Source organism: Sinohyriopsis cumingii, chromosome 1 (genome assembly GCF_028554795.1).
Source record: "Sinohyriopsis cumingii isolate HCF-2022 chromosome 1, ASM2855479v2, whole genome shotgun sequence".
Classification (NCBI taxonomy): Eukaryota; Metazoa; Mollusca; class Bivalvia; order Unionida; family Unionidae; genus Sinohyriopsis; species Sinohyriopsis cumingii.
The window spans coordinates 149559683-149703861 of NC_142961.1; the positions used below are offsets into that span (position 1 = coordinate 149559683).

At 35.6% G+C, this 144179-nt stretch overlaps 1 protein-coding gene and 1 non-coding gene across 2 annotated transcripts; both read left to right on the top strand.

Moving 5' to 3' along the window:
- Window positions 1-18355: 18355 nt before the first annotated feature.
- On the top strand, window positions 18356-18432 carry Trnap-cgg (transfer RNA proline (anticodon CGG)). Its single transcript has one exon. It is a non-coding gene; the product is annotated as a tRNA-Pro (tRNA).
- Window positions 18433-36131: 17699 nt separating this feature from the next.
- LOC149808137 (uncharacterized) lies at window positions 36132-83494 on the top strand. The gene is made up of 7 exons (XM_089964757.1): window positions 36132-36824; window positions 56151-56244; window positions 59409-59532; window positions 64536-64716; window positions 67502-67748; window positions 82463-82697; window positions 83294-83494. Exons 1-7 carry the CDS (start codon window positions 36401-36403, stop codon window positions 83492-83494), a joined length of 1506 nt encoding a protein of 501 aa, XP_089820883.1. The 5' UTR covers window positions 36132-36400.
- The last annotated feature ends 60685 nt before the right edge of the window (window positions 83495-144179 follow it).

A 144179-nucleotide genomic window follows, 5' to 3' on the forward strand; every position in this document is an offset into this window, starting at 1 on the left:
TACCTAGTGGAGAAACTTTGGAGATGGAATGTGAGGAGACCGTGGAAAAAGAAGAAGTGATCATGATGAAGTCAAGATGGCCAGAACAAGAAGCCCATTTAGTCTCCTGTTTTGCCAAACACTTGGTCGACAAAATGACGGAATTGATCAAGAAAAATTGCTATGGATGTCAAAACGATCATCCCAGTCAAATTCAACACGATAAATGCCTGATGTTGAGTCAAGAAGAAAAATTGGACGAGTATCTGGACGAAGCTTGGAGTCTCATCTCGAACGAAGACGTGTTGCACCAGTGGTATAAAGACTTGCGTGAACATTCTTGTCCACCATTAACCACTCAAGAGATCCATCGTATCGAAGCTCTCCTGAATCAGAGTGAGGAAACAGAACGAATAACCGTTTATTCGTCAGACATTTTCAAGCAAAAAGTCAGGATCGAATTGACGACGTATTATTACCTGTGAAGAAGAAAACAAACACAAATCAATGGATACCTGGGAACTTTATTACCTTTTGAACCACAGTTCGTATACGGCTTCTTGGAATCCTATCGTCTGTGCTAAAGATGAACTCCCTCATCGCAAACCTAAAGACCATCAAGCTTACGTGATCAACACGGACGACAGTCATCTCCCAGGAACCCACTGGGTAGCCGTCTACTTTCCTCAAGAAGGCTGTGTGGAATATTTCGATTCGTACGGATTGCCCCCTTTGGAAGACGATATCATCGACTTTATGAGAAGAAATGCTCAGACCACCCGATTCAATAATGTGAAATTACAAGGCACAGATTCCTTGGTGTGTGGACAGTACTGTGTGTATTTTCTGCATCATCGCAGCCTGGGCTATTCCTTAGAACATTTAGTGACTCATTTTGATCCTCGTTCTTCTGCTAGAAACGATGTGAAAGTAGATCGATGGTTTTGTGACCATTATGCTTATCTTTTGTCTCAAGCTAGGAAACGTAGTGTCCATCAATGGCCTAATGATTTCCAACAGTGGAAATCACAATTTCATTCACAACGTTGTCAGCCCTGTTCAAAGTAGTTAGTAATTGAAGAAAAAAATGTTTGTCATTTGAAAAAATATTGTTTGATGTTATCATGTTGGATTATTGTTAGAGTTGTTGTTGTTAGTTAGTGTTAAGTGATTTTTGAATAAAAAATGTTGTGTTTAGAAAAAAAATGCCTTTGTGGTTTGTTTAGCTATAAGAATGTTGGATTGATGCTCTTTCATTTCTTACTATCCCTCTCATGAACGTTGCAGCTCGAAAACCGTGTGGGGGATGTTTTCCTTCACGTCCGCGCTTTAACTTTAAGAACCGGGTTGTTCCCAGTCTAGCCATCCATTGTCGACTCATCCTCCTAAGAAGATGTGCTCCAAACTAGCTAAGCTCAACGAAGCCTACGTGAATCTGCATAGGGTCAGACACAGTCTGATACCGAAACCAGAAGAAATAGAGAATGTGAGAATGTTAAAAATCACTGAAGACCTGATAGAAGAGCTCTTCAGAGAAGAAATGAACAGGGAGAAAGAAGAATGGACAGAGAAGTACAGACTTCAGAGACAGCAGCAACAGCAGCAACAACAGCAACAGCAGCAGCAGCAGCAACCTGAAGCTGACAGAGGCTTTGTCGATTGTCGTATCGACACCAAAGAATTCTTCTTCTCTTTCCGAAGAAGCAGACCTATCGCCAGAAAGTCTATCCTCAGAGGACATCGCATTCTTAGAAACTAAAAAAGAATGCCATAGCAAAACAAAAAAAACAGCCCTTTTCAGGGCTACCCAATACTCTAGAAAAGAAATAACCATCGATTTGCCAATGTGAGTAGGTAGAGTAGTGTGAAAATAAACACTATCTCTTTCTTAAAAAATGTGAGGGTATGTGTTGGTGTGTTTGTGTTTGTAAGTGATAAAGTAGGTTGGTGAGGATAGTAGATTAAAATAATGTTTTTTGGGCTGTTTGAGGTGTATATTTGGGGTTAGATTGGATTGATTTGAGTATGTGGATAGTCTATTGAAGTGATTTATAAAAAATTTTAAAATAATGATGGGTAGCATAAAAAGTGAGTGAGTGTTTCTTTTAGGTCCGCGCGTTGTTGTTTTTAATTTTGGTCATGATCTAGGTAAGATGAATTTTATGTTATTAGGGGGATGTTTTCCTTCACGTCCGCGCTTTCAGTATAAATTGAAACTCGTTCGGCAGTCCAGCTACCCTTGTTGATTGATCAACACCAAAAAAAAAAATGAACACGAGACTTGAGAAACTGTTGGAGCTTCATGTGCATCTGGAATATGCCAGGCGCATATTAAATGAACTGGCCGCGGAAGCCATTGTCGAGGAGGGAAGGATAAGAGAGGAGGAAAGAAGAAACAAAGAAGAGGAGGAGAGAAGATATAAAGAAGAAGAAGAAAGAAGATATAAAGAGGAAAGAAGAAACAAAGAAGAGGAGGAGGAAAAGGAGAGAAGAAAAAATTTCAAAATCCCAGAGAGCGAAAATTGGGATTCTGAAGCGACATATCCTGCCTCTGCTCTCTCCCCCCAAAAGGTAAAAAGTAACTGGGGGATAAGATGCGTATGTGGCGCCAGGCCTGGAAGGTGCCACCATTAACCAGGTGCCCGTGAAGTTCCAAACAAAACAGCCCTTTTCAGGGCTACCCAATACTCTAGAAAAGAAATAACTATTAATTTGCCAATGTGTGTAGGTAGAGTAGTGTGTATATAAACACTAACTCTTTTTTAAAAAATGTAAGGGTATGTGTTTGTGTGTTTGTGTTTGTATGAGTAAAGGTATGTTTGTGTGAATAGTAGATTATGGGTTTCTTTATTGTTTATTAGCAAATGTGGAGAGTATAGTTTGGGTTATATTATATGAAATGAAAAAGTAGGGGATGTTTTCATTCACGTCCGCGCGTTGTTTGGTCATGATCTAGGTAAGATCCATTTTATGTTTTTAGGGGGATGTTTTCCTTCACGTACGCGCTTTAAGTATAAGAACCCACAGTGTTCGTCGTTCAAACCATTCTGCAAAGAATAAAAAGAAGATGGCGTCAAACCAAATGGACAAAATACAAACCTTGCAAGACGTTTTAGACAACTTAGGAATAATGGAACAGATGCTAATAAGACTGGTTGAAGACCATTATTCCTATAGTCCCCATCGTGTAAAGATGGAAATTAACAACTTAAGAAAAGCAAAGGACAAGATTAGTGGTGTGATGAAGGAAATAAAGGAGGAGAAGGAGGATGAAGAGGAAAAGATAAGAATAAGAACATGGAACGAAAAAATTGAAAAAGAAGAAGAAAATGAGAAGAGGAAGAAAGAAGAAGAGGAGGAAGAGAAGAAAGAAGAGGAGGAGAAAAAAAAGAAGAGAAAGAGTGTTGGAGATAAAATAAGAAGTTGGTGGAGGAAAAGAAGAAATTAGAAGCAGAAGAAAACCCAAAGGCCCTTTTCAGGGCCAGCCATATTTCTCGAAAAGAGATAGTCTTTGAATTGCCTACCCCTTTTTTAAAAAATTTTTTTTAAAAAAAAGAAAAAAATCCCATGTTCCATTCCCCTTGTCCCTAAGCAAGCCCAAACTATTCCCCATGTTAAATTCCCCTTGTCCGTAGAGTGACCCACGATTTATCGCCATGTTAATTCCCCTTGTCCGTAGAGTGACCCACGATTTATCGCCATGTTAATTCCCCTTGTCCGTAATCTGACCCACGATTTTTCGCCATGTTAAATTTCCATTGTCCGTAATCTAACCCAGGGGGGTCTGTAATGCTAATTCCCATTGTCCGTAAAGTGCCCCCCTTAACTACTGTTATACAGTGCAATGTCACTCGCGTCATTCTTGAAAAAAGCCTTGCGTTTGTTTACTTTCTGAAAAACGGGAGCTCTAATGTTAGGGGAAAAAAATCCGCGACGTATTGTTGTGCTAAAATAGGATAAAGTTAAGATACCTGAATCGTACAAGCTCAAGCTTTTATTTCAGCCAAAGATTTACTGATGGAAGAAAGAAAAATCGTTCTACAATTGTGCAGAGTGTAAACATTTTGAAAACAAATGACGTCACAAACGGAACTGTTCGCGTAATTGTGGTGACTACTGATCACAATTTTGGAGAGGTATCTTCAAACGGAAACATGTTTCATTAGGATTTCAATCAAAACTACAATGACGGAGAGAGAGAGAGAGAGAGAGAGAGAGAGAGAGAGAGAGAGAGAGAAGAGAGAGAGAGAGAGAGAGAGAGAGAGAGAATGTTATTCTACTTAAAAATATCACGACACGTACGTTTGTTTTATGGTTTATTTTCCTAATGAATATTTCAGAGAAACACGCATTCCACTTAGATAATCACATCAATGGAAAAAATATACCATTTAAAAAAATCACAACAGTGAACTGAAGACGCATGTGATAATAAAATACGCACAGAATAGTACATCCAAACAAACCGTGATGTATTTCGTAATAAGACTAACATAATTTCCATGAGTCGCCCATGGTGTGATTGTTTGTGTGTTAGTTCTATTTTTTGTGAAGCGACTAATGGTGAGGTACAGAGAAACGCGTCTGATCTCGCCGTGCGCGTAACTACTGAATATTGTTTGAAGCTAAGGCGGTGGAAAACATCGGTTAGCCAGTGAAGTCACTTACAATGAGTAACACATTATTTGGTTCTAAATTCATGGCAGGTAGTGTACTGGCCAGGCGCAGAAAAAATACGTCTGATCTTGTCACTGTGTGAAGAGCTACTGAAGTAAATTCGAAAGCGAACGCAGTAAGAAAATAGTCAGTGAAATCGTTTATGATGAGTGATGCATTGTTTTGTTCTAAGTAGTGTGGCAAAATAATACCAGCGATCTTGCGTTGTTACCATTGCCATGCAGACAGACTGGAGTATGAACTTACAATCCCTCTGTTGCGTATTTTACCATTTCCTCTTGCCACATCAAATATTGAACAGCCACATTATTGGTTCGCGTTTTGAAACTGACAATTTTTTAAATCTCACTCAAACATTTTGACATACACGCTCACACTCACATCGATAGAGACAGAAGTGTTACAGTACTGAGGGTCAGTTTTTTGTTGTTTTTTTTTCTTCTTCAAACGAGCGAATTTGGGTTTGTATGAAGTAAAGAAGCTAAAGTTCAGTGAACCTCAAGGACGAGGACCCAAACTGCCTGTTCACTGATACAAGTATTTACGTAAGAAGAAATATGACCTCTACAATACAAAGATATAAAGCAACCATGATTAGAACGAACACAAAGACAGCAAACTGTACCAAGAAAGATAACGCGTAATTTAGAGTTTCAATCCCTTTCAAGACAAACATGATACCGTTTGTAGAGCTTGAAATAATAAAAAAAACAACTGAACAAACTTAAGCACTTTGCTATATATTTGTTTCTTTCGCAGCAATAGACTAAAGAACATAAATACCGTAACAACAAAAAAAGGCCTTAAATCTTCTAAAAGTAGAAATTAAATCTTCTTTAAAAAGAAATTCATCAAAAAATAGAATTAAAGATTAACGACGACTAACCAACAAAATCGAATTTAACAAAGGCAATGACTTGTGTAGATATGCCTCTCACTTTGAAAAGGTAAGCGGATGTAACCTGCCATGCACCAATAACGTGAAGAAAAAAAAAGTATAAACACAAAGAAACTTCAATTCAAATCTTTTTTTCTTCAAAATTGTTTATGTCTTTAGGGAACATACCTGAACACTAATAAAGAGTGTAACAGGGAAAATACACATAAAAAAGCTTTGACATTTCTAAATAAATGAGGGGATATTCCTAAACTTCTTAATCAGCTCTATATGCTGGGACGGGTTTGTGGGATGTCCACAAGTAAAGAATCTGGTCACGTTGCAAGGGTGTGTGTATTTTAGAAAATGGTTAAAATAGGATAGATATTTTTCTCGTGACACTTGTAAAGTGGGGAGTCTGTGCAAGTGTCAAAAACTTAAGTCACATAAATTTTGTAACGTTTGTAAACATTTCCAGTTTAGATAATGTGAAGTATCTTTGTCACAACAAGAGGTAGAACTTAATGGGTTTGACAGTTGTTGTGTGGATACACCCAGTCAACTTCACAACTTACTTGCCCTGTCTAGTAATTTGGTCTTAGGAAAGATTACCTTTGTAGGTGCAACAACAGTGGTAAGAGCAGTAGGAGACGTCGTCACTGCTGTCGAAAATAGGTAGTTCTGTTAGAAATGATTTAGTATTATTTTTAAATATAAACACGAGTGGTAAATCACGTTTGGTAGACATAGGGGTCAACGACATGGTAGAAGTGATAGAGAGAAAAGAAGACATCGTTACTCAGCAGCATGGTTTTCTGGAGTACGTACGTGTCCGAACGGCACAGAACCTTCTCTAGTTCTATTGATGACACCAACTGTTTTTTGTGCAACTTTTTTCTTTCGTGGTAGGGTTTGAATCGAAGGGTCGTCTAGATGTATGAGGTATTTAAGACGTACCATTGTTGTTCGCATAATTCAGATAGAGGTTCCTATCTGTTTGGCTTTTATTTGTCCTTGTGAAATATATCGAGTCATTGTCACAACAAAAGGCAGAGAGGGCTACATATAGAGAGAGAGATCGAACTTGGTTAAATCATTTCTGAATCAGCAATCGAGATGAAACGCCCGCACTATTTGAGTAAGAGAAGAAGAAGAAGGTAAGAGGCAACGACGTGACGTAATGACTCACACACGAAAAGGAGTGTTCGCTCAAATGGAAGACATGAGCGAACCTGAACCAACACCTTCCACGTCTGCGAAAAGACCGAGAGAGCCTATTCCAAATCAAAGTCCACCAGTATCACCCGAAAAGTATTACCACATTCGATAGACGGAAAAACGCTCCTCGAGAAAATTTAGAACCACGGCCTACACGTACACGGTGAGGTTTAAAGATTTTAAGTCAGAAGTACCGCTGGAGAATGAATAAAGGGTTCATCAATGATGTCCGGGATTCTTTGTTAACCGTACTGAAACGACAATGCCAATGCAAAGAAGACGATGGCTTGAGACTTTCCATTTATCAAGACAGTTTGAAGTCCCCTGTTCGGATCAAGTTTAGTAGCCAGCAGAATTAACACCTTCCAAATTCATCGACAAGATTCAACACTTGCAACAATCCAACAACAAGTTTCACATCACCGAAGGGAAAGCGGCACTGTTCATGACCCACGATTCTCTTCCCAAAGGGACCAGACGCAGAAAGGTTTTTTTGGTAAACAATCTTCGTAGCATCAAGAGTAACATTGTCTAAATTAACAATTATCAAGACCAGATGTGTTTAGCCCGAGACATCGTGGTGGGACGAACGCATGCCGACAAGAACGACACGGCAGAATGGAAAAGAGCCTGGAAAATTATTCGACAACCGGACCGAGCCAAACAACGAAGAGAAGCAGAACGCATGTTACAGCATGTGGGGCTATCCAAAGACACACCCTGTGGCATTCCAGAAATGGAAAAACTGCAAGACGTCTTGGCTCCGAACTACACGTTGAAAGTGCATCCTCAAGAAGTGCGCGGACCTCTTTTGTTTCGAGGCAAAAAATTTAAGGATGGAAAATACATTCACATCTATCATCATGATGAACATTTCGATACCATTACCAGTGTCACCGGATTTCTGGGATACATTTAGTATTGTGAGAAATGTGATTATGACTATAACAATCGAGATTGATAAACGCCCCCTCTCTTTGTAAAGGGTATGGGTTGATTGGCGGGTTGTACCTTCTTTCAAGGTGTCCGCTTTATTCGGTTCTCGTTATCTAGGAGATGATTACCCTCGGTGTTATTACCCGGATCGAGTAAACTTATAGGCAGAATAAACAGAGATCTGAGCAGATATATTGAACAGAACAACTCGAGCCCCCGTACATAGAAAATCAAATCTTAATCAATTACATAAACAATGGTGACAACACAATATATTAGGAAGATGCACTTCTTTTGGGAATAAATCTTTCACAGAATTTCAAAACACAAATATATTTATAAAAATAGCTGATCTGTTTTACTGATAGAATTAGTTCATCATAAAATCGAGTGAACAATCGAAGTCGTTGCCTTGTACAATCGCATAACCTGCGTAGCTCTGGTTTACTTCAATTTCACTGTAGCTGTTCTCTGTCCTGTCGCCTTTCCTTTTCCTTCCTTTTCCCTTTTCTCTCCAACCTTCCTACCGTTTCGCCTCCCTTCGGCCCTCAAACATTGTGTGGGTAGGTGGATATATAAGTAGGTAGATACACATATACGTGGATACGCCAGTGCCTAGGTACAGCTGAAGATACTTCTGGGAATACGTATGAAGAGCTACTTTCCCCTTTTATAATAAACAGAGAACCAACCTAAATTTTCTGTCGGTTATTCTACTGGGAATAGAAAATTACTCCCCTCTCGTTATCAGATTTTACTATTGGTATTGAACCAGATACCATAGGATGTTTCATCGGGCCAAGAATGGCAGACTAAAAACAAACATAGCTTCATAAGATTAATGTACTTCCTAATGGCTAATTCATCACTTCGCAGTAACACATGAAACTTAGTTGCTCCGCTCTCGTCTCAATTATACAAATGAATGAATGAAATTCACTACCTGGCTTTACGTTATGTTCAGCGAATTCACACATTCAAGTCTTTAGCATAAATGAAATTTACCTAAGATCGGTGAATTCACACGGATTCTCGTAACTCATATCAACTAAAGTGATACTGAAATTCTTAGAATCTAATTCCTATAAAGACGAGATGACTAATTCAAAGAATTCGACAACCTAATAAAAAGAAGGTTATTGTACGAATTCATATATATATATATATATATATATATATATATATATATATATATATATATATATATATATATATATATATATATATATATATATATATATATATATATATATATATATATATATATATATATATATATATATATATATATATATATATATATATATGTGTATATATATATGTGTATATATATGTGTATATATATGTATATCTATGTATATATATATATATATATATATATATATATATATATATATATATATATATATATATATATATATATATATATATATATATATATATATATATATATATATATATATATATATATATATATATGTATATATATATATACACACATACAGCAAGATTCCTGGAGGACGTGAAAAATCTTTCGGGGACCTACACGCTAGCCGATTTCGCCCAATCGATCTTAGACCCCATCGACGAGCCAAGAGGACATCGAACGTTACGGAGATTGTCATCGCCATGCCTCGGAAATGCTCACAATTTCTCGAGATACGATGGACAGTTTCTTTTGAGATACTATACAGAACCGTGTACCTAACGTCATAAAGTGACTTTAAACGGAGCCAAACTCATCTAAATGGAAGTGGGACAAGTGCAGCTTAAAGATTCGATGAGTTACTTGGCCATGCCTTTGAGCAGAATGCGTTAATTTTTTGGAATGACAGAAATGGCAAAAAGTTATTTTCCGCACTTTTTCATTACCGAAGCCAATCAACACGCCGTTCTACCCCATGTGCCTGAGGCTCACGGCTACGACCCCGACAACATGCGTACCGAACAACGAGAAGCTTTCTATGCTTTCTTTCTTGGTGCCACGCCTCATGCCTCCAACCCCTTCGACTTTCAGTAAGAAATGTTAAAATATTGTCGTTCCGACCTGGATATTTCACGCCGTTGCTGTGGAGAATTCGAGAACTGTCCATGGAACACGGAGTGATCGATCCTTTGAAAGAAGCCCGCGCCATTGCCAAAGCGTGTTCCTTAGTGTACCGCTAACGAAAAAACTCTGGCTGTCATCTGCCTTGAAACACAATACTCGGTCAAAACCCTACGCTGGTTAAATTACTTGTGCGACAACGAAGACAAATGGATTCAACATCTCCGAAACGGAGGAGGCGAAAAGACGATAGGAACGTATTCGATGGATGGTTGGGACTTAAGAAAACCCAATACCGTGTACGAGTTTAACCGATGCTCATTTCAATGATGTCTCATCTGCTAGCCTCAACGTATTACTTCAAATCAGTTTTTACCACGTACCATGGAAGAATTGTACGAGGCCACTTGTCAGCGGCGCTTGAAGTTAGAACAGCAAGGATACAGAGTGGTGGAAATGTGGGAATGCGGGTACGATTATCGTTTGAAAACTGATCCCGAATTTAAACGCATCGTGGAAAGTTACAAGTTGGTTGACCCATTGAACCGTAGATACAGTTTGTACGGAGGACGGACAAATTCCACCTGTTTGCTGTAAAAATCGAGGAGAAAGAAGAATGCTTGGAAGTGTGTTCGCTGTATCCTTACGTGTGCAAATATTGTCACTTTTCCGCAGGACACCCGCAATTGCTGACGGAACACATCGACCTGGACAACATTCGACAATATGAAGGATCGATCAACTGCAAAGTCTTGCCTCCCACCGAATTTACCATCGCGTTACCTCACCATTGCCAAGGAAAACCGATGTTTCCCTTGTGCCGTACTTGTGCCGAAACGTGCAACCAAGACCGACCTTGTCAGCACACCAAGGAAGAACGCACCTTGACGGGAACGTGGGTCAGAGTGGAATTGTTTAAAGCTCTGGACCTTGGATAGCAACTGTTAGAAGTGTACGAAATTTACCACTTTCCCAAGACATAACAGTACCACAGGGTCGACTCATTTTCGCAGACTACCTGGATGCCTTGTTGAAGCTAAAACAAGAAGCCATCGGCTATCCTTCCTGGTGCCACACTCCCGAAGACCCAAAAAAGAATTCAAAGAGAAATACTGGGAGCGAGGAGAAAAACGAAGGAAGGCGATCATTTGCCAAAGTGATGTTATAATACTTGTGAGGTATAATGGCACAACGACCGTGTTTACCACAAGACAGAATATTTGACAGAACCTTACTGCTACTTCCAGATGCTTCACGAAAAAACCAAATACATGAAACACGCGGACGTCGTTCGTGAGGACCTAATCTTAGTCAATTACGAATAAGAACTGGATTTTGTAGAAGCCGACGAATTTGGAAATGTTATTATTGTGGCTTATGTGACAGCCCATTCTCGCCTAAAATTGAACGAAGTTTTTGAACTATTCGGAAATCGTGTCCTGTATATTTATACTGACAGTTGCATCTACATCGATCGACTGGGTCAACGTCACCCTGACATCGAAGGAGACTGTTTAGGAGCCTGGACGGACGAGTACCCCGACGACAGGGTTTCTAAATTTTGCTAGTGCCGGTCCCAAAAATTATGGCTACGAATACCGGGACAAACAAGGAGAAGTACACACCGAGTGTAAAATTGAAGTATCATCGCACCAGTCAAGTGGTGAACTTTGGCGTGCAATCTGGAGAGGATTGAGATTTTAGAGTGACCACCTACGAACCGCACAAGATTGTACGTTTACCCACGGACCAAATCATCAGTCGGCCCTTGGAAAAACTGTATCAAATCGTGTACCAGAAGCGAGTACGGCTTCCCAACCAACCACTTAACTTTACCATACGGATACGCCGATATTGGTCAGCATATAAAAGGGAAACTTCTAAGACCGATACTTCATTGTGACTACAAACGCCAAGCCAGAAAGATGAACCCTTTCACACAGCAAGTATCAAGTGAGAGAAAACTCGAGTGCGATGCTGTACCTCAAGATCATATCACCAATGCCGTACCAAATCTTAGTTGTTTATTTACTAACGTCGTGAAAAACTATGTGCAACCAATGGGATTTCCAAACTAAAAGACGTTACCTTAAGGACACGCTGACATCACTCAGTATAAAAAGTGACAACTTCTAAGAACGATACTTCATTTCTAGGACAAACGCAGATGAAAAAAAGAGAAGGAACAAACATCATTGACCTCTTTCACCAACATACCGTCACAGCAAAGTGCGTCCAAGAAAGAAAATTATTCAGTAGACCTAAAGGAGTATTTTAGCATCCAAATGACCCAGACAGCGACTTCGAGAAAATTTAGGACGACAACTTACACCTACATGGTGAATTTTAACGACTTTTCGTCTGACGTTCCAGCCGAGGAAGCAGCAGGATTCATTGCAGACTTATTTGACTCACTGTTACAGAAACTCAGACGTCAGTGTCAAGTCAAAGATCGAGATCGTTTGAACCTATTTATCACGACAGTTTGAACTCGCCTGTATGTCTCAGGTTTAGTACACATGCAGAATTAGCTTCTTCCAAACTATTGAGGGTTATTGAAGACGTGCAGATGATGACAGAAAACACCGATGCAAAAGTGACCATTCGTATGACATACGTTGTACCTCCATGCGAAGAAGACAATAACCGCCATTGATCTGCTTATCGATAAATGTACCTAGCACGATGGATATACCAACAGATCTACAGACGAGAGGGAGTATGTGATGGGGAAACATCTACGCTGGGACACAATTGGTAGCTCACCAGATTTAAGCAACATATCTGACTAATAAAAAGAAAACCACAAACTTTGTCCTATATGATCGTTTGTTTCTTGATTTAGCTTTTTCTCAAAAAATGGACATTAATTGTAGTATGAAAAATTTAATTCTTTTATGAAAAGCATATCAGTTGCATTTTGTTTGAAGGCATGAGCTTTAATTTTTAAAAGTAGTTTCTAGAACCAAGAAATAGATAACTTGTCAATAGGCTTGTTCCATGTCCAAGTTTTTATGTATTAAATGGACAGTGCTTAAACCAAAGCACAGGCTATAGAGCCCATGTATATATTTGAATAAATGTTTTGTATCCAAACAATAGACTTTTCTTTTGGAGTCTCTATTCTGTCTGTGAGTCTCTCTTTGGAACATCTCTGTCCTCTTTTCTTTGTGTTTGGATGTGTATTTGTTTGTTTCTGTATGTATATGATTGTCCCTATTAACCCATTGTTCCTATAAATACATTTCACCCTATAAATAGTTTTGACCCTATAAACCCTGTCACGTCACCCATGTTCAATTCCCATTGACCTTCAAGTGACATTCCGATGTAAAATTCCTATTGTCCCCAACGTGCAAGCCACCTCTTTTCTCATAGAAGTCTACGTGAGGCTATAAATCTTGAGGCTATAGTGCAAACGACCAAAACTTAACTTAGAAGTCTACGTGAGGCTATATCGCCCCCAAATACTACTAGTACTGTCAATTTTACATGTCATTACAACTTTATGAAGCATTTTCTTAGTTCAAACGGGAGTCAAGACATATATTATATTTTGTTTAACTCACAGGACCGCTCCGGTGGCCTAAGTGGCTAGAGCGTCCGCCTCGGCTGCGGGAGGTCGCGAGTCTCAACCCCGGCTACGTCATACCAAAGACTTGGCTCTCCGCATTAAGAAGTTAGTGTTAATACTAGCTGGTCTGGTGTCATGATAATGTGACTGGGTTTGGCATGATACCACATGTCTGCGGTATGATGCCTCAGTGCTCGATATCGCTCTAAACTGCCACGCTGCAGACATCGTAGCGATATGACTGAAATATTGTTATAGCTACGTTAAAAATCCAAACCACACACACATCCACACACACCCCCCACACACACTGTTCACCTCACAACGTGTACCAAGAAGAAGCTAGCTGCCAGGTAGTAAGTCAAAACACGTTCTCTTATGTAAATTTTATGCTAAGGTCCTATTTTAAGATCACTTAGTTATCATAAAAACAATTTGATATTATATTGTCATTCCGCACAACATTCAATGAAGTTTGCTGACCCAGCCCCTCCCTTACACAGTACGTATTCCAAGTCCTATACAATCTTCACTTTAATCTTTATGTGCAATGTGTGAAATTTCTCCAAGAGTTTTCTTCGCGGTGATATAGACAGATTTATTTTCATACCTCTCATTGTCTGTCTGTACAACTATGAAAATAAGGATTCAGTGTTCATGTGAAGAAGGACAGACACATTGACAGACAGACAGACATACAAACGTAGGAATTTCAGGGAAAGCCAATAGCATAAAGAAAAACGGGATAATAAGATTACCTTCTAGTTTTCTTTTTCTCTCCTAGACAAATGCATATGAAAGATGGTATTACTCTATGACAAACTTAACTGTTATTCAAGCAATATTTACTGAGATAAATTAAATTATTTTTACAGAGGTTCATTATAATTATAATATTTACTGAGTTAAATTATATTTATTATATTTACTGAGATAAATTGAATTATACTTACTGAGATAAATTATATTTATAATATTTACTGGGATAAATTATGATTATAATATTTACTGAGTTAAATTATATTTATTATATTTACTGAGATAAATTGAATTATACTTACTGAGATAAATTATATTTATTATATTTACTGAGATAAATTGAATTATACTTACTGGGATAAATTATAACTGGTATATCCCATAATATCCCAAATGGGTCAGTTGTGAACGCAGTAACTTGAACCGAAACAAATAGCCTGGGTACGTCTCATTCATGTGTCGGGTAAGTTTGATAATTAGGATTGTGTGATCTTTGGTTCAAGATCCTGGCCTGGATTTGAGCTTTGATGACTTGTGAACACAACTAATTGAACAAATACTTACTTATTTTCTATTCAGCCTGGGTTATAGGTCATTTTGACAAATCTCAGACGGGTTGATAACAAGCCCCCGTTATTTTAAGCTGAAGATCAAAAGTAAAACCAAAACAAAATAAACATTTACACTACAGTCAACCTCTGAACACAACTGTAAGAAAATGATATGAAACTTGATTAAATGTGATTTTGATAATCGACATTTGGTAACCATGGCTTCAAGGCCAAATATCATGCCTTACGTTTTCTTACTATGATTACTAGTGGACATACCAACTCAAACAAAACAAAAACATACAGATTTCATCACACTTGTATCTGGCTAGATCTCGAAAATGCATTGAAAAACTTTCATTAGTAATCTCTTGGGTAGAAAAAGTTTTAAGTTTTAAATATCACAAATTTAATGTCTGCTCTTCAAATAGCTTGAGACCACATCACATGAAGAAAAATTATTGGAAATTAACAAAACGTGGTGGATGGGTACATGTTACATCTCAATCACGTATCTGATTTATTCAGTACTCAGTACTGAGTTGCGTTGCATTTGGGGTTAAAGGTCGTGACCTATACTTTGGAATTACAATGGCTCGTGAAAACAATAACTTTAAGATATTTAAATGACTTGTGATTGAACTTGACTGGATTAATGTTTTATCTTGGCAGCATCTCAGAAAAGTTGAATAACCTTACCTCCATGACCCATAGTTCAAATGGTCCCTATTTATACGTCACCAAGCTTGGAAAAGTACCAAAACCTGAAAAAATATAAAAGGAGCACATTCAAACTTGGAACCTGAGTAGATCTCCATGTTTCAGATGAGCTTGATAACAAGCATTGTGGGTTCATCAATAGACTCTTGTTAGTTAAGGAGATTGAATGATCAAGGAGCAAATAAATATTGACAAGCATAATGGAGTGATTTTTGCTAAAATGGCAATTAATATTTTGAATTAAAACAATCACATGTCTTGTACTAAAAGTCCGTGGGTGGAAATGTATCCGTAGTTATAATGGTACCTCTATTAGCTGCTAATTGCAAGTCCTGGATAATCAGAATACGGAATTTACACGTAGTGTTTACAGTCCATTACGGGGTAATGTAAGTAAACAAGCAACAAACAGAGTGGCGTTATCAGTGATAAACCATCAATAATCAGAATCAGCAAAGACAGACATAGTCATGAGCAGATTTATAGAATTATCATGCCCATTTGTCTTGTATCTAGCACTTCAGTTTCGTAAGTAATCTACCGATTCTGAATTCAGTTTAATTATAATATTGTCTTTGGTAGTGTGAAGTCTAATACTCGGCGAGCCTTTCTTTTGATGACTACCACGATTATGTTTTTTCTCTTAGTATAAGAAAATATATTCTGAATGCATACGTATGATATGTGCGTTATGCATCCAAAATTGTCAGAAAAAGCTTGGCTGTTCTTGACTAAACCGGTGTGGGGTAACTCTTAATTGCCCTTTAAAAGCATCCATCTAGAGGACAAATAAACTATTCATGGCTGAAACTTTAGATCCGGGCTTTTATTAGCAGGATGATCGGTGTGACTGAGTGAGAGGTTTGATATCTGCTTCGGAAAGAGACAAAATACATCATTTATTTCCTCTTCAAATTAAAGTTTCACATAACCGATTCATTTGATAAACAAAATATTGAAAACTGTCTCACTTCCCTTTTAATATTATCACAAAGTAATTAAAGCCATTAAGCTAAATTAATATTGACGCATGATGCCCTTCCTGCATATCAATTTGTGCTCCAGTTTTTGGTTTATATTACTTGCTGATACAGAGACGCCCACCGCTGCTGTTGTTGATTTTTCCGAAAAATAGAACTCTGATATTTGAAGCAATTGTATTTATGAGATGTAATTCAAAGTTTTGTTAAGAAGAAACACAACCAATAAAAGAAACCCGTATTTACTAATAAATCTGGATACACTATACTCCACTGCATTTTATGGTTTCGAATATTGTGAAGGTGTTAGTATTTAGCGGAACCAAGTTTAACATTTTGGTGCATGACTTTGTAATTGCGGCCAATGTGGGTATGTGAGAAAGCTTGCCAGTAGCTTCTCGTGGGTCGGTGGTTCTTTCCGGGGTTTTCCCGGGTTCTCCCTCCACCAATAATACTGGCCGCCATGTATAGCCTATCGTGTGCTGAAAAATGGCGTTAAACCCAACAACAACAACAACAACTTTGTAATTGTGGTGCAGGTCACGTTATTTACCTTCGGTTTACCATGTGTTCAATCCATTACATTTCGAACAACCATATGTAACCCTGAATACGTCGAGTCCAAACTGCACTGACATAGATATGCTGTCGCATAATGCGATCTAGCTCTATACAATTTGTTTGGAAAAATCAGTAGAACCAACTACACAGACTTTGATCTGACGGTGCATGATCAGGATATATATATATATATATATATATATATATATATATATATATATATATATATATATATATATATATATATATATATATATATATATAATTTGCAGTTGGATTCAACTTATAAGTGATTATATACGGTAACTGTTTCCGATATGAACAACGTCGTTCAAGATTTCAATAGTGTTATGACTAAGTGAAAGATAAGCTGCAATGATTCAATAGATCGCATACTTCAATCGTCTTTCGTCTATGAAATCATTCAGTGCAAGTGTATGCGGGCTTCATGACAATTTAATGAATTAAGATAAGAATGTGGTTTTTCTAATTTAAGTACAATAAAACTATGATTGAATGATGCCTCGTCCTCCCAAATATAAATACAGGTCGCAACATTCTCATTTGTACTATTGTACTACTTGCTAAATCAGATCAATGTCTTAAAAGAGCATACATAGACAGCTCTAGAACCTGCTCGAATAACTGATAAATGACAAGAAAAAAGAATTTGACCTGCTTCCTGTGTCTTGTATTATGAGTCATTTATCGAACGCGTAAATACTGCTGACAAGTGAATCGTCTTTATGTATTAATTTGTAATTTTATGGTACTAAGTAATATGTAACTATTGCAGGTATATGAGTTTTTGGTTATTTTTTTTTTAATTACAGTCCCACTTCTTCATAAAAACATGCAGAGAACCTGAAATACAATTTTTAAATACCCCCCCCCCAAAAAAAAAAACTATGTCAACCGAAACAGTTATTTACCCTTTACAATTTTCAACCACAGGAAAATCTCCATATGGCAAAATGAAATATTTATAAAAATAAACTGAGGCTGGAACCCGATAACGAACGCATGGGAGGAAGTACATGGATTGTGCACGTATATGAATAAAGGCGAGATATCCCAAACATATCTAACCAGTGATTAATTTCTGTAAACAGTACGTGTCCAGAGAAAAGAAGAGGTCACGTGTAAATACGTATTGATTTTATATATATATATATATATATATATATATATATATATATATATATATATATATATATATATATATATATATATATATATATATATATATATATATATATATATATATATATATATATATATATATATATAGAAAAGTAAGGATAACTAGGTAAAAGCTTACAATGAAGATAAACCAAGCGTAATAAAAAGGAAATGGTATAATAATTATCTTAATATTCTTATACCTTTGTTAGGACAGATATACAGAAGACATGTAAGAATAAAGTGCAAAGAACAGGGACAATTTTATGATAGTGAAGTTCTCACTCGGTACACGACCGTTCCGGTAGCCTAGTGGTAAGAGTGTCCGCCTCGGATGCGGGAGGTCGTGGGTTCGATCCCCACCCGAGTCATACCAAAGACTTACAAAAATGGTACTAACAGCTACCGCGCTTGGCGCTCAGCATTAAGAGGTTAGTGTTAGGACTGGTCGGACTGGTGTCAGGATAAAGTGACTGGGTGGGGCATCATGCTATATGTCTGCGGCATGATGCCCCAGTGCTAGACATCACTAAGCAACCATCTACAAGTGCAAGTGTTTGATGATGGTATAAAGGTTCAAATAACATTAAAAGACATGTTAGGATATAACTGGTTATTTTTCTATTTAAAGTAAATATTTAATAAAATATTATTTATTTACCTGTATATCTTTCTCACCAACAGACTCTACATTGTGATTTTTAAAAACATTATGTCGTTGTAATAATTATCAAAAGGATTTCTCGCATGGGTTTTATTGTCAGGAGAATGTCCCTGTATTTGTACATATTTTTGCACGTGCTCCAGTGAAAGAGTGATAAACATGAATCCTAATCTTCATTTTTGAAAGGAATCAATTAAGCGTAAATTCATTTCAAGGTATTTAATTGAAGTCTTCTTATTTATGTATGAATTATGGAAAGGCCTAATTATTTAGCTCAGGTCTTTGCGGTATTACACTTAACGCTTCAGTTAATAGAGTTATTGAATAGTAAAAATTCAATCAATTATCAAAATTGAACCTGATTCAGGATACTGCAAATTTAATTAAACAGGTAGTAAAAAAGCAAGCAGAATTTCCTAAGAAATGTAGTAATCATGAAGAAAAAAATAGACAATGAACAAATAGATTGATTAATAAATTTTAGACTGAATACCAGTTCGATTCTCAGAAGAGAATGAATTACCGTTTCCTAACCTGTATTATTCTATTCTTTCTCCATATAAAATTCAATTCGTATTATGACACATCATCGTGTAGGATCCAGGGATAACACTTTCCGCTTTGTTACGTATATATTTACAATTGATGATAATAACAACTTCGATATGACTTGATTTCTGTCTGAGGAATACGGAGTAACTCTATCTTTAGATCAGATGTAATTACTGTGAGTGTGATTGCTACGCATAAATGACTATGTTAATGACTGGTTGCATAGATTCTAATTTAGGGACAAACACAATTTTCTAAACTGTTTGAGTATACATTGTTATGTATGTTTAAAGTATATTGTGTGCTTGACCTTTGTCCAAGATTGATGGTGGAATTATGTCTTTCCAAACTTTAGTCATTTTCTTTTAAAGATGTTTAATTCGACTTGAGTTCAAAGCCTAATCTTATTTACAAACTTAGAACGTTTTGGAAGAGAAATTATGACCCACATCATGGTCAAGGGAAGTTAGTATATATAAAAATGAGGTAAACAAAATTATTCATTGCTGCTTTAAAAGTTCAGTCTGTGGAATTTGAGGCGAATCTTTTATTTAAATTATTCATTATAATTACCAAGTGCTCATTGACATCTGAACTGAAGCACTGCTTTGGGATTATTGTGAATTCATTCAGCGACATTCTGTATTATATCAATATAAGTTATCAGTACTGTTGGTACATCAAACTATTCAATACTATTGGTATATCAACACATGGAATATTATATTTCATTCGGAACACTTTATACTTTTGGACATTTTATATATTATTTAGGACTATTGGGGATATACTACCCAATACTGTAAGTTCATCTTAACTTTTCACTTTGTAACTTGGAGAAGTAAATTATTTGTTAATTTTAATAAACTTGTTGATTTCGCTGTTTTCTTTTACTTAATTTAAGACCATATACATACGGGATCGGAATTTTGTTTAAACATTTCAGAGATATTGAAAGATCATCGTTAAAATCTAAATTTACTTTATTCCTTTAACAAAGCATGAGACAAGGACTATTTTGTCTCAGTATTGGATGGAAAATATAGTTTTTTATTCCATTGAGCTGGATTTGGATTGTAAGACTGTGGTTGTGAAAGAAAATTAACGGAATTACAAAATACTTAAAGGAGAAGAGAGGTAAATGCAAACGTTGAGAGAGAATAGACAGAGAAAAATACAAATGCAGAGAGAGAGAGAGAGAAATACAAATGCAGAAAGAAGAGAAGAGAGGAAGATGCAAAGAGTATAGAGAGAAGTGCAAAGACAGATTTAAAAAGAGAGACAAATACAAATCCACACTGAGGGAGAGAGAGGAAAACGCATTTAGATTATTGTTAAGAGGCACATAATTTATGGTTGCTATAAGTTGAAAAATAAGCAACATAATGAAGTCAGGGCTATTCCAGGTGCTATTACTTCTTAGAGTTCAAGGTCACAGTCTTTTATTGAAAGAAATGCATGGATTGGATCAAACAAACTCCAATATGCATCAAAAAACTCCAATCTGATTCTATTATGGAGAATAATGAACCATTCCGGCAGCTTATTGGTGATGCTGCCAAGGATATTCTTACTAAAATATAAAGGGACACAGACATTTATGAAGGTCTCTTGTCAGCAGGCACTTTGTCGCTGTCTGAAAAATTCTTATAGTGAAAGTATTTTATTCAGGAAGTAGATTATAGCTTTGTTAATGTCCCTCTTCAGTGTGTTAATTTAGCATCAGACTTCTTGTCAGGACCTGTGACTATCGGAGCAGTGTTTCTTTACCTCTTGAGTGTATTCATTTAATACTATACGATGACATAGCCGCAGATAAAGTTGTGGTTCATCCACCTGTAATCGACAAGCCATGTTTAGAGAATGAATTCCCACATTTAAAGCCTGTTTATGCAGTTACCAGAGTAATGCCAAAAAGAGCTCTTGGGAATTATGTTTAATAGGAACTTTTTCCTTTAGGTGATACCTTTATTGTTCAGTCTTTTGATGAGGTCACGTTTGCCCTCGGTATTGATCAATTAATTCGTAATAATCGCAGAGATCCTCTTCTGTTACTTCGCATTCTCTCTATTCTAATATCAGGGTGACCAAAGACAATCATCCATGTCGAAGAAGATGTAATGTTTGTTTCAAAAGGCAATTAGAGAAACTGAAGCCACACAAGTACCAGTTTTGTATTTTGTGAAAAATATAGTTCTTATTTAGAAACTGGAGAAGTGGACGGGGAGTTATCAAACTGTAGTCATACGGACAGGAAATTCTTAGTCCTGCCTCTGAAATTCCATGAACTGATCATATAGAAGTCAGCAGAATTTATCACAAGATTTTGAATCTTTCTTATTGGCTTAAAATTAAAAGGTATGTTAATGTTTACTGTAGATCTTGTCACACTTGTTAATTGGTATGAACACCCAATCTGAAGATACCTAAAAGTTCATCTACAACTTATTCCGGCATTTGACGAAGCATTTAGCAAGATAATGGTAAACTGTGTAGGTTCCTTACCTAAAACAAAGTAGTCAGGCAACCATTACTTGTGGACAATTGTGCATCCACCTGATTCAAGTGGCAATTCTTTTGAGAACAATTAAAACTAAAACTATAATAATATGTTTGATAAACATCTTTATATACTTGTTCGCCTACCCAAATTTTTCCAGTTTGATCATGGGTCAAATTTTATGTCTGGAATTTTCCGACAAGCTATGCATGGATTAAGTATCCAACAGTTTAAATCTTCTACCTATCACCCTTTTCTTTATGAGCTGAGGCGTTATGAATATTTCATTTATGCTGTGTCCCTGACTTTTGTCCTGATTGCGAGGAGTAAGCCATGTGTGCTTGGTTACATATTAGATTATGCAAGGAGTGTGTCAGGTGTGAATAGTTACATAATTGTATATACAAGGAGTACCCCAGGTGTGAATAGTTACATATTAAACGATTATTATGTATATTATGTATCTTTAATTTATATTGTGTACCTGTTTTGTGCCATGATTACGAGGAGTATGACAGGCATGAAACGTTACATAATAGACTATGCAAGGAGTGTGCCAGGCGTGAATAATTACATAATAGAATATGCAAGGAGTATGATAGGTTTGAATAGTTACATAATAAACTATGCAAGCAGTGTGCCAGGTGTGAATAATTGCATAATAGAATATGCAAGAAGTATGCCAGGTGTGAATAACTGCATATTAGACAATAGACCTGACTCTTATCATTAATGAATGTTACGTGTGCTTTATATTTGCCCCACTTCTAAGAAGTAAACAGCATTTTTATTGAATTTCAGTTGAAGGTCTGGATTTTTTAATACGTTATTTAATTTTTTCCGTTTGCAATGCTCTGCTTTCCAAAACATTTTGTTGGGTCAAAGGTCAAGTGTCACTTTAAATTCAAAAATATTTTGTAAACAATTATTCATTCCTGTTTTATGATCAGTCTATGGAATCACTTATAGATGTGCTCAGATATAACTTAAGATTAGTATTCATTTAATTATTCATTGGAATTACAAGTTTCTCGTTTACATTTAGACTAAACAATTAGTTACTGTTTATGGAATACTCTTTTAAAGACATTTTCGATTATATGATTGTGACGCATCAAGACATTCAAGGCTATTAGAATTCATTCGGAATATTCTCTACTTTTGGGCTTTCATTGGACATTTAGGATAATTTGGGGTTTAATTCACAATACTGTAAGCTCCTTTTAAATTTTCACTTTGTAACTTAGAGAAAGAGATTCTTTATTGATTTTATTAAAATTGTTGGGTTCACTTTCTTTCTGTTGCATAGTTTAGAGTCGTAACACTATGCGAGGAGTAAGCCTGGTGTGAATAGGTACATAAAAGGCTTTTGAGTGGAGCAGCCCAGGTGTGAATAGTTAGATCATAGGTTTTGTGAGGAGTAAGCCAGGTGTGAATAGTGAGAAAATAGGCTTCGTGATGAGTAAACCGGGTGTGTTTACTGGCATAAAAGGTTTTGCGATGGGTAAGCCACGTGTAAATAGTTGGATAGTGGGGTTTGCGAGGAGTAAGCCAGGTGTGAATAGTGACAAAATATGTTTGGTGAGGAGTAAACCATTTGTGTTTATTTCCATAATATGTTTTGTGGTTAGTAAGGCAGGTGTTAATACATACATAACAAGCAATACGAGGTGTAAGCCAGGTGTTGATAGTTACATAATAGGTTTTGCGATGAGTTAGCCAGATGTAAATAGTTACATCATATAATTTTGTGAGGAGAAAGCCAAGCGTAAATAGTATCATAATATAAACATTACTTTGTGTGAATGTGTCTAGCACACAAAACAAAATTAAATAAATGACGTTAGTAAATGGGATCCAAAATAATTCAAACACTGTTGAAATGACTGAGCTCAGGTTTAAGCTTTTCATATTTTATATTATATCATCAATTCTCAATGAGGATATGCGAAAATAATTTTAGTTTAAATTTGCATTACATCAATTAACCTTGCGCTCCGGTGGCCTAAATGGTTAGAGCGTCCGCCTCTGATGCGGGATGTCTCGGATTCGAACCCCGTCCGTGTCATAACAAAAGACATAAAAATGGTACTTGCAACTGCCTCGCTTGGTGCTCAGCATTAAGAGGTTAGTGCTAGCACTGGTCCGCCTGACATCAGGATAATTTGATTGGGTGGGACATGATGCTACATGTCTGCGGCATGATGTCCCAAATGGTAGACATCACTATAAATGCCACACTGCAGAGATCCTTGTGATAAGACGAAAATTGTTAAAGCTACGTAAAAATCCTAAATCACGCGGGCGCGGGCGCACACAGCCACACACACACACACACACACACACACAATTAGCCTAAAGTACCATACACATTAAATCCACAACCTGTCTCAGAAATACACATTTATGTTCTAACTGAACATACTCTATCATGAGACATGTATCCATTCAGTGAAGATAATTAATCTTGACACAAGTTATCTACTAACTGAACATACTTTATCATAAGACATGTTTCCATTGAGTGAAGATAATTAATCATGACACAAGTTATCTACTAAATGAACATACTTTATCATGAGACATGTATCCACTGAGTGAAGATAATTAATCATGACACGATTATCTACTAACTGAGCATACTTTATCATGAGACATGTATCCATTGAGTGAAGATAATTAATCATGACGCGATTATCTACTAATTGAGCATACTTTATCATGAGACATGTATCCATTGAGTGAAGATAATTAATCATGATGCAAGTTTGTACTAACTTTATCATGATACATAAATTTATAAAAGCAAAGATACTTTATTATTATACAAGTATCTGCTGAATGAATATAATTTATCATGGATGTATCTACTAAGTGAAGATACATTACATGACACAAGTATATATTAACTGAAGATATTTTATAACGATAGAAGTATTTACTAATTTAATATATTTTATCATCACACATGTATCTACTGACTGAACATACCTTTTCATGATACACGCATATGCTAAATGAAGAGACTTTATCACGATTCAATCTACTAATTAAATATACTTTATCACGACACAAGTATGTATAAATTGAAGATACTTTATGATGACAGAAGTGTCTGTTAATTGAAGATGCTTTATCATGGCAGAAGTATCTAGTAATTGAAGATACTTATCATGACCGAAGTATCTACTAATTGAAGATACTTTATCATGACATCTTGATATTACTTGACATTGATTAACTTATAAAAAGAGTACTTACAAAGATTCAAAAAGCCAATTATTTGAATTTTGTTAAAACGTATTAATCTTTTTCTGATCCAATTAGCGCTAATTGCACAGCCTTATATCGACGCAATAGCAAATTTTACCACTGGAATGAAACATATCCCGAAAATTTGGAACATACACGCACGGACTATGCAATTATAACAAGTGGGCGGGGCTATTAAACGTCAAGGAACCAATTTACCACACACTGAATAAGTGTGGTATTAGAGATGCCTTTCCTTGCTTAATTTAATCTCCATTTAATCGACCCTTGTACCATACTAGATCAATTTGGACTTTACTATAAACGACGAAACATATTAAAGTTTCTAGAATTGTTTCAGAGTAACCAAACAGTTGTTTTAGGCAAACATTTCGAATTCATACAAATTATAACTGAACAATTGTGCTGAAAATTGATGGAAATAGGTATGTTGGATTTTGTCTTCGTATAATTTATACATAACAGTGTTCCACTCGAATATCATTTTACTAACGTTTCTACAGACAAAGTCAAGTTTAACAGCAAACTAGTAGATACATTACTCTACAAAAATCATGTCGCATACTGCGGCGAGTGATCTGGGTCTATGCAGCTTGTTAGGAGTAATCAGTAGGAAAACAAAACGTACGTTAAAAAAGTCATATGTGAATTGTATATGTACGTGATTAAAATAAATCTTATTAACGACTCGGTCGTCAGAAAAGATAATAAATAATAAATTCATGAACCTAACCAAAGTGTGGTTTAATTTTTTGGTGACTATCGTTTTATAACAATTCCCTGAGGTATCATTTTTGGTGCCAGAATCAGCAAACAAACGTTCTATTTTCTTTGACTCGGCGTTCCTTAACTGCTTCATTACGTGGAAGAATATTGGATATCAATTTCTGCATCGCCCGCGAAACATAGGCATTAAATAGCGAGCGCTTTTCCGACGGCGTCGGCGTTAATCCTTCGCGTCAAGCTCAGTTGTTCGACACTGTTATAGGTACAGTCATGAACCGTAATCGGTATATTCATCTTTCAGATACGACTCATCAAAGGCAATGGTAGATCATAGTGACTCACATTTCACGCTTCATTTATTAGATTTTGTTCATGGATTTCAATGTTTTCTCTATGTTGTATGTTAAAGCCATAATGTCGCCGTTACGTTTAAAAAGTCGTATATGCCAAATTATCTGAAAAATATTGAATATTAGAAGGTATTTTTCCTGTACATAATTGGGTTCCATTAAAACCAGATAATACTGATATTTCATCATAGTATCTTACAAATTGATAATTTCCACAATTAAAATAAACTTTAGAAACTTGGTTACAATAACCCAGTTTCTGTGCACGAGACTTTTTGATCCCGAGATGCACTATCAGTGCACGTTTGGTGGGAACAGATGCAAAGGTACCGGCAACGAGAACATACTGTATCGTTTGAAGGAATGGTGATAAAACACGAGGCAGTAGGCTGCATCGATATAGTTTTGGTGTGTGATACATTTTCGTCCTTGGCAGTGGGCTACAGTGATATAGTTTTGCTTTGTGTGACACATTTTCATCCCAAGTAGCAGACTGTAGTAATATAGTTTTGGTGTGTGATACATTTTCGTCCCAGTGTGTGCCTTCAGTACACAAAGTTGCTTGGTGGAAATATGTGTAAAGATGTTGGAAGTAGAGTTCGGAAATGGATTCGGAGGATTTTGAAGAAGAAAAATAAATCTTTGAATTGTATATAAGTCACAAAAATTGCAATATAGGAGTGACATTCGTACACAATGGTTAAAATAAATAATATAAGGCTTGTTTCTCAAAGCACGAGTATGACCCCCGGCCCGAGGGGAAAAAAAAGCCACAGTGATTTACAAAATAGATATAATACATCAAGCCTGTGTTCCCAACAATAGTTCAAATAATAGGCTATGACAAATTTCCAATTTGTACATGTAAGTTCCGGTTTTTAAAACAGCATATCTCAACTGCTATTGTCTTGTTAACTGGATGCTAGAATCATCTACTCAGTGTAATCAGTGGCGACCTTTACATTGCAGGGTTTGTGTTCATAGACTACATTCAGCAAACGGTTAGTTTCACGATATCGGTTCTCTAGATCTCGCTGTTGGATGCGTGGTATGCTGATATAAACGGGAAAAAGGATGGTTTTAGATGCCCAAAGCAACCTTTAAAATTATAACCTCCAACAAGCTTCCTCTAATAGCTGAAATCGTTATCGAAAGCTAGCAATTAATTAACGAACACAATACCGCTTTCCAAATTACACTTAACCTTTCATGGGTCATTTGATAATGTTTCAGTGGCAATTACAACATTTTCGGTCGGCCTTCAGTATAGTGTATATCATCAATCTACTATTCAAGACCTTATTAATTTCAATTATAAACTGAGTGATTGCGGTGAAAGACGGCGTTGTTTCAATTTGGTTAGTTTCAGAAACCTCCTGGTTTGAAGCTGGAGCCTGTGTTTGCCATATGGACTACCATGTTACTTTCAACACGGAAGGTAGCCAGTCCTAAACACATGTATAAAGGCACTAATTGCTTTGATAACGTGTTTCTTTTAATTGGATTTTACACCAGTACGGGTCTTTAAGATATTCAAAGGACGAAACGTTTTGTCAGCGCTACCTTTCTTCAAAACACGTCAAGTCGGGGCCGTAACGCGATCACTGTAGTTAAATAACAATAGAACAATATCAGACAAATTTCCAGCTGTCAGAGAAAAATAACTGGTTTTGATCCTGCGATAAGGAGTGTTTCGCTGTTAATATTCACATATTACGAAAACGTTGCTAAGCTAGGCAGATCGGCAAACGAAACCATAAAGCGAAACACATCAGCCACAACAACGTAATTGAAATTACCACTAATAAAAAAAAAACACGAAAAAGAGAGAACAATGAAACAATATACATGGTGCTGAGGTAGTTTACTTAATCCCTAATAAAACCGATTTTCATCATGTATTCAACTAATTCATATGAACATATTTGTCCTCTTACTCAAAAGATTTATGATAATATTCTTGTCTGTGAATGTACGCATGTGCAGTAATTGTTCACGACTTTGATATTATTTATATTTCGTTAATCTTTAGCCGCTTGTTTCTTAAAGTTTCCTGAGGTTCATATAGATTAACATGTGCTAAATGTGCTACCTTCGATAACTGTGAAAAGATGATGATGATTATGATGATGATGATGATGATTATCTGGTAACGTATTGACACCAACATCAATACACATTTATTACAGAAAAGTACAATACATACCAATCGAATATTGCTTTCACGGTGGGTGGGTGTTTTAATTATTAACTTCACCGTAAGAAGAATATAAACAAAAGTATAAGAAAACCAGATCGGCTGTTCTTGGAGTAATTGCTTGTAGTTACACGAAAGCTACCACGCATTGTTTAAGGAAATGTTTGTTTGATTAACCATCAATGTCGTTTCATGTCGCGAATAGTGGACCCTTATCATGAGCACAAATCAGCAATCCATTGATTTCGTAGCTCCTTTTTGTCTATTCTTTATGGATTCAAGCATTTCCACTACACAACGAGATGCAACAATTTTCGATGCGGTTTTGCTCCTGGACGTGTTCGGCGGTTTTCATTGATGATGCAATTCATATTGCATGCGCCGAACTTAGCCTCGTTATCGACCTAATGACCAGGTGGTCATGTAAATACATAAATAAAGGAAGGATCCCCTATCCTTTCTTTTCTTATATGAATATCAGCGTAAGTTTTATCGTAAGACCCCAACAATTAACCTTAAAACGTCTAAACAGAGCCAAAGATTAGCTTTTCATTGACTATCTTTGATATACATACATTGCGCCTTCTCGCATATTTAGCACATGTTAAATGATGACTTTTATATTTGTTATAAACCACAAAATACAACAACAAATATTAATGATGAAAATGTAGTGAAAACGCATCACCTGACAGTTAAGTTAAATCTACGACAGAAGACTAGTTTATCTATCTCCAAGCAAACATTGATCTATAGTACAGGTTGTTGTTGTTGTTGTTTTTGTTGTTGTTAAAGGGATTAAAGCGATTTGCAGCACAAGATAGGCTATACATGGCAGCCAGTATAAATGGTGGAGGAAGAAACAGGGAAAACCCCAGAAAGAACCACCGACCTACGAGAAGATACTGGCAAGCTTTCTCACGTATTCACATTGGCCGAGCCCGAGACTCGAACCCACGCAGACAGAGGTGAAATGGCAGTGATCCGTAACGGTGAGCGCTTTAGGCCACTTGTCCACTCGGGGCTCTCATATTACAGGTAAAATAATGGCTAATGGCATTTTACAAATAAAATACATGGCTGATGGCATATTATAAGTAAAATACATGGCTTATGGCATATAAAAAGTAAAACACATGGAACATGGCATATAACAAGTAAAATACATGGCACATGGCATATAGCAAGTAAAATTCATGGCTCATGGCATATAGCAAGTAAAATACATGGCACATGGCATATAGCAAGTAAAATTCATGGCTCATGGCATATAGCAAGTAAAATTCATGGCTAATGGCATATAACAAGTAAAATTCATGGCTAATGGCATATTACAAGTAAAATGCACGGTTATTGGTGTATTACAAGTAAAATATATGGCTAATAGCATATTACAAATAAACGCATGGTTATTGGCATATAACAAGTAAAACGCATGACTATTGGTATATTACAAGTAAAAGTCATGGCTAATGGCATATTACAAGTAAAATGCATGGTTATTGGTATATTACAAGTAAAATACATGGCTAATAGCATATTACAAATAAACGCATGGTTATTGGCATATTACAAGTAAAACGCATGACTATTTGTATATTACAATTAAAATTCATGGCTAATAGCATATTTACAAATCAAACGCATGTTTATTGGTATATAACAAGTGACATACATGGTTATTCGCTTCAGCAAGATCTGACAAATATAGAAGAAATTATTTAAATGAGTATATTTGTATTTCAAAGTTGTAACACAATCCAACTTACATTTACCCTTAGTTAAGAAAAGAGCAAGTAATGTATGCATTTATTTATCCAATCATATCATTGAATATACATATATAATAGTTAAATACATGCATACATACATACATACATATTTTGTGGACTGTTAAACATACGTAAAATATACATATAAGATCATTAGACATAAACAGTCTAAAGGAGAAGCTTGAGTATCTGATAACTGTAGAGAGTGCATAATAAATCCAAATATATCTTGTATTCTAGACAACTGTAGAGAGTGCATAATAAATCCAAATACATGTTATATTCTACACAACTGTAGAGAGTGCATAATAAATCCAAATACATATTATATTCTAGACACCTGTAGAGAGTGCATAATAAATCCAAATACATATTATATTCTAGACAACTGTAGAGAGTGCATAATAAATCCAAAATACATGTTATATTCTAGACAACTGTAGAGTGTGCATAATAAATCCAAATACATGTTATATTCTAGACAACTGTAGAGAGTGCATAATGAATCCAGATACATGTTATATTCTAGACACATGTAGAGAGTGCATAGTAAATCCAAATACATATTATATTCTAGACAACTGTAGAGAGTGCATAATAAATCCAAATGTTATATTCTAGACAACTGTAGAGAGTACATAATGAATCTAAATAAATCTTATATTCTACACAACTGTACTGAGTACGTAATCAATCAAAATACATCTTATATTTCAGACAACTGTAGAGAGTGCATAATAAATCCAAATGTTATATTCTAACCAACTGTAGAGAGTACATAATGAATCCAAATACATATTATATTCTAGACAAATGTAAAGAGTACAGAATCAATCCAAATATATATTATACTCTAGACACCTGTAGAGAGTGCACAATGAATCCAAATACATATTATATTCTAGACAACTGTAGAGAGTACAGAATGAATCCAAATACATATTATATTCTACACAACTGTAGAGAGTACGTAATCAATCCAAATATATTTTGTATTCTAGATAACTGTAGAGAGTATATAATCAATCCAAATACATATTATTTTCTAGACAACTGTAGAGAGTGCATAATAAATCCAAAATACATGTTATATTCTAGACAACTGTAGAGTGTGCATAATAAATCCAAATACATGTTATATTCTAGACAACTGTAGAGAGTGCATAATAAATCCAAAATACATGTTATATTCTAGACAACTGTAGAGTGTGCATAATAAATCCAAATACATATTATATTCTAGACAACTGTAGAGAGTGCATAATAAATCCAAATACATGTTATATTCTAGACAACTGTAGAGAGTGCATAATGAATCCAGATACATGTTATATTCTAGACACATGTAGAGAGTGCATAGTAAATCCAAATACATATTATATTCTAGACAACTGTAGAGAGTGCATAATAAATCCAAATGTTATATTCTAGACAACTGTAGAGAGTACATAATGAATCTAAATAAATCTTATATTCTACACAACTGTACTGAGTACGTAATCAATTAAAATACATCTTATATTTCAGACAACTGTAGAGAGTAAGTAATCAATCCAAATATATTTTGTATTCTAGATAACTGTAGAGAGTATATAATCAATCCAAATACATATTATTTTCTAGACAACTGTAGAGAGTACAGAATGAATCCAAATACATATTATATTCTACACAACTGTAGAGAGTACGTAATCAATCCAAATATATTTTGTATTCTAGATAACTGTAGAGAGTATATAATCAATCCAAATACATATTATTTTCTAGACAACTGTAGAGAGTACGTAATCAATCCAAATACATCTTATATTTTAGACAACTGTAGAGAGTACATAATCAATCCAAATACAGATTATATTCTAAACAAATGTAGAGAGTACGTAATCAATCCAAATACAGATTATATTTCGGACAACTGTACAGAGTACATACTAAATCCAAATACGTGTTATATTTAAGACAACTGTGGAGATTACATAATGAATCCAAATGCATATTATATTCTAGACAACTGTAGAGAGTACATAATGAATCCAAGACAACTGTGGAAATTACATAATGAATCCAAATGCATATTATATTCCAGACAACTGTAGAGAGTACATAATAAATCCAAATACAACGTATATTCTAGACAACTGTGGAGATTACATAATCAATCCAAATACATATTATATTCTAGACAACTGTAGAGAGTACAACACGAATCCAGATACATGTTATATTCTAGACAACTGTAGAGAGTGCATAATAAATCCTAATACATGTTATATTCTAGACAACTGTAGAGAGTGCATAATAAATCCTAATACATGTTATATTCTAGACAACTGTAGAGAGTACAGAATGAATCCAGATACATGTTATATTCTAGACAACTGTAGAGAGTGCATAATAAATCCTAATACATGTTATATTCTAGACAACTGTAGAGAGTACACAATGAATCCAAATACGTATTATATTCTAGACAACTGTAGAGAGTACACAATGAATCCAAATACATATTATATTCTACATAACTGTATAGAATACACAATGAATCCAAATACATGTTATATTCTAGGCAACTGTACAGAGTAAGTAATAAATCCAAATACATATTATTTTCTAGACAACTGTAGAGAGTACATAATCAATCCAAATACATCTTATATTCTAGACAACTCTAGGGAGTACATAAAGAATCCAAATACATATATTCTAGATACCTGTAGAGAACACACAATGAATCCTAATACATATTATATTCTAGATACCTGTGGAGAGTACACAATAAATCCAAATACATACTATATTCTAGACAACTGAAGAGAGTAAGTAATCAATTCAAATACATATTATATTCTAGACATCTGTAGAGAGTACACAATGAATCCAAATACATGATATATTCTAGACAACTGAAGAGAGTAAGTAATCAATCCAAAAACATATTATTTTCCAGACAACTGTAGAAAGTACATAATCAATCCAAATACATATTATATTCTAGACAACTGTAGAGAGTACATAATCAATCCAAATACATATTATATTCTAGACATCTGTAGAGAGTACGTAATCAATCCAAATATATCTTGTATTCTAGATAACTGTAGAGAGTATATAATAAATCCAAATACATATTATATTCTAGACAACTGTAGAGAGTGCATAATCAATCCAAATACATGATATATTCTAGACAACTGAAGAGAGTAAGTAATCAATCCAAAAACATATTATTTTCCAGACAACTGTAGAAAGTACATAATCAATCCAAATACATATTATATTCTAGACAACTGTAGAGAGTACATAATCAATCCAAATACATATTATATTCTAGACATCTGTAGAGAGTACGTAATCAATCCAAATATATCTTGTATTCTAGATAACTGTAGAGAGTATATAATAAATCCAAATACATATTATATTCTAGACAACTGTAGAGAGTACATAATCAATCCAAATACATCTTATATTCTAGACAACTCTAGGGAGTACATAAAGAATCCAAATACATATATTCTAGATACCTGTAGAGAACACACAATGAATCCTAATACATATTATATTCTAGATACCTGTGGAGAGTACACAATGAATCCAAATACATGATATATTCTAGACAACTGAAGAGAGTAAGTAATCAATCCAAAAACATATTATTTTCCAGACAACTGTAGAAAGTACATAATCAATCCAAATACATATTATATTCTAGACATCTGTAGAGAGTACGTAATCAATCCAAATATATCTTGTATTCTAGATAACTGTAGAGAGTATATAATAAATCCAAATACATATTATATTCTAGACAACTGCAGAAAGTACATAATCAATCCAAATACATATTATATTCTAGACAACTGTAGAGAGTACATAATCAATCCAAATACAGATTATATTCTAAACAAATGTAGAGAGTACGTAATCAATCCAAATACATCTTATATTCTAGACAACTCTAGGGAGTACATAAAGAATCCAAATACATATATTCTAGATACCTGTAGAGAACACACAATGAATCCAAATGCATGCTATATTCTAGATACCTGTGGAGAGTACACAATAAATCCAAATACATATTATATTCTAGATACCTGTGGAGAGAACACAATAAATGCAAATATATACTATATTCTAGACAACTGAAGAGAGTAAGTAATCAATCCAAATACATATTATATTCTAGACAACTGTAGAGAGTAAGTAATCAATCCAGATACATATTTTTTTCTAGACAACTGTAGAGAGTACATTATCAATCCAAATACGTCTTATATTCTGCACAACTGTACAGAGTACATAATCAATCCAAATACATATTATATTCTAGGCAACTGCAGAGAGTACATAATCGATCTAAATGCATATTATATTCTGGACAACTGTACAGTGTTCGTAATCAATCCAAATACATATTATTTTCTGGACAACTGTAGAGAGTACGTAATCCAGCCAAATACATTTTATATTCTAGACAACTGTACAGAGTACGTAATCAATCCAAATACATATTATATTCTACACAACTGTAGAGAGTAAGTAATCAATCCAAATACATATTATATTGTAGACAACTGTAGAGAGTGCATTATAAATCCAAATACATATTATATTGTAGACAACTGTAGAGAGTACGTAATCAATCCAAATACATATTATATTCAAGACAGTATCATGAGCATTATACCTCAGTTGCTTTGCATATTTTACCTTATCTGTACTTTTTACATTTTGGTCTGATGTGACATAAGGATGCTTGTTTCCGATTGTTTTTAGTTTTCATAATTGTGATGATTGGATCTATAAACGATAAGTTAGTTTTTTTTTGACAGAAGATAAATACGATTTGGACGAAAGTTTGTTATTTTTTATTCACTTAAGATACGGCTGTGACTTCTGTTTTATTCCTTATGTGCGTGGGTTTTTAACTGGTGTTTACTTGTGAAAGTCAGAATAGTTAAAAACTGTTGATATTTTAGAAACTATTTTATTGATTTTTTTCATATTTGGGATTGATTTTCATATATGTGTGTGATTTAGATTTTTAACGTAGCTTTAACAATTTTCCAGTCATATCGCTACGATGTCTGCAGTGTGGCAGTTTAAATTTATGTCTAGCACTGGGGCATCATGCCGCAGACATGTAGCATGATGTCCCTCCCAGTCACTTTCTCATGACACCAGGCCGACCAGTCCTAACACAAACGTCTTAATGCTGAGCGTCAAGCGAGGTAGCTTTTAGTACCATTTTTTGAAGTATTTGGTATGACTCGGCCGGGGTAAGAACCCACGACCTCCCGGGCGAATGCTCTAACCACTAGGCCACTGGAGCGGTATATATATATATATATATATATATATATATATATATATATATGCTTCGACACTAAAATAACGTTTTATTACTGGAGAATTTTTTTATGGATTAATGCTATACCTTTGAAAACGCTAGGAAATTATGACTTTTAAAAATAAATGTATTTGGCATGCTAGTGTATTCCTCAACATGAGAGCTCTAAAAGTTTACCCCAAAAGCAGAAAATCAAATTACCAAACCAACAACTGATAAAGGCGTAAAAATATCCCCGTAGACTCTCGTTTTGCAATAACGGAAAATCAAAAAATTGACAATCCGTCTTATGGACAATGGATGATTGCCGTGAAATGAGTATCATAAATGAGATCGCAAAGGATGGCCGTACGGAAACGTATGCAAGCAGCTGGTTGCATTTTAATCCATAGGCGGCTGATCGATTTGTTTGCTTCCTGAAGGTAACACGCCCCAGTGCAACGGCCAGTAGCCGCTCGTGTAACATAGCTAATCAGATTGCTTTAACAGCGAGTTCAGTCATTGGCTTATTATATTGACTGACAGGTTCTCTACTGTATATTTTATTAATGAGGAGTGTTAGTTGTCGCTCAAGAGCTGAAATTGAGAGCGTGATTTGTCTAGTTATATAAATGATGAGATGATAAAAGGTGTGAGTGACATTAATTAGAAGCTTGGACCGCTTTGAGGAACTTGGCGAAAACTCTAGGAAGTGAAACTGTCGGAAATAATCGCTTATGATAGTAACACTTTTATTCTAGCCTTGTTAGCAAATCTCACGGATATGATTCTAATTTATTCAAAGAAAGATTATCTAAGAATGAATTTCTTCAGATATTGGAGTTTATAGGCTGTGCTAAAAATATATCAATAAATAATTTAGAGCATTTTTAAATACTGCGTCTTCTACCCGAAGTGTGTTACTGGTGAATAAAAGAAAATATTTTAAAGAAAAACATAAATAAATAAAGAAATGATGAACTTTAACCCGCATGTACCATATTCGAGTCTTGGAGTTTCTATGTCCGGTGCCCTGGGTTTGTCCACCTCATCATTAGGAATATCCGGTAGGGGAATCGCCATGCCGCAGAGGACTCCATTTGCTATTCATGAACTTTTGGGTCTCGGGAACCAGGACAGGGCCAGACAAACCAGCCAATCCGATGCTATTCTCTCTGCATCGGCATTTCTGGCTTCCTCCCTTGGTGGAACCTTTGCACATGGTTCCGGTATCGCCTTGAAGGACCCTAGTCCCTCTATTCCCTACGCCGCTTGGAAATCTACCTTCGTGAACGCTTTCACTAATTCTGCTCAGAACATTCTTAATTTTGGCGCAGCCGCCGCCGCCACCGCCAACGCTCAAGGATCTTTATTATCAAAATCTGAGTTCAAAACAGGTAAGAATTTTTAGTTTTACTTCAGAGTTCTAAAATAATAATAATAATAATAATAATAATAATAATAATAATTACTTCACTTAATTTCAAGTAAATATTCTGAAAACTGAAAGTAATGATAATATTTTTCAAAGATATAGACGAGTTAAATATCCTTTAATTTTATTTTGTACAAATTCAAACAGGATATAAACACTAAAATTCACAGACCTTTTTTGGGTAATATTAGTAGGTTTGGTATCCAAGTATATCCCCATTTATTCAGTTTTTTTGGGAGGGTGGTAAGAGTAACGATACTTCGCAAGAAAACGTGTCTGATTAAACAAATATATATATATATATATATATATATATATATATATATATATATATATATATATATATATATATATATAAAATCATAATAGATCTGATCAATGTTTTTCAGGAAAATTTACTGCATTATTCACTTGGTGTTATTTGATTAAAGTTTTTATCCTCACCGAGTTTTTTCAAGTATTTACGACAAATAATCTTATTTCATTTGTTTATGTAAACTGTGTATGCTCGCTATCGAAAAGCATATAAGTTATTTATCAGTGACCTATATAAAAACTGCAGCATCTAGAAAACTTATATATAAATTCACAAATTTGTGAGATCAGTATTTGATGCCAAACATTGAATGTTTTGTAGAATCTCAATGGTTCTTATACTCATTAATGGCAATGACAATTACTTCCTGTTCAATATTAGCATTTCTTGTTGAAAATCTCTATTTCCTCGAGTACCAAACAATCAGCTTTAACAGACAACACGGTACAAGTGGAACAGGGTTACTAATTTGAGTATATACCCTTGATTAACAATGATTCGGGTTGTTTTCAAGGTGCGATTCGTTTTCATTCGTTTCCTTCGGTAATAATAGCAGAATAATAACAATAAACAATTTCTTATTTAAGAAACCTGACTATCTGTAACGTTACCACAGTAGAAGCCCTCTGTTAGGGTCATATGTATACAAGTTATCATTATAGAAAACCTCACGTGGGGTCATATGCATGTATGTTACCACATTTGAAATCCTCTTTTAAGCTCATATGCATGCATGTTACCACAACAGAAATCCTCATTTTGGTTCATATGTATACAAGTTACCGTTATAGAAACTCCCTTTTTTAAATATGTATACAAGTTACCACAATCGAAGCTATCTTTTAAGGTCATATGTATGCATGTTACACTATAGAAAACTCCTTTTAGGGTTATACGTTTGCATATTACCACCATAGAAACCCCCTTTTAGGGTTATACGTATGCATGTTACTACTATAGAAACCTCCTTTTAGGGTCATATATATGCATGTGAGTATCTCATTTGACAGTGCATCTTAGATTATATAGATTCGGTGGTAAGGGACGGGATTTCTTTCCCTCCTGAGATCAAATCATTTTCCTCAAATTCACTAATAAACAAACCACCGTACTCTACGTTTTCTTGACAAAAATAATAATACTTTAAACAGCGATATTTTCAACTAAATAATGCAGACTTAAAGCTGATCACCGAAACCAATTTAGTGCGATGAAAGGAGCTTGAATTTAAATTATATCTGGCGTAAAAGAAAATACAAGTTTCTTAAAGTAAAATCACATTATACGCTTCATTTCTAGGAAGAAAGAAAGATGGGTCGAATGCATGTAAATCATTAGCAATAATCTTAACAGCTAATTGATATATATATATATGAATTCTATACTGTTTTCCTCGTAATCAGACTTTGCTAACACACTTCGTAATGCCCATTTTTATTGTTGACAAGTTAAATCAAAGCTTTAGGTTGATCCACATACATAATCTTTTCTTCGGTCAGTTTTCTAAAGTGTTTATTTCTTTCTACCCGTGATTTCTTGATTTTGATCATAAAATTAATACGCTGTTGCTAACACAGTTATGTTATGGGTGGTGTCAGAGGTTGAATGCCTTGGAATCGAAGACCGAGATATTTTGCTACTTTTACGGAGAGCAATTATTTCATATTCTTTTCAATAAGACGGATTGTTACGAACAATAGCGACTCTTCCCGAAACAAAAAAGACATGTCTTTCCTTTATTTAAAGGAGTTGTGAAGTTTGCTTCCATTACCGTTTCAAATGACGATGCTTGAGACTGAAATGATGATAATGACAAGAAATTGGACTCGTCATCAATTTGTTTCGCACAATAAATGCATCGGACAGCGATACAATTGTTGGTTTTTATAGCAAATAACGCCCATGGGCAGATTTTTCCGCTTGGTGCGTATGAAAGACACCGTGTTAACAGGCAAGATAACTAAAGAACAAGTTTTCCAATAGTAAAAGAGTGCAATTTGTTGCTATAATGTCAGAAGTGACAAAAAGATCAAATATGATGATAATAATAATAATAATAATAATAATAATAATAATTCTAGTAGTAATACTATTTCATTGCTACAACTACCGCTTACACTATATTTTTGCTGCTGCTGCTACCATTACTAAATTTCGTTTTAGCAGTTTTATTTTTTCCTTTTAATGAACAAATTTTCATAGTTTTACGATATTACCTGTAATGTTATTTCAACCTCCTATTTCCTTCCTCAGAATTAAAATATGTTTGTCACAGAGAGAGAGAGAGAGAGAGAGAGAGAGAGAGAGAGAGAGAGAGAGAGAAAGGGAGAGACTGAGAGATAGAGACAGGGAGAGAGAGAGAGAGACAGAGAGAACAGTAGCAGCACTATTATTGCCGCTTGGTTTGTTGTAAAGATCCCGCGTTAAATTATGACAAATCCCATCCTTTGATATCGTACGTAAGTTCTTGTTACGACTCTATGGTCTAAAACTAAGTAACAGAAAAGAGTGAAAAGCAACAAGTTTTGTAAAACTTAACAAATGACTTATTTGCTATAAAAAAGTGGAAATTTTATGAAGAGCCTGCAGTATCGTGAGTTAAGTCCTAAAAAGTCCTAAATGTTCTATCACACGTCCAAAATTATAGAGTATTCAAATGAATTCCAGTGGCGTTCTGAGTGAACTCCGATATTATATGCACAGATGTAGCAATAGCCTGGAATCTTGCGATGTGCTAAGAGTCTTCATGTATCACAAACATATAATCCCCAAAACTCCTTGAAAGAATTAACACTAATTCCAAGATAGTAATTTAGTCCTAAAGTCAAAGAGCACTTTATAATTCCAATGAACAATTTAAATAAATAAATAATATCCCCTCAACTGAAACACAACTAAAACTGAATCATCTAAAAACTGATGTTAAGCTTTGGAATCAGTTATTCTGAAGTAAACAACATCTATATAAAAATGTGTTGACCTAAGGTACCTGTTTGGTGTCTATTCCCGTACCATTGACTTTTAGATGATCTTTGTCATTAATACAAAGTTGTTCATTTTTAAAGCACCGTTCAGAAGCTTAACAAGATAACAGTTTGGACGTCTGTCCCTCGTTATGTGATACGTTTGTATAGAGGTATCAGAATCAATGGTGACAAGGATTACAGTACTCGGTACAATGTTTGTACGGGTTTTACTGAGATAGTCTGTTATGTAATGTTGATGTTGCAAGAGATGATAAGGATACCGGAACTACCCTGGGAGCAGGCAGAAACAACTCGGTTTTGGATTAGGAGGAAGCAATAGAAGCCAGGGTCTTAAGATCAGTGTATCATTCTTTATACTCATCCTTTACTAACTGACACATGATCGATGCGTATTTTGTGTCGAATCTTCGTTCATTTTTCTATAGAACCTTTCATCGGGGTACTTTTTGGATGTAGTCATTATATCTAGAAAAAGACCAACAACAGTATGTTATGTGTATTTGATTTAATTTATATTTGATTTAATTTAATTGTCTGTCTGTAAGTTTTAAATTTAATTTCGTTACATGTCAAAGTAATGTAATCTTGTTTACTTGATTTGGCATTTATTCCCACGAAAATTCAGTTTGACCTGACTCTTTTCATAACACCTAATAATATAAATATTGTTTCTATTTTAGACTTAGTTCCCAACCTTGATTCAGAAATCACTGAGACAAGTAAACAACTTTCTATTTTTATTTTATTCTCGGAGTAAACTGATTGGTTTTTATAAAGGTCATACTTGGAGTACATACTTTTAGATATGTAAACAGCCTCTATTTCGCAATTGTGGGTTTTCCGAATTTGCGCAGTAGTTAGTTTTAATAGTGATGTTTAGTGATATATTTCTCAGGTTGGGCTTTTACCTTTACATTGGAAAGTGTGCGTTTGTGACCAGTCTGGAGTTATATTTAAATTTTGTTTCAAACTATTTGGATTCTAAAAGATTAATTCGTTTCTATGGGAAGAATTAAGTGTTCATACAGAATTCTTGGAATGAGACATTCCTTTATACTTTATTCGGAATTCAAACACCGGAATATTATTTTCCGTGGTTCGCAAAGAACTGTATAAACATCAGCGCTATACTGACGACAGTATACGTCATCGCCTTCCATTTTGAATTTTTCCTCGGGACTAGAACTTGAATTCATTAGAACATTTCATTACTAGGACTTTTAAAAATTTAATTCGTGGATTATTCTTGGATTATTTCTGGATTTGATTTCTTAAAACCGTAAGTTCTTTTCTTTTTATTATTTTTACATTGTTATTCCATTTTTCAAAGCTTGTTGTTTTCACTCTTTCTTAGTTACTGTTTATTAGAGCCTAAAACCCGTAACATAATAAATTGGGTTGCTCGTCCTCGGGATATTTGAATTTTGGCTAAATATTTCAGAAAACTTTGTTTTATAAATCTGAATTCCCCTAGTTTTGAGGTCTTTTAAAAATCCCAAGTATTCTTTTACGATTTTGAAATCTTTAGTGAAATCAGGAATCTTTTTTTCTAAAATGTCATCAAAAGTGGAAATCTTTCTTTCAGATCATACCTGGGAACAGTTAGATCTTTTCAAAAAGATGAATTAATTCAACTTGCCAGAAAATATGATCTTTCAGAGCCAAAGGCTTTCTTAACGAAGCAATAAATAAATAATATTGTGTCGATCAGTAAGTCTGTATCAGACTGACATAAAAGTAAAGGAATTAGATTTAAAATACAAGATGGGATTGGAGTTAAGGAAGCTAGAACTTCAGAAAGAAGAAAAACGGATGCAAATGCAGTTAGATAAGGAAGAAAAAGAGAAAGACAGACAAATGCAGTTACAAGAAATACAAATGCAGTTGGAAATTGAGAAAGAGGAGAGAGAGAGAGAGAGAGACAGGAAAGAGAGAAAGAAAAACAAATGCAATTACAAAAAGAACAAATGCAAAAGGAAGAAAGCGATAGAAAGAGGGAATATCAATTTAGAATAAAGCAAATGGGGCTGGCAAATGAAAAGCACATTCCCACTTCAAATGCAATTGCAAGTTTCGATGTTGCAAAGAATATTAGGTTATTGCCCGCTTTTAGAGAAAAAGATGTAGACAAATATTTTCCTTATTTTTAAAAAATTGTTGAAAATTTGAAATAGCCAAGGGATCATTGGACTCAGTTATTACAATGTGTACTTATTGGTAAAGCTAGTGATATTTAACGTTCACGGTCACTTCACCAAAGTGGTGACTATGATGTGGTTAAGGAATATATCTTAAGGGGTTATGAGTTAGCCCCTGAAGCATATATGCAAAAATTCAGAAACTATTAAAAAAGATGCTGGACAAACCTATGTCGAATTTGCATGGGAAAAAACACGACAATCTGATAGAAGGTGCTCCTCTAGAAAGGCTAATAAAGATTACGAAAGGCTCAGACAATTCATATTGGTTGCAGAGTTCAAGGACTGTGTCCACAGGGACATTACAACTTATCTTGACGAGCATAAGATCGAAACCGTGGAAAAAGCTGCTCGTGCTGCTGATGAGTAGTATTTAACTCACGATCTTGTAAGAAAGACTTCCACTCATTCGTCTTCTTGGAGAAAAGTAATTCAGTATAATACAAGCCCTTCTAAATCTCATACTGTCACAACTTCTAAAAATCAGGCTTCAGATAAGCTTGATCTAAGATCCTTGTCTCTTCCTACGTGTAAATACTGCATGAAAAAAGGACACGTTATTTCTGATTGCTACAAATTAAAAAATAGGCATCAGAATCAAGACAAACCTATTCCAAATGCTCTTATTTCTAAGAGGTCAAGGTCACGGTCATGTATTGAAAGCAATACATTTGTTGAGTCTAATAAACCCCAGTCTGATTTGATTATGGAGAATTATGAACCATTCATATCGAAGGGTTCTATATCACTCTTGAGTGATTTAACCAATCCTATCCCTATTAAAATCATAAGGGACATTGATGCTTCTCAGAGTATTTAATTGTCAGGTACTTTGCTCTTTTCTGAGAAGTCTTCTTCTAATGACAGTGTTCTTATTCAGCGAGTAGAGTGCGGCTTTGTTAATGTTCCTCTACATGGTGTAAATTTATCATCAGACTTAGTCTCAGGACCAGTGACAGTCGGAACAGTGTCTGCTTTATCCGTTGATTGAATTGATTTATTACTAGGTAACGATCAAAAAGTCGATCCAGTTGAAAACGAATTCCCTGACTTGTCCCGAGCTTGTGCAGTTACCAAAGCTATGGCAAAGAAAGCTCTTGAGAATGATGTTGATAAGGAAGTATTCGTTTAGCTGACACATGTATTGGTCAGGCTTTTGATGAGTTCATTTTCACTCCTTGTTTGGATCAATCAGAAGGTATTGATCACATTGATCCTCTTTTAACTACTGATTCTCTTTATTCTAATCAGGGTGACAAACGACAATAACTTGTCGTCGAACAGGAAAAAGATCATGAGATCTTCTGTTTGTTTCAAGGGACCATTAGTAAAACTGAAACCACTGAAGTACATGTCAGTTATTTCATTAAAAATGGAATTCGTATGAGAAAATGGAGACCTCCCGAGGTACCTGCTGGTGATGCGTGGTCAGTGAACTATCAAATTGTAGTTCCGAAACCTTACAGACAGGAAATACTTAGTCTGACCCATTAAACTGTTTTGGTTGGTCATTTAGGGATTAATTAAACTTATAACAAGATCTTGACTTTTATTGGCCAAAAATCAAAAGTGATGTTCTTAAATACTGTAGATCTAGTCATACTTTTCAAATGGTAGGAAAACCCGATCAGAAGATACTAAGGCTCATCTGCAACCTATTCCTGCGTTTGACGAACCATTTAGTAGAATTATGGTAGACTGTGTTGGTCCCTTACCTAAGACCAAGTCAGGTAACCAATACATGTTGACCATTATGTGTGCGTCAACAAGGTTTCCAGAGGCAATTCCTTTGAGGAATATTAAATCTAAAACAATAGAGAAAGCTTTAATAAAGTTCTTTTATAGCAAATTTGGCCTTCCCAAACCTATCCAGTCTGGACGAGGGTACAATTTTAGGTCTGGAACTTTCCAGCTGGTTACGCTTGAATTTAGCATCCAGCAATTCAAGTCAAAAGTGAAATTATGGTTTGACAGAACTACGATGGAGAGAACTTTTGAGTCTGATAACAGAGTTCTGTCTCTCTTCCTCATTCTTCAGAATTTTCTTCTGATTAGATAGTACGGCCCTTACAAAGTTAAGAAGAAAATGATTGAGTTAAATTATAACATTAGTGCTCCTAGGATCTAAATAAACTACAGAAGTACCAGTATTTTGAAAGAGATAGCCAAGTTCAATATGCCATCAATTTAGTTGTACCTGTCCCACTCTGTGAAGATTTAAGTGAAGGAATATCATCGGATTCAACTAATATTGGAGTGATAAATCTTCGGAATTCATTCAGAAATTATAAAAGATCTGGACCAGAAACTTTCACATTTGAAGGAGCAAGAAAGAAATAACTTAAACAGGTATTATTTGAATATGAGCACTTATTTCCAGATGTTCCTACAAGGACGAACAAACATTTTCTTGACGTTGAAATTGTAAATTTCAAACCTGTGAAATAACACCAGTACAGGACGAACCCTCTCAAACAGGAATACGTGGAAAAAGAAATTCAGTATTTGCTGGAGAATGATTTTATAGTGCCCAGTAAAAATGAATGGATTTCACCATGCATACTTGTGCCAAAACCAGATAAAACTTTCCGTATGTGCACTGATTATAGGAAGGTGAATAGTGTGACAAAAAAAGATTCATTTTCGTTACCAAGAATCGATGACTGTATTGAAAAAGATCGGAAATGCTAAGTATGCCACCAAATTTGACCTTCTGAGAGGATTTTGGCAAATTCCACTTACGGAGAGAGCAAAGGAAATTTAGGCATACGTGACTCCAGATGGACTTTATCAATATAAAGTAATGCCGTTTGGGATGAAAGGGTTGCCAAGTACTTTTTAACGTCTCATGAATATGATTATCTCTGGCTAGACAATTGTTATGCTTACATAGATGATGTTATCGTGTACAAACACACGTGGAAAGAATACTTATCAACAATTCGGACATTCTTTGACAGACTCACAGATGCAAGTTTGACAATTAATTTATCCAAAAGTGAGCTCTGAGTGCTAGTGTAACATTTTTAGGACATATCGTGGACATGGACAAGTTAAACCTATAGATGATAAGGTCAAGGCTATCTCTGAATTTCCTGTGCCTGTTAACAAAAAGCAACTGATGCGATTTTTAGGTATGGCTGGATACTATCGGAAATTTTATTCCAATTTTTCTATATTTGTTGAACCCTGACAAATTTACTGTGTAAGGAAATCAAGTTCCTTTGGACTGAAACATGTCAAGAGGCTTTTGATTGATAAGTTAAAAGCCATACTTAAAAGCGCGCCAGTTCTTACAGCTCCAAATTTCAGCCAATCATTTAAATTGTCTTTTGATGCAAGTGATGTTGGTGTTGGATCAGTTTTGATTCAAGAAGACGAAAATGGTGTTGATCATCCAGTTTGCTATTTTTCTAAGAAATTAAGTAAGCACCAAAGAAATTATTCAATAATCGAGAAGGAATGTTTGGCTTTGATACTGGCATGGCAGCATTTAGAAGATTACATTAGTTCAGCCCCTTCTTTGATTATTGTGTCTAGTGACCAAAACTCCCTTACTTTCACCGGCAAGATGAAAAATAAAAGTCAAAGACTACTAAGGTGCAGTTTGTTGTTACATATGAAATTTACACCAGGCACATCAAGGGAAAAGATAATTTAATAGTAGATGCACTTTCCCGTCTATAGAAATGTATTATTTCATGTACACTTTGTATAATTCTTAAGAGTTCTTTTTAACCTCATGTATAATTAATATATCGTGAAAAGAAGACTTTATCATATAAAACGTTCTTTTTCTTAATGGGGGAAGTGTTATGTATATTTGATTTAATTTATATTTGATTTGATTTAATTGTCTGTTTGTAAGTTTTATGTTTGTTAATTTCATTACATGTGAAAGTAATGTAATCTTGTTTACTTGATTTGGTATTTTGTTCCCCAAAAAATTCAGTTTGACCTGACCCTTTTCATAAACACATAATGATAGAAACACTGTTTCTATTTTTGACTTAGTTCCCAACCTTGATTCAGTAATCACTGAGACAAGTAAATAACTTTCTATTTTTATTTAATTCTCGGAGTAAAATGGTTGGGTTTTATCAAGGTCTTACGTGGAGTTCGTGATTTTAGATATGTAAACAGCCTCTATTTTGCAATTCTGGTGTTTCAGAATTTGTGCAGTACTTAGTTTTAATAGTGGTGTTTAGAGAAATATTTCTCAGCTTGTGATTTTACCTTTACACTTGAAAGTGTTTGTTTTTGACTAGTTTGGAGTTATATTTAAAATTTTCTTCAAATTATTTGGATTCTAAAAGATAATTTCGTTTCTCTGAGAATATTTAAGTGCTTATACAGAATTCTTGGATAAATACATTTCTTTAAATTTTATTTGGAATTCAAACACCGGAATATTATTTTATGTGGTTCACAATGAACTGTAAACACATCAGAGCTATACTGACGACATTATACGTCATTGCCTTCCATTTTGGATTTTTCCTCGGGACTAGATCTTGAATTCATTAGGACATTTCATTACTATGACTGTGGAAATTTAATTCGTGGATTACTCTTGGATTATTTCTGGATTTGATTTCTTAAAACCGTAAGTTGTTTTTCTTCTTCTTCATTTTTACATTGTTTTTCCAGGGAAATCAATTATTTGCTAATTTTTTTCCAAGCTTGTTGTTTTTACTCTTTCTTAGTTACTGTTTATTAAAGCCTAAGCAAGTAACAAGTGAGAGACAGAAACATACATACACATAGCACAATCACAGCTTATGCTGTTCTCATCATCATCATCATCATCATTATTTATGTCGATGTTATTATTGATGCTGTTATCGTTATTGTTACTGAAAGTTTCTCTTCTTACAACAGTCAAGTTTCTGAAGTATAATCTAACAGATTGATATTTAATCTGATACATTGATACATAATCTAATACATTCATGCATAATCTAATGTATAATCTAATTCATCGACAGATATTCTAACACAATGATATTCTAATGCATTGATACGATTCTAATACCTTGATACATAATCTGATACAGTGATATATAATCTAAAAGATTGGTACATAATCTAATACATTAATAATCAAACCATAACAAGTGAGATTTTAAAATAATTTGAGTAAGCGGTTGCCATAGGCAACGACTCGCTTGTAGAGTACACAATGTCAAATAACTAATGTTTGCTTTGTGTTCTCTTTTAATTCTCGCGTTAAGTGCTCTTACAAAACAGTGAATAAGATGTCACCATGAATATCCTTTCGGTTTGAGTGGAAGTCAAGCAGAAATTTGTGTCACTATAATAAGTCATTAGAATTTGATAGCATGACAAACCCTGTCCCATGCCTAAGGTGATATCGTACTAAAAAGATATTCTTTCTATTATTCTTGAAGTAGATGAATGGTTTAATCAAAATGTGTCTTGCTCCTTATTTAATTAATGGTTTTTTTTAAAATTTGTTTTAATGACAACATGTCAAATGCAAGGATTTTAGAGATCTCTTTAATACCGCATGACACGGTGGTTTTGGATGTTGTACATAATTATTGAAAACTTCCGACTTCTAGTTTGCACGATGTATATTAATAAATATAAATACAAAACTCTCTCTCCCTCTCTGTGTCTCACGCAGAAACACACACACACACACACACAAATATATATGTGTGCTAACGCTCATTAACTAAAACAGAGTGTGACTTAACCTTAAAAGTATTAAGTAAAATGCAGAGCTCAGTAGCAGATACAATGTTCGACTGTAGTATTCTGTTAGCTGTAGGCAAAAAAAAGAGTCCCCTTTTCTTAGACATGTAAGTTTTTTTAATATAGCTTTGTTAAATTTGTCCAGTTTCTTGTAGCACAAATAAATAGTGATGTAACTTCTAAAATATGGTATCTTTAAAGCCGAATCTTATAAGTGAGATATTTTGCAATCAAAATGAAAAGAGAAAAAAAAAATAGATCACTAAACTTGTTATTTCCAAAGAAAACATCTCTGTTTGAAATCATAATATTTGGTATATAATTCTTAATTCGCGCAGTAATGGATTTTCGAAACTCTTCAAACACCGGACAATTATAAAATAGGTGTTCGATGTTTTCAACTGTTTGTTTACAAAACTACGCGTCTTGTCATCAAGATATAAACTGTTTGTCGTCGGAAACTGATTTGTTACAATAATTCTGTGCGTGAATTGAAAGATAGTTAAGTTTATATCTTTGGTGCACTTTTTTGCTAAAATTAGAGATTTTTCCAAGTTTGGTCTTTTATCTGGCACCTTAATGGTCTAGACCATGCTGCGTGTTTCCCATTAGGAATATTTATTCGACTCTTTACCATGTTCATATAATTCATATAATTATTTATTTGTCTTTTCCAGTGACCAGTTATTTTTGGATAATCAGGAAATATTCATTTAAATAATTACTGCGATCCATTTAACGTAACGCATCGAATTTTAATATTAATGCTTGATTATTGTTTTTTAAAAAAAACGTTGTGTCACATGTTATTCCATTTTAATCGCCATTTTGGATTAGAATGAAGATATTAATGTCAATTTTTTATATAGAATATCACGAGAAAACTTGTCTTCCACTGACGAGGGCTTTGTTTCTGTGATATGAAGACCATGATAACATCTTGCCAAAATGTATTACTAATACATTTACTAAACTCTGTTAATTGTGTCTACCCTGTTTGTAATATCTGGATGCCTCCAAAGTTTCCTAGAACTTGTTTTGTTACCATATTCTGCAAAAGTCCTTCATAATTGGCAAAAAGGGTGTTTAATCCAACTGATATTTGTGTATTATATAAAACAGTGAAGATGTACCATGCCTATACCACTGTCTATAGTTCAGGCTAATACTATACCTTTTAAAACCATTTTGGTAATACTGACCGAAATAAATAAATAAATAAATAAATAAATAAATAAATAAATAAATAAATAAATAAAAATATTGTATTCAATTCATTTTCAAATATAATGAATTATTTGGGCAACGTTGAGAGCAAATGGATAAATTTTAGCATAATCGAGGGTTGGAGAAAATTTATTTTCCCAATAAGGAAGACATTTCTCCTCATCCAGCAACCCAGCGGTTTTTGAACTTCTTTAATTTCTTCGCTAAATTTAATTCTAGATTATCGTCAGGTTTAAAGATAAATATATTCCTCAAAGTCGAAAGGAAGATTTAGATCAAATGATTTCAATGTCTTTTGAAGAGGTATAGTCATAATGGAACTCCTCTTCCTAAATAAAAGAATTCGTATCATAAATAGGTATAGTCATAATGGGACTCCTCTTCCTAAATAAAAGAATTCAGACCAATGACCATTGTTAATTTACACTGCATTTGGACTTCTTGCAAAATTTTATATTAATTTATAATCTTCAATTATTATCTTTACATAACAAACGCATTTATAAACGTTTATATTATATATTCACTATTTCTCTTAGAAAGATCTCCTGTAATATCCGGATGCCTTCACTTGCAAACAAATACAATTTCCTATCTGAAACCATCTGGATATTTTATTGATTTATACTTCAGAGGTAGTTTAGGTCTATTTCGAACTAAGTAAATGCCTTTTGAACATCTTGTTTATCGTTTTATTATTATTATTATTATTATTATTATTAGTAGTAGTAGTAGTAGTAGTAGTAGTAGTAGTAGTATTAGCAACAACATTGTTATTATTATTATTATCATCATCAATATGATTATTATTATTATTAATTAGTAGTAGTAGTATTGCTTTTCAAATGTCATATAAATCTAAGAAATTGAACTAATTACAATATTTTCTTAACATTTATAATTTTTGCTATACTGTGTGATAAATTGTACAGAATGATAATGCGTGTTTTGTATTGTTATTGCATAAAAGAAGATTGACATATTTCCTAAATATCATTATAGTAACAATCAGTGATCATTATAGTAACAATCAGTGATCATTATAGTAACAATCAGTGATCATTATAGTAACAATCAGTGATACATTATAGTAACAATCAGTGATCATTATAGTAACAATCAGTGATCATTATAGTAACAATCAGTGATCAGTATAGTAACAATCAGTGATACATTATAGTAACAATCAGTGATCATTATAGTAACAATCAGTGATCATTATAGTAACAATCAGTGATACATTATAGTAACAATCAGTGATCATTATAGTAACAATCAGTGATCATTATAGTAACAATCAGTGATCATTATAGTAACAATCAGTGATACATTATAGTAACAATCAGTGATCATTATAGTAACAATCAGTGATCATTATAGTAACAATCAGTGATACATTATAGTAACAATCAGTGATCATTATAGTAACAATCAATGATACATTTCCTGTATCTGAAGTAAGTTTAGTGTAATATTCACTTTCTCTACTCATACTGAGTGCACTAATACTTGTTTCATTGATCAATTAATTTCATAATTAAGGATTTCACTATATATTTTCAAACGAATTTTAACCTATTTACATGTTTTAAGTACACTTTTAATCTGTGTCAGCAACATTTTCCTCAAAAGAATTAACTGACACAGAAGATATACTCCTATTTAATAAGTCTTTACTCAAAACGGAATTTCAACGTATTTCACTGGTTAAAGCGGCATTTGAGTTTTTTCTTCATTATTTCACATACCCAATGCATAAGCTCTGACTATTGTGGAGGTGGGGGGGATAAAATAGTGTTAAAGTTTCGCAAGCATGACAGTGGGACGAAAAGAGGCTTTTGTTGGTTACAAAGGTAAACGGAATGGTTCAATATGAAACGTGACATAATTTCTCCAAAAGGCATCATTTGTGAACACGCACAAGGACTGAATTAGTAATAGAGACACACGCACAGGGAACGAATTAGTAATATAGACACACACGCACCAGGACCTAATTACTAATACAGATACACGTTTTTCTTGATGCATTGAATAACGTTCAGCATATTTTTTCATTAATAAGGAGCGATTTGAACCTTCTTGACGATTTAGCACGATGTTCTCGATAAATCAAGCCAATTTGTCTCATTCGTTATGGTTGAATCAATCTCCGTGTCTTATTTTATTACTTTATTAGTTCTTTTAAAAGTTTGGTGTCAATTTGAATAATCTGATAATAGATAAATATCATTATGTTTATCAATAGTTTTCCAAACCTAAGAACGTTGCGTTTACTGAAAATAATACATAAAATCATTGTTTAGGTAACATTATTTGGCATTTATACCAAACACAACACAAAAAGAATACTAACCTTATGTATTTATGATCTGAAGTGACGTTAATTTGTTTTCCCAAAGCACAGGTTTTTGGAGCTTACGTAGGTAGTCTCCTTTTGCGGAGAACACGACATCTGTTTTGTCCAAATTAATCTTTAATTCGTTATCATCACATTACCAGTCAAGGGATGAAGTAAGCGTCACATCTCAGTTGCTGGTACATCAACTATAAGTAGATCAGCGGCATATAGCAAAACAAACAGTCTTAACAGCAATATCTACACAATAACTGTTATCGGACAATGCACTCTAAATGTCATATAAAATTAGGAAACATAAGTAAGTGTGAGAAAATGCGATCGTGACTTACAGCAAAAGGACAATTGAATGCATCAGTTAGTCCCTTTGTGCTGCTTGCACATGCTTTGTGACATACATACATACATACATACATACATACATACATACATACATATATATATATATATATATATATATATATATATATATATATATATATATATATATATATATATATATATATATATATATATATATATATATATATATATATATATATATTAGTTTTAGCAACATTTATCATTTAACTACTTATCTCAAATTTATGCCACGAAGTTGCTCTATTTACTGTCAAAAAATACCTTCACAATGCCTACAAGTGTAAAATAGAATTTGCTGTTGCATTTGTCAAAAATATATCTATATGAGTGTGTGGAAAACAAATATATTACCTATAATTTTGTGTTCTTTTCTGAAACCAGCCTGTTCATTACCAATTATTTGGTTTTGTTTTGACCATTTTGTAATCCTCTTATTCACCATTGATTTGACGACGCAATCTAGCAAAATATTGGTGTCCTTTTGCGGCGCTTTTCGTGTTAGGTATAATTATTGCTGTTTATCAGTCCACATGAACGTGTAGGTTGATGCATTGATTAAACAGACGAATCAACATAGGCAAAATATGTCATTTGGTTGCTTTAACAAATACAGAATCTGAACCATCAATACCTGCCGTTTCTTCAGACTCTAAGCAATGAAAGCTCCTACTATTTCATTCTCCCGGATTTCGCTATCTAGTGTATCATCTACAATACTTAAGAAGTATACAATTTATGTACGACTGGATGAGGAACATTTTAAAAATTATGGGTCCACTCCTCGCCTGAAATTCTTTGAAAGTCAGAATTACGTCTCTTTCCTAATAAGTTTTCTTTTCATTTTTCTCTTTTGTATCTACATGCTGCATTTGTAATTTAGTTTTATTATACATCTTCTTTGAGCAGTCACATTTTTTAATTATAAAAACGTGATTGCTTGTGATATTTTTCAAGGCAATCTCGAGATCAAAAAGTTCTAAATTTGTGATTGCTCTAAAGTGCAATTCTTGTTACATTTTGATATGACGTGTCAAACCAAGATTGTCTTGTAGTGAATGTGTTATGCTGTGCTTTTATAACTATTTACTAGACATTCTTATAGTTTTCGTGATGCCAACATTTTCAGCGTCATTCTGAGGAATTTGAACAAGTATTTTCGTAATTTTATCAAAATAAGATATTTCCATCATATTATTTGCAAAGTCTCAAACGAAAACTTATGGACTTACTCACGCAAGCAGCAATATTGAAACCCATTTTAATTGTTGTTATGAACTTAGTCAGTGACTCAGATTCAATCATTATAGTTATCGGTATTTTGTGTATTGCGATCACTACTAGAAATGCTCCCAGTCTCAGATTAGCCTAGAGAAAGTGACGTGTATTGATTCGACTCAGACTAGGACATCACATTAGACATAAATTTCATAATACAATAGTATTAGGGAAACTCGCGAATCGTGCTTGCAGTATTTTGTGTGATACATTTAAATTGCCAACACCTTCGTCGTTTTTAAAACGGCTTCATGATTTTAAAACCTGTAGATTGGCCGAAAACTAATAACGGGGGGGGGGGGGGTCATTACCATTATCCACGTTTTTTGTATCGGTCAATAAAGTAATTATATTGATCATCAAATTCAATGAAATCAGGCCCATAACCGGTATACACATTAAGATTCCCACCAATGAGAAGCTGGAATGTCTTAACTTCAAGTAGACTGTTTTATTTTCAGCAAGAAGAGTCTTCTCTTCAGAATGTACAAACCAATTTTCAGGTGGGATATATATTAGGCCCAAAATCATGTTAATTTATAATAAATGATATTGATCTAACAACTTTCAAACACATTATTTTTTGCAAACTACTCTTTATGATGTCAACATATACGAACAGCCCAAAAATATAACTAGAACACAGAAGTTATATTTTGCATTAATAAGTTTATCCTTTACTACAGCGAAGTGTCTTGAACAGTGGTTCCCATCCCTTAGGTCGCAACCCTGATCAGGGTCGCGAGGACGTTCTGCAGAGTCGCCAGGATTTTTATGACAGTGGCAATGCTTATCAAAATCAAAATGTGGAAATGGGTTCGTAAGGATCAGATTTTTTTTTAGGGTCGAGTCCAAAACTGGTTGGGAACAAGAGGTCTAAAACCATCAATGAGAAATTATGTAGTGTAATAAGCCTATGTGTCGGAAATCAATTACATCATACTTACAAATGTAATTATCAAAATCCTCTCTGTCAAGACGCCACTCATGTCCACTGAACAGTGATTATAATGAAGACATATTCCATGTAATATATGTTAGAACTCTTTTGAAATTATTTGCATTAGAATCTCCCATATTGTCCATTTTTAGTGCTTATAAAGCGGAAACTATTAGAGTCATCATAATATTTGTGCACCCATCTAATGTTGGGCTCGGCTGTGTCCTTGCTAATCTTGACCACAGCGGGCTTCTTTTATGCCTCCTGTCAGACTGTATTATATATTTCATAATGAGATAACGAAATATACCAGTGGGGAAAAATAATATTCCTTCTCACTTCCAGCGATCCCCCTTATTTCGCCTCACCCGCAATAAGAATGAATAGATCTTAAAATGTGTCAACACTGCCAACCCACTAGTGTACATTTTTGTAACTAATGAAAAGGCATCATCAAGAATGCTTAAAAATGAATATAAGACAATAAAGAACACGCTTCAAGCATAAACTTTCTTAAAATTATTTTTCCACGTGAATCATGGAGATTGTCAGTGACTTAACGTACATAACCTGTTGCTATTCGATGTCCTGTGTCACCCATACGAATTGAACTGTCATCACAATCCTACTCAAGACTGAATAGGATGAAATAACCAGGCATTGGTTGGGTCTAGTACGGACTGCAAACCGAAATCAAGCGATAACCAAAATTAGGATGCAGCCAAACTTACCGATATAAACTGCAAGCCTGTCGACAAACACAATTCGTGTCTGAATGCAGAAATAAACAACTGTTTCATTCAGAATGTCTGACATCCGAGTTTACAATTTTTATAACACGAGAACTGCCAGAGAAGCTTATATATTTTACAGTAAGTGAGTAGAGGCATTTAAAAACAAAAACTAAAACCTGCAGTATAGTTTAAGAATAACAAATTATTTTGCAAACTGACATATGTTTAGCCAGTGTGGGTATGTGAGAAAGCTTGCCTGTAGCTTCTCGTGGGTTGGTGGTTCTTTCCAGGGTTTTTTTCCGGGTTCTTCCTCCACCATTAATACTGGCCGCCATGTATAGCCTATCGTGTGCTGAAAAATGGCGTTAAAGCCCACAACAACAACAACAACAACATATGTTTAACTGCAACCCAGACATACTCGATATCAAGGACCCTTCCTTTGATTGCCATATCATACATGTGTTTTAACTTAGTCCATATCTATTTATTAAAATAGACTCTATCACAGTAATTGCTTACTGTTAGTGACACTAATTCAGCATGAATAATATGACTTAGGACGAGTTTAATAATATGACTCAGGACGAACTTAATAATGTGAATCAGGGCCAGCTTAATATGTGAATCTGGACGAGCTTAATAATGTGAATCGGGACGAGCTTAATAATGTGAATCAGGACAAGCTTATTTACACATTTAATGAGATGGTTAAGTCTCTAATATATTTCAATATCCTAAACACTTTTACTCCAAAAATTCAACATTCGTATAAAACAATTGTTTCCAAAAATCTGTATTATGTTGAAATCCTGGTTTACATGTGAAAGTTTCGATTTTTACCGACTATGATGTTCGTTTAATCTTCTTACGGTAAACATGTTGGACTCTAAACAAATAATTTCTAACGCTTTATGGCCATAATTTGATGACATAGTCAACCACAAAACTATTAAAATATTCAAAATGTCTTGTATCGCTACTTTAGAAAATTATTAGTTAACGAAGAAATTAAAGCAGTTAATTCCTGACATCGATAGTCTTTAAGGTTTACCCAAAGTTTTCTCTGGTTGATTGGAGCTTATTCTTTCATGATCAGAACTGATTCGTTGATAAAAGTCTTACAGGAATAAGTAATTCAGTCTAAATACGTGTTTTCATTTCCTAGGGTTGGAGAGTCCCAGAAATGAACGCTCCTCAGTGGACACAGTAGAGACAAACAATACATGTGGGAAAAAGAAGAAAAAGAAGAGACGGCATAGGTTAGTTCATCTTTCTGTGAACTATATTTTACTACTCTATACAATGACAAATCGTAAATCCATAGAGAGCAAAAGTCCTTGTTATATAGAATTTAACAGATTTTATGTGTTCCCTGATGTACTTTAGATTTGTTGAATACACCGTGTAATATCTATGACATCTAATAACGATGACAGTGAAAAAATACTCATAAAAATAAACAAGCGAATTCAGTGGCAATATTTAGCAGTCAGATTGTATTGTATATAAAAGTGTTGCTAATCTCTGAAAGTAATAGGTATCCAAAATGTCATTAATCAATAACTTTCCAACATCATGTTTTCTTCTACCCAAGACTCGTTATTAAATCATTTCATACTCGTCTGATACTAAAATTAACATTATCTTCAAGTTATTATCATCGCCATATCTTCTCTTACTTCTTGTTGCTTTTCTTCCTTCATCATCAGCATAATCGTAATATGTATGTGTGTGCGTGTATATATATATATATATATATATATATATATATATATATATATATATATATATATATATATATATATATATATATATATATATATATATATATATATATAATTGTCATCGTCTTCTCTTCCACATCATCATCATCATCATCATTATTATTATTATTATTATTATTATTATTATTATTTTCTTTTTCTCACCATGATTCTCTTGTTCTTTTCTTCTTAAAAAATGAAAATGAAGTAAAGTATAATGTTGTTGATTGGTGGGAATGAAAAATACATGCCACTGTGTACTCTTCACAATAACTGGATTTGAACGCATTGATAACTCGAGGAGGAAATATCAGATTGGATTTGAACGCATTGATAACTCGAGGAGGAAATATCAGATTGGATTTGAACGCATTGATAACTCGAGGATGAAATATCAGACTAAAGATTGTCAGTTAAAAATTTGCTATATTTCTTATTTCACTCCTCTGTCTTAATTGCAGCCGTGGGCGTTAATTATGGCATAACGGGGCATATATACATATAATTGTTGCGTAAATTTATCCAATGATCGTGACTACATCTAGAGTCGTACCTTCAGATAAAAAATTCTCAAGGGTAACCTTAGCATATGTATTCACGATTTCAATTGACATTGTGTTGAATGGAATCTGTTTATTTACTTGATTGAAGTTGCAAAGAAACGACTGAATAAATAAATGGATGTTTATATTTAATAAATTACTTATTATCAACCTAGTTTCGACAACAAAATTAGACCATAATGAAGAAGGCTAAGAAGACGGCACAGAATGAGGAAATCTGCAGATATAGTAATTCTGACTGGTACAGGGTGCCAGGGATGTTTCATAATAATTTAGACTTCGATTAGTAAGTCAATTAAAAATTGCCGGAAGGTAACAACCAAAAATATAAATAATGATTATGTCTCGACCTGTCCTAACTACCTCGCGTCTAATGCAACCTTTATATGTATACATATATCCATGCATGCATACATACATACATACATACATACATACATACATACATACATACATACATACATACATACATATATGCATGCATGCATGCATGCATGCATACATACATACATACATACATACATACATACATACATACATACATACATACATACATACATACATACATACATACATACATGCATATAAAACACATTCTATGAAGAACTCAATTATTGTTTCAGAACACTATAAAAATTTCAATGCCTATTTGCATGGATATTTGGAGCTGAAGTTAAAATAAAGTAACATACTACGAAGTGAAAATCTATAAATCTTTTTGAAACAGTCATCTTGAAATGATAATCCTACCATCTTGGAGTCTTTAACAACGGCTGATAAAGAAGAACATGTTTTTGACTCCTCATTTAGTCAGCATTTTATAAACTTTATTTGATTGCCGATGTTAGTTTTAGGAAGCATAAGGTCAAGCAACCAAAATCTGTACATACAAGCACAATTTCTTCAATATAATATCTTTCACCTAACTAGCAAATATCAGAGGTCTTGGGACGCCAGAACTGTGGGCGCCACAGATCTTAAGTCGCCGAAACCTATTGAGCATTCATCGTACGCCGCTATGGTCTTTAAAAGATTAAAGAGTTTAAGATGTTACATGTCAAATATATATGTAACCAATAGTTTGTAAAGAAACTGATGCAGTTCATACAATATGAGCCAAATATAGAAATCCAACTTTTATGGTTTCCGCAGTGACAACTATTTGGAACAAAGCACTCGTATACATGGACAACCCTTTTTCATGAACACAAGGATTTACTTTTTCATTCCCAATTTTTTTCAATATTCCACTGAAATATTATAGAAATTTGATGGGGGGGGGTATGATAATATGTATGTATGCTTATTCTCTCGTCAAGAGTCGATTTCAAATAGTATGCAGTCGGCTAATCTTGATTTGTCCATTGGGAGTGCACGAAATATATTATATTATATTATATTATATTATATTATATTATATTATATTATATTATATTATATTATATTATATTATATTATATTATATTATATTATTTATCTTATATGTTATATATTCTCTGGTGACAAGTATTCAAGTACGGATGTTTTGTAGTTGAGAGCTTCAACAATTTTTAAATAAATGCCATAATTCAGATATCCTTAATTCTTAGAACTCCTCGGTGTTCCAGTAAAATTTCAATACACTACACTTGAATTGGCTTGTATGTAGCTGGCAGTAGGCGTTTCTTTCCTTCACAAAGTTATCACATTACTCCTGCACTGGACAGAGTTTAAATCAGATTATTCATATACGAAGAATTCGACATCTTCATTTTGGAGAATACAATCTGGCTGTATAAATATTACTTTCCAAAGTTTGCATTATATTTTTTTTATAACTGTTCTATACCTGAACACACAATAAGCGTAAATAGACTATATAAATGTGTAACATATTTAATAAACAGTAGATTTTATTTTTGCATTCATACATGCACCTGGGCAGTTGGCCCTTTATGATTACGTTGTCTAACTTACCCATATTTCAGTAATTGTTCTTTACTTTTCTCTATGTATTCACAACTTCGTGCCCTTCATTAGTAAGAAGTTACCCTTATTGATGAAAACGATACAGTACTATTTATTAATTAAATAATATATTGATAATTATCCATCTAGGACTATATTCAGCAGTTTTCAACTCGAAGAACTGGAAAAGTCTTTCAAGGAGGCTCATTACCCGGATGTGTACGCTCGGGAGGTTTTGGCTCTAAAGACAAATTTACCAGAAGACAGAATACAGGCAAGTCGAACAAATTATTGCTTCATATCAAATGAGGGTGGTTTTTTCATAGGAGGGTTTTACATGACGTTCGAAAGAAAGTACATGTACATGTGAGCATTATTCAAATTAGAATAATTGCTGAAATCACTATTGGTACGTTTCGAGTGAATGATAATTGAATATTATTTATTAAAACCTTCAAATCTGTAAGTTCACCTTTTAAATTTTGGGTATGTAAAATTATTTAGTGATCCTATGGTTTGATTTCCTCAGCACAACACAATTTTCTTCATTTCATCTGTTTTTCTCCTTAAGTAGATAAACTGCAATGTTTAGTACACCTCTCAGTTGTTAATGATTTAACCTCACATCTTAAAAGCAGCATTACAGAAAACGTTTAGTTTTTTAATTTATATATCCATCAATTTTTATGCTATATCTAAGTCTAAATGTATAACTTAGTAGTTTTTATTTCTAAACATTTACTTTTAAAAGCTTTTACTTTTGTGTTACTTTGGTAATAGCAAAGTATCATGCAATTTATTATATAAAACGTGGCTATATCATACAGTCTTATACGGAAAGATTTCTGAATGAACAAAGCTGTCTTAATCCAATTTCATTTCTGAGAGATTTTTTAGAAAATTGTTGATTAGAATTATGACTGAATTATACTTGGTAATACAGTTCTTTGTCAACATTTAGATTTATTTGTAATCACTCGAACGGCGGTTTCTCTTGTCTTACAAACATTACTGAAAGCCATGCTCTTCAAAGCAATATAGCCACATTTCATCATGAAGGGGTATTTATTTTGACGAATAGTTTACTCCTGACGAGATCTTATTTGACACATTTCCAATATGGCGTCAGGGACGAAACAATTTCTATCACTCATACATTTTGCTGGTACCACGTAGCAAACTAGACGTACTATTTAATTTCTGAATCGCCTTTGCGTGCCTTGCTCTGTTATAATTAATTTCATATGAAATGAATGTAAAGAGAAACTTGCTTCGGCGGATTCCGCTACAGATGTATAATATTCCAGGTCACGTTACGGACATTTGTCAGTGTCCCTGTATTCCTGTTACTGTAAAATCCTAGGAATTTAATTCTAACTTCTAAATCGGACACAATCAAATAAATTAGCTGTAATCTCTAGCGTACGGAACTATAACAATAAGATTCAAATTGATGGACTTGTTATTCAAGTGTCATTGTGCTGCCGTGAATGGTTTATTGTTCATTCTAATATAATCTGACCTTTCAGACGTGTTCCATAGCGTGTTGTGGATTATCATGGCCAATGTGTTCAGTGCATTATTTCCAACTATGAATGAAATACAATCGGTGGATTTGTTAAAATTGAAATCATTCAAATTCAGACTCAGATTCTCTTCATGGCCATTCATAGATTGTTGTCCCTTTGCTACACCAAGAAATGATCACGATATTTATCTCTATCCATCTTTCTTTTATCCAAACAAATGGTTTATGTACGAAACATTGGTCGTATATCCATTTAATGGTTTAGGCGGTTTGTTTCTTTGAAGAGTTGGTCGATTTCGCATGTATCGAATCACAGATAAATGCCAATTACCAGAGGCAATAGTTTATTAGCTAATGGAAAATGGCTAATTATGATAATACTCAGAGGATTTTCTCAAGTCATAAAGAATTTCCGCTTATTTGGTGAATTAGAAATTATTTCAGTCTCAAAAACATAAGCGGATTTCGCTACGCCTTTCGAGCAAATTTATCCTGCTATGGCCTTCATTATTGTTTCAGGAATAAAATGTTTCCAAGTGAATTGTAAAAACAGAAATTACTTTTAATATCTCAATATATGTACATACAAATTATTCTATATTCGTTGGAGTAATTCGGCAACAGTTTGCTATATAGACATATATACTGAATTTGTTGGTGATTTTTCTGGCGGATGTATGTTTGTTTATGGCGGGGGCTGCTTTTATTTTGTTTTTAGGTAGAAGAGATTATCCGTTGTTGGACTCTCTATCTCACATTTACACAAATTATTTTTAAGTAGGATAATGTACCCATCACATTGAGTAGAATATAGATATAGAAAAGATCATCTCCCCGGGTGTGAATTAACAAGATATCCTTTATTTTATTCGACGAATGCTAACTGCTGAGCATGCACAACACTGCATCTTTGGAGATGAGGTGTTTCATGAAGGTAAAACTATACCCGACAAGGGAAGCGTTGTATGTAGATGCATGTTCTTATGTATTGGTGGAAAAGGTGTAAAGAAATAGAAACAGTTTTATTTCGCTTGAAATATTATAATTGACTGAGTACTATGAATGAACCAATGAAGATTATAACTAATTTATAGTTAAAACACTTTAGATGTCTGACAGTATCAAAACGATGAATCGATAGACTTTCCCCTTGTACGTTTATAACACAGTGTTTAAGATTGAATAATAGTATAATATTAGATTTTAAAGTTTATAAACGAAAATTATTTAAAAAATGTTTTCATTTTAAAAAATCGTTGAAACGAAGCAGCTTAGAGGTGACTGACCTTTTTAAATCGCTGTTACGACTAAAGTAAAGCAAATGAAACTAACAATTTAAAATAAAGAAATGAAACCAACAATTTAAGCAAAATCAACGAGCAGTTTATTTCTCTACAAAGCGAAAACCCATGAGCCACTAACAGCATTGCAGATTTAATACCAAATAATCCTAAATGTTCTACCAGAAGTTAAGAAATATAAATGTTGTGAACGAATTTTAAGTCTTAAATGTCCGGATGTAACAACTGATGCATTCCAGAATGGTTTTGAACGAGTTCACAATAACCCAAAGTGGAATATGTAAAACCAAAAGTCAATGAGCACCTTAGTAATTCAAATTAATATTTTAAATAAATAATTCCTCTCGAATTATATATGGCAGACTCATCTAAACCATTTATTAAATCAATATTAATATACATTTTCACCTGACCTAGATGTGAATAATTCCAACCGAAAATTTCAGTATAATTGTAAATAAGACTGGCCCAAGAATGTTCTGAAATGCTGTGTTGACATTCTATTTCTAACTTACAACCGTGGACAAAAATCAGCTATGTTTACATTATCTAAAGGAAACTTACAATCATGGACAGAAGTTAAGCACACAATTAAATATTCGCCACTATTGCACAAAATTGTATTTATATTTTTGTTACGTTTCCTTAAATAACAAATGAAATATTGAAGTAAAATTTCAGCTCCTATTGTTATTGGTTAGGAAATTTTCGTTATATAGACATCAGCATGAAAAATGAAAGGACGAAGCGGCTGTATGTATCAAGACAGTTGACGCTGAGAAAGAGATATTGCCAAAATTCTGTACGTATTAAGAAAGTTGGCATAGAGAAGAGACATTGCCAAACATCTTAATGTATAAAGAAAGAGATCTGGCTAAAATTATGTATGCATAAAGAAAGCTGACCTTGAGAAACAAGAGATCTGACCAACATTCTAGTGAACAAATTACTTTAAACCCGATTTATTCCAACTAACCAGTTGTGTTAATGCCATATAATGTATGTATACATTATTGTGGATATATTTATGTATCTTTTATTATGTGAATATGACGATAAAATGTTCTGAAAAAACAACAAAACACCCAGCAACATTCTGTAGATTACCTTTGAGACGCAGAAGTACTCCAAAACACCGAAAGCTAAATACTTTAAACCGAGTTCAGCCGAACGAAGCCAATTAATGAAAATGCGTTTGTGGCCTAAAACCATTAACGACAAAAGTGACCAAATATAATACTCTTGTCAGTCAAGTTCATATATAATCTTATAACTGAAACCTATTAGATAGATATTACCCAGTCAGTGATTCCTATATGCTTCTTTTAACAAACATTCCATTTTCGAATTAGAAAATTAATTACTTTAAATGAAAATCCTGTAAATTATTCAGCCATCATTAAAGTGTGTGCAGACATGCGATTAGAAGAAAGGATCAATAAAATCATTTATGTCAAGTCTGTGTTTGTTCCTGTGTTCAGATACTTGCAGACAGGTTTTGTCCAACATATTTCTTTTCATCAACAACAAAAAAAGAACCCATTAAATGTTTGCACAGTTCTATCTTAAGTGTTTCTTTAGCATTACTGCTACTAAAATTATAAATTATGAAAGAACAGTGCAAACATTTAGGTCTATTATATTTACTTCATGAACCGTGACTTGTAAATTTTTAGAACATTGACTGATTTAGTATTGCCATGTGTTAAAATTGGCAAATCTGAGGTCTGAACCAACATACCATAATATCCAGTTATTATTTTTCATACTTAAGAAAACATACTCATATTTCATATCGCCTCCTATCATTATTGATGATTATGCTCATACATATGTTAAGTTCTTCCACTAAGCTTTGTTTTATCACTGTATTTATTATATAATATATATGTACTTCCATTGCAACGTAGGTAATAGTTACCTATCCCTTCTGTAATTACATTTTCCTTTCACGTTTGCTTCTATCTTCCCATCTCATTCATGGATTATACCTCGTATGTATATAGATCACCGACATTCAGATCACTTCAGCTATGTACAAAACAAGGACTGACAGAGAAATGTACTACTGTTTTTTTCATGTGTAATCTCTAGGTCAATCCAACAGTCGATAAATTCACAGATACAGTCAAGATGGTCCGAATAGTTTGGGTTTCATTTTTTGGCTGAGATATTTCCGGCGAACAAAATGCATGGCATTTTTTTTTTTGTAAATTATTGCGCCGGTATGGTTTTGCTGGAAGAAATAGCGAAGTTAGTTTTGAATGTCCCCATCTGTGTAAATCAACGAGTAAAGGTTTTAGCAGATGATAGTCAAAGGTATTATTTCAAAATGATAGGATGATTAGCATTCAAATCGTATTTTATTTTAATTCGTTTCCTACCGTTCACTTACAAAAATACAAAAGCATTCTAAACTATTCCTTTACATATCTGTTTAATTTGCAGGTATGGTTCCAGAACAGACGCGCCAAGTGGAGGAAGACAGAGAAGACATGGGGTCGAAGCAGCATAATGGCGGAATATGGGCTTTATGGCGCCATGGTCAGACACTCGCTTCCACTTCCGGAAACAATTCTAAAGACTGCCAAAGAAGGGAATCTAGAATCCTGTGCTCCCTGGCTTCTAAGTAGATGTTAATCTCATATGGCTCTTTATGCGACATTGTATTTAAGTTTTCCAAAATGAAAAAAATACCCAATTGTCAAAGAATTTATAATTTAGAGACAAAGGAAAAAAAATTTGAAATATATCTCCTTGTATCACGTAAGATTTATCAGACCTCTTTTCATCAATGTTTACCGTCTTATTTATTAAGATTTTTAATTTGTTTGTCCTTTAAACCGCTAATAAGAACTAAATAACACACACACACACACACACATATATAACCACTTGTTTGAATTATGGAATTAGAAAATAATGTTTGATTAAGAATTCTTTTTTCAATTTCCGTTGTCAACGGGATCATAGAAAGTTATTCTATTTTTAATTATTTAACATCTAGTATTTTGTACTGTAATTTTTAAATATTTGTCTAATCGTTTGAAAGAGACGAGCCATAACGATTTTCTCGATAGATGTTTTACTTCAGATTCCATTTTATGACATGTTCTGGTGATCCTTTCCAGCAGGGATCCTTTTAATGCTGGGTCTGATATTATTAGAGATAAGGAGGAAAATTAGGTTCGCAGATTTGGTTTACAACTTAAGTGCACCCTTACGCTCATTTCCGTTTGCTGGCGATGTCATTATAATCCTTCTTAATATTTACATATGTGTTCGGCATTCTTATGTCATAATGCGACCTGATATATCTTGCCGTTCACGTCAAGCTGTATATCTACTATTATATAAGGAATGTTTGATTTATTGCACTTTCATACTACCCCTTCCACCCCCACCCCCGGGCCCCGTTTGGTTTTGGCATACTTTCTTTTTGTGACATAGTTATGTCTAAGCTAGTCATAAAATGTGTTTTTGCCTTACTCAAAATTACAACAAATACCATACTAAAATATACATCGTGTTCTGCTCTCTTTCATCTTGTTTTCGTCTTTTTTGTGAGTTAGTGGTCTTCCAGGCTGATCCGCTATCTTTGAAATTGGCAAAGTCAGCCGGCATTAAGAAGGCTTTTGGAGATGCCCTTTTATTTTGGTTAAATACAAGGAAAACTGACAATGATGAAAATGAGTAATTAGTAATGAGGGTCACATAGCTATAGAAACCCAGTTTCATTTGTTTGATGTTTTTTGTTTTTTTGTCATCAGGTATGTGAAATGTCGCGTAACTGTAGAATAGAACTCATGAAATAGAAATTGCTGCTCAAATATTGTTTAAAGGAAATATACAGACAAGTAATGTAGCTGTTTATGGCAAACTTGGTCGCTGTCTGCTTTATATGTGTAGATAAATATTGACCGGAATTACCTATTCATGTGAGTCTAGTCCATTTGGGAGACTGGCATGACGTATCAATTACCCAAGCAGCCCCCACAAACGTTGGATGGGGATAGGAGGAATTCCCCTACAACACTTTATTATATTTTATGGCTGGGCCCAGAATTAACTTTTGCACGAGTTCGGGGGAAGAATGATTTTTTTTTCTTCTCGGTCTTGACAAGGTCACCATAACTCCTTCCTGCAAGCTTATTATTAAACAGGCTTGGTTATTCAGTGGACAGTGATCTAATAAATACGTTTTGGAGCACTGAACTAGCACTTCATGCTTATCATTGAATACGTTTACATGCTAATATATTTGGTTTAAACGTAAATAATTTAAATAATTGTGTTATCCGTGCAATACACGCTGTCTTAAAGTTAGTGTATGCACCCGTTTTAACAGCTAGTCATCCATTTCATCACTGTCACTATAGCAAATTTGAAACTACACTCTAATGCTATTTAGCTAAGACTTAATTACAGCTTCCTTGACAAATGGTACCTCGGAAAACTGACTCTGTTAAATTAACAGTATGTAATGCATGCATGGAAAATTTGAAATAGCGAAATCATTTCTATTCCATGAATAATGGGGGGGGGGGGAAGATATAATTATACGGAATTCTTGGTGAGTACACATATGATTAAAATGTAAACATGAATCTTGATAATACAGTTATGTTCCAAGGTAGCTGAGATTTGTTAAAGCTCTGCCTTAAAATAAGAATTATCATGGAAACAATCTAAACTAATATCTTGATTAACATACATTTTAATAGAAAAAACGCGGGATAATTTATACATTTTGTAAGAAATTATTATCACCATTCTCATTTAAAAATGATTTCTAATAAAAATGTTTAAGTTAATTTGCATATGTAAAAATCTAATATCGCAGGTATATGTTATCATGGCGATAATGAAAGAAAATAATGGGAGACAAGAAAGAAAGGAAGCAAAAGAGAGAAGAAATTAACCGTGCCATATTTTTATTATTATTGAATAATATAAGATTTAAGCAAATGTTTATACCAGAACCGTTGTGTTAAACCTAGTATGCCTAGACCTGAGGAACAAACAAACTGTAAACCTTGCAAATGATTTTAATCAGATTATTTCGGTTTGGCACTATTCATGTTTGTCCTTCCACTTTTAGGAAGTTTTAAAACTTCCCATTTTACGCTGAATATTTTCTTCGCGATGAGCTATAGACTCGATTTAAATTAGAGTTCTCTTCGTGTTTCTGTTTGCGTTTCTAATCACACTAAGGCAGTGTCTCAAGGGGATAAGTAGACTCGCTAATCAGGTTTATTCCCCGGAAAGTTACTCGTCACGGCTTACAATCGAGGTTTGCATAAAAGCACTTTTTTAATATCTTCCGTACATGTATCAAATTTCGTGAATGGCGGAAAACGAAGGAAACGAATCAACGGCGGTAAAGCTGAAACCGTTTTGTGTATCCTTTCCAGGCATGCATAAGAAGTCGCTGGAGGCCGCTCAGAATCTGGGAGAAAACGATTGTAAAAACGGCGATGACAAAACCGAGGACAAAACTGATAAAGAGGAACTTCGTTCTGAGAGCATTGCCTCTCTGCGAGCCAAAGCGCAGGAGCATTGCGCCAAATTAATGTCAGACATATCTAGGACAGACTTAGAGGAGAGGGGAGACAATCCGAAAGACGCGCTGTCTAGCGGAGTATATAACGAAGGGGAACGGTACGAAAGCCCCTTTGAGGAACCACGATAAAACAAGGAGCATTTCATTCATGTTATGATGGGGTGAAGTTTGCAATATAGATTAGCACACAAAGCCAGAAACTTGCCTGTGTCAAATTTTTTGTCATAATTAGTGATCAAGTCTGCGGTTTGTACTGTGAATTTTTAACTCTTAGGTAGACTGTGAGCTCTGCATTTTATTTCGCTTTTTTCTTAAGCCCTGATTAATTTCTAATCCCACCATCAGGATGACTTTAAATTAGACATACCATTCATACACCTCATTACACCTTATTGAGAGTTTAAATTTATTAGAGAATGTGCGGATCGTCTTCACCAATGATGTTATGCACCTAAATAAACTAACATTCCAATGATTTAGTGGATGTTACAGAATGCTACATGGACAGCTCGTTGAGCTGTTGACAAGGGACTTAAATAATAGTTATTGCTCCCTATTCTTGTACAAAATGGATCCAAATTTTAATGACTTATTATCTTCGCAGTGCGTACATAATCAATCTTTTTTGAAAACTTTAACTGGCAGTGCATAAATTGATTTGCGAAACTCCTATTTGTCTTCATAAACATAAGAACCAAGGCTTAGAATGAAAAGTTCAATTAATTGTGTTTTAATTTTGGAGAGATAAAACACTAGAAGTCCTTGAGGTTTTAGTTAACAGATTTAGTCTTTTCGTTCTAAAATAAAGCAGAATTGTAATTGTTTGCTCCAAAGAAGTCTTATATTCTCTTTAGTAAATGTGAGGCATATGATATGTTTATACGCATTCTGTCATTTCGTTTTGAATATTGAAAGAGACACCGCATTGGTCATTACTTATCAATAATTACATCTGCCCCGAAAGGTCAACATTTGCATAATGAACAGTTAAGTTACTACAGAATGCAGAGTTGTAATTAGACAAACATAAAAATTGCACAGATTCGATCAGTGTATTTGCCATATTTGTACAAATATGTTAAGAGGTTTCCCAATCCATCCTATATCCAGTAATCTGTTTGTACAGTTATATTCCCAATCCACCTGTATTGAGTGATATGTTTGTACAGTTCTATTTCTACTTTGCCCTGTATCCAGTAATATGTTTATACACTTCAATTCCCACTCCACCCCGATCCAGTAATCTGTTTTTACAGTTCAATTGCCACTTCATCCTGATCCAGTAATCTATTTGTACAGTTCTATTCCCACTCCACCCTGATCAAGTAATCTGTTTTATCAGTTCAATTCCCATTCCACCCTGATCCAGTAATGTTTGTACAGTTTTATTCCCAATCCACCTGTATCCAGTGATCTCTTTATACAGTTCTATTCCAACTCTACCCTGTATTCAGTAATATGTTTATACAGTGCAATTCCCAATCCACCCTGATCCAGCAATCTGTTTTTACAGTTAAATTGCCACTCCACCCTGATCCATTAATCCGTTTTTACAGTTCAATTGTTACTCCACCCTTATCCAGTAATCTGCTTTTACAGTTCAATTGCCACTCCACTCTGATCCATTAATCTGTTTTTACAGTTAAATTCCCAATCCACCCTGATCCATTAATCTGTTTTTACAGTTCAATTCCCTATCCACCTTGATCCAGTAATCTGTTTTTACAGTTCAATTGCCACTCCACCCTGATCCATTAATCCGTTTTAACAGTTCAATTCCCACTCCACCCTTATCCAGTAATCTGTTTTTACAGTTCATTTGCCACACGACTTTGATACATTAATCTGTTTTTACAGTTCAATTACCAATCCGCCCTGATCCAGTAATCTGTTTTTACAGTTCATTTCCCAATCCGCCCTGATCCAGTAATTTGTTTTTACAGTTCAATTCCCAATCCGCCCTGATCCAGTAATTTGTTTTTACAATTCTTGAAACTTCCAGATCCTTTATATGCGTGACATCGCTTTGAGTGAAAAGTTCCTGAATATATACGTAACTCTGAAAATGGAACAGATCAATTATTTATTTATTTATTATGGAATATTGTTTGGGGTTACAAGTATATTTTAAGATTAAATTGAAGCTTAGCTTTTAAAAATGAATCATTGTTATATCTTAGGTATTTTGTGTTCCTTTACTGTGTGCCATTGTACATACCTTTCACTTTAAATCTATCTTTATATGTTTGTGCGTGTATATGTGTGTATGTCTGTGTATATGTGTGTATATCTGTGTATGATAGAGAGATTAGCCACATTATTATGTCCTTAATAAAACACTTTTAAAAAAACGGAATTATTCATTTACCCCCTCACCATGTTTTGCTGTCATTATCGATGAAATAAATTATATACATTATTAACAGTTGTTGTTATGGTCATTTCGTAATTCCTTGCTACTGTGAAATCCATAAAATGACGAATCAATTATTCTTTTCTACCTTTTTGTCTTTGTCTCTCATTTTCTATTTGTCTCTCTTTCTCTCACTCTGTCTCTTTCTATTGCTCTTTCTTTTCATTTCCAAATCTATCTTTGTAATACATATTTGGATGGATGAATGGATGGATGGATGGATGGATGCCTTTGTTCTTCGTCTCGAAATCTTTTTGCTTTAATTCTACTATTGTTTTCCTTCATTCTGTATATATGATTAGAACATCCATTTAATTACTGATTTACAAAGTATTTATTACCATATCATTTCCAATCCCATTAAATACGTTTGAACTTTTGTAGGGTGTTTTTCTCTTTGAATATTATCTGTTCTTAAGTATGAACATATTTTTCTAATAACATAAATCCTAACCGAATTTAAGGGATTGAAACAAGGATAGATCTCTCAATTGTTACTTGTTCCGATTCAGGTGAAATATGCAAACATGTTTCCAGTTCAGCTGAAATATGCAAACGTGTTTCCGATTCAGCTGAAATATGAAAACATTTTTCCGATTCAAATGAAATATGCAAGCCTCTTTTATCGCTTTTCTTCTTGTCTCTCGTACAGTATCACGTATGCTGTTGTAAAACGTAACTGAAGGAATTGACGATACAAGATCAGCCAATACTTTAGCTGCGTAAATGTACTAACTACATTTTCACCACACATCAAATCCACATACATTTCCACTCACCATTGTTGCCACCCGCCAACGACAGACATGCAAATAGCACTTATCCACTTGTAATAAATCCCACAAAACGTAACAAATAATCCACAATAAGTCTCGATATCACATTAAAGCCATATAGAAGATGCATTGTGATATCCAAATTCTTTTTGCTGTTTTTCTTTCTATTTTTCCTTTATGAAATAATTGTTATAGATGTCATTCCAAACTTGAAAGCTTTCAAAGCTGATAACGTGCAACGTTGACAGGTAATTACTTGCTATTTAGGTTCCTAATCAGGACCGATATCTCTCAAACATTTCCAAAGTGACGTCTTACGTGTGCCAATTAGGGATTATTGAAGAAAATGAATGACGACATTGCAAGTTTATGGGTTTATTTCAGCTCTGTAATGAGCTCCTTAGTTGATCAGAACCTGTATATGGGATTTTCAAATTTAAACGGTAAACGATATGCTCTTTAGTATCCTTGACCTTCAAAACATAAGATTGATTTGTGTGGACAGCTCCGGTGGCCTAGTGGTTAAAGCGTTCCCTTCTGATTCGGGAGGTCTCTGGATAGAAACCGACCGATTCATACCAAAAACCTATAAAAATGATGATAACAGTTGCCTCGCTTGGCGCTCAGCGTTAAGAGGTTAGTGTTAGAATTGGTCTGCCTGGTGTCAGGATAATGTGAATGCGTGGGACATCATGCTACATATCTGCGGCATGATGCCCCAGTGCTAGACATCACTATAAACTGAAACACTGCAGACATCGTAGCGATATGACTGCAAAATTGTTATAGCTACGTTAAAGATCTTAATCATACACACACACACACACACACACACACACACACAAGATTGGTGTGACAAATTAACGTTTTTTTATACGTTGATAAATCACAATGAGCAGGAATGTTATTATGGTTGGGCTAGTTTCTTTAAATAAATAAGTACACATTGGAACTTAAATACAGCTCTCCTTTTCTCGTTTTGAATTATATAACGTCTGTCATATTTCAGAAAGTATGAACATATTCAAATGGTAGAAGTCAAAAAGTTACAGACTTAAACAATAGAACACAAAGAAATGAATCAGAAACGTACAAACAAGTAGATCACATACAAATAGCAGTAACAAGAATCGAAATCACCTACAGACAAAATTAGGAACACCTTAAAGTGGTGAAAGAGATTATGAATACCATTTTTACGATCTCCGAGAGCACGAGAGGTTTATCTTAAGCATTTGAAATACCGGAAGACGAAGTTTGAGGAATGGAAAAATAATATAGATTGGAAATAACGACATGACTGGCACTACCAACATAAATCATTAGAAAGTAAACTGGAGGAAAAGAGATGTCATGTCATGTATAAGACATACATTGAGCCAAATCGGATGTCAAGACGACATTGTATGTTCTTTTGGAAATTTGTCTTGTCCTTTGCATTGATTGAATTTCTAAAGTAGATGCCATGGAGAAAATAGTTTAGCGAATCTGGATGAAGATTGTAGCATATATCATCGATGGAAAAGTGATAAACGTAAAGAAAGTTAAACACTAGCCTCAGGCAATGACTACAAAATGGAAGAATCAGTGAACACAAAAATGGTGGACATCGTACAGTTTAATATAGACGTGTGCCAATTCACAATGTTCTAGAGGGCTCGCTGTCTTATCCTTGCACAGTATAGTACAAAGTGCTACAGAAAATGTTTAGTTTTAAGAAGAAAGTCCTTTCGTTATTTTCACTGTTGGACCACTGGTTACGCCACGTGACAGCTACCTTTCCCTAGCAACATATCAACAAAAATCACACACACACACACACACACACACACACACAAACCACGACTGATTAAACATGTTGCATAAGATCATGACGTCATATTTACCCTTAAGTTTGTGATACGTTTGTACTTAGTAAACCTCCATCTTCCCCACTGACATTCACTACAAAAAGCATTATCGATAACTGTTCATAAAGTTTGACTTAACTTTTCGCCAAAACGTTTCGGCCCATACAAAGGAAATTTTATTTGCGTATGATTCCTCGTTTATCATTCTTCTCACAACTTTGCAGAACTTGTCTCAAACGACTAATTTGGCACCGATAGACTCACTCAAGTTACACACATCAAGACAAATAACACTGTTGTTAGACTATCAACATTATTATTTTCAGAAACTGTGTTAGTCAAGGGAAGAACTTTTAAGCGCCATAATAAAATAAAAATCTAAAAGTATTTTAAAATAAAAGTTAACTTCGTTAATGACTCTTCAGATGACGACAACGAAGCGACGACGATGATGATGATGACGACGACGAATATCGTATGGTGTTTCTAGACAAGATTTTAATTGTTCCGATTGACATGGCCTGCAAATTGGGCTTTCACCTATTAAGATTCTCAGCAAAATTGAAGGAAGTTCATGCAGTAATGGAAGGAAGCAATTTGCAATTACGTAATATTGTAAGGTCAACATTTTTTCAGCTTAGTAAATGTAAAATCTAATTTAGTGACCTACTCTTTAGCAAGATAGTGTTAGTGGAATCATTTTCGTCTCATACAGAAAAGTTTTACTGTATGAACAACAGATCTATACCATTTCCCGCACTCTATCCACCTATCTAGCTGCTCACCCCAACCCCCCACATACATACATACATACACACACACACACACACACATATATATATGTTCCCAAAAAAGGTACTCATAACTGCAATTTCATTTTTTTTAATCATGTATAACGTGTCATGGTATATATTTTATTAACTTAGGAGATTAAAATTATAATTTGGACATAATATAAAATACTTAAAAAGGCCTTATTTCTAACAAAACTATATTAAGGACCAAACATTGGTAACGTTTACTGTGAAAATTGAATCAAAGGCTAGAGTGGTGGTGCAGGTATTTTAACCATTGTACGTTTTTTTTTAGCTTTTACATATATTTATCAACCCATGAATCCATCTACTAATTTATTTCAAGAGTCCCTGACATTATTGAATAATCTTGATTGATTGTTATTTCAAATTAAGGATTATCTACCCTGACATTATTGAATAATCTTGATTGATTGTTATTATAAATTAGGGATTATCTACCACCTATTAAGACTAAGAATGAGAAAAATGAAAGTCAATGTTTTTCATTAAATGTAAAAAATACAACTCGCTGTTTACATTCCATATGATAGGATTTAAAAACTGCATTGACAATACCGGCCTGTAAAGTATTGAATTCATGGGCTATCCACACTATCTTTAAAGTATTTATCTACACAAGATGCTTGTTTGGCATGCTGACTTATCAGAAAGGTTGTTTGTGCATTTGACTTGTAACGTTTTCTTACACAATAAAAATGTGTTCACCTCAAATAATGATAATAGTTTTCACGTCTGTAAAGGAGACCATCTTCAGAGACCCCTTCAAAGATAGATTTAGTTATAAGAAAAACAACGTGAAGTTCACATTATTCTTTACAGTAATTGTCGTACATTGTGGTGACATCAGTTTCCATTGCTTCAGATACATGTTTTGACTCACATTTATTAATATTTCTGCAACCCTGGATACTTTCCTAATTTTGTTTGGTTACAGGCATTTCATCTACTCTATTGGCATATCTGTAAGATAATGAATCTATGTAGATTTTTGTTTTAAAACCCACAATAAATCCATTTCTAAGTCAGTTAACAACCTTTATAACAAAGCATGTGATACGCATCTCTCATACATGTAAAAGATAAAATAGCCCATATTAGAAACAAAATGTTACTACATGTATTACCAAAAATTTAGCTTAAAAAGAACTTGTCAAGATACTCCTTGTCATGTTCATACTATTATTTTTCTAAATGTACTGAACCCAAACTAAACAAAACAAATGCGTATTCATAATTCATGAGTTATTAATATATGTTAAGCATAATACATGCTTGCCTGATGTTACTCCTCTACTTTTGTTTTATTATATCAAATGAAATAGAGTTTATGTCTGGAAGTCAATAGCAGATAGTAACAATTTCTTTAAGAACACTGAGCCACAATTTCATGATAACAGCATCTGCCATATGAAGTCAAACCGAGCACATTCTGTGCATAAAACGGCGTAAAACATATTTTGTGTATGTAAGTGTTGGCTGTGGTAAGAATGATTAGAGGTCAGATGATAGAATGAATATACAATGTTTATGGTGCGTACTGTTTGCAATTCACTACAGCACTGAAGATTTAGAACCAACCACAAAAGTAGATTAGCAGCAAAGATGAAGGAAATCTTTTCAAGTAAAAGAAAGCAATATTCAATAACGTTTAAATATGGAGAAATTTTACAAATGTAGTAGAGGTAAGATCAGTTCTGATTTAAAATAATTGTATTGTGTTAAAGAACATTCATATGGAGTGTTTAATACCGGATCCGTTTGCGATTCATCCAGAAAGTTAATTCTTTATAAATTATTTAAACACAGAACAACATACACTTTAAATGACCGAATAAAGCATTAAAAAACTATTGATAAAACACATTCTACTTTATGATACTGAATCGAAAGTGAAACTGCGTTTTGAGTCGTTTACCTTATCATCATGGTCAAGGAATAGCTTTATATGCCATTTGTGACTTTCATCGTAAGAAATATTCACGTTGACATGGATGAAAGCATGAAATGTTATGAACAATTCTACTCAAACGGACTAAAAGCATTATTATATATAGGACTCCTATTGCGGAGGGGTCATGTCGATTTTATTATGTTTGCCTATATTTCTCTCCATCCACTGTCATTTACCCGATATTTGGATATATTTAAACATTTTACACTACTGAATGTTTTGCTACATGTATGAACTTAAACTTAAAATATTTTTGTACAGTTCTGATTGGCTTAAACTTAAAATATTTTTGTACAGTTCTGATTGTCCTTTTTTCCTTAGTGAAACCTCTATCAGTTTATGTTTTATTAACCTACGGGTTTCGGTTTGAATGTAGTATGTAATCGTATAACGGAAAACACTGAAATTCAAACCCCCGTAAGACTGCAACTGACATTTCTGTCGACGGAAAAATTGTTTTGACCTTTACAAAAGCTACATAGTCTATATATTGGGAACTGGACTGTCATGCTTCAAATCTCTAGAAATAAAGTTTAATTTAACATCTAAGAAAATGCAAGGATGTCTTTGTAGGTCACGCATTTAGATATTGATAGCTGCATCAGAATTATAATTTTAATTTCTTGCATATAAAAATGTCCAAGTAGCTTTCTCTTGTTTCCAACATGTCAGTTTCGAATAATGGGGATATATAGAGACAGACATTCACTTTACTAACTAGGATCCAAGTTTGATGGATGATCTAATTTTGAGTGTTATTGTTGTTTTTTTCTACTTCTTTCTTTCTTTCCAAGCAGTTTTCCAAATTAAGATGTAATATGCAAGACTTTGAGAAAGACAGTGAAATATTTACGATGTAGTTGAAATAACGGTTACATGAGCGTCACTAGCATTGTAAATTAATCGTTATACCGAGTAGTTAAGAAAATGGGATCATTAAGTTTGAAATACTGAGCCATATATCTAAATATTTCATGCAGAAGAAATTGGCAAACATTTTCGATGAATGAGTAAACTTGGGAAATTAGTAGAGTGCATGTCAGACAATAAAGCGTTTGCATTTAGTGCATAAAACAGGAAAGGAAACGGTTCAGTTGTTCCATGAGTAACCTAGGCCCCTTGCGTTACTTTATTTGTTTGTCATCTCGATCTTGTTTGATTCATGAGCCACACGATGCAATCAGTTCGTCAAGCATTTGTTAGCCGCAGCACCAGTTGATTTAGTCAATGTTTTCTGGTCGCAAACACGCAACAGTTCTTTACGGCGCTGCGTCAAAGAAAGACGGTTACTAGCCCCCATTATGAGTTTGACAAACTTAGTTTTTCAGTGAGTGATAAAAAAATTGAAAAATTCCGATCTTTGATTAATCTTTAGATAGTCACTGTATGTGAAATGGTTAATATTCATAGCTTTGCTTGTTGTTTAAGCTAGGGTTCTTAATGGAGTGGGAATCCATAATGTACACCACATCACTATATGTCTGGCTTCACTCAAATATCTGATGAGTGGACTGAGACGAGAATTTTTTATAGTACTTTTGGTATTTTAAATATTACAACATTTTAAATATTTAAACGCAATTAAAGCTTGAAAATATCATTGTAAAGTTTTTTTATATTTTCTTTTAAAGAAAACAAATGTATGAAGAAAAGCATACGAAGGCAAAATAATAGTAAGGCTATTAAAAATATATTGTAATGTGCAATTATTTTACATTAAAAGTTGTACAATGATTATATACGTTTTCAAACTATGAACAGTTTTATGCGGTGGCCAAGGCTTTCACATGGAGTAACTAAGTTTTTGAAGGATAACAAATGTAGGTTATATGTTGATAACTAGGATTTAGTGGGGTAACAAAGGTAGATTATGTGTGGATAACTAAGATTTAGTGGGTAACAAAGGTGGCTTATGTGTCGATAATTAAGATTTAGTGGGGTAACAAAGGTAGGTTATGTGTGGATAACTAAGATTTAGTGGGGTAACAAAGGTAGGCTATGTGTGGAGAACTAAGATTTAGTGGGGTAACAAAAGTGGCTTATGCGTTGATAACTAAGATTTAGTGCGGTAACAAAGGTAGGTTATGTGTGGATAACTAAAATTTAGTGGGGTAACAAAGGTAGGTTATGTGTGGATAACTAAGATTTTATGAGGCTTACTAAGGTTTGTTGTCTAATTTGCATTTGTATTCAAATATATCAGTATATAAAAGAATGAAATAATCTTGACCTCGGGGAAGGTACTTTAAAAGACTAGCTTAGGCATGTGCTGACGTGCTGTAAATCTCCAAACAGTCAACAATAGCAAACAACGTGTAAACATACCAAATATTTAAAAAGTTTGTGAGATGTGGATATTGCCAGAAGAACCCTAAAAAAGACCCCACCCTCGTTCAATACGTCATCCGTTGTGCTTGACAATACTAATACTTTCAATTTACAACAATTTCACGAAGCTTTCCAATCAACAAGTACCACAGTGGTTTAAAAATGTCGAGATGAAAGACATCTAGGCCCAACAAATTCATAATTGTTTTAACACTAAAATGGCTCTCATGGCCGAAGGATTCTCAAAATTTAACAAGATAGAATACACAACAATTCGTGTGGTCCCTTAATGACTAAAATGCCAAACCCAATATGTTCATCAAACTATTTAAAATTTTCAGAATGCGACCAGCTTCATAGAACAGATGACTCCAGAGAAACCAAACAAGCAAACGCTCAAGAGACTGATTTATTCTAAATAAACGCAAACGTTGGTTATACTGAGGGAAACATTCTGGGTCCAATGGAAGGCAGGCAGAATAGAAAGAAAAGTTGGATTACTGACTTTTTTTTTTACTGAAACAAATATTGAAATGGTTAAATATGTTATTTTGTTTGTAGAGTGTTTCGTGCCTTGCAAAGTTACATGCATTTGATGTGCTGTTATCACACAACACACACACACACACATACACACAAACATATTATAAAGTGGTAAGAGCGTCGGAGTTATACCAAAGGCTTATAAAAATGGTACTAGCAGCTGCCTCGCTTGGCACTCAGCATTAAGAGGTTAGTGTTAGGACTGGTCGGCCTGGCATTAGGATGACAGGATGACGCATGTCTGAAGCATGATGCCCCAGTGCTAGATATCACTATAAACTGTCACACGACAGACATCATAGCGATGTGACTGGAAAATTGTTCAAGCTACGTTAAAAATCCAATCACACAAATTCAAAAGAATAACTGTTTTCATCACAAAATATTGCAGAATATACTGTTTCCAACATGAAAATGTTGTAGGATATATTTTTAATTGCAAATATATAGCAGGATATATTCGAAACTGCAAACAAAAGCATTAGTCACCATATAAAAACCTTCATTTGATCACACATCAATCTAGGCTCACATTAAAAGCTACAAGTAAAATCCTTAACAATCAATAAATAATCCATATTGCCTCATACATTTCAAGTATCAGTTGATATACAATTCATAAACATGCTATGAAAGTTTTGCTTATTATTTAATTATATGTCTATTTTACAACAATGGTCAAACTATTTAAATCTGAGTATTTCTGAGAAGAAATAATTTATTCTACTTTTTAGTACATTCTTGCAATTAATAACGTTCGTGCAAATAAAAATTTAATAAAAATGACAAACAAGTTTTAAGATATTTCAAATAGCAGGTAGAAAAAAGATCTAACTCACAAAATAAAAAACGATTAAATATTCTTTCCATCAAAATAAAATAGATTTGCACATAATATATTCTGCCGATGCACCCTTTCCCATTCATATATATATATATATATATATATATATATATATATATATATATATATATATATATATATATATATATATATATATATATATATAGATAGATAGATAGATAGATAGATAGATAGATAGATAGATAGATAGTGTTACATGTTTAGGCTCTAATAAACAGTAACAAAAGAAAGAGTGAAAACAACAAGCTTTGAAAAATTTAACAAATAGTTTATTTCCCTGGATAAACAATGTAAAATGAAGAAAAAAGAACTTACGGTTTTAGGAATCAGATCCAAATATAAACCAAGAATAATCCAAGAATTAAATTTTAGAAGTCCTAGTAATGAAATGTTCTAATGAAATTTGAGTTCGAGTCCCAACCAAAAATTCAAAACGGAAGGCAATGACGTATACTGTAGTCAGTATTGTGATGTTGTGTATACAGTTCTTTGTTGATTCACAAACAATAATGTTCCAGTGTTTGAATTTCCGAATTTTTTTAGAGAAATGACTTTGTCCAAGAATTGTGTATGAGTACTCAGATATTTCCAGGAAAATAAATACTCTTTTAGAATCCAAACAATTTGAATATAAATTAAAATATAACTCCAAACTGGTCACAAACACTTTGACGTCAAGTCTTTTAAGCCAAAACTGAGAAATATCTCTCTAAACACTACTATCATACCTAACTACTGCTCGATTTCGGAAAACCCAGAATTGTGAAATAGGGCTGTTTACAATCAAGTCACATGCTCTCAGTATGACCTTGTTAAAACCAATCATTTTACTCCGAGAATAATATAAAAATAGAAAGTTGTTTTCTTGTCTCGGTGATTTCTGAATCAAGGTCGGGAACGCAGTCTAAAATAGAAACAGTGTTTCTATTATTAGGTATTTATGAAATGATTAAAATCAAACTGATTTTTCAGGAAAATATCAGATTCTAACTCAACAAAATTTCATTACTTTGTCATGCAATGAAATAAAAATTAAAAAAGTAAAACCTACAAACAGACAATTAAATTAAACCAAATATAAATTAAATCAAATATACATAACAATTTATATATATATATGTGTTGTCGATTCTATGTTGGATACTTCAATTGTTGATTGAAGATAATGTAAAGGAAGTTGTTCTGTTTAATTACGTCGGGACTGCAATGTCTCAAAAATAATTCGACCAGGGATTTGATACAATCGTAAAATTGAAGGCAATGTTATATTATCATTTACTTCATTCAGTATATTTTACAATGTCGTCGAGTTCCATTGCTGGTTAGCTTTCTATGTAAGCAACAGTACTGTGCTGCAAATCTTGTTTCAACACAAAATAATGCTGTAGCGTATAAAATGCACTAAAAATTATTTTCGCATATATTAAATGATATTTGAAAACACTTTTCTGCAGTATGTAATGTAAACACATGCATTACGAATATTTAATTTTTTAAATATATGATCTAATATCTCAGAATATTCACCTTCATGATTGTACACAATGATTGTACACAATGATTGTACGCAATAGTTAAGGTTAAGAAAGCAGGTTGGCGCCATTTGATAAGTTGCTTTAAGTATGGGACCAATTATTATTTCGTCGTATTTCTTCGTCCTCGTTTTTAAAACCTCCAACGCTGAATAAACTTCCTAAATTGACAATACAAGACAATGTAGTGTAGACAATACATATAATTTGAATTGTTTTATTTTTAAATTATTCTTTCTTCATCGATGTACTATGTTTTGATTTAATTTAGCCTTCATGTATTTTCATTTAAACAACTTGCTCCCAAATCATTTTTGTTTCTATTTCTAAGCTACAACATATGTTGGTATGCCTTCATTATATATATAATGTTGAACGTATATGGATATTAATTTGCAGACTGCATGATTAATGGAGGATAGATCGATTTAGCAGTCATCACATTATATTTTTTAATACAGATTCTTTGCCCGAATGAAATGATTGAATTAATGAGATTTACGGTTTTTGTAGATATAATTATTGTCTAAAATTATGCAGGATCATTTTAAAGATAATATCTGAACGATATTGTTCACTCGTCGCGTCCCTCTGTCATTATTCACCAGGTATTCGAGTCTACTAACCTTGATATGTATTCAAACTTTTGACGTACGTGAAATAAAGGAATACCATAGTCAAGCTGAGTGTTAGTTTGGAAGAATACAAAATGTACTGTGTAAATGAAATTTATAGTAACTAGATCATTCGACAGTCCTAAGAATAACGTCAAAACAAAGAAAGAAAGACAATGCAAAGATACATTTCAATGTAATACATAAAACAGTGGGATGAACGCTTTGTTGAGAGGAAAGAGTTACATTAGTTTCGAGTAATTACGCACAGCACTTCTAAAACTAAAGGTTTCATTTAAAATTCGTACTTTAATTAAAGTTATTGTCACTTAATCCTCTCTGAAACTATTTTGTAAATTATTCAATGCTATGCTTTTCACTATGTTCATGCTAGCACAGGAAATGTTCCAAAACATTTATTGTGGTAGATTTTTTTTCTTAAAATTATGCGGTTCTTTGTCAGGTCAGTATTTACTTATATTGGGGGGGGGGGGGAGTGACTGAGTGGTCTAAAGCGCTCACCGTTACGGATCACTGCCATCTCACCTCTGTCTGTGTGGGTTCGAGTCTCGAGCTCGGCCAATGTGGGTACGTGAGAATGTTCTTTCTCGGATTTTCCCGGGTTCTTCCTCCAACACTTATACTGGCCGCCATGTACAGAACATCTTGTGCTGAAAAATGGCGTTAAACCCTACAACTACAACTAGAACTTAAATTAGGCCGAACAATGCCTGACTCAATGATAACCAGTAAACGCCATCCCATTCATGAGCCAAGATTTTATGCAGTTTTGACAAACACTGTGATTAGATCATGCATTACACAAGTAATTTACATTATTGTTCTACCTGCATAAAACGTTGGACCTTCTGAATAAGAGTTTTATCCCATCAAATTAAATAAATATCTTGTTTTAGTAGCATACTCAGAAGCGACTTTCTTTGACCGGATGCTATGTGAACTCTCGTCAATGTTCAAACGCTTCCAATGCATCCATACGAGAATCAACGTAAATTAACTGCTCTCAGCGTCATTCATCAGTGTATAACCGCAACTGACATGACAAAATTCAACATATCGAAATGAATTTTACAAGCAATTACAATATACACTCGCGCACAGAGTCAAACAGCAAACTACACAGATCCAGTGGAGATGTACAGTGTCCAACAGCAAACTACACAGACCCAGTAGATATGTACAGAGTCCAATAGCAAACTACACAGACCCAGTGGAGATGTACAGTGTCCAACAGCAAACTACACAGACCCAGCAGATATGCACAGAGTCCAATAGCAGACTACACAGACCCAGTAGATATGTACAGAGTCCAACAGCAAACTACACAGACCCATTGGTGATGTACAGAGTCCAACAGCAAACTACACAGACCCAGTAGATATGTACACAGAGTCCAACAGCAAACTACACAGACCCATTGGTGATGTACAGTGTCCAACAGCGAACTACACAGACCCATTGGTGATGTACAGAGTCCAACAGCGAACTACACAGACCCATTGGTGATGTACAGAGTCAAACAGCGAACTACACAGACCCATTGGTGATGTACAGAGTCCAACAGCGAACTACACAGACCCAGTGGAGATGTTGAATAATACGCCTTCAGATCATGATCAATCCTTTTTGTTAGGAGTGATCAGTAAAATAAGCAACATAGATCCATGCGACCTCATTTCAGGGTCTATATTGCTTGTATTTGGGCTAGTCTCATAAGAGAGTACAAAATGCAGTTTGATGATTGCCACTACAAATACAAAGCAGAGTAATTGGCACATGTCCCTCAAGACTATCAAGAATACGATGTTAACATTAACATTATTTGTTTCAAATAATGTTTCTCCGCGACCATGGAGAGGGTGAAGAACAACTGAAAAGATGGTGAGATTTGCAAAACATTTTGAACCTTATAATTGGTTCTAATTCACTTAGCATATGAAAAGTTCAATCACTGAAAACAATAGATATGCACAGAGTCCAATAGCAAACTACACAGACCCAGCAGATATGTACACAGAGTCCAACAGCAAACTACACAGACCCATTGGTGATGTACAGTGTCCAACAGCGAACTACACAGACCCATTGGTGATGTACAGAGTCCAACAGCGAACTACACAGACCCATTGGTGATGTACAGAGTCAAACAGCGAACTACACAGACCCATTGGTGATGTACAGAGTCCAACAGCGAACTACACAGACCCAGTGGAGATGTTGAATAATACGCCTTCAGATCATGATCAATCCTTTTTGTTAGGAGTGATCAGTAAAATAAGCAACATAGATCCATGCGACCTCATTTCAGGGTCTATATTGCTTGTATTTGGGCTAGTCTCATAAGAGAGTACAAAATGCAGTTTGATGATTACCACTACAAATACAAAACAGAGTAATTGGCACATGTCCCTCAAGACTGTCAAGAATACGATGTTAACATTAACATTATTTGTTTCAAATAATGTTTCTCCGCGACCATGGAGAGGGTGAAGAACAACTGAAAAGATGGTGAGATTTGCAAAACATTTTGAACCTTACAATTGGTTCTAATTCACTTAGCATATGAAAAGTTCAATCACTGAAAACAGTCCATTTAATTTATCCATTAGCTATTAATCCATTAGCTTAACTGTTGCCTCAAGCAATTAGCATGTTGAGTCAGTTTGGAGACAAGAAAATCAATTACCTATTGAAATAGAAATAATTTACCATTGTTGAAATCCCTGTCCTCTGTATTACCATGGACAGGTTTGTTAGGAGTGTGGTAGAAAGAACATTACGACAACTTGGAACGATGGTCTTTTTTTCAAGATGAAGGGTCTCGTAATAAAGTACATAAAGAGAAGCTTAGGAGTATTTTTACAACCTATGTGTTTTTAAAAGGCAAATGACAGTAAAAAAACGTATCGTTCGACAAGTTTTGCACACATTGACCACAACTGATAATTCGGAATGAACAAGGTTAAAGGAGTCGGATAGGATTAGCTTCTAATTGAAACCTGTCACGATAACTGATAGGACATTTGAATGAAAGGCCTTTTATTTTATTATCGTGGTGCAGTATCTCGAATAATACAGATAATCTAGTATATTATCTACGATACAGCGCACAGAATTCACCTCTCATGTTTCTTTACAAGCATTGTTGCAAAGTCAGCAACAAATGTTTCCCGTGGGACACGAAATTTCGTCTGTACTAGATCCGTCGAAATGAATCTCTGTATCCATTTGCGAAATAAAATGAAACAACCTCATTACAGGAAATGTCGGCCGCCATTGGAAACTTTGTCGGTTGTATATAATAATATTAATAATAATAATAATAATAATAATAATAATAATAGTAACAATAATAATAATAATAATAATAATAATAATAATAATAATAAACTATCTTTAACGAGGATAACACATTTGGTCATGACTGACCCATCTGCCATGTGGTCCTCAGTTTTTGTAAGAAAATAATAAAATAGAAGTTCGTGCACATAACCATATATCGTCGCACACTCATTTGTACATAATTGACATGAATGACTATGTGTGACTATACTGGGAAACATACAAATATATATCAATTATGGATATGATTTTAAAGTTTTCTCTTCAGAGCTTTTAATATATCATTCCAGCTGGTCTAGAAAGAATTTCTTTAATGATAATTTAAAAGAAGCAGGGGAAGTTGAATTACGTATCCTCATTGGTAAGGAATTCCATACAGTAGGTGCTGATACAGAAAATGAGCTTTTGTAATGATTAGTTTTCGACCAAGGAATCCGGAGATCGTTGTTTGTCGTCGATCGGAGATTACGCTCAGTATTTCATAATCTTAGTTCAATTATGTTAGAGATATAATCTGGAGAAAGACTGTTTAAAGACTTGTATGTCATGATTCCTTTAAAATAAAGAATACGTTTTTGTATAGGTAGCCGTTTCAGACGTAAAAACAAAACATTTGAGGGAGTCATAACAGGAAGTTTCAGTATTATTCGGGCTGCCCTTTTCTGGAGTCTATCAATTCTGGACAGATTATAATTTGATGTGTTTCCCCATATGGTACAGCCGTAATCTATCAGTGGTAGTATATAACCCGAAAAATAAATTTCAAGTGATTGTGGAGGTAGAAATTTTGAAAGCAATTTTAATAGAGTTATTCTTTTGACTACCATTGCACATAAGTGATCGATATGCGCATTCCAGCTGAGGTGTTGATCAATATAGATACCAAGAAGTTTTTGATTTCTGACAATAGATACGTCTAAGCCATTTTGAGTTAGAAGTAAATCCATGTTAGTGGATAGACGCTGCCTTGTTCCAATTGTCATACATTTCGTTTTAGAGATGTTAATATGCATTTTGTTTTGATGACACCAAACTGATATATTGTTGAGGTCAGTTTGAAGTTTATTTTTAATGGAGTCTAGAGATTTATCAGATAAATGCAATGTCGAATCGTCAGCGAAAAGATCTGTGTTAGCGTGCATTGGATACAAGGCTAGGTCGTTGATAAATAGTAGAAAAAGAAGAGGCCCTAATATAGATCCTTGAGGAACACCACTTATAGCTACATGTACTACCGAGTTGAACCACACGAGTACAGTAAACAAGGGATTTACCAGAAAGACATTCCTGAGTACAGTAAACTACTGACTTACTAAAAAGAAATTCCTTAGTACAGTAAAATATCGACTTACTGGAAAGACATTCCTGAGTACCGTAAACTTTACCTACTAGAAAGACATTCCAGAGACCAGTAAACTAGTCACCTACTAGAAAGACATTCCTGGGTACAGTAAACTATGTACCTACTAGAAAGACATTCCTGGGTACAGTAAACTATTTGCCTACTAGAAAGACATTCCTTAGTACAGTAAACTATTTACCTCCTAGAAAGACATTCCTGGGTAAAGTAAACTATTTACCTACTAGAAACTATTTACCTACTAGAAAGACATTCATGAGTACAGTAAACTATTTACTTACTAGAAAGACATTCCTAAGTACAGTAAACCATTGACTTACTAGAGAGACATTCTTGAGGGTGACGCTAAAATAAGAATCATTGCTTTTAAATTTCGGCTAAGCATGATTAATCTGTTTTCAAGCGATAACCCTGCGACCAAACATCGTCTTTTAACTTTCAGTCTGGTCGAAAAGCGTCACAAATGCGAATTCTCGTTGACGAAAAAAAATACACGGTTGAATTCGTTAGAACAAATATAAATCGAATTTGAGTGTAGTCGATTTCATTTCCATATCAGTAGTGAAGGGGGCCACTCTACGGACAATGGGAATTAGCATTAAAAACACCCCTGGGCCACTTTACGGACAATGGAAATTTAACATGGCGAAAAATCGTGGGCCACTATACGGACAAGGGAATTTAACATGGCAATAAATCGTGGGCCACTCTACGGACAAGGGGAATTTAACATGGGATTTTTTTTTTTAAAAAAATTTTTTTTAAAAAAGGGGTAGGCAATGGAAAGGCTATCTCTTTTCGAGAAATATGGCTGGCCCTGAAAAGGGCCTTTGGTTTATGTTAATATGCCCTTAGCATAAAGGGCATTTGCGACATCTTCTTTTCCTCAAACTTCGTCTTACAGCAGGGCCATACATCAGAGTCCTCTTGAGGCAACCTTGTCTCTCTATATAGACTCTTCTTATCCACAGGCTGCTGTTGGTCCTGTGGACAACGGTCCACTTGGATCGGACATACATGAGCATGTCCGTCCTGAACATCATTGTTGACACAAGGGTTGAAGATTCAACGTCGGTCCACATGTTGAGGCTCCGAGAATAGGTGAATCAATGCAGTGAACTGCGCTTATTTATAGGGACAGAAAGGATTGAAACGGATTGAGTTCATTCACCAATCCGAACACGCGTTACAGAATTCAGTCAGCCCACATCCAATCCGAAGAGAGCAGTCTGTGACGTCACGTAGTCAATATAGATTCGCTAGCGCTTGTGTGCAGTCAATCTATGCGACAGTGATTCAACATGACGGAAACTCAGAAAACGATCCAGTGGGGTGCACCAGCAGGGGAGACCGCCCAAGGGAACCCGGACTTACTTTCAGAAGAGGTGAATTGGGATTTTGTGGATTTTCTCTCCTCGCAAGAATTTGTTCCGGAACCTTCGTTACCTTCTTCATTACCGCAAGTGGAGAATTTTAGACAGAGACAGAAAGAAGAATTGGAGAAATTTATACAACGACAAAAGGAAGCGGAACAGGCTTTTCTCCTACAGCAACAGCAACAAGAAGAAGAGGTAAGAAAAAAACAACAGCAAGAAGAAGTAGCAGCAAAGAAACAAGAGGGTGAAAATCAAACGGTCACGGTACTGTTGGACATTTTAGCGGAGTTAAGAAGTCTGAAACAAATGTATCAGACTTCTTTATCACGACCGAAGAGAATACGACCTTCCCGAGCTAAACACGTCAACCCTGTGACTAAGCCTACCGTACCACCCTTAGTGATTTCAACCCAATCATTATCATCATCATTACGCAGTCCAGAAGTAGGCCTTGGCCGTGGCAAAGGCTTAAGGCAGTTAAAATTGATTGCTTAAACTCACTCCTACACCATAAAGAAAAAAGGCCCTTTTCAGGGCCACCCACATTTCTCGAAAAGAAATACAATTTCAATTTGCCAATAACTCAAAAAAAAAAAAATAACTCACCCATTTTACCCTTATAGTACGTGTCTGTGTATGAGTGCGTGAGTGTAGCTTCTTATTTTAAAATCAAAACTCAAAGACTCTTACCTTATATCATTCATTTATTCTTTTCTCCATTTTTTTTACAATCCAATTCACAATTCACATCACAACACTTTAATCAAAAGTTCATTGATTTCTTCTTTTCTCCTTGTTTAGTCTCTCTGTTTTTTGAATTTCTTCACCGTCACACTCTTTTCCTCTTCTTCTTCCTCCTCGCTTTCTTCCTTTCTTCTTTTTTTTCTCCTGTTTCTTTTTCTTCACCTGTCTTCTTTCTTCCTCAGAAGAATCCCTCTCTTCCTCCGAAGAATCCCTCTCTTCTTCTGAAGAATTCCTCTTTTCTTCTGACTCCTCTTGTTTCTTTTTTGGGCAATCTGGAGACCAATGTCCTTTTTCTTTACAATAATAACAGGTATCTTGACTTTTGTCTTTTTTATCCCCTGTTTTTTTTCTTTTTTGACGGTCTGGACACTCTGAAGACCAATGCCCTTTCTTCTGACAGATATAGCAAGTATCTTGACTTTTATCTCTAAAGGAAGGAGAGTAGTCCGTAGGCTGGTCTGAAGAGAATTTTCTAATGACCCCTCGCAAAGCTCTTACGAAACGTTCCATCTGGTTAGTCTCTTCCATCGTTGTGCTCGGCTTGAGAGTGAAATGAATAGTAAAAGGACAAGACACACACCCTTTTATATACGCTGGTCTGCTATGACTATAAAGTAGTTTATGGTGTTTGAACTTAAGTCATTTGACTTTTTGCTTTCAAGATGAAACGATCCCATTCATTCGAGAAGAAAGAAGAAGAAAGTAAGAGGCAGAAACGTGATTTATCGCCTCGTACCAGGGCTGAAATCTTGGCACAAATTCATGCCAGTGATTTTGAAGAGGACATGAGTGAACCAGAATCCGAACCCTCTAAACCAAGTTCACCACCCTTAGTCAACCCTGAAAAGTACTATTCCATTCGAGAGACGGAAAAGCGCTCCTCTAGAAAATTTAGAACCACGGCTTACAAATACACGGTGAAGTTTAAAGATTTCAAGGCTGAAGTGCCGTTAGAGAAAGCAGAAGTGTTCATCACCGAGGTGTGGGATTCTTTGCTCACTGCACTCAAGCGACAATGTCAACCCAAAGAAGACGATCGCTTGAGACTTTCCATACAACACGACGGTTTGAAATCCCCTGTTTGGATCGAGTTTAGCACCCCTGCAGAATTGACTGCTTCCAAAGTCATGGACAAGATTCAACACGTACAACAATCTAATGATCAGTTTGACATCACCGATGGTAAAGCCACACTGGACATGACCCACGTCTCTCCTCCTCAAGGGACAGGACGCAAAAAGATGTTATTGGTGGACGACCTTCGCAACACCAAAAAGAGTCTCGTTCGAATTAACAACCCTCATGACCAGATGTGTTTAGCCCGTGCCATCGTGGTGGGACGAACCTATGCCAACAAGAACGACACGCTAGAATGGAAAAGAACCTGGGACACTATTCAACGTTCCGACCGAGCCAAACAACGAAACGAAGGAGAACTCCTGTTACAACAAGCCGGATTGCCCAAAGACACACCCTGTGGCATTCCCGAGATGCAAAAATTGCAAGATGTCCTAGCTCCACGCTACACCTTGAAAGTGCACCCTCAAGAAATGCGCGGGCCTCTATTGTTTCGAGGCCAAGACTTTAAGGACGGAAAATACATTCACCTTTATCATCAAGATGACCATTTCGATACCATTACCAGTATCACTGGATTCCTGGTATACAGATATTACTGTGAGAAATGTGACCATGGTTATAATAATCGAGAGCAACACAAACATTGTGGATGGAAATGCTCAGGATGTTTGGCCTCTTCACCCTGTCTGAGCGAAGAACCAGTGCCTTGTTCAACTTGTCTGCGCACGTTTGTCAGCCCTACCTGTTACCAACAACATCTGAAAACGCAAGGTTCACAGAAGAAATGCGCTTGTCAACTGCTGAGATTGTGCTCTACGTGTGAACAAGTCATACGTACCAATAATACCAAGGCACACGTATGTTCAGGAAAGAAAAAATGTCACATTTGTCACCACATCGTGGACTTGGAACACCAATGTTACGTGCAAAAATACCAACCCCCACCAGAGAAAGTGGACGGTCACAAGAAGAAAGGCAATTTCATCTTTTTCGATTTCGAATGCATGCAAGAAACCGGCATTCACATTCCTAATTTCTGCGTGGCTCATCGAGCGTGCGAGAAGTGCATTCAAGAACCTATCTTCAGTCATTGCCCTCACTGCAGCAAGATTCCCGGAGGGCGTGAAAAAATCTTTCGGGGACCAAACACGTTAGCCGATTTTGCCCAATGGGTCTTAGACCCCGTCGACAAGACATGGAGCCAAGAGGACATCGAACGTTACCGAGATTGTCATCGCCATGCCACAGTGATGGCTCACAATTTCTCCGGATACGATGGACAGTTTCTTCTCAGATACTATACGGAACAAGGCACCGAGCGTCCTAAAGTGACTTTGAACGGAGCCAAAATCATTTTCATGCAAGTGGGACAAGTACAGTTTAAAGATTCGATGAGCTATTTGGCCATGCCTTTGAGTCGAATGCCTAAAACGTTTGGAATGACAGAAATGGCTAAAGGGTACTTTCCACACTTTTTCAATACGGAAGCCAATCAACATGTCGTTCTACCCCATTTACCAGAGGCTCACTATTACGACCCCGACAACATGCGTACCGAACAACGAGAAGCTTTCTACGCTTGGTACCAGATTCACGCCTCGGACCCTTTCGACTTTCAGGAAGAAATGCTAAAGTATTGTCGTTCCGACGTGGACATTTTACGGCGTTGCTGTGGAAAATTTCGAGAACTGTTCATGGAACACGGAGGGGTCGATCCTTTGAAAGAAGCTTGCACCATTGCCAAAGCGTGTTCCTTAGTGTATCGACAACGATTCATGCCTGAAAACACCGTGGCTGTCATCAGTCCTCAAACGACCCACTTTGTGAAGCGTCAATACTCGGTCAAAGCCCTACGTTGGTTACATTACTTGTGCGACAAGGAAGACAAGTGGATTCAGCATGCTCGCAACGGAGGAGGCGAAAAGACCATCGGAACGTATTCGGTCGATGGCTGGGACTTAGAAAACCCCAAGATCGTGTACGAGTTTAACGGTTGCTTATTTCACGGATGTCCCGTCTGTTACCCTGACCGTGGCACTAAAAATCAGTTTTTGCAACGAACCATGGAAGACCTGTACCAGGACACTTGTCAGCGACGCCTAAAGTTAGAACAGCAAGGATACCAAGTGGTGGAAATGTGGGAACACGAGTACGATCACCGTATGAAAACCGATCCCGAGTTTAAACGTGCCGTGGAAAGTTACCAGTTCATGGACCCGCTGAACCCGAGGGATAGTTTGTACGGAGGAAGGACCAATGCCACCTGTTTGCTGTACCAAGCCGACGAAGAGAACGGAGAAGAAATCAAATACTTGGACGTGTGTTCGCTGTATCCCTATGTGTGCAAATATTGTCGCTTTCCTGTAGGGCACCCGCAATTGTTCACGGAACACATCGACCTGAAAAACATTCGACAATACGAAGGGTTGATCAAGTGTAAAGTTTTGCCTCCCACAAACCTATACCATCCCGTCTTACCTCACCATTGTCAAGGCAAACTCATGTTTCCCTTGTGCCGTACTTGTGCCGAAACGTGCAACCAAGACCAACCTTGCCATCACAGCCAGGAAGAACGTGCCTTGACGGGAACCTGGGTCAGCGTGGAATTATTCAAAGCTCTGGACATGGGATACCAACTGTTAGAAGTGTACGAGATTTGCCACTTTCCCAAGACACAACAGTACCACAAGGGTGATCCCAGTCAGAAAGGCATTTTCGCCGACTACGTGGATGCCTTTTTGAAACTGAAACAAGAAGCCAGCGGCTATCCTTCCTGGTGTCACACTCCCGAAGACCAAAAACAATTCAAAGAGAAATACTACGAACAAGAAGGCATCACTTTAGACCACATCGAGAAAAACGAAGGCAGGCGATCGTTTGCCAAAGTGATGTTAAATTGCTTGTGGGGTAAAATGGCACAACGACCGTGTTTACCCAAGACGGAATATTTGACAGAACCTTCCCGCTACTTCCAGATGATTCACGACAAAACCAAATACATGAAACACGTGGACGTCGTTCGAGAGAATTTGATCTTGGTCAATTACGAAGAAGATCTGGACTTTGTGCAAGACGACCCTTTTGGAAATGTCATCATTGCGGCTTACGTGACAGCCCATGCTCGCTTAAAATTGTACGAAGCTTTAGAACTGTTAGAAGAACGCGTCCTGTACTTTGACACGGACAGTTGCATTTACATCCATCACCCGATTCAACATCACCCTGACATCGAAGGAGACCGTTTAGGAGCCTGGACAGACGAGCATCCTGACGACAAGATTCTAAGTTTCGTCAGTGGCGGTCCCAAAAATTACGGCTACGAATACCGTGACAAACAAGGAGAAGTACACACGACGTGCAAAGTGAAAGGACTGACTCTGAATTATCGTACCAGTCGAGTGGTCAACTTTGGGGTATTGAAAGAAGCCTTGCAATCGGGAGAGGATGGAAACTTTAAAGTGACCACTTACCAACCGAACAAGATTGTACGTTTACCCACTCACTACGTCGTCAGTCGACCTTTGGAAAAAGTTTATCAAATCGTGTACCAGAAGCGAGTTCGACTTCCCAATCATTTCACCTTACCGTATGGACACGTTGGTATAAAACATTGGTTGTAAGAGGATAGTTACCCACCAGAAAGATGACTTCGCCACAGCAAGAATCGAGTGAGAAACCCGATGAGAACTCCAAGTTCAAACCCTACCATTTTCCAGTCTTCTTACCTGACTATTGTGATTGTGCCCGTCGATTGGACACGTTTCAGAAATGGCCTACGGATAGGGAAGGATTACCTTCTTCGCATGTTTTAGCTAGAACAGGATTTGTCTACTTGGGACCTGAGTCAGGATTGGGATACGAGGTACAGTGCTTCGCTTGCGGACTGAAGTTACGAATGGATCTATGTATCTATAAAGATTCAGCTATTCTGGAACATACTCGATGGTCTCCGCACTGCCCTTACCTTTCTATGGCCTTTCCACCCATCACACTACGGTACAATGTTGACGGTACCTTAGAGACGGTACCTTCCAGAACAGGACATAAAAAACGTAAAAAAGGAAAGATGTACAAGCTGGAGACTGCATTGCGACTAGTATAAAAAGGGGCTATGGTCAAGATCGATAGTTCATTGTGACTACCAAGACCGAGCGAACAAGATGAATACTTTCAGAGAAACACAGAACAAGTTGTTTAGAAGGGCACAATTCAAGTGTGAGGCTTCGGAAGTGGAATGCGATTGTGAGCCTTGCGATGGGACCGATGCTGTACCTTGTGACCTGAGCGATGCCGTAAAGCATCATGGGAACTTTAGTGCCCCTACCCCTGTCATGGAAAGTGATGCTGTGCGTGTCAAACCTGTGGGATGCGAAAGCGATGCTGCTCGTCCTCTTGGACATTTTACTGGGTTTCGTTTTAAAGGGGAATGTCGACCTTCACGTTTACCTCCCTACGGATGTCATCCAGCCCTGAGCAAACTCCTGCCCATTTCACTCAACCCTCATCGAAACGAACCTGTGAAAAACGAATATTCGTTTCCTGTGCGTTTGTCGGAATACTGCGACTTTGAAAATCGTCTTCAATCGTTCAAAGGAAAATGGCCTAAGTATCTGGGAGGACCGACCCCCGAAGAATTAGCCAGAGCCGGATTTTTCTACTTGGGCGAAGGAGATAAAGTCAAGTGCTTCAGTTGTGGTGTGTCACTTCACCACTGGGAACCGCAAGATTCGGCCTACGTTGAACATGCTCGATGGTCACCGAATTGTCATTACTTACCTTTAGTGGGACCGAGACATTGAAGTAACTTTTTTACCATAATAATTTGTTCATGGATACTTTACAAGAGAACATTCGTGCTTTGCCTGTGGAGTTGAGAGAACGCATTTATCGAGAGCTGGTCAAAATACAAGTGAAACGTAAAGAACAATTGCATCCGTTACGTCACCGGTGTTTGAACCACTGGTACCTGAAGGCTATACAAGGACTGATTCAATTGAAAGTGTTTCATTGGACAGACATTGATCAACGATCCTCTAGTTTTAAAAAGGATTGGTTTGGTATGGACGATTGTAGTTACATCATTGTAAACGTACTGCATCGAATTCCAGAGGAAGAGTTAACGAATTACCAACATCTTAAACACAATGTCAACTTGGTGAAAGAGGAAACTTCTGAACGAATTGTAATGTGTAGATTAGTGACTCAACGATTTAAATTTGACACTGAAGTGAAACCATGTTTGTGCAAAGAGTACATTTCTTGTGTCAGACCAAAGAGGATTTAGTATGACCTATTCATGGATACTTTACAAGAGAACATTCGTGCTTTGCCTGTGGAGTTGAGAGAACGCATTTACCGAGAGCTGGTCAAAATACAAGTGAAACGTAAACTCAAAGTGATTCATCCGTTTTTAAATTATGCTCTGTTCCAAAGTACAAGAAGACTGATTATGAGTGGATATTACATTAGGCACAAAGTTAAACGAGGCTATTGGCTACCACCCAACGATTCCAAAAACAGTGTATATACTTATGGATACTTTACAAGAGTACATTTTGGGCTTGCCTGTGGAGTTGAGAGAACGCATTTACCGAGAGCTGGTGAAAATACAAGTGAAACGTAAAGAACAATTGCATCCGATACGTCACCAGATCTTTAACCACTGGTACCTGAATGGTATAAGAGAACTGATTCGTCAGAAATTCTTTCAATGGTCAGACCTTGTTCAAAACTTTGAGGTCGCTAATGATCGACATGTTCATGATTATGGTTACTTCGAGATTCACCTACAGCAATACATTGAGGAAGACAAGTTAAAGGATTACCAACATATTTTACGTGGAATCTACTTAGAGGAAGAGGAAACACCTAAACGAACTCTGACGTTTCGGTTACAGTATGCAAGATTTAGATTCCCTACTGGAGAACGAAGATCTCTGGCTAGAAAGTACGTCTATTGCATCCGAAAAAAAGAGAATATAAAAACAGGCTGCCATGCCACGGTTTATGTCACATGTCATCCAACAGATTCCGTGGAAGGAACTCAATGACCATATTCAAACCGTGGATCATTACCATCGATTATTACAAGAACTGTATCCATTCAATTTGGGACGACAAGTGGTGTGTGTCTTAGTGACTTGTTTTTTGGGATTTCGTTTACCAGCCGATTCTTTGGGGACTCTTTACGATCAGTACTTACCACCTCCATGGCCTTAAATGGTCACGAAAAACTCCTTTTGCTCAAAGCCTTGCGATTTCATCTGGATACTTCTCGACCTCAACAGGAAAAAAAGATTCGTCAACTTTTAGCTACCCAAGACGTGTATGACGATGTGTGTGTAGCTTGTGACTTACATCCCCATTGGACAGATGTTCGTGACTGGAAAAAGGGGGGTTTTGAGGCTTGGACCCAAGAAGTGGCCCAGTATACACAAGAGTTGTTCAAGGAAAAAAGTTACTTTTCAACCTGTGTTAGTGACGGTGCCAGAAGAACCCGTCACCAAGAACAACCACTCGCTTCAGGACAGGACTGTCATGGACATGCCTGAAAGGTCATTCCGGGAGGACACTTGTGTGACAATACCTCATGTAGAGACTGTAAGAACATTACACACTGTCCCTAGGACATCTTGGTTAACCAAAACATGTTGTACAGACACTTGTTTATATTCCACTTTGATCGCTTTGCTGTGTTTTATATTCCTGTACATCACTATTTGGGTTGTATGTATTTTTGTCTTTCGTGTTCATATTTGAAACATTCAATAAACGTGTTCTGAAAAAAGTATATAAACTCTTGTCTTGTTTGTTTTCGTGTCACAAGTGACATTTCTCATACCATGGCTACCTCTGCTGTCTCTGCTCCCTCTTCCTCTACTGTCAAAGTCATCGACGAACACTTAGATCGTGCCAGTTGGGAGGCTTTGTATCTTCGCCATCCCTTTAACATGCTCATTGCTGGACCTAGCGGTTCAGGCAAAACCGAATTCGTCAAACGTTTGATCGAACATAAACATCATTTGATCGATCGGCCCCCTCAACGGATCGTGTGGTGTTACAAAGAGTGGCAATCGGCGTACAGCCTCTTGCGAGAAAGTCAAGGCGATTCCATCGTGTTTGTGGAAGGCATTCCTAAAGAAGACGACGGCATCGTCTCTGACTCCCGTCAAACCCATTTGGTCATTTTCGACGACATGTTAGGAGAAGACGAAGAAGAAATTAAATTGTGGTTCACGCGCAAAGGGCATCACCGTAATGCCAGTGTCATTTACATCACCCAAAATTTGTTTCAACAAAGTAAAGCCCATCGCACCATCAGTCTCAATGCGCATTACGTGGTCTTGTTTAAAAGCCCTCGAGATAAATCGCAAGTGCAAGTCTTAGCCAAACAGTTAGGAACGCCTTGGCTGACTCAGGCGTACGACGATGCCACTCAAACGCCACACGCCTATTTACTCGTCGATTTGAAACCTACGACTCCCGAGGATTTGCGATTTCGTACCCACTTGTTTCACCACTGGTGCCAAGACGGAGGGCCTGTCCTGTACACGTCTCCGTCCTCGACTTCATTTCACTCCCCATGAAAAAAATCTATAAAAACCTCAGACCCTTTTTCGTCTGTCTCACACAGTGTGAACATGACGTCCCTTCAGTCGCATCTTCCCGTCAAATTGATTCGTGCCTTGTATGGCATCAGTCGAGAAAAAGATCCACAAACACGAGCCCGTGTCTTAGAAGCTAGTCTCAAAGAAGTCTTACGATGGTTCACGGTGACGGCACGTCAAATACTCCAAGGAATCATTCAGATTCCTCATCAAACCCAACGCTTTTTCGATCGAAACAAAGTCGCTTTGGTCCAACTGGCCGATCCCCGCATCGACACTCAAACCAAAAAACAAATCATTTTGAAACCTGGAGGGAGCGGTACTCTAGGAGGGGTCATCATTCGCTCACTCTTAAGATGGGATCCTAATGCCCCCAAAGTTATCCCCAAGACAAAAGTTCAACGAAGCCCCAAGAAGAAAAAGAAAAAGACCAGGTCCCCAAGAAGAATAACTTCTCCAGTGGCGGGACCCTCCTCTTACCAGACACCACCCCAGAAAAAGAAAAGAAGCCCCCAGAAAAAGAAACAGAGAAAAAGTCCCCAGAAAAAGAAAAGTCCACAGAAGAAGAAAACTAGTCGCAAGAGAGGCACTTCGGCCAGGACGCAACCTTACACTCGCAAGCCACGACCTGCCACAGCGGTGACTGCGTCTCCGGCAGCCTCACGTTTGTCCACTTCTCCGTTGATGTCACCAGGAACTGAAGAGTACTTGGAGACGTTGATCACACCAAGAACTTCTCCGTTGATGACCCCCAAAAGAACTTCCCCAGTGGCAGGACCTTCCAATTTAGCGGCAGTGGCTGCTGCTCACAAAGTACCTTCTCCCAAAATCAAAGTCCAAGAAAGATCGGGCATGTTACAAAGTTTACTGGATTTGTCCAAACAAGAACTGGCTCGATTTAGTCCGTTACGTACCCCTGCACGACGTGTCATGCCTGTCCTCAAACTGATAAAACGTAAAGACAATCAGTGGCGACGCGTTCCAGTATAAAAAAGGCCTGTGACCGAGTAGGGTATCAGTGTTTTTAGGTGCTCCTAAAGACTCAAAGATGTCACCCTCCAGAAAACCCCAAGGAAAGAAAAGGAAAGGACTGCCACCACGTTTAGCCAAACATGGGGACCTGTTATCTGTCCTGTCCAAAGCTTCTCCACCCCTACGAAAAAAACTCATTCAAACAGCCTCCAAAGAGGTCATCGATACCGTGTGCGAATGTTGTTTGAACGTTTTGAAAGGCACGATCCCTTTGTCCAAACACCAGAAACAATGCTTAGGCAAACATCGTCACGTTCTTCGGAAAATGGTTCAAAAGAAAATTCCCATTCGTCAAAAAAAGAAGATGTTGGTCCAACGTGGAGGCATTTTACCTCTCTTGTTAGGCCCCATACTGAAAGGAGTCTTGGGAACCATGTTGGGAGGACTGATGGGAGCAAGATAAAAAGGCCTTCGGAAGTCCCAAGATCTCAGAATTCACCCCTGACAACCCCATGGAAGGACGAAAACTAGCTTTAGTGCCTTACAAACGATGGATGGAATACCATCGGTGGCAAGAACAACGCACCCCGCATTTACCTCCCAATCCCAATTTGAGCGAGATGTCCCAGTTACAACACGAATTGCAATCCTTGCTGGATCGCCAAGATTTGTCCGAAACAGAAAAATCGCAAAAGTACGGTCAACTCTTGCAACGACTGCAACTCTTTCACCAGAAAGCTTTAGACGAAACAGCTTTACCCACTCTAAAAGATTTTAAGACCTTGATGAAAAGTCCAGCACCATCATCATCATTACCACCACCACCACTACTGTCATCCCCAACCGTCACCAGAGATGCTACCTCACAAAGACCTGAGGAAGAAGAGACGCGCGAAGTGTTTCAAACACCGTCAGCAGCTCCCATTTCGAGTAAGATTGCAGCATCCTTATTGACCCCGTCCCCCACACCCCAACGAGAAGAAATGAAAGCTTGGGTTAAAAAGATGATGTCCACGCCTCCTTCGACAGAAGTGAAAAAGAAAGAAGGGAAACCAGAAGCGAAAAAAGAAAAGAAAACCAAAGCCATTCCATTGTCACCTCCACCACTACCTTCGACTTCTACTCCCGTAGCCCATCGGACACGTAAATCTGTTTCCAAACCACCCTTTCGACCCACCCAAAGTAGCATCACCGAAGAGTGGGTGACTTATTAACACACCAACACAAAAATGGAAAAAGTCTTAGCCAGCATTTACTACGATCCCTCGCATCCTGCAGGTTACGCAGGAGTTCAAAAATTGTATCGTGCTGCCAAAACGCGACTGAAAAGTCTCCGTTTACCTCAAGTGCAACGATGGTTACAAGAACAAGCTACCTACACTTTACACAAACCCATTCGACGCAAGTTTGCCAGAAGTCGCACCCGAGTGGAAGGCATCGATCATCAATGGCAAGCCGATTTAGCCGATGTCTCTCATTTGGCCAGCTACAATCGTGGTTACAAATATTTGTTTTGTGTCATCGACGTCTTTTCCAAATTTGCCTGGGTCGTGCCTTTGACTTCCAAATCGCGCAGCGAGTTAGTGCGAGCCCTGCAACGGGTGTTGAAACAAAGCGGTCGTCACCCTCTTCGATGGCAAACGGACAAAGGCACCGAATTTCTGAACCAAGCTTTCCAAAAAGAATTAAAGAAACGTGACATTCATTTTTTTACCACCGAGAATCCCGAAACCAAAGCCAGCATCGTGGAACGTTTTCAACGCACTTTGAAAGAACGCATGTGGAAATATTTTACGCATCACCACACTCTGAAGTACATCGACATCTTACCGCACCTGGTGCAAGCGTACAACCAATCTTACCATCGAAGCATCGGACATGTCCCGCAAGACGTGACTCCCGACAACGAAGTCCTGGTGTTCGAGCGCCTGTTCGGTACGTCCCCGACGAGGGCTGTCCCCAAGAAAAGTGGAGAGTTGACCGTAGGAGATTGGGTGCGCATTGGCAAAACCAAACGCACTTTCGACAAAGGTTACTTACCTAACTGGACGACCGAACTGTTTCGCGTCACTGGACGAGTACATGGCCGTCATCCTGCCGTCTATAAATTGGAAGACATGAACGGAGAAGTGCTCAAAGGAACGTTTTATTTGCCCGAGTTACAACGTGTCACCAAAAAAGAAGACGACGTGTACGACATCGAAAGCATTCTCGAACGCAGAACCCGTAAAGTGGGCAAACGACGTGTCAAAGAAGTCAAAGTACGTTGGAAAGGATATCCACCCAGTTTCGATTCTTGGATCGACGCTTCGCAAGTCATCGACTATAAAAAGAAGAAGTGACCATCATGCCCTTTCACACAGCAGCAGACGCAGCTACGTCGACCACTCCTTCTTCCCCTAGTTCTTCTGTGCAAGATTTACAAAAACAACTCTTGTGGGTGTGGTGTGGAGAACGTGTGCGTAAAACGCAAATCGTCTTTTTCTGTCAAATCTTCGTGGTGTATTGTGTCATCGGGGCAGCCATCGCCAATTTGAGTTTGCAACAAGGAGACAAACAATTGTGGACCATTTTATTGAGCAGTTGCATCGGCTACCTGCTTCCCAATCCCTCCCTGAAATTCTCCTCGAACGGGAACGTTGTGTCCAGTGCCAGTGCCAGTCACCACTCCAACATCCACAACCAAAACCCCATTTTGGGCGGAGACACGCCTCTGACATCCACTAACCCCTCGGACAGCCACAGAACTCTGGAATTATGAGTCACCAAAACCAATTTTACTTAACCTTACCCAGTGACAGTTCCATGGAGGTGTTTCCCAAGAACAAGTTGTGCTGTTACACAGCCAAATTACCTCAGGCCATCCCCTTAGATCACGAAGCCCATTGGGAAGTGGCTTTGGTAGAAATAATTCACCCAACCCAAGTCTTCAATGTCATTGACAATCAAAGTAAATTTACGGTGGAAGTTTATGACGAACAATTGCAAAAGTGGATGAATGAGAATAACAAATATCCCCATAAAACAAAAAACAAAGTCAATCCAAATTGGATGGACTATGAGTTGTTCATTCCCTCGGACTATTATTTTAGTGGTCAACATTTGGTCAGCGCCATAGCCTCCAAGTTTAATGGTGTGTTTGGGGAAGCTTTTAAGACTTTCAAGTCCAAAGCTGTCACCCTGGAATACCACAAAATAGCTCGTCGCTTCCTGATGAAATTTCCTGATGAAAAAATCATGGGCTTCTATTTTAATGATGAATTGTTTGACATGTTGGGTGGTGACGTAAAGATGAGGAAGAAAGTAGAACATACACTAAAACAAAAAACCGTCATTTACAGCAACGAGTCTTTTGGCCAGTATTTTCGTGCCCCGGTAGAACTGAACCAAGGACTGAATTTGATCTTTGTGTATTCCGATGTGGTGGAATACAACGTGGTGGGACACACCTCCGTGCCGTTACTGCGTGTCATTCCTTTCAAAGTGGACTCTGCCACGATCGCTGACGAAGAAGGTGGAAACACTTACCACGTCCACCGCGAATTTGTCCATCCTCACTATTTGCCCGTGAGCAAGTCGTATTTGGACACGGTCAACATTACTATAAAAGGAGATTTGGGACAAGATATTCCATTCACCAAAGGAAAAGTCACGGTGAAACTCCATTTTCGAAAACGGTTCTCTCACGACTCGTAAGTAAGTAAGTCATGTATCCAGTGTACCGAGGGGTTGCTCGACAGCGAGGACACGGTTTAGGAGACATGTTAAAATCGGCCTTTCGTTCGGTGGCTCCAGTCTTGAAACCGATGGTGACACGAGGATTGCACGCCTTGAAAGATGCGGCACTGACACAAGGCAAAGAATTTCTCCAAAATGTCATCATCGACAAACAAAACCCTAAAGAAGCCTTCATGAGGGCAGGCAAAAATGTCTTGCTGCAAACGGGCAAAGACATTTTAGGCCGACGAGACACACCTATAAATGCCCTGCACGCTACCGAGTCAAGCATTCAGCAAGGACAAGGCAGAAAGAGACGACGAAGAAGAAAACACCCTTTCACCAGACTTCAAGCGAGAAAGGCCAAAAAAAGAAGAACCGTTCGAGACTTAGACGTTTTCGATTATTGAGAAAGAGAAAAAAATGATGCACCGAGAGTCTTGCGCTTGTTCCAAGACGGAACTGGATCTGTTTGCCATGCCCCCCACCATGATGACGATGCAAGAATCCCAATGGGTGGAATTTCATCCCGTCTCCTCATTGGCAGCCTCAGCTCCCATCGAGTTTGAAATCAAAGGACAGCCCGAAGATTACATCGATCTGAATAGCAGTTACTTGTACTTGAAAGTCCAAGTTCTAGATAAGGATGATGGTGGAGTAGAAGACACTGAGATTATAGCTCCCGTCAACAATTTCATGCATTCCTTGTTCAGCTCAGTGGACTTGTACTTGAACAACAAACTGGTTAGCAGCAGCATGGATACTTACCCTTACCGTGCCTACCTGGAAAATCTCTTGACGTACGGACCAGATGCCAAAAACACCCATCTCAATGCCTGTGTGCTGTGGGTAGATGACGAAGCGGGCAAGTTTAAGATAGCTGACGCAGGTGACAATGACGGCTTTGTGGCAAGACGAAACAGAATCACAGGCAAAAAGAGTTTAGAACTGATGGATCGTTTGCATTTGGACATGTGGTTGCAAGAGAAATATTTGCTGAACGGGGTCAATGTGCGCCTGAGACTGAATCGTAGCAGTGCCGCTTTCCATTTGTTGGCTGATGAAACTGCTACTAAGGGTGGCAATCCTTAAAGCACAATCCTACAAGCCAGACTCTACGTACGGCGCGTGGAAGTGTTACCTAAAGTGGGAAACGAAATCAGTCAGACGTTGAGCAGAACGACCGCCAAGTATCCCATACGACGCGTGGGAGTGAAAACGTTCACCATTTCTGCTGGACAGCATTCCATGATCGAAGATCATCTGTTTCAAGGACAGTTACCCAAACGTTTGATCCTTGGTATGGTCTCGAATGCAGCCTTCAACGGAGCCTTCGCTGAAAATCCTTTCAACTTTCATCACTTCAACGTAAAGAAAATCGAAGTCAGTCGTGATGGCAAGACCTTGTGTACCCGACCTTTCGAACCTAGCTTTGAGCCCCCAAACATAAATTACTTGAGATCGTACTTGTCCCTGTACGAAGCCACCGGTCAGTTAGGAACCAACACCAGTCACGGCATTGATTACGACGAATATGCAGGAGGCTATGCTTTGTGGGGTTTTGATTTCACTCCAGACCAAGGCAGCGACGAGGGACATTTCCACCCTATAAAATCCGGCCAGATTCGTGTGGAACTTCAGTTTGCAGAAGAACTGAAACAGACAGTGAACGTCATCCTGTATGCAGAATTCGATAATACCATAGAAATCAACAGTTTGAGAGAAGTCATTCTAGATTATTAGAAAGCCATGGAAGACTGTTATCCCTCTTTACCTAGTGGAGAAACTTTGGAGATGGAATGTGAGGAGACCGTGGAAAAAGAAGAATCTCAAGACAAAGACGAAGAAGTTTTGATGAAGTCGAGATGGCCAGAACAAGAAGCCCATTTAGTCTGCTGTTTTGCCAAACACTTGGTCGACAAAATGACAGAATTGATCAAGAAAAATTGCTATGGATGTCAAAACGATCATCCCAGTGAAATTCAACACGATAAATGCCTGATGTTGAGTCAAGAAGAAAAATTAGACGAGTATCTGGACGAAGCTTGGAGTCTCATCTCGAACAAAGACGTGTTGCACCAGTGGTATAAAGACTTGCGTGAACATTCTTGTCCAGCATTAACCACACAAGAGATCCATCGTATCGAAGCTCTCCTGAATCAGAGTGAGGAAACAGAACGAATAACCGTTTATTCGTCAGACATTTTCAAGCAAAAAGTCAGGATCGAATTGACGACTTATTATTACCTGTGAAGAAGAAAACAAACACAAATCAATGGATACCTGGGAACTTTATTACCTTTTGAACCACAGTTCGTATAAGGCTTCTTGGAATCCTGTCGTCTGTGCTAAAGATGAACTCCCTCATCGCAAACCTAAAGACCATCAAGCTTACGTGATCAACACGGACGTAAGTCATCTCCCAGGAACCCACTGGGTAGCCGTCTACTTTCCTCAAGAAGGCTGTGTGGAATATTTCGATTCGTACGGATTGCCCCCTTTGGAAGACGATATCATCGACTTTATGAGAAGAAATGCTCAAACCACCCGATTCAATAATGTGAAATTACAAGGCACAGATTTCTTGGTGTGTGGACAGTACTGTGTGTATTTTCTGCATCATCGCAGCCTGGGCTATTCCTTAGAACATTTAGTGACTCATTTCGATCCTCGTTCTTCTGCTAGAAACGATGTGAAAGTAGATCGATGGTTTTGTGACCATTATGCTTATCTTTTGTCTCAAGCTAGGAAACGTAGTGTCCATCAATGGCCTAATGATTTCCAACAGTGGAAATCACAATTTCATTCACAACGTTGTCAGCCCTGTTCAAAATAGTTAGTAATTGAGAAAAAATGTTTGATGTTATAGTGTTGGATTATTGTTAAAAATGTTAGAGTTGTTGTTTAGTGTTAAGTGATTTTTGAATAAAAAATGTTGTGTTTTGAAAAAAATGACTTTGTGGTTTGTTTAGCTATAAGAATGTTGGATTGATGCTCTTTCATTTCTTACTATCCCTCTCAACGTTGCGGCTCGAAAACCGTGTGGGGATGTTTTCCTTCACGTCCGCGCTTTCACTTTAAGAACCGGGTTGTTCCCAGTCTAGCCATCCATTGTCGACTCATCCTCCTAAGAAGATGTGCTCCAAACTAGCTAAGCTCAACGAAGCCTACGTGAATTTGCATAGGGTCAGACACAGTCTGATACCGAAGCCAGAAGAAATAGAGAATGTGAGAATGTTAAAAATCACTGAAGACCTGATAGAAGAGCTCTTCAGAGAAGAAATGAACAGGGAGAAAGAAGAATGGACAGAGAAGTACAGACTTCAGAGACAGCAGCAACAGCAGCAACAGCAGCAGCAACAACAGCAACAGCAGCAGCAACCTGAAGCTGACAGAGGCTTTGTCGATTGTCGTATCGACACCAAAGAATTCTTCTTCTCTTTCCGAAGAAGCAGACCTATCGCCAGAAAGTCTATCCTCAGAGGACATCGCATTCTTAGAAACTAAAAAAGAATGCCATAGCAAAAAAAAACAACAAAAAAAAACAGCCCTTTTCAGGGCTACCCAATACTCTAGAAAAGAAATAACGATCCATTTGCCAATGTGTGTAGGTAGAGTAGTGTGAAAATAAAGACTAACTCTTTCTTAAAAAATGTGAGGGTATGAGTTTGTGTGATTGTGTTTGTAAGTGATAAAGTAGGTTGGTGTGAATAGTAGATTAAAATGATGTTTGTTTTTTGGGCTGTTTGAGGTGTATATTTTGGGTTAGATTGGATTGCTTTGCGTATGTGGATAGTCTATTGAAGTGATGGGTAGCATAAAAAAGTGAGCGAGTGTTTCTTTTAGGTCCGCGCGTTGTTGTTTCTTGGTCATGATCTAGGTAAGATGAATTTTATGTTTTCAGGGGATGTTTTCCTTCACGTCCGCGCTTTCAGTATAAATTGAAACTAGTTAGGCAGTCCAGCTACCCTTGTTGATTGATCAACACCAAAAATGAACACGAGACTGGAGAAACTGTTGGAACTTCATGTGCATCTGGAATATGCCAGGCGCATATTAAATGAACTGGCCGCTGAAGCCATTGTCGAGGAGGGAAGGATAAGAGAGGAGGAAAGAAGAAAAAAAGAAGAGGAGGAAAGAAGATATAAAGAAGAGGAGGAGGAAAAGGAGAGAAGAAAAAATTTCAGAATCCCAGAGAGTGAAAATTGGGATTCTGAAGCGACATATCCTGCCTCTGCTCTCTCCCCCCAAAAGGTAAAAAGTAACTGGGGGATAAGATGTGTATGTGGCGCCAGGCCTGGAAGGTGCCACCATTAACCAGGTGTCCATGAAGTTCCAAACAAAACAGCCCTTTTCAGGGCTACCCAATACTCTAGAAAAGAAATAACTATTAATTTGCCAATGTGTGTAGGTAGAGTAGTGTGAAAATAAACACTAACTCTTTATTAATAGTGGAAGTGTATGTGTTTGTGTGTTTGTAAGAGCTCAGGTATGTTTGTGTGAATAGTAGATTATAGGTTTCTTAGCAAATGTGGAGAGTATAGTTAGGGTTATATTATATGAAATGAGAAAGTAGGGGGATGTTTTCCTTCACGTCCGCGCGATGTTTGGTCATCATCTAGGTAAGATCCATTTTACGTTTTAGGGGGATGTTTTCCTTCACGTACGCGCTTTTCGTATAAGAACCCACAGTATTCGTCATTCAAACCATTCTGCAAAGAATAAAAAGAAGATGGCGTCAAACCAAATGGACAAATTACAAACCTTGCAAGACGTTTTAGACAACTTAGGAATAATGGAACAGATGCTAATAAGACTCGTTGAAGACCATTATTCCTATAGTCCCCATCGTGTAAAGATGGAAATTAACAATTTAAGGAAAGCAAAGGACAAGATTAGTGGTGTCATGAAAGAGATCAAGGAGGAGAAGGAGGATGAAGAGGAAAAGATAAGAATAAGAACATGGAACGAAAAAATTGAAAAAGAAGAGGAAAATGAGAAGAGGAAGAAAGAAGAAGAGGAGGAAGAGAAGAAAGAAGAGAAGGAGAAAAAAAAGAAGAGAAAGAGTGTTGGAGATAAAATAAGAAGTTGGTGGAGGAAAAGAAGAAATTAGAAGAAGAAAACCCAAAGGCCCTTTTCAGGGCCAGCCATATTTCTCGAAAAGAGATAGCCTTTCCATTGCCTACTCCTTTTTTAAAAAAAATTTTTTTTTAAAAAAAATCCCATGTTAAATTCCCCTTGTCCGTAGAGTGGCCCACGATTTATTGCCATGTTAAATTCCCTTGTCCGTATAGTGGCCCACGATTTTTCGCCATGTTAAATTTCCATTGTCCGTAAAGTGGCCCAGGGGTGTTTTTAATGCTAATTCCCATTGTCCGTAGAGTGGCCCCCTTCACTACTCATATCTCACGAAAATATTTCACTTCAACGAAATTCTTAGTGGTATTTAATACTCTAACACAAAAATCCTTGTGACTAAACGAATCTTTCGGCGAACTCTGATACTTTCTATTTTCATCCATACGTTTTACCTTTGCAAAATGGCGGTACAGATCACATAGAAGAGATGCCAGATTTAAAACATTTGTGCAAAATATTTCCATAATCATGATCCCTCCACCCCCACCCCCATCAACAACTTCATTTTTATATTCGGTATTCATGAAGTTAACATCTCTCACATAATAAATAGCGAATATCTTTTAACGATTTTATTATCCATTAGAACTCTCTAGATTTTAATAATACTATGTCGTTCTTTTAACGAATTTATTATCCATTAGAACTCTCTAGATTTTAATAATACTATATCGGTCTTTTTACGATTTTATTATCCATTATAACTCTCTAGATTTTAATAATACTACATCGGTCTTTTAACGATTTTATTATCCATTAGAACTCTCTAGATTTCAATGATACTACATCGGTCTTTTAACGATTTTATTATCCATTAGAACTCTCTAGATTTCAATGATACTATATCGGTCTTTTAACGATTTTATTATCCATTAGAACTCTCTAGATTTTAATAATACTATATCGGTCTTTTAACGATTTTATTGTCCATTATAACTCTCTAGATTTTAATAATACTATATCGGTCTTTTTACGATTTTATTATCCATTATAACTCTCTAGATTTTAATAATACTATATCGGTCTTTTTACGATTTTATTGTCCATTATAACTCTCTAGATTTTAATAATACTACATCGGTCTTTTAACGATTTTATTATCCATTAGAACTCTCTAGATTTTAATAATACTACATCGGTCTTTTAACGATTTTATTATCCATTAAAACTCTAGATTTTAATAATACTATATCGGTCTTTTAACGATTTTATTATCCATTAGAACTCTCTAGATTTCAATGATACTATATCGGTCTTTTAACGATTTTATTATCCATTAGAACTCTCTAGATTTTAATAATACTATATCGGTCTTTTTACGATTTTATTGTCCATTATAACTCTCTAGATTTTAATAATACTACATCGGTCTTTTAACGATTTTATTATCCATTAGAACTCTCTAGATTTCAATGATACTATATCGGTCTTTTAACGATTTTATTATCCATTAGAACTCTCTAGATTTCAATGATACTACATCGGTCTTTTAACGATTTTATTATCCATTAGAACTCTCTAGATTTTAATGATACTATATCGGTCTTTTAACGATTTTATTGTCCATTATAACTCTCTAGATTTTAATAATACTATATCGGTCTTTTAACGATTTTATTATCCATTAGAACTCTCTAGATTTTAATAATACTATATCGGTCTTTTAACGATTTTATTATCCATTAGAACTCTCTAGATTTTAATGATACTATATCGGTCTTTTAACGATTTTATTGTCCATTATAACTCTCTAGATTTTAATAATACTACATCGGTCTTTTAACGATTTTATTATCCATTAGAACTCTCTAGATTTCAATGATACTATATCGGTCTTTTAACGATTTTATTATCCATTATAACTCTCTAGATTTTAATAATACTATATCGGTCTTTTAAAGATTTTATTATCCATTAGAACTCTCTAGATTTTAATAATACTATATCGGTCTTTTTACGATTTTATTATCCATTATAACTCTCTAGATTTTAATAATACTACATCGGTCTTTTAACGATTTTATTATCCATTAGAACTCTCTAGATTTCAATGATACTATATCGGTCTTTTAACGATTTTATTATCCATTAGAACTCTCTAGATTTCAATGATACTACATCGGTCTTTTAACGATTTTATTATCCATTAGAACTCTCTAGATTTTAATGATACTATATCGGTCTTTTAACGATTTTATTATCCATTAGAACTCTCTAGATTTTAATAATACTATATCGGTCTTTTAACGATTTTATTGTCCATTATAACTCTCTAGATTTTAATAATACTATATCGGTCTTTTTACGATTTTATTATCCATTATAACTCTCTAGATTTTAATAATACTATATCGGTCTTTTAACGATTTTATTATCCATTAGAACTCTCTAGATTTTAATAATACTATATCGGTCTTTTAACGATTTTATTGTCCATTATAACTCTCTAGATTTTAATAATACTATATCGGTCTTTTAACGATTTTATTATCCATTAAAACTCTAGATTTTAATAATACTATATTGGTCTTTTAACGATTTATTATACATTAGAATTCCCTAGATTTTAATAATACTACATCGGTGGCCCTTGATAATACAATGAAGAAAAATGAACACAGAATATCTGTCAGTAAACATAGACGACATAAAATCAACACTTTTCATTTATAGAATTATTAAAAATACGAAAACTACATAATGTTTGAACATCCGGGCTCTTTACATTCTTACAATAAAAACTGGAAAACATCTGGTAATAACCCCAAAATTGCACATTAAGTGGCACCATGACACTATAGACTATATAACATATACAATAGCAGTAATACAATAATGTCGATAATGCGCCAATAATCAAAGTTAACCTTAATAAGACAAGACAAGACAAGACAAGAAAAATTCTTTATTACACTCAGGTTACAATACGAAACATATGAGGAAAATATTAGTATCTCATTTTACATGCGTGTACATAAGCCATTAATTAGTATAATGATATACATGACATCTGTCTCCCAGTCTTCCAAAATGTTAAACTGAGAACTTAATCCTCAAACGAATAAACACTAGTATACATCTACCTTTCTATTTAAATATCTGTCTGTCTATTCACATATCCGTCCATCCATCCATCCATCTATCCAGCAACTGAGCTATTGAGCTATTATTCTATCCATTTGGAAAACAATTATAATCTTGAAAACAACAACTGTAAAATATTAGCATTGAAATAATGGACAACTTAGTCATTTAAGAACAAAAGGTTATAAAGTGTCTTTTTTTACTTACTAAAGGTAATACAATCACGTTGCGCTTACAATAATTATAACAATAGTATTGGCAAACTACTTAAATAACTGTCAAGTATGTCTTTCCATTCAATACAATTTCAGGATCAATTAAAACTGGCATTTAAACTCGTTATTTCTGCGTTTAAAAGTGTGATCAGATTTAACACGTCTAATAAACATATCCAAAGCCTTTAACCTAACGGTTTGATAACTAAACTCGAAATACATGACGTAACCAGTAACATGTTGTCTTGGTTTAATGATTACATCTGTTGTTGTTGTTGTTGTAGAGTTACATGGCAGCCAGTATTAATGGTGGAGGAAGAACCCGATAAATTTCCGGAAAGAACCACCGACCCTCGAGAAGCTACTGGCAAGCTTTCTCACATACCCACATTGGCCGAATCCGAGACTCGAACCCACGCAGACAGAGGTGAGATGGCAGTGATCCGTAACGGAGAGTGCTTTAGACCACTCAGCCACTCGGGGCCACGATAGCATCTGTAATAAGAAAGAAAGGTTATCTTTGCTGGGAGATTTTGACAAGAATTACAACCATCAGCTGGTATGCAACAAGGATAAGTTTGGGGACATTTCTATCTTTAGGATATATACACTGGATATATACACTGAATATATATACACTGGATATGTACACTGGATATAAACTCTGTTGAAATACTTAAATCATTAACGACGTTGTGTCCGCGTGTTTGATCGGCGTCACATTTTTATTACAAGTTCAAAGTCAAATTCTTTACTTGCAAGGCACGATGTCTCAAGGTCGAATGCTCGCCAGAATCTAACACATCGTTGAATTTTAAAGTGAAAATTTACCCTCAAAGACAGGACCGCTCCGGTGGCCCGGTGGTTAGAGTGTCCGCCCCAGTTGCGGGAGGTCGTGGGTTCGATGCCCGGTCGAGTCATACCAAAGACTTGCGAAAATGGTACTAACTGCTGCCTCGTTTGGCGATCAGCATTAAGAGGTTAGTGTTAGGACTGGTCGGCCTGGTGTTCGGATAATGTGACTGGGTGGGACATCATGCTACATGTCTGTGGCATGATGCCCCAGTGCTAGACATCAATATCAACTGTCGCACTGCAGACATCGTAGCGATATGACTGAAAAATTGTTAAAGCTACGTTAAAAATCCAATACACACACACACACACACACACACACACACACTCAAAGACAGACCTATTAGCTTCTCATATTGCATTCATATAGTTTATGATCTATTATTTTACCAGACTCATAATTTGAAAAAATGGGATTCCCCTTTATATATGTTTTTGTCATAGTACATATAGAGGCAGACTCTTTCAAACAAATAATGTATCCTTTAATCTTTGAACTGTCATCGAATTTATGCTTTATCTGATGGATATTTTAAAAAAATCGCCATAGATTTTTTTATTTTATTGTTTACTAAAACATATTGATTTTAGCTTATTGTTTTAAATCTTTATATGAGCATTATACATTAAATAAACATACAGTTTTGCGAGCATCTAAATTCTCTCTCTCTCTCTCTCTCTCTCTCTCTCTCTCTCTCTCTCTGGAGGATGAATGCCTTATTAAAAGTTAGCGATTTTAAGAACACTGCCATGCAATCATAGATATTATGTGTAAATTTCAATTTAAGTCCGATATAATGGCTAACATTATTAATACTTCTATTTCAGAGTTATAAATGATTTTGTTGTCCGTCAAAGAAATTCTAAGTGGATTCTTGGAAATTGGTGCATTCATTAGAAACTCTTGTATAACTACGTTTTGAAGACATTCTATATATAGTCCCAAAGGTTATAAACATCTTTACATCAGGTATTTCATCTTATAGTAAAGCATATTTACTTTCATGTAAAATGGCTTTCTTCCTAAATATTATTTCCATATTCATTATCTTTACCCTTTTAATGCATAACCTTTAATTGGTACTATAATGTCAGTATTGTGCTGACGTGCTCTTAACCCCTATGCACAGGGTGCTCGGTAGATGGATTGAAATACATGTATACATTCTGATTCACTACTTTATTTATGTAGCGACAGATGTTAATGTATGAAAACATATGTATAAATGAAAGCGACACCGTGAAGAGTGAAAGTTCTTCTGTTTAATTTGTATTCGTTGTCGTTGTAAGTTTCTCCAAGTTGGAGCGGTAAAACTTCTGCTAGGAAGAGTGTCATGGACTGTGCTAATTACATCGTTGCGAGGCCTCTCATGTCTCTTTTTCGTGTCATGGTTTTAATTCTATTTCAATTTCTATGTATCTTGCCTTTGTGTATTATTTATTTATTTTTTGATTGCATATTTTATCTATTCGTGCCTGTTCTATCTGTTACTGCCTAGGAATAAACTCCTCTTGGATAATTGTAGTGCGATTGATTGCATCCTTTTATGTCGTGGATACTGTTTAAATTATAATGGTCACGTGACTATTTCGTCATAGAAAAAGTTATAACATTTTCGGGGAATGGTTTGTAAGATGCAATCATGGTCGAATAATGTACAATCTCCAACGTGTGATTTACTTGATTATTCAAAGGTATTTTACGACTCTGTGTTGAATACTTTGTTCAAAAACAGCTTTACGTTTTGTCTAAAGGGGCCCCGAGTGGTCTTAAGCGCTCACTGTTCCGGATCACTGCCATCTCACCTCTGTCTGCATGGGTTCGAGTCCAAGACTCGGCTTGCGTAGATACGTGGGAAAACCTGCCAGTAGCTTCTCGTGGGTGGGTGGTTCTTCGATGGGTTTTCCAGGGTTCTTCTTCCACCAGTTATACTGGCCGCCATGTATAGCCTATCTTGTGCTGAAAAATGGTGTTAAACCCTAGAACAACAACAACAACAACGTTTTATCTATCTGAACAAGATCTCTAAAACAGCACAACGCATCTTATAATATAGCATAAATATATTTTGTTTAAGCTTGTCTCAAGTCTTTTATGTAATGTGATTGCATCATATAATATTTCAGAACCATCCAATCCATTCTTTAAGCACAGAGAGCTGGATTTTGGACGCTTTCTAAGTTGTCTGCATGTGCAAATATTTTCACTTTTATGAAGTGACCATTTAGGGTTCTATGTTGACTTTGATTTCATTTTCGTTTGTTTTCTTGTTCATCTTCCGCTTGATTTGCAAGGAAGTTTGGAAAGTAACTTAATCTTAATCTATTTCGTAACAAATGTTAATTTCGCGTTATATTTTAATGTTACTTTGAAGAATTAAAAATTACAAAATACCTTCTGAAGATTATATAGCAAATCATATGTGAAAGGTTCAATCATTCAAGATTGCTAGCTTATGAAGTCATGAACAGTCGTGTCTAGTTTATTTAAATACTCATAAAACAGAGAACTCGATATCTTAAAATTGATTTTAAGAAGAAAAAATACAGTTTTCATGCTTTGTATGTCTTCTGACTTTTGTGCTCTGCGGTTCTCCATAAGAATGTGTTAAGTTGGTTCATAACTGTTACGTCATATCGTTTCCTTTCAACGAGCATATGCCTTTTACAGCTCATGCAGATTTTGTTTTTTGTCATTTGCTGGTAATTTCGAAAATGTCTTCCTTGTGAAATCTACCCTCCTTTGTATGCACGTCTTTTAAGTCTCCTAATTTGTAAATGCCTTTATCACCAAATATTATTTGCGTGATATAAGATATTTCTGCAGAAATGTATGTACTTATCACTTTTTAAAAATTATTTTACATTTCTATAACCTTACAGTTTCAGCTATGTTAAATGTAAGCGCTTCAGATGTATCAGTTCGTAGGTCTCCGAATTGGTTGAGTCATAATGTCAATCTGTTTTCCTCTTTGCTTACTTTCACTGGGGTCATGCCATATCTATTGTTCCGTGATAATCTTTAATTAGTTAACGTGAAACTTTTCTACATTTTAGTATGTAAGATAAACTTAACCTTTTCCCTCCAGATGAGTTTCTCCTGAGTAAGTTTTAAAGTTTCTTTTAATAGTAAATATTTAAAACTACTTTCTCTCAGCAATGTGTATCTTTCCAGGTTTTGGCTCTATGAAGATTTCCATGAAAGCCTGGTAAATGTGGTGCTTTTAATTTCGATTTCCCCAGCCCAGGAATATTTGGGGAAACATATATCACTGTACAAATGTATTTCTATCAATCGCTGCATTTGTATATGCTAGCCTGTCAACAATATATAACTTTCATTCGTCATTTACGTAAATAACCATTGCTTGTTTTTAGATTACTATTATTTAAATTCATGGAATTTTATTTTATTCCGTTAAATTTGTACCCACAATTATACAGCTATATTTATGTAAGGAAAAGGACTTTCGTGGATATTTTAAATATTCTGTGTGTGTCGTTTGTCAGGTATTCGAGACAATACTTTTTCCGATAAATTATTTTAGATGTTATCAAACAGACAATAGGACGTCCATCTACAACATATACTTCTATTTGCATCAGTTTTCAACGTACTCTTCTTCTTCATGTTTGAATGATTTCAGACTTTGCCATTCCTATGGCTGCAACAGCACTGGTTTAACTCGAACTGTGTTTCTATCATTATGTTTCTGATTTTGTCGAATCACTGTAGATCGACATTGTCAAATTTGGCTAGATCTGTACTGTAAATATAGCCAAATACAAATGTGTTTACTTACCCACATCAAATGCATCATGTATTCGCTCTTCGTACGTCGTCGTTTAACAATCTTCCCTAGAAAGCGCATGCTACTTTTCTCAATACCATCATCATTAATTGTAATTTGTAAATTTGAACTTATATCATCGAAGGATGTCCTTGTCCTATTTCGAATCAAAAGATTCAACACATTCGATTACCTAAATGATATTCTTCGACACAATTAGATTTTGCCACACTTGATTCCAGTCCAAACCTTTCAACAAAAAAGGCATTCAATCAAATCCCTAGTTAACAACATATTTTCATTTTAAACTCGGAAATGTTTATATTAACTCTCTAAATGTTGTTGAATTCAAAACGATGCAGTCTTGTACCATATTAACAATATGCAAAAATATTCGATTATTTTCTAAATAGACTGCTTAGTCAAATAGTTTATTATACAATTTGTCGAATCATATACTCGAATTGTGCTGGTCCAGGAATGTTACAATTTCGATTTTTCGTCTTTTCGTGTCTTTATACGACTTACATCAACATAAATTACAGTAATACTCTAAATTTCATTGTTTCAAAATGTTATCATATCGCAATACCCATTGATCTATTGGTCAGCTGTTTAGTTGTAGGCCAAAGATGTTCAGAGGTTAAAAAGGAATGGGGGCAGGAGGGTGAGGGATGGAAGACCCCATGTGCGGTTGCCCATGATATACTTTATGTGAAAACAATATCTTTAATCGATTTACTCTGAAGAAGATAAGTATTAAGAATGTCATTTCTGCTGCGAATATTTGGACTTAAAATCTCTTCAAGACCGCAAATCAAACATAAACTGTGTGACACTATAATATGAACACTTGACGTTTTGTACACTATTCGTGTATCCTTTCATACAATCGTAAGAAGACATGCGACTTTCACCACGATCCGCGGCTCCACGATCCGCTAACAGTAAACATAGCACAATGTCTTCTTGAATTCTGAGTTAATTTGGATGTCTTCTCCAGAAATAAGTGCAAACTATCATATTTATGTTTAAATTTATATAGAAACTGGATTTGTTTGTGGGATTCTTCTCTATGTTTCTTTGTATTTTCCTGAAATATAAACAACTTTTAGTTGGACAAGAGAAAAGCAAGGCTACAATCGGCTTCGTAGCTTATTGTCCTGAGATTTCCTCGTTTTTCATGAATATGCATCAGCATGTTCATCCAATTACTGCAAATTCGAGCAAAATAATCTCGGCATTGTGACCAGACATGACCTTGCACGTTGTTTGAATGAGCCAATCAAAATTTCTTTATTAAACACTTCTTGAACGATAAATGGCCACTTCGATTTGTAGAGATTGTTGCATTGAGTTGTTGAAGACATATTTTTATTGATACATACTTATGAGAAACGAGAAAATATTAGGTCATGCAGACACTGGTGAGAAGGAACGTAGCGGATGGTCTCCCGTTGTTTGCGACAATATCAGATGGGTCCATGACAGAAAATGGTTTACATGAAACTTCAATGACCTTATTTTTCATAAATGTAAACACTGTAACAAATTGATCCGATTAATTGGTGAGGTTATTAACGTTATGTTTACAGTGTGTAAATCAAAACTTAAAATCTTTCAAGCGCTCTAATCGATTAAAACTTAATTTCATCTTTTTGTCAAAAAGTATCGAACAGAGTTTTAGCTAATGTTGGCCAAGTTCGTATATTTCCTTTTCAAGTCTAATACGTTAAAAGTCAAGAAAGCTAAACTTACAAGAACTGAATCCGCATTTCGTAAGATAAGTCCCGCAACCATGATACGAATAAAAGAAAACCTCGCTAATTAAATTCATGCAACAGATTACAAAGAAAACCAAACTTTTCCCCCATATTCTTCATTATTTCAAATAGCAAATTCTTTGGATCTAGGATCAAATTGTCTAATAATACGCCGCACACTGCGCGTGATCAGGGCTAATTGGACTTTAAAGAGCAAGTTTAAAATAAAAAATTCTCTCTATGGTTTTGAAATGTCTTTCTGCAACGTTTTCTTTGATAGCTGATATTTTAATTTATCACAAGGTATCTTAAATTAGCAGGTACTTGTGTCCTCCATAATATAATTTATCTTTACCAACACTAACCAGTAGAGATTAATTCAGTTTTTACTATTCTTGGCTAATAAGGATGAAGTTGAGATAATATGACGAAAATAATTACAAGCATGCTTCCAAAAATGACAGTACTCATAGGATAATTATTTCCATATATTTAATTTTTGATGTCATGTACATCAATGATATTTTTTGTAATCAAGAGGACCTAGACATTATGGCGCTTGAAAGCAAAACAAAATATTGAGAAGAGAAAAGATGAAGAGCAATATAGTTATCTTTTAACTGGAAGTCAATTACCCATGATGCACATATCCTAGGCAATATAGTTATCTTTTAAATGGAAGTCAGTTACCCATGATGCATATACTCTAGGCAATATAATTATCTTTTAAACGGAAGTCAATTATTGCTGTATTTTCTAATCCGTGACCATCACAGCATCGCAAGCCATGTGAGGAAACAAATATTCGTTACTGTAGTACTTCCTCTTTATGTAGGTGTCATAAGTTATTTACTGACAATTGCGTAACACTTCGGTGTTCGTGAAAACGCAGATAGCTAGAAACCACCATCTTAGTAAAATATTACCCATGATGCACATACCCTAGGCAACATTAGACATGCAATTTAATATTAATTTACATTATTATTACAAAGTACTAAGGAGATAAAGTGCCATAAAGACGTATATTGCTCGTTGGTCTGTTGCTTATGTTACCCAAGGAACTTAGATTTAATGACATGGATACCTAGATATTTGATATTTAACTAGGTATTGGAGATGTATGAATTACGCTTTTTCTCAGCGATAATTAGACATTGATCTGACATAGCCGATACTGAAGATTAAAATTGCTTCTTTACTTAGTCGGGAAATATTTAAAGAAGACGTTAACCTGCAATTAATTGTTATATTCCTTTGGGCGCGACAGGTCATTGTTGAATTTGATTTTTAAGATTGGTAAATTGGGAATTGAGACGAAAGGTGATATCATCCGTTCTTTAAATGAAGACTAATATTAACAAAATAAAAGAGTCATATCGTCTGCATTGCTGCACATTAACTGACATCTCAGATCAAAATAAACCAATCAATTATTTTTCGAGTTGTCCTTAATTTGGTTATTACGCTAATACAAAACTGAAGCGAAGTTATTATCAAGAGAAAGTAAGTCGATACTGCAAGGGACCCAGAACGGGATCTGAGTTACATGCATAATAAATACAGTCTTGGTTTTGCAAGGTGGTTCTGAGTACCGGATCTATAAAGTTGCACGCACAACATGCACAGACTTGATTTTACACGATGGTTCTGAGTACCTGATATATACAGCTGCACGCACAATATGTGCAGACTTGATTTTACAAGGTGGTTCTGAGTACCTGATCAATACAGTTACATGCATAACGAGCACATACTTGGTTTTGAAAGGTGATTTTGATTACTTCACCCCTAAATGTACATGTTTAACATGCTGGTTTTGAAAGGTGATTCTGATTACTTCACCCCTAAATGTACATGTTTAACATGTTGGTTTTGAAAGGTGATTTTGGTTACTTCACCCCTAAATGTACATGTTTAACATGTTGGTTTTGAAAGGTGATTCTGATTACTTCACCCCTAAATGTACATGTTTAACATGTTGGTTTTGAAAGGTGATTCTGATTACTTCACCCCTAAATGTACATGTTTAACATGTTGGTTTTGAAAGGTGATTCTGATTACTTCACCCCTAAATGTACATGTTTAACATGTTGGTTTTGAAAGGTGATTTTGGTTACTTCACCCCTAAATGTACATGTTTAACATGTTGGTTTTGAAAGGTGATTCTGATTACTTCACCCCTAAATGTACATGTTTAACATGTTGGTTTTGAAAGGTGATTTTGATTACTTCACCCCTAAATGTACATGTTTAACATGTTGGTTTTGAAAGGTGATTTTGATTATTTCACCTCTAAATCTACACGCATAACATGATTGGAATGGTGGTTCTGAATACATGATCTATACTATTAACCGCATTACATATTAGATTTACGAGGTTATTTCTGAGTTATGATAAAGTGAACTATCGACAATCTGATATTTCGCCGATTCACAGTTTCGTGAGAAAATGTATTATTTGCTTGTGACGTAGAATAATGATGCTGAGACCATCAACTAGATTACGGTGATATTCGCTAAAATTTCAAAATGGCAGAAAATGTAATGAAATCACGACAGCGAACTGTTCCTTATCATAGAAAAGGTTAGAAAAGATACCAAATGAAACAAATACAAGCAAAAGCAGATTTGTAACATGTTAAATGTAACCTGAAGTTGGTTTTTAAGAACATCACGGACAACATTCATCGCCTATGTCATCAACACGGACAACATTCATCGCCTATGTCATCAGCACGGACAACATTCATCACCTATGTCATCAACACGGACAAGAGTCATCGCCTATGTCATCAACACGGACAAGAGTCATCGCCTATGTCATCAACACGGACAACAGTAATCGCCTATGTCATCAATAAGGACAACATTCATCGCCTATGTCATCAACATGGACAACGTTCATCGCCTATGTCATCAACACGGACAAGAGTCATCGCCTATGTCATCAACACGGACAACATTCATCGCCTATGTCATCAACACGGACAACATTCATCGCCTATGTCATCAGCACGGACAACATTCATCGCCTATGTCATCAACACGGACAAGAGTCATCGCCTATGTCATCAACACGGACAACAGTAATCGCCTATGTCATCAATACGGACAACATTCATCGCCTATGTCATCAACATGGACAACGTTCATCGCCTATGTCATCAACACGGACAAGAGTCATCGTCTATGTCATCAACACGGACAACATTCATCGCCTATGTCATCAACACGGACAACATTCATCGCCTATGTCATAGCTAGAAAAGAACAAAAGCTAAATGGTCGATAAATGCACACTGAGAAACAATGGCTTCCGTAGACTGCATTACAGTGAGGGAGTGCTGTATAATTTAGTCTAATTACAAGGCTGTATAATCCATGTCTCCGGTGGACTGAAGGAGTGCTGTATCAATTGATATGGCACAGACAATTTTCAGCGTATTGAGGACTGTATTGGACATGTTGAAATTGTATAAATAACAGTTTGTACACTGTATAACCAATGTATCGTAAAAAAGTGATTCCTTTGAGTGCTGAATATAGAATGCTAAGTTTTCTACAAGTTTTTTCAATCAAGACAGCGTGAATATTAATGTAATTTCAAAAGGTGCCAGTTACATATTATATTCATTGTTGTTTGTGAGAAAATGGCAACCCTTGTAAGCCGATGGCCAGTTTCTCCTTAATTCAGATCTAATAAAAAAAAACTGAGCTCTCGATTGATTGCTTATTATGTCTTTCAACATATATTCCCATTAAATCATAACTGTCAAATTTTCAAGCATTTCTGGACGAACGAGGATAAAGAAATGTTATCCGATTTCTTTAAATACTGATATGGTCAACACTGAATGCTGAGATGATCAACACTAAATACTGAGATGATCCATACTAGACGCTGAGAAGATCATCTCTCAATGTTGAGGTGATCAACACTGAATGCTAAGATGATCAACACTGAATGCTCAGATAATTAACACTGAATGCTAAGATGATCAACACTGAATGCTCAGATAATCAACACTGAATGCTCAGATAATCAACACTGAATGCTAAGATGATCAACACTGAATGCTCAGATAATCAACACTGAATGCTAAGATGATCAACATTGAATGCTCAGATAATCAACACTGAATGCTAAGATGATCAACACTGAATGCTCAGATAATCAACACTGAATGCTAAGTTTATCAATACTGAATGCTCAGATAATCAACACTGAATGTTAAAATGATCAACATTGAATGCTCAGATAATCAACACTGAATGCTAAGTTTATCAACACTGAATGCTCAGATAATCAACACCGAATGCTAAGATGATCAACACTGAATGCTCAGATAATCAACACTGAATGCTAAGTTTATCAATACTGAATGCTCAGATAATCAACACCGAATGCTAAGATTATCAATACTGAATGCTGAGATGATCAACACTGAATGCTGAGATGATCAACACTGAATGCTCAGATAATCAAAACTGAATGCTAAGATAATCAACACTGAATGCTGAGATAATCAACAGTGAATGCTCAGATAATCAACACTGAATGCTCAGATAATCAACACTAAATGCTGAGATGATCAACACTGAATTGCTAAATGCTGATTTGATCATTGCTAAATGCTCAGATGATCATTGCTAAATGCTGATTTTATCATTGCTAAATGCTGAGTTGATCAACACTGAATAATGAAATGATAAATGGTAACTGCATAACCAGTTTTCGCTAGGATGCCTGAATACGTTTCCTTCAAAACGACGTATTTGTTTGCACAGTTAATACCATAACCTTAAAACATTTTACCATGAATATTATGGCAGTGTCAGGAGCAATGTAACACTTGTGGCAAGTACAAGTTCTAGCGTATCATGTACTCGAATCAAGGATGTTGCAACCTTGTTTGGGTGGAAAAAATTTCATTTTTAGTATCGCCTTCGACGCAGACAGATTATGCACGCAAATAAGCATAACGCTCTAACTTCCTATACAAACAGAAACTGTTTGAAAAAGAAACTATTTTAAATATAAAGTTATTGTTTCTTTTTTAAAGTAAGTTCGAAACTATAATAAAAAGATACAGCTTTACTTGACTGCCTAAAACTTTCTAACAAAGAGAAAGCTGCAATGATGTAATGTTAGAGTTGAACTGTAAAGGGGAGGTAACTTTGTCATGCTTGGTACAAACTCACATTATAGTGACATTGGTATTGACACTAGTTTATGAAAGGAATAGATGTCAGTATTGTGTCATGAATCGTGTCAGGAGTGAGTCCTTGAAAACACCTGCTAGTTTGCATGATTTATGCATATCACACTCTTTCTATGAACATACAACAACAGCTAAATTATATATATATATATATATATATATATATATATATATATATATATATATATATATATATATATATATATATATATATATATATATATATATATATAACGATTTTCAAGAGAGGAAGAAAGTTATACTTTCACGACTGTACGATAAGGGTTTACGGGGGTGCATGAAAAGTTATGAATGATAGTTCTCTAACAACAAATATCGTGAGTAGTACGAAAAATAATGCTTATTGAATAAAGCACACGTGACAGTCCGACCACATCGAGCAATCGGATGTCTCTACTCATCTTCGCCAATCCAGATTTTATTATTTTGTTCTCCAGTCGGGTTCAGAAAAGTAAAAGTAAATGTATGCTTCATCACCTGTGAGAATATCAGTCAATTGTCTGTGATACTAGGAGTGTAACGATATGCCCAAAACCGTATTGTGACACACGAAAACACATTACAATACGTATAGCAATATAGTCATACTTCATAAAATCAATAAAAATAACCAGGGTAACACTTACTAATAGTATTACATCATCTCTAAGTGATGTTATATTTTAAGACTTCAAATGTTAGTCAGATGAACATATACAACTAAAATAAATATGAAACAAGCGTATAAACATCGGAAAGCATTCACATTATCAACAAATAAAATTCTCACTGACATTTCTAGCTTGTCAATGTTTTATTTAAAATTCACAGAATGGTTGTTTTAAAAGTTTAAACACACCAAGCTATCTATTTAATTTTTTAGTCACTTAATATTTTTTAAGGAACATATCGACAAGGTCTGAACTCAAAGCTGCCCTCTCTGCGGTAAGAATGTTTTCAGCTGTACTAAAGACTAAAAACGACACGGAAGTTGCAGGAATCGATAACCTTTTCCTGACTGCTCGTGTAAGGAGTGGAAACTCGTACTTCTGATCTTTCCACCATTTCAAAGAATCCTCAACCAGCATTATTAGGGATTCATTCCTGAACAAGTCAACATCGTGCTTCACTCAAGTCAAGTCAAGATTGGTTTGGCTTGTCCTCCCTGACAAATATAGCGTCACACAAAATCGTTCAGTCATAAGAGGGCTCTTACTCTCAGAAAGAACTGGTTCATTTGATCGGCTGAAGAAAATAACATCAAATGAATTTCAATGGACCGAACCCTTTCAAAGGCTTTCATTCATATCTTCTTGCGTAAAAGTAAAACGTTACGTTAAACGTGGCTTTATTCGTCATTGTAAAGTTTTAGTCGGGAGGAAATCGCCTAAGAATAGTATGGACATGCAGTATAAATAAAAACAAATAAATAGGTAATCCTTTTGGAAGTACAGAACACTGGCAAAGAAACAAAATTGGCAGATTTAGTTTTGTTGAATCTGTTATCGGAAGATAGTGGATCTTGCACCGCCTACTAGGCTTCCTAGCAGTGATCTCAGTGGAACTCCATTTTCAGATGAAGTTGCTGGGTTCAACAATCTCAGTGGAACAACAAATATAGCAATAGATTAACAAAATACAATAACTTAGAGGTATAGAAGATTTCTGGCAGGGATGGATATACAGGAACCTCTGACCGAGAAGATGGCCCAGGTTAAAGTTTGAGATGCTGCCAGTTTGGTTAACTCTAGATACTTTCAATGCTAGTCGGTTGCATGTGTCGAACGTTTCGGTTCAGTCAAGCACACTGACTTGAATCGAGGATCTAATAGCATTCATTCCTGCAGAAACAACAAAATATAACTAGACATAAAAGGTTTTTGAGCTCTTTCTTGATAAATAAAAAAGAAAAATTCTAGTGGAGTGGTGATTATGTTTCGCTATCGTTAACTGATATTTGGAAATAAGAAAACGAAGTTAACGTGACGTAAGACCTTTGAGCAACGATGAATTTCACATGGAAAACATCAGATGAGGCCACAGTTTGTTTAAATATTTTGCTCTCTATTTATTCTTGGAAACTCAAATATTAGTCATCACTGCAAACGTTGCATGCTTTATTGTACGTACATTCCGGGCATTGGATACAAAAATAAATTATGTTAGAGGAATTTATATATTTACGAACATTGGATCTTGAGTACTGCTCATTTAGTGTCATTAGGAACAGGATATATATATATATTCTACTTTTAATATGTTGCTGATTACAGAACTGCTCATTCTTAATTCCACTAGCGTCTTGGACTATTTGTAAGCACAAGTGAAAGGTACATCGTATGAGTCAGAAAAAGGGTTTATATCATAGTTTATTTAAAAAAATCAACTACTAGCATACATATGAGAAATTTGAAATTTTAACTTGTACCTTTTACTTATCAACTTATAAATACGTCTCTACCCATGAAATGCATTACACTTATACAGCTTTTTTTACAGGTGAGAACAATTCCATTTATAATCGAACAGGAGACTGTTGAACAGTACTGTAAATATAGCTGGATACATATATTTATCGTAACTTAAGCGGTAGACATATTCAGAAAACAATTGCAATGAATTGTTCGTCAATGTATCTTGTCTTTCTTCATCGTCATCTTCATCTGCAACTTCGGATTCGTTGGTATTAGAAATATAGGGTTCAAACTGGTATGGATTAATTATTTTGGGTGCCGGCAGCCACTTCTACACACATATCAGAATCTTCCGAGCTTATTACCTCCCCATCTTCTGGATGGCGAAGACCCGCAGGACAATGACAATTCACTTCCTTCAGAATCGCAGCTTTCGTGTTGAGTTTCTGAGGACTTTTCCATAATATGACGATACCAACTCGACCTTTGTTTATAAGAAGTGTTCAAAATCTGACTTCACGCTTTGTTTTCACTAAATACCGGAAGTGGTCGTCGATTTCGTTCGGTTATTATCGTAGACAGGTGCAAACGCGATATTCTATCGTCTCCCATGCAGTTATTACTGAAAATGTTTTAATCGGGATTTTTACATTCGTATTTTGAATATATATTATCATTCACCAAGAAATTAACTGAATAAATGTTGATACACTGTTATGGTACTTTAAGGTCAACAGATCACCTAATTATACTCATTTACATATTCGTCTTAATTTGCAGTATAAACCAAATCACGTGGCTCTAGACGCTCATTGGGCAATATTTCCAACACATAACAATTATAACAATTATCTTGATTTTTTTGATTTTTTTAGAGCGGCATATATTGCTTGATTCCACTTAGATACTTACTCAGATTTTAATAAAAGATGACCTTTATTCAGAGTGAGAAGCAATAACAGTACATGATCAATACTGTTTTGAATCTGTTAACTAAATTGCAAGGGTACATGAATATTTTAATTTAGTTGGAAAATAATTAGATGAGAGATATAATCTATGTCGATGTTTCAGCCAAGACAAGCAAATCCCAGTCGCGGGGTTACATTATTTGTCTCCCCACTAGGCATAGACTCGTGGGGAGACCAATAATATAACCCCGCTACTGGGATTTCCTTGTCTCGGTCGAAACCCTAACATAGATTCTATTAATATAGCTTTGCGTACGTATGTCTGAAAGCTGCGGGGATCCCTCTTGGGTATACGACCAGAGATTTTAATATGCAGGATGATTAATAATGATAGACAATGAATGATTAGAAACAGATAAACTAGCTCAAGGGGCGTATTTAGTTAAAAACAATAATTACAACCTGCCTCACCCTGTTTATTGCACTGATTTCAAACACAAAGTAGCTTATTGATACAAATCACATTTGTAAACTTTCCGAAGTTCGATTTTACTTTGATTGACAGCTTTATATTTAATTGTTTGGTAATATGATCCAATTGTTCTTTGCTTATAATCTGGAATTCGTTAACTACCCATGATAGCACTGAAATCGCAATACCGAATGGCACCTTGATGCTCTTTGCGGCTACACTCATAAATATTTCACTGATTAGAGTCTCCCTCTCTTGCTTATTACTTGACACAGAGGGAAAAATAGACGTCAGAAGCAAATCAAGACCGAGGGTTTAACTTGTTGTAACGTTCTATATCAAATTATTCATCCAATCTGGCTTCGAATTACAAAGGGCGTTCGTCAGCTTTCAAACGTCTCCTGAGGATCTTGCAAATAGAATATACAATTTTGAAATGAAAAGGTTTCTGGGCAATTGAAGTAATTGCTTTTGATAACTTAGCCATTAAAAAATAAAGCCTCATAGGACACAATGTTTAAAATGAACACAAAGGAACTAAACATCAGGACAAGGTTCGCTACTAATGGCACGTGACGGTAGCTACTGTTTACAGTCTATTACTTACGAAGGGTCAAGCTTGTTATGCACGACGATTTCCTGTTGAATTGACAAATTAAACAACGACAAAATGCAAATTATTCATACTGATAGAGACATAAATACAGCTTAAACACACACATATAATGATATGCTTTCTCTCTCTCTCTCTCTCTCTCTCTCTCTCTCTCTCTCTCTCTCGTTTTGCTTTAAATCTGCTCTTTGTGTTTCAAGATCCACGAGAAAGTCTCTCAGGAAGTATCACGATTTAACTGAGAGGCATTCAATCAAGACTGCATGCAAGTTACTGAGTTTACTTCCATATGAAAAAATTAATTGGTAAATCTCTTGATTTAATAACTAATATTTTCCTTCTTATCGCTTTAGCCACGGAGATGTAGGTGCATAACAGCTTTGTTCTAATCAAGTTGGACCCAATGTTTCAATAGTAAATGATATGAACAACTGTACATTGCCTTTATTCCTTCAAGTTTTACCGGTATACCGGTTTATTTGTTTCCGGCAATACGTACCACGCTATTTTTTAAAATGTATCGATACTTCGGTAGTTTCCATCAGTAAGGAATGTACAGATATTCCCGAGTAAAGCTCCTACTATTGTAATATTTAAGCAGGTTTTCATTTGTCTTGAAAAACGTAATTCCCAAACTTATGATTGCTTTTACAAAATGGTTGCATTTGTCACAAATTAATTTCGATATTACTAATATAATTATAGTCATGAACCTTTAATCACATGTATAACACGTGTCAAATATACAATCATGGGTGCTGAACGGGATGTTGTGAAAGATATTTGAGCAAAATCTAACTTTTGGGAAAATAATCTGATTAAAAGAAGAAGAAAAAATGTCATTCCTTTGTACAACCGAGAATCAGAAAAAAATCAGCAGAGCAGTTGTTTTCTGTTTGAATGTTTCGTAATTTCTCTAGTCCACCAAATTCTTATCTTTTGTTGAGTCAATGTGTCTTATATTTACTGTCCATCTCTGTTAAATATCATGTCCGCATGTAGGCATCCCACTCAAAGTTTCCCTGCCTATTACATCAATAGCGTAGGTAGTAACTGGCATGATTCATTGTCAATGCTTCCTATTTTTGTTTAATGTCAGCAAAGTGTCTTTTACAGGGTGTCGACATTAATGTAAGCTTAATCATCCCACTTTAGTTACAGTTTTTAACTGACACGCTATCAAACACTTAACAGACACATAGCAAATTCATCTCCTACAAGAGACTGACTGATTAATTTGTTAGAGAGACGGGTGATGTTGTTTTCTTTTTGAGCTTTGATATTTTATTTTACCTCAAGATAACTGGTTCCTTTATTGTATAATGGATATATGGTTTTATTTTGTTATAAATCTGAGTATGATATTTCTTATAGCTGCTCTGGTGATTAAGGAATATTACTGACATATATTCGTTTTTCTTTAAATTAATGAATAATATTTATCATAACAAAATTCATACGCTGAAGATAATTTATGTACAATTACATACATAATAACAGTACGATAGTCCTAAAAAGTGTACATGTGGACAAAGAGTGGGAAGGGGAGCATTCTGAATAAATGAGATAATAGTTATCATAGCTGCAAGAAAAATCAATATATCTATCGTTTAACAAGATATATAATGCATATTTACGATATATAGAAATGTTCACACAGTTTCTATTATTTTTAGGCGGGCATTGAAAAGGAATGATTGATAATACTGTAAAATATCAAGTTCGGTTGATTAAAATTTCCAAAACTACATGCTGTGAATTTACAAAGGATATGCAAGTAAATATAGTAGTATTGTTATGTGACTTTGGATTTTTATTATTGGTATGGGTCAAAGCCTTCTATAACCCATTACGTTCCCGTGGACAGCCACAAGGAAGGTGATTATTGCTTGCAACTCTACTACATAAAATACAATATACAGAGATTGTTTTCTATGTGTGTGGGAGAATATGTAGCTAGCAGAATATATTATTTTTTATCATATATATACTATATCATATATTTCACGAAGAATGTCTTCTTTGTGTGAGAATATTTTACATTATTTGCGACTATACATGAAACTGTATGGTATTGGATAATTACCGCGATACATATCACCAAGGATAAAAATACACTAAATAGTAGAATTCAGCACTTTAATATAAATAAACATCAACGACACTTTTATGTAATTATAAGAAATATCTAGAAATTTAAGTCTAAATTTGCAGATGCAATGTCAGGAGCTTTTCGAAAAAGACGTTCACGTGCACAGACACCGAAGCTATGAAGTCGGTATCCAAGCAGTGCAAGACAGTTGACATCATCGGATGTAATTGTAAAAGCGGAGGTCATTTACGAGTTGGTATACTACTTTGTGATGGGCAACATGCACTGATGTGACCAAATACTGAATGGGGACAATTATATGCAAACATGAAAAGCCATTAGACGGTAATACTCAGCTGATGTAGTGTGGTGGAAACGTTTGTTTACTACTCACTGCCCTTGATGTAGTGTGATGGAAACGTTTGTTTACTACTCACTGCCCCTGATGTAGTGTGGTGGAAACGTTTGTTTACTACTCACTGCTCCTGATGTAGTGTGATGGAAACGTTTGTTAACTACTCACTGCCCCTTATTTGGAAATTATGATCATAAATGAAAAGTATTTTACAGCGAATGGTACTACACAAAACAAAAAACGCTATTCGCTGACAATATTTCTACAACCCTATATATCTGGTGAGGACCACATACACTTCAAGTCACACTTGTGAAACGAGAACATAAACGAATATTTCTATTTCAGAGTAAAATCCGCTATATGCCAGATATATTTTTTTTAAAAATTGCTCTTAAAGTGTTGGTATAAAGCAATTTAACATATCAATAATGTTGGTATATATCAAATAGTGATATGGCTCATATAAAAATATTGTTTAAACATTAGGTTATGTTTCAACAGTAGATTATCGCTTCTTTATTCTCTAAATATGTGATGAATTTCTACTGATTTGTAATTAGCGTTAGAATACAATAATGATACAAATATTAAATAAATCCTGTCTTCTAAATGAATTAAACATTGTGCAGAATTTCATTCGAAATCCTCTCTGCTTTTTACTTGATCTATCTCTCAATAGTAACACACACACACACACAAGGAATAGAATACGGTGAAGAACTGGAGTGAGACCCCCACCCCACCCCACCCCCAAAAATGAACTTGCACTAAGTAACATACAAGTACACTCTAAAATTTATATCGCGTCCGGAAATTCTATCAACTATGAAGAACGTTGTCAAGACAGTACTGCCGTCCAGATTCGAGGTTGCCATTGTTTCTAATGTGGAATGACCCATGCTTGGCCATATAATCAAAGACGGACGTGCACCAGTTATAACATCACAACCTTGATTTCATAGTGGTGACTGTGTAATCTTAAACCATAAAGACCATGAGACAATCAATAATCAAACTGATAAATGTTATAAAAAGATGATCGAGACATTTGAGAAAAAAACTCCTAGGTATGTTCAGGACGGATGCTTCCAGATGCTTGAAAGTTCAGCTTTATATTTCCCTGTACAAACCTTTACGCGGATCAAACAACATTCCAAAACCAGCGTGAATTCCACCATAGTGAGTAATCAGCGTGAAAAAATATGATAACCAGTGTTTTGAATAGACGCTCTTACACGCACTGCATCTGTCGATAATAAAGACCAATATAGATAATACACACAATACACTGGAAAACTTAAGTGTGGAAACATGGAATTGTCCATACAAGGAATAAATACATGTAGCCAATTTGAATATACACCATGTAAAGCAAGCGGGACAATATTGACCTCTTATTATTGAGTTACTTGCATGATCGTCCATTGATGCAGTATCATTGTATGTGGATAATTTTCCACGAATAGTATACCGCCACATCAAGCACAAGGGTAAAACGTTTTCATTCAGACCATGAATTTTACTGTGGCGGAATCAGTGAGAAACCTGAAATTTAAAGCGGTGCAACCAAAAATTAAGGAACCGTACATAATATTTACACACTTCTAATGTTTGAAAGTTCTGCTTCCCGACGCCATAGGGGTTCCATCAAATACAATGCAAATTGCTGAAAAGCCCCATGTAGATTTTGCTTCACTGTAGTCAGATGCACTGTAGTGTCTGTGGCACCAGTGCTGAATCGTGGCCAGGACTCGATTGAAGTGTTTCTTAAATCGCTCCAGGTTACTGTCAAAAAGATCTAACAACAGCTCTCTTCGTCCGCAGCCATGATTATGACCATCGATAACATTCTCAAGTTTTTCGAGGCCACTCATTGCTTGATCTATGATGACCCTTTCACCTCCATCAATGAAAAGTGCTCGACCACTGCCACATTGATGGTGCGTACAGAGGAGATGAACACAGTGAATGTACTCTACAGCTGCGAATTGTTTCTGAACGAAACACGATTTCCTTTTGTGCTGCATTATCGATTCGGGTATGATGTGCCATTAAAGAAAGTAATGGCAACAGCATCGAATGCATCAAAACGCGTATTAGCTAATAACACTGAAAAATACATGACATTTATATTTGGACAGCTGTAGTTCATTGACTCGAAATTTCTGAATTTCTACCTGGACGATGTAGAGAGAAACATTGCAGTGAATGGTAATGCTTGTTTTACAAGTACTCGTCGATAAAACCATACGTGTGTACAAGCTAGACTCTTCAAACTACTTTTTGCAACCGGGAATTGCTTGACATCCGCTGCTGCCCAAAAAAATATGGATTTGGCACGGGCACCGATGTTGACCAGCATATTTTTGTGCAATGTGGAATCTGCGGTGGACAAGCCACCGACGCGTTAGAGCCAGCATTGAAACGGTCCCGTTGCCCCAAAGAGTTATATCATGTAAATTTACTCTAATCATTTATATGGCTCATGCAGGCAGTGCCCGTCGGCGAGTTTCAGTATCGATCACGCAGACGTAAACTTTCGCAAAAACATACATGAGTACGATAGAAACAGCCACAATAGATACTTCTTTGAAGTTGATCTGGAGCATCCAGACGAACTTCACTTCACCTAAAACGATTATACGCTGGCCCTAAAAGCACTGTCGGTGCCATATGAAAGGCTGTCAGAGTGGAATCATCATCTATGATTCCAGGCGCACGTTTACAGAATGTGTCAAGCTTAACAATATCTTCAGACTGAATATAAATATTTTGTCCATGTACGAAAGCTGCAGTTGTATGTACTTCTCGGAATATATATGTTGCAAGTCAATCGGGTACTTGCATTTCGCCGTGGATACGAATATGACACAAAGACCCCGAACGAGTTTGAGAAAGACTTCTTCAATCAGATGAACAATGTCATATTTGGAAAAACTATGGAGAATCTACGTAAACGAATCCGCGTTGATCTTGTTTGGGACATTGAAGAAGAAAAACTCAACAGACTTTTTGAGGACCCCGCGCAGAACGTTTTGATGATGAACGTGTTAACGTACACAGTAGGAAAACCAAGCTGTAGTTATGAAACTCATCTATTTTGTCGCGTCTTTGTTAGATTTGTGTAAACTAATCGTTTTACTACGACAAGATCAAACCACTGTTCGTGAAATCATCAAGATGCTGTACATGGATACAGACTGGTTGTTGATGCACATCACAACTAATTTGACACCAGCAAGTATGTGAAAGCTCATCAACTGTTTAGTAACGCAAACAAGGTAGTTTTTGGAAAATATAATGATATGTTCTTGGGAAACCCCATTGAAGTATACGTGGCACTGCGACCCTTAATGTCATCAATTGTGGTTGGTACATTAACAAAGCGAAAGGATTTCCTCGGGTTATTGTTGCAGTCTAATTCAAACACGTCAGGCCTGTGGTATATTCACACGATCGACGCGAAGTCGCATACAGAGCAAATCAAATCCGGTCAAAGAAACATCGCATTTGTGTATAACAGTAATTTTGTCACTGCTTAACTTCCAAGTGATGGATTTCCCCAATGGAATAACTATTTATGGGTTCGGGCTGCATGCAGTCCGGTAACAACAAATCTTGGTGGTAGTTCCGTCTCTTCTCGCGCAAACGCTATGCTCAGTGGTTGGACTGCAGAACGGTCTACCGGGGTTCTTAAATAGTATCATGTTGGTTGTCCGTGAAAATCAATCTTGTCTGAAATTGTAAATACACCGACGGACTGTACCGAGTTAGTAGCACGAGTTGTCCGCCTTCTAACTCTTCGGTGAACACAGACACCTAACCAAATTGTTTCCGAGTAACATAGGAGGTTGCGAAACTGATTTGTAATTATGACAGTCTTCTGCCTAATCGCCTACCAATTATGTCGCTGATACCAAAATTGGATTTGTCAATAGCGGTATCATGGCGTTGTTTAGCATCGCACAATATCTCATTGATGGAAAGGCAATCGAAGTATGTTTGAGCAGCGATGACATTGCCACCACAATCATTGGGCTCATCAAATATAGCGACGATTACGTGACGTCTACTGGGTCATCTATGATGTTTCATAAGGACACAAACCAGCATGCTGAGGCTACACATTTTATAATACGACAGGCGTGGATTGTGCAAATCCCTAACAATGCAAAAATTAGGAGATTTAACATTTTACGATCCCATTTTAAACAACTTCATGAAACCTTATTATCTTTTTCGTTCGTGATTCCTTTCGGTCATATATTCGGGTTTTGCAGAGATGCTCACAATGCTATTTCCAGTGCCATACACAGTCATATTATATCGAAAGGGCAATAGTAATGATGCAATTTGGAGTGCATCCTGTGCTGTTGAATGTAACGTTATGTTGTCAAAATTGGTACTGTGTATGCATTTAACAATCTTTTCAGACGCCAGATAAACACGTTTGTTGTCGTTTATAAATTCTGGAAGTATATCACCTCTGTCAGGTCACACGCTGTCAATTCACACGCTTACTACAGACTCGGATGATGACAACGTTCACAAGTTTTCATTTTGTATCAAACGGTAACATGGACGCACAGTGGACAGCATATCAGTCAAATGATTTCTGACCATACGGGAGTGTCTTGAGTTTCTTTGCTGTTAAACGTTCATCAAGAACTCTCAGAAAGAATTTTGTTTGAGGTTTATGCAAAACCATGTCGCATGTGTTTATCAGAACATACGGTTGTTCATCTCTAAAACGCTGATACCGGTCTGCAGTTTTCCCAACATGATTTCACCAAGTTTTATTCGATTTATTACTTTTCGTTGGAACATATTTTAAATGGCGTAATCAGCATGGTTTCATTGAACGTAATACCATGACCCAAGAACTAAAATCGCTGAAAATTTAAGTATTCCTCCGAAAGATATTTTTTATGATCGTACTACAGTTGTCCCAATTAAAAGAATAATTGGTTAGAAGTGTGTGTGATTCTTGTAACTTAAGAAAGCCAGCCTATCGAGCAATTATTCCTCGCGATCATAGTATAAATAAAAAAGCTTGGTAGATCATTAAAGCTACCGACGCGAAAAATAACTGAGGCGGAAAAAGAGATGCGAGATGAAATCACCAAGAGAACCACGGTATTCGTCAAATATAAATGCACATGCGTCAACGTGGATGTAATTTGTGGACTCGCCGCGGAAACAACCAGTAGCCTTGGTGTGGCGGTAATCACTACTTCGGCAACTGTTATTTTCACACCAATCGGAATTAGTGTTGGAGCGATATAAATTGTAGCCATTGCCGCGCGTGGTGTTAATAAAATATTTTCGTTACGGTTACAATCGCGAAAATACGTCGATTCAAAATTATCCCCGGTGGCACAAATTAGTCTCAGCACAATTAAAAAACTCTACTCGGTAGCTATAAAAGATAAGACCATTACCTTAGCGAAGACTGAGACCGTTTTGGTGGAAATGGAAAACAACGGACAACTTCGTTCACATATACAGAACCGAAACGTTAATGACTCAGACATGTTAGTAATTGATATACAAAGAGTGAAAATTTCGTATCTGTTTGCCAGTAAATATTGTCAGCCTTGTAAAGCATTGGCCCGACCGTGGCATCCAGTATCGTAACTTCGCTTGTGGGTGCCAACGGAAGAAGGCTCATTACGGATTCTTGTTAATCATGCACTCGCGAGTGAGTCAAAGTAAAGTCATGGGGTATAGAAAGATTTGACCTCTATCAGTAGAAAAGATCAAAAAGCCCCATGATGATACTACTAATGTAACTGAAAAACGCAGCTGATAGTATACGCTAAGAACAGAACAATCCATAAGTATGCTTTCTATATAGAAACTATGCTAAGCATTGGATTACATATATGAGTATAATATCATTCTCAGGCACGTATTGACGAAGATTTTCTATTTTATAGCCGAGTTTTGTCACTCGAGTTTTGAAATTTATGATAGCGTCATTATATTCTGAAACACAAATGTCCATTGTCATCAAGACTTCAGAGCACCGGGGGTTTCAAATGGCAATTCGTTGATGAGTTATGGGACACTTAATTTGTTGGATAACGTCGCTCACAATTGTCTGGCAACAATTCTGGTTGTTACGAGACTGGAACACGATGTCCTCAAAGGATAGTTTTACAGAATGATAGAACAATGCAAACAAAACATTTCTCTCCCTTACAATTAATTAAAACATATTATGATATTTACAGCTATTGGGATTATCAATTTTAACCCCTTTGATGAGTGAATTATCTGATACAGACACAGTGATAGTTGTATAATTGATTCACATACATATGCAAATACAGGTTGCCACTGAGCATTAGATGCAAGTCCCTGGGGTACTTCATCCAATGAATCAACTGTTATCCGACTCACCCCCGAGAATTTCTCAAATGGTTTAAGTTTTATTTAATTGTATATACTTTATTTTCCAGCTTGGATGCACTAAACGATATAACCATCAGCTGTTTTGTGCAAAAGTAACGCGTCATATCACGCACACCCACCCTGGGAGAATTCCACCTATTTTGTTTGCATAGATGTAGTCGGGTCACTTTCAGATTATCGGTTTAAATGCATGTTGGCTGTACAGTTATAAAATAGTAAAATGGACCAATCCTGTATAGGTCATGATATAATTAACTTTAAAAAGTTAATTTCAATGTACACTGTCCAATCTCTAAACGTCACGAAAACAGTGCAGATGAGCATTCATATCGCAAGCACTGACATAGTCTTTAACCATTAAAGCCCGCGGATCTTAAATTGTCCTAAATCACTAAGTTACTAATCTGGGAGTGGCAGTCTCTGGTGCATCTGCCGCATGCTGCTGTATCTTGTTCTTTCTTCGGGATCGTTTCTCCTGACAGTTGTTACTGTTTTCGCTCTCTGAAGTCTTTGGTCGAGCTCATGCCTCCATCGACTGCAGTCCTGAGTAAGTGTTTCCCATGTGTCTATATCGATGGCCAATGCCGTGATGTATCTCTTGCACACGTGTGGGCGACCTGGCAGCTCTTTACAACAGGCCAGTCTGCCATAGATTCTGTCCTTTAGTGATCATCCATGTGGTACACGTACCCATGTCATTGTAAGTGAAGTTGTCTCAGTAGTGTGAACATGCTGAAATGTACAAGCTCTAGAACCTTCGTCTTTGGAACTCTATCATTCGAGGAGAAAACGTGGATGTGTCAGGGGCAGAGCAGGTGATAACTGTTTATTGTCTTCGCTAGGTACAAGTGTAGTGGTCATAACTCGCTGCCATGGAATCATCAGAGGAACTTTTGGTGCCCATTCTCAGCGCCAATCGAGCTAGGGATTATGACCGGTAACTGCTGACTCCCGTGTTATGTCGACGCTGCATAGAGGGACTGGAGTGATCTCTCAAAGGTGCGCTAGAGTTCCTACTCCTTTTCAAAATACACACAATGCGTTGAGTGATGACATATTTCCCTGGGGAAATTTTGCTTCATCAAGTTATTAATATATTTTCTTAGGGAGAAATTCGTCGCTGCCTCAACTCTTCAAACAATTGGAACGGTAGACATTGAATTTTAAAGGAAGGGGAAGAAATTAACAGAGATGCAAAATGAAACATTCCACACGTCACAAAATTGTAAGAATAAATAAGATTGTTCTTGTTCTTCGAACAGTATCATGGACATATATTTATCACGAACTATTTATGATCAAAACGCTGTATCAACGTTTATTAAATCAATGACAACGTATTTCATGGAGGATCTGCATCAATTACTCGTATTTCGTAGCGGGTCCAGATAGGATTACTGTGTCGATTACTCGTATTTGGTAGCAGGTCCGGACAGGACTGACCATTTGTTATTCATCAATGTAAATACAAAATTCATATACTTATTTTCAATAGTTTCTCATCAGAAGCATAGAACATTTTCTCCTTTTTGGTTTATTGTTTGATGGATAATACGTTGTAAATGGTGAAATGTTAGATAATAAATATGCATGTTTTTAGCCGGTCGCAATTGGTCATTCGACAGCTGAAAAAATAGCCATAGCATATATTCAGCAAATAATTGGTCATCGCATGACAGTCTGATCAGTCAAAAACAGACGTTTCGATTTATTCCAAAAACAGCAATGTCAAATAAATTGACATTTACAGTTGATTTTACTATTTTTTTCCTCTAGGTAGTTCAGAATGCAAAAGAAACTTTCGACTTTTTGACTAAGCCTACGTCTTTGACGATGAAGCTACGATGATAATAAAAACGAAAAATGTCGCACATGAGAACTCATACAAAAATTATTCTTTGTAAGGATTTCACAAATGCACATGTACAATATTGTCATTTGCATTAAAATCCTCAAATCGGAGTTCTAATAAAATGTCATTTTAGTCAATATACACAAGTTTATTGAATAAAGGTTTGGAATACTTCTCGGTTGTTTTGTTTTGTGTTCATATTTCGATAAAACTACAAGGAAACCGTTTTCTTTGAATCATCATTATAGTCTGCTGAAAATGAATAATTAAATTTATTTTGAATTTGAACTCTTTAGGGTCAGTATCAGTTGTATTACTAAGCAACACGTGCTAATTAAGCTTGGAAATCAAGAAGCAATCCTATAATTTCCTAATAACATTCGGCTGATAGCATCCATAGTCAACATCACATTTTACACATACTTCGAGAAAATGGAGACTGAATTTAGCGATTGTGCTGTTTTTTAATATGTGTGCTGTCTTTAACATGTGGGGATCTATATACAATTGACAGATTATGTGATAGATAATGTATGATGTCTTTATCATGATAGATATCGTATGATGTCTTTAATATATGGAGATCTATATACAATTGACAGATTATGTAATAGATAATGTGTGCTGTCTTTATATACAATTGACAGATTATGTGATAGATAATGTGTGCTATCTTTAATATATGGGGATCTATATACAGTTTATATATTATGTGATAAATAATGTGTGCTGTCTTTAACATGATAGATAGTGTGTGCTGTCTTTAACATGATATATGTGTGCTATCTTTAATATGTGGGGATCTATATACAATTGATAGATTATGTGATAGATAATGTGTGCTGTCTTTAACATGATATATGTGTGCTATCTTTAATATGTGGGGATCTATATACAATTGATAGATTATGTGATAGATTATATGTGCTGTCTTTAACATGATAGATAATGTGTGATGTCTTTATTATGTGGGGATCTATATATAATTGATAGATTATGTGATTAATAATGTGTGCTGTCTTTAACATGATAGATCGTGTGTGCTATCTTTAATATATGGGGATCTATTTGCAATTGATAAATTATGTGACTAATAATGTGTGCTGTCTTTAACATGATAGATAATGTGTGCTGTCTTTATTATGTGGGGATCTATATACAATTGACAGATTATGTGATAGATAATGTGTGCTATCTTTAATATGATAGATAGTGTGCTGTCTTTAACATGATAGATAGCGTGATGTCTTAAATATGTGGGCATCTATATAGAATTGATGGATTAAATAATAGATAATGTGTGCTGTCTTTAACATGATATATAATATGGTTTCCACGAAACTTTCAAATCCTCGACTTTATTTAAATTTATAAAATAAGAAGTATATTCTTTAAAAATATCGAGCATGTTATCTCTTCTTAGACTGAAGGACACAGATCATGTGACATAGAAACAGAACATTAACTTTGTACCAAGCGGTTAGCAAAAGTAAGTTGATCAGCTCTTCATTTTGCTCTGTTACACGTTTAGAAAATCATGACACACGGTTACCGTATTTCCAAGTTAGAAATCAAAGTGTTATCTCTAAAATCAGTCTACATAAACAAGACATTATTAATGCAAATAAAAAGTCTTGCGCTAAACAAAGTCGCTGGAATCGACCAAATACTGATTCGTACTAATCTTGAACCAGTGAGTGTCATTTCTCTCGCTCTCCCTCGTTCTCCCTTAATTCTATCAGCTTCCGTTACTAGAGCCATTACAAACTATTAACAATTTCCATTCAGCGCTCAAAAATATAGATGTCGACATTTGCTGTTTACTTAGGCAATTACGTCATCAATTGCAATTAAAGATATAAAAATAAATAATTTAATTACTATATACTACGGTAGACAATTGTCCTGTTCGAACAAAAGAGATATCTAGATTTCAGAACGATACGAACTTTAACGGCTTATATTTACTGTTATTTTCCGGTCTGCTTTACGAGTTATGCGGATGTTATTAAAATAATTTGGTAACTTCCAATCTTCCGATGAAGGATATGGAATACAGTTGAGAAGACGTATTACTTCTCTTTATTCTTAGCTTGACAGAGAGTCGTTTGTATCCACATTCCTCACGATGAATTAGCATACACTTTATTACTTGGAACAAGAGGGACAGCGTGCAAGAAAAACCATCTAAAAGGTAGAAAACGACTGGATGGATCACTCAATTTTACGAGAGGGATGAAGACCAGTATTTGACGTTTATTATATATTAACTGAGCACTAGTTCATCTCATATAAAATTAGATATCTTAGAATAAGAATTTTATCATATTTTATTTCCCCTTTCCATATATGAAAAGAATCGTACGCAGACTTACCCCAAAATTAAAATTGTAAAAACTTACCTGTGGATTATACATTGTTCCAAAGACTTGACTGACTGATTGATTGACCAATTGATTGATTGAAATGATGTGGTTGAAATAGATCTATCATATGCAGAACTATACATTTTAGAGTAATAGAATAAAATATCAAATTATATTATAGTCACACTGATGTTCCATAGCACTGGAATTAAGGGATCCAATGAAGCAATTATCAGTGATATAATTTCTTTATAGCTTTAATGAAATGTGTGCATTTATTATTAATGCCGATCAATATTTCAAGTAAATGTAACAGAAAGGGATTAGGTCACCGCTAAATTTGCTTCATATAGTTGTATTTCAGAAAGAGTTTGTACGGGAAGAATGTAAGAACGATAATCTTTTTTAAAAAGTCACTGACCTGATTACAAATACTCGAGCAAATTAAATCCAGCGAGTGACAATGGATGCAGTTAGTAGAGTTTCAGAGCCAGAAGCAAACATCCGACTGGCAGATCTAGAATTAATGACAGTCAATAAAGCAAGGAGTTTCTAAACGGACATCCAAAAGTCTCTATATGAAAAAGAGATTGAATTTCCCCAACCGCAGAAGATCAAGGCGGCACAAATCACGCAGCAAATTACTTATGTGGTTTCTGATCAAGAACGATTTTGCTTATTAGTAAGAAATGATCGTACATTTTAAAAGAATTTAATTTACCTGAAGTTCTTTGAATACAAGAGCAAATTTAGCAATTTCTTTTTCCATCTGAACATTAATACAATATCTTCTTTCTCTTTTTTTCGCTTAGTTCCAATAAATAAATTCACTGAATCCGTCAACAACATGTATGGTACATAACGTAAATAACATGTATGGTATATAACGTAAATAACATGTATGGTAGATAACGTAAATAACATGTATGGTACATAACGTAAATAACGTGTATGGCATATAACGTAAATAACATGTATGGTACATAACGTAAATAACGTGTATGGTACATAACGTAAATAACATGTATGGTACATAACGTAAATAACATGTATGGTACATAACGTAAATAACATGTATGGTACATAACGTAAATAACATATATGGTACATAACGTAAATAACATGTATTTCATAATTCTTACTTTCATAAATGATTAAAAAATAATATCAATTTCTGCGTTGTTTTAAAATCAAACCATTAAGAATTCATAGGAAATTAAAGTTTTCAGTGCTGGATAAATCAAATCATTTCTCCATACTATAGTTGTAGTTACTTATAAATAAATGATATTACATGGCATTTAAAGTGTTGGTATAAAACAATTTGATATACGAATACTATTGGTTTATCAAATTGTGATCCGCTCATGGCACAATAAAACGTATATATAAACATTCCAGCGAACGTCTGCAACTGATTCTAGATCAATGATGAATTTTCACACATTAGTCATTAGTGACGTATGAAAAAATCGATAAAAGGTATTAATAATCCTCGTTTTCTAAATGAATTTAAAATGGTACACATTTTCACCATCATCCTTTCTGATTTATGTTTCCCCTCCCCTCTCATGCATAACGGACAAACTACGCAGAAATGAGGAGTGAGAGAGAAAAGGAAATTGGGCTGGATTTAAACCTTGAAATAGAAATTACACCAAGCAACCTATAAGAGTATGGTTCGTCGTAACGATATGTGTGCAATTTCCATGGGATTTGTCTACAGTGTTTATCAATGATACAAGTTGCAAACCAAGTCGACATTATACAGTAAATTCCTCGGTTACGCACTACACATACTTTTGATGATTTAATGTTTTGTTTTTTGTGGGAATTTTTTTTTTTGGTTTGTTTATCAAACATGCCATAATGTTCCAAAAATCGATTACCCCCCCCCCTCTCTCTCTCCCATCGTAGCGAGATACCGGCTAAAATCTATGAAATGACGAACGTAGGAGAGTTTAGTTTGTGTCATCCCACGATATCTCAGGACTTATGAATGATGGTAAAAGTTAAGTCAAACCGGCCAAAGGATAAGAGAGAGAGAGAGAGAGAGAGAGAGAGAGAGAGAGAGAGAGAGAGAGAGAGAGAAGAGTGCTAAAGTCAAACCTACCAGGGAGATAGAGAGTTTTAAAGTCTAAAGTCAAACCGACCAGAGAGAGAGAGAGAGACTTTATGGTCGATGATGCTGTTACTAAAGCAGAATATTGCCTTAGATCAACTGTAAATATGTTAAAATATTTTAATTAATCACTATTAAATCTAAATACTGCTCAATTTCGGAAAACCCAGAATTGTGAAATAGAAGCTGTTTACATTTAACATTACGTACTCACGATAAGACCTTGATAAAAACCGATCTTTTTGGTCCGAGAATAAAATAAAAATAGAAAGTTGTTTACTTGTCTCAGTGATGTCTGAATCAAGGTCGGAAACTAAGTCAAAAAATAAACAGTGTTTCTATTATTAAGTGTTTATGAAAAGAGTCAAGTCAAACTGAATTTTCTGGAAAATATCAAATTCCTAGTAAACAAAATTACATTTCTTTGACATGAAATTGAAAAGAAAAGATTTTAAAACTTACAAACAATTAAATTAAATCAGATATAAATTCAATCAAATATACGTAACACTTCCCTATAAAGGAAAAGAAATATTTATTTGATCAAGCTTTCTTTTTACCATAGATTAATTATACATGAGGTTAAAAAGAACTCTTATAAATTACAAACAGTGTACATGAAATAATATATTGTTATACCTCGGAATATTCATCTGCTATTAAATTTTCTTTTCCTTTGATGTGCTAATGTAATTATCATATTCCTGTAACAACAAACTCTACCTTAGTAGTCTTTGATTTATATTTTTCATCTTGCCGATGAAAGTAATGGGGTTGTGGTTATTAAACGCAATAATCGAAGAAGGAGCTGAACTAATGTAAATTTCAAAAGTTGTAATGCCATTATCAAAGCTTAACATTCCTTCTCGATTGTTGAATAATTTCTTTGGTGCTTATTTAATTTCTTAGAAAATTAGCACACTGGATGATCGATACCATTTTCGACTTCTTGAATCAAAATTTACTCAATAAATTTGTCAGAGGTTCAGCAATTATAGAAAATTTGGAACAAAGTTTCTGATAGTATCCAGCCATACCTAAAAATCGCATTGGTTGCTTTTATTAACAGGCACAGGGAATTCAGAGATAGCCTTGACATTAGCATATATAGGTTAAGCTTGTCCATGTCCAACGATATGACCTAGAAAGTTTACACTAGCACGGCAGGACTCACGTTTGGATAAATTAATTGTAAAACATGCATCACTGAGTCTGTCAAAGAATTTCAGAATTGTTGCCAAATGTTCTATCCAGGTGTTGTTGTAGATGATGACATCATCCATGTAAGCATCACAACTGTATAGACCAGATGTAATCATATTCATGAGACGTTAAAAAGTACTTGGCGACACTGTCATCCCAAATAGCATTACTTTATATTGATAAAGTCCCTCTGGAGTCACAAATGCCGACATTTCCTTTGCTCTCTCTCCGTAAGTGGAATTGGCAAAATCCTTTCAGAAGTTCAAATTAGGTGACATACTTGGCATTTCCAATCTTGTCAATACAGTCATCGATTCTTGATAATGGAAATGAATCTATTTTGTCACAACATTCACCTTCCTATGATCAGTGCACATCCGGAAAGTCTTATCGGGTTTTGAAACAAGTATGCATGGCGAACTCCAGTCCCTTTTACTGGGCTCAATAAAATCATTCTCCAGCAAATACTGAATTTCTTTCTTCAAGTATTCCTGTTTGAGAGGGTTCATCCTGTACGGGTGTTGTTTGACAGGTTTGGAATTTAAAATTTCAGCGTCATGGAAAATGTTGTTTGTCCTTGAAGGAACATCTGTAAATAAGTGCTCATATTCAAATAATAACTGTTTAAGTTCATATCTTTCTTGCTCTTGCAAATGTGAAAGTTTCTCGTCCAGATCTTTCATAATTTCTGAATTCCGAAGAGTTGTCACTCCAATGTCAGTAGAAGCCGATGATATTCCTTCACTTATATCTTCAATGAGTAGGTTAGGTACAACTAAATTAATTTGCATGTTTAACCTGGCTATCACTTTCAATATACTCTTTTAGCATGTTAATGTGACATAGTTGTTTTTGTTTACGCCTCCCAGGAGTATTTATGATGTAATTTAAATCTTTTATTTTCCTGCAAACTGTGTAGGGACCATACTACGTGGCCTGAAGGGGATTTTGTGGTATTGGCAAGAGAGCCAGGACTCTATCGCCAGGCTGAAAGCTCCTTTCCTTCGAGTTTTTATCATATCTTGACTTCATTTTGGATTGAGTAGAGTGCAGATGTGCTCTTGCGACCTTACAAACCTTGGACAACATGTATTTAAAATTACAAAAATAATCAAGAAGGTTAATTTCAGAATCTTAATTAGAAAGAAGTTTCTCTTTCAATAACTTCAATAGTACACGCACAGTGTGTCCACAAACCAGTTCGAAGGGACTGAAACCTAAAGATTATTAAACTGATTCCCTAACAGCAAACAATAGTAAATGAATGCCTTCAACTCAGTCTTTACCCGTATCAAAATAATATGATCGAATCATATTTTTAAGTGTCTGATGAATCTTTCTAATGCCCCTTGGCTCTCAGGGTGATAGGCAGAAGATAAGATCTGAATTGTTGAATGCCTAATTCGTACATAACTTGCTGGAAAATTCCAGACATTAAATTTGAGCCTTGATCAAACTGTACGGACTTGGGAAGGCCAAATTGTGTTTTAAAAGAACGTAATTAAGCTTTTACTATTGTTTTAGATTTTATATTCCTCAAGACAATTGCCTCTGGAAACCTTGTTGATGCACACATAATGGTCAACATGTATTGGTTACCTGACTTGGTCTTAGGTAAGGGACCAACACAATCTACCATAATTCTACTGAATGGTCCGTCAACGGCATGAATAGGTTGTAGATGAGCCTTGGGAATTTTCTGAATTTGTTTTCCTACCATTTGACA

Bases quoted from the DNA above. Each gene is read 5' to 3' on its own strand.
- LOC149808137 (XM_089964757.1), top strand. From the start codon at position 36,401: ATGATGAACTTTAACCCGCATGTACCATATTCGAGTCTTGGAGTTTCT. The intron at 59,533-64,535 runs GCAAGTCGAACA...TTTAATTTGCAG, and splicing joins TACCAGAAGACAGAATACAG to GTATGGTTCCAGAACAGACG. The intron at 82,698-83,293 runs GTGATGTACAGA...TAATTCACTTAG, and splicing joins CAAACTACACAGACCCATTG to CATATGAAAAGTTCAATCAC.